The sequence below is a fragment of the Equus przewalskii genome, chromosome 14, assembly GCF_037783145.1.
Source record: "Equus przewalskii isolate Varuska chromosome 14, EquPr2, whole genome shotgun sequence".
Taxonomy (NCBI): Eukaryota; Metazoa; Chordata; class Mammalia; order Perissodactyla; family Equidae; genus Equus; species Equus przewalskii.
In genome coordinates, this window is record NC_091844.1 from 4490434 (window position 1) to 4609693 (window position 119260).

The 119260-nt window shown below is 45.8% G+C and overlaps 2 protein-coding genes and 1 long non-coding RNA gene across 11 annotated transcripts; 1 reads left to right on the forward strand and 2 right to left on the reverse strand.

Annotated features, from left to right (window-relative positions):
• The first annotated feature begins 19695 nt into the window (after window positions 1-19695).
• FHL2 (four and a half LIM domains 2) lies at window positions 19696-88740 on the forward strand. 4 transcript variants are annotated; one of them, XM_070573367.1, is made up of 7 exons: window positions 19916-20279; window positions 40558-40759; window positions 62545-62723; window positions 74325-74499; window positions 80830-80999; window positions 83661-83847; window positions 88117-88740. In XM_070573367.1, the coding sequence occupies exons 3-7, from the start codon at window positions 62568-62570 to the stop codon at window positions 88266-88268; spliced, it is 840 nt and encodes a 279-aa protein (XP_070429468.1). In that variant the 5' UTR covers window positions 19916-20279; window positions 40558-40759; window positions 62545-62567; the 3' UTR covers window positions 88269-88740. The 4 variants fall into 4 exon arrangements, with proteins under 4 accessions (XP_070429466.1, XP_070429468.1, XP_070429467.1 ...); XM_070573365.1 differs by lacking the exon at window positions 40558-40759 and having other exon boundaries at window positions 19696-20279; XM_070573366.1 differs by lacking the exons at window positions 19916-20279; window positions 40558-40759 and adding an exon at window positions 51243-51395.
• Window positions 50516-52209, reverse strand: LOC139075669 (uncharacterized). The gene is made up of 3 exons (XR_011526280.1): window positions 52050-52209; window positions 50775-50965; window positions 50516-50654 (listed from the first exon to the last, which is right to left on the reverse strand). It is a non-coding gene; the product is annotated as an uncharacterized lncRNA (long non-coding RNA).
• On the reverse strand, window positions 88523-110156 carry C14H2orf49 (chromosome 14 C2orf49 homolog). Of its 6 annotated transcripts, none has more exons than XM_070573368.1 (6): window positions 109936-110099; window positions 107609-107775; window positions 104731-104857; window positions 104482-104604; window positions 102771-102845; window positions 88523-89242 (listed from the first exon to the last, which is right to left on the reverse strand). In XM_070573368.1, the coding sequence occupies exons 1-5, from the start codon at window positions 110032-110034 to the stop codon at window positions 102789-102791; spliced, it is 573 nt and encodes a 190-aa protein (XP_070429469.1). In that variant the 5' UTR covers window positions 110035-110099; the 3' UTR covers window positions 88523-89242; window positions 102771-102788. The 6 variants fall into 6 exon arrangements, with proteins under 6 accessions (XP_070429469.1, XP_008506049.2, XP_008506050.2 ...); XM_070573369.1 differs by lacking the exon at window positions 88523-89242 and adding an exon at window positions 95191-95293; XM_008507827.2 differs by having other exon boundaries at window positions 88780-89242; window positions 104482-104857.
• Window positions 110157-119260: the final 9104 nt, after the last annotated feature.

A 119260-nucleotide genomic window follows, 5' to 3' on the forward strand; every position in this document is an offset into this window, starting at 1 on the left:
GCATCAATTTCGGACTTGACACTCTTTGTCCTCCCCTCCATCTGAATGCCAATCTCAAATTTTTATAGCTAATTACTTCATTATGTTAACTAAATTGGTTTTCATGATCTGAATTCATTGCAAAAACTCGTTTGCAATATGCCTGATGCCCTCTGAAAACAGGTTGCTTTACATCCAGCTGGCCTGCGAATGTAACTACCCAGCAGAATCTAAATGATACATGTGTGCTTGCTTGGTGGGGACCATTCCTTGAGACCTTGAGGCAGGCTCAGCTCAACACTGTCTCTGCCTAATAATTTCAAAATCTTGTGAAACATTTTAATATTGCTCGACACCTATGTACCCAAAAATTCAAAATAACTATTTTCATGCATAGATATATAGATCTTTGTCAAAAAATGTCAACCCCTGTGGCTGGCCCCGTGGCCAAGTGGTTAAGTTCACACACTCCGCTTCGGTGGCCCAAAGTTTCACCAGTTTGGATCCTGGGCGCAGACATGGCACCGCTCATCAGGCCATGTTGAGGCAGCGTCCCACATGCCACAACTAGAAGGACCCACAACTAAGAAAATATACAACTATATACTCAGGGGATTTGGGGAGAAAAAGCAGGAAAAAATAAAACAGAAGATTGGCAACAGTTGTTAGCTCAGGGGCCAATCTTTAAAAAAAAAAAAAGTCAACACCTTTTCACCTTTCATGACACTCTGAAGAAGATAAAAAGAATAATTAGGAAAAGGAAGATGTATTATCAAATCCACAGACCTTAAGGAAATCCCTGAAGCATTCCATAAAGTTTCTTGATGTTCCTTTGCTCCCTTAAATATGTGATTTAACTGGAACTTTTCTGTGCATCTGATCTAAGAGGAGGTGGGTGTTACCATGTACTCAAATACCTGACTCTGATGTTTTCCCCTTTTTAAAATCCAGCTGACCGACAGGTTCATTCCTCCACAGCTCATCTCTGAGCAATGACAGGTCCTGAGTTTAGCCCAGCTGGAGGATTCTGAGACTACTCCGGGAATATATTTTCCTGCCAGGATCACTTGGCTGCCAGGTGTGTGGAAAGAGATTCTGGTCAAAATGCTCCCTTTTTACATGTGCCAACAACACACTTGGGAAAGGGTTCACACCGAATTCCTGAGCATCTGTTGGTACTCTGCAAGTGTGTGTGCTTAGACACATACACATGCGCACACAAAGGCATGGGTGCACACATACGGCACATAGAAATTTACTATTCATTTCCACATATTCCTGAACCCAACATGCCTTACACTCTATCCCAAGAAAGAGCCCAAAGCCCACTTTAAAGTGCAGCTTTCAGCACAATTATTCCAATCTTAAGAAAGAGGAGTTTCAGTGTGACCTGGGGCCCAGGACTATCCCAGCTGGCTCTGACTTAGTAACCCCAGAGAGCATTCTTGTTCTCTAATCTCACCTTTATGGTAAAGCCAATAGCTGGATTTCTATCCTCTGAAGTAATTGGCTGAGTCAGAGTGACGTCAGCCTCATGGACAGTGAGCTCTTCCCGTAGACTCTCCCCCCTAAGATACAATGACAAGGACACCCATAAACCAACAGAGGACATTCACACAACACAACAGACGTCTGAGAGACCCACACAGCCATACACCTGAAGGTGGAGGTGCTGGACTCTCTGGAAGGCAGTAGAATGGTAAGGGGATCTCCTCTATTTCCCCCAATGGCAGTGACCTAGGGCACAGGAGCATGCATGGCTCTGAGAGGAGGGGAGAGGGGCAGTCTCCAGTGGAAATGCTTTCCTTCTCTGATTGCCTCCCAGCCCATGGGAAAGCTCCACACCAAGGAGGCTAAGCAGTCAGGGGGGCATAGTCACCAAGGCAAGCAACCCAGGAGGGCAGTCAACAAGGGAAGAGTGGGAGTGCCTCTGAGATTACATGCTCAAAAGAAAGCACCCCTCCCCCAACCTGGCACACCAGTTCAGCTGGTCGGCCAGAGCAAGGGACCCACACCAAAGCACTGGCACATACAGGTGCAAAGCAGTGGAGGCCAGCAGGCAAATGAAGATGGGCTCTGTCAGCATAGCTTCCCAAGGACAGGCACAGCTGCCAGGGATCATGGCGGGCTCAGAATACATAGCTTCTGCCTGCCCCCAATGGCAGCAAGTGGCAACTGTGATGAGATACTAGCACTATACACTGGCAAAGGTCCATCCCATCAAATATTATGAAGAGGTATATTAATACTCCTGACCAGAGGAAAATGACAAGCACCCAGGAATCAATCCTGAAGGCAAAGAAATTTACAATCTAAATGACAGAGATTTCAAAATAGTTATCATAAAACAACTCAATGAGTTATAAGAAAATGCAGAAAAGCAGTTCAATGAAATCGGGAACAAAATTAATGAACAGAGGGAATTCTTCACAAAAGAGATCGAAACAGTAAAGAAAAACCAATCAGAAATGTTGGAGATGAAAAACACAGTGAATGAGATAAAGAAAAGTCCAGAATCCTTAAAAAAAAAAGAGTTGATATTATGAAAGACAAAATTAGGAATTTAGATGACAGAGATATAGAAACGTTTCAGATGGAGGAGGAGAGAGAACTAAGACTAAAAAGAAATGAAGACATTCTTCAAGAAATATGTGACTCAATTAGGAAATGCAACATAAGGATTATAGGTATTCCAGAGGGAGAAGAGATGGAGAAAGGAACAGAGAGCTTGTTCAAAGGAATAATAGCTGAGAACTTCCCAAACCTGAGGAATGAGCTGGAACTACAAGTAAAAGAAGCTAATAGAACTCCTAATTACATCAATGTAAAAAGATTTTCGCCAAGGCATATATGAGTAAAACTGGAGAAGCCAAAGACAAAGAAAAAATATTAAGGGCAGCAAGGCAGAAGGAAATAACCTACAAAGGAACCCCTATCAGGCTTTCAGGGGATTTCTCAGCAGAAACGTACAGGCTAGGAGAGAGTGGAATGATATATTCAAAATACTGAAAGACAAAAACTTTCAGCCACGAATACTCTATCCAAGAAAACTATCTTTCAGATATGATGGAGAAGTAAAACCTTTCCTAGAAAAACAAAAGCTGAGGGAGTTCATTGCCACAAGAACCCCCCTACAAGAAAGGATCAAGAAGGCCCTAATACCCCCCCAAAAAAAAGAGAGAGAGAGAGAGAAAGAGAAAGGGTTTACAAAGCCTTGAGCAAGGAGATAAATAGGCAGACAAAATCAGAAAACTGCAGCTCTATCAGAACAGGTGAGCAAACACTTAATTATAAAATTAAAGATAAAGGAAAGGAAAGCATCAAAAATAACTATAATCACTGCATTTTAACCACAAACTCACAACACAAAACAGAATAAGTTGTGACAAGAATAACTTAGATGGGGAAGAGGAAAGGGATGGAGCCTACTTTGACTAAGGAAATAAGAGGCTGTCAGAAAATGGGCTATCTCATCTACAAGATCTTTTATACAAACCTCATGGTAACCACTAAACGAAAAATCAGAACAGAGACACAAATGATAAATAAAGAGAAAACTGAGAAAACCATCATAGAGAACCATTAAATTGAATTGATAGTTGAAAATACATGGTATAAGAAACAAGAGAAGTACAGAACAACCAGAAAAACAGTGACAAAATGTCAGTATTAAGCCCTCATACATCAATAATCGCTCTAAATGTAAATGGATTGAATTCTCCAATCAAAAGACAGAGAGTGGCTGGGTGGATTAAAAAATAAGACCCAACAATATGCTACCTCTAGGAAACACATCTCAGCTCTAAAGACAAACACAGGTACAGAGTGAAGAGATGGAAGATGATATTCCAAGCTAAGGCAAACAAAAGAAAGCAGGTGTCACCATACTTATCAGACAAGGCAGACTTCAAGATAAAAAAAGGCAATGAGAGACAAAGAGGGGTAGTATATAAGGATAAAAGGGACACTCCATCAGGAGGACATAACACTTACTAATATGTATATGCCTAACACAGCAGCACCAAAGTACATAAAGCAAATATTAACAGACTTAAAAGGAGATATTAACAACAACACAATAGTAGGGGACCTCAACATCCCACTTTCATCAATGGAGGGATCATCCAGACAGAAACTCAAGAAGCAAATTGTGGAATTAAACAAGAAACTAGACCAGATTTACTTAATAGATACATATAGAACACTCCATCCAAAATCAGCAAAATGCATATTCTTCTTAAATGCACATGGAACATTCTCAAAGATAGACCATATGTTGCAAAAAAGGGCAAGCATCAATAAGTTTAAGAAGATTAAAATCATATCGAGCATCTTTTCTAATGTTCATAATGCTATGAACTAGAAATCAACTACAGGAAAAAACAAGGAAAGTGACAAATATGTGGAGACTAAATAACATGCCACTGAACAACCAACAGATCATTGAAGAAATTAAAAGAGAAATTAACAGATATCGGGAGACAAATTACAAAGAAAATACACCATACCAACTCATATGTGATGCAGCAAAAGCAGTCCTAAGAGGAAAATTCATAGCAATACAGGCCCACCTTAACAAACAAGGAAAATCTCAAATAAGCAATCTTAAACTACACCTAATATAACTAGAAAAAAAAGAACAAACAAAGCCTAAAGTCAGCAGGAAGAGGGAAATAATAAAAATTAGAGCAGAAATAAATGAAATAGAAACCAAAAAGATGGTAGAAAGGATCAATGAAACTAAGAGAAACTAAGAGCTTGTTCTTTGAGAACTTAAACTGACAAACCCTTAGCTAGACTTACTAAGAAAAAAAGAGAGAAGTCTCAAACAAATAAAACTAGAAATGAAAGAGGAGAAATTAAAATGGATACCACTGAAATACAAAGGATTATAAGAGAATACTGGAAAAACTATATGCCAACAAATTGGACAATCTATAAGAAAAGAATAAATTCTTAGCCTTATACAACCTCCCAAAACTGAATCAAGAAGAAATAGAGAATCTGAATAGACCGATCACAAGTAAAGAGATTGAAACAGTAATCAAAAACCTTCCAAAAAATAAAAGTCCAGGACCAGATGGCTTCTTGGGAGAATTCTACCAAACGTTCAAAGAAGATTTAATACCTATCCTTCTCAAACTATTTCAAGCAATTGAAGAAGATGGAAAACTTCCTAACTCATTCTATGAGGCCAACATCACTCTGATCCCAAAGCCAGACAAGGACAACACAGAGAAGGAAAATTACAGGCCAATATTGCTGATGAACAAAGACGCAAAAATCCTCAACAAAGTATTGCCAAACCAAATACAGCAATACATTAAAAAGATCATAGACCACAATCAATTTGGATTTATACCAGGGACACAAGGGGGTTCAAAATCCGCAAATCAATCAATGTGATACAGCACATTAACAAAATGAGGAATAAGAATCACATGATCATCTCAATAGATGCAGAGAAAGCATTTGACAAGATCCAACATCCATTTATGATAAAAACTCTCAATAAAATGGGTATAGAAGGAAAATACCTCAACATAATAAAGGCCATATATGACAAACCCACAGCCAACGTCATACTCAACGTTGAAAAACTGAAAGTTATCCCTTTGAGAACAGGAACTAGATAAAGGTGCCCACTCTCACCATTCTTATTCAACATAGTACTGATGGTTTTGGTCAGAACAATTAGGCTAGAAAAAGAAAGAAAAGGTAACCAAATTGGCAAGAAAGAAGTAAAACTCTCACTGTTTGCAGATAACAAGATTTTATATAGAGAAAACCCTAAAGAATCCATCAGAAAACTTAGAAATAAGCAACAACTACAGCAAAGTTGCAGGGTACAAAATCAACTTACAAAAATCAGTTGCATTTCTATACTCCAATAACAAACTTACAGAAAGAGAACTCAAGAATGCAATCCCATTTACAATTGCAACAAAAAGAATAAAATATCTAGGAATAAATTTAACCAAGGAAGTTAAAGACCTATACAATGAAAACTATAAGACATTTCTGAAAGAGATCGATGATGACATAAAGAAATGGAAAGATATTCCATGCACACGGATTGGAAGAATAAACAAAGTTAAAATGTCCGTATTACCTGAAGCAATCTACAGATTCACTGTAATCCAAATCAGAATCCCAATGTTATCCTTCAAGGAAATAGAACAAAGAATCCTAAATTATATTCATTCAAATTCATATTGGGCAACAAAAGACCCCGAATAGCAAAAGCAATCCTGAGGAAAAAGCACAAAACTGGAAGCATCAGAAATCCTGACTTCAAAATATACTGCAAAGTTATAGTAATCAAACACAGCATGGTACTGGTACAAAAACAGACACACAGATCAATGGAAAAGAATTGAAATCCCAGAAATAAAGCCTCACATCTATGGACAGCTAATCTTCAACAAAGGAGCCAAGAACATACAACGGAGAAAGGAAAATCTCTTCAATAAGTTGGGTTGGGAAAACTAGACAGTCACAAGCAAAAGAATAAAAGTGGACCATTATCTTCCACCATGCACAAAAATTAACTCAAAATGGATTGAAGACTTGAAGGTAAGACGTGAAACCATAAAACTCCTAGAAGAAAATATAGGCAGTACGCTCTTTGACGTGGGTGTTAGAAGCATCTTTTCAAATACCATGTCTACCCAGATAAGGGAAACGAAAGAAAAAATAAAGAAATGGGACTTCATCAGACTAAAGAGCTTCTGCAAGTCAAGGAAACCAGGAACAAAATGAAAAGACAACCCACCAACTGGAAGAAAATATTTGCAAATCATATATCCAACGTAGGGTTAATCTCCAAAATATAGAAAGAACTCATACAATTCAACAACACAAAAACAAAACCCAATCAAAACATGGGCAGAAGAGATGAACAGACATTTCTCCAAAGAAGATACACAGATGGCCAACAGACACAGGAAAAGATGTTCAACATCACTAATCATCAGGGAAATGCAAATCAAAACTACAATGAGAATCTTCTTATGCCTGTTAGAATGGCTATAACCACCAAAACAAAATATAACACGTTGGAGAGGTTGTGGAGAAAAGGGAGCCCTCATACACTGCTGGTGGGAATGCAAATGGGTGTGGCTGTTATAGAAAACAGTATGGAGATGTCTCAAAAAATTAAAAATAGAAATGCCATACAATCCAGCTATTCCACTAATGGGTATTTATCCAAAGAACTTGAAATCAATGATCCAAAGAGATTTATGCACCTCTATGTTCATTGCAGCACAATTCACAATAGCCAAGACTCGGAAGCAACCCAAGTGCCCACTGACTGATGAATGGATAAAGAAGATGTGGTATATATACACAATGGAATACTACTCAGCCATAGAAAATGACAAAATCGTCCCATTTGCAACAACATGAATGGACCTTGAGGGTATTATGTTAAGCAAAATAAGCCAGACAGAGAAAGACAATACCGCATGATTTCACTCATATGTGGAAGATAAACAAACACATGGACAAAGAGAACAGATTAGTGGTTACCAGAGGCAAAGGGGACAGGGGGTGGGCATATGGGGTGAAGGGACACAAAGATGGTGACTGACAAATAATAATGTACAACTGAAATTTCACAATGCTATAAACTATTATGACCGCAATAAAATAATTTTTAAAAATACTAAAAAAAAAAGTATACAGAATTCCACAAATATTTTGGGGATGGAAGAAGAAGAAAAAGAAAGTTCTAGCTTAAGTGAAACTGTATTTTAACTATTTATTTTTTATATGTTTTAATTTAAAATAATAAAAATATTAATGTGTAAATTTTAAAAAAGGAAATAAGCAAAACAGAAAACTCTGACATGGAATAATAGAATTAGCAAATTAAGATAGATCTTTTTTAATAGAAATTTCTTTTGTGCAATCCATGATCCCTGAGGTTGTTGGAGATCAGATATGATACATAGTTCTAGGATTATGGATCATGGATTCAATTATCTTTAAAAGAATTGCCTGCCCACTGACTAACTTTTTCTAGTCCCCATCTAATGTCATTCATCTTATAGGTTTTTGAGTGCTGGAACTTAAAGCATGTATGTTGCGTATTTAGATCAGTGACTATAATTAAAGGAAGTGGTTCAACGTCCGGAATTAATGATCCAAGTTGCTGGACCCCATTTCACACACACTCTCTGAAATGGCCCAAATAGTGATTCTACTTGGCTAGATTCTCCATTGAGTGAATTACAAATATAGTTTTCATCTTCCAAATGCAAGACTGATGACAGAAAAATGATGAAAATAAGACAGAAAACATCATCCATACGCAAAACCAAGGCTTACCATCTGGTTGTTAAAATACTGAAATACTTTCTTACCCATTGGTGACAGCAGCTTCACAAGCTGCCCAAATGTCCCGACTGTTGCCTTTATACGCCTAACCCTACCCTCAGACTCTCCTGGACTGCCACAGGATCTAGCCACCTGAGTGCTAACATCTGGCACCTGACACAACAGGCGAGCTCTGGACCTGTTTCTGTTGTGGGTGGGCAACCATTCTAGGAGCGCAAATCTTTTAAACATCATCCTGGCACAAATTACAATGAATCCTTTCTTTAGGAATTCTAGTTGCTACAATTCAAAAAAGACTCAATGGGACAGGAATTAGGCAACTGGAATGTTGCCACATGAAGGCAGAATACAGCAATGGAGAATTTTTTTCAAGAGAGATAAAAGCCTTGGAAAGATAACGGTTGATGACCAACATGTTTCAGGTGAACAAGGACTGAAGCTCAAACCCTGGAAAGCTCTCCCCAGCTAAAGTATGGAATAAGTGAGGTTAGGACAAATGCAAGAAGACACTGCTTTGTACAGCCGGCAAAAAACTTAGGAAAGCAGTGTAATGTCAAAGGATGCTGGAGGCTGAAAATGTGAACAGGTCCAAAATACATATTCAGTTTTTTAAATGTGAGCATTTGGTAGCTTGAATATTGATTATTAGGGGAAAACAGTACTAAGGGAGAGCTCTGCAACATGGCTGTAACTGCTTGAGGCTGACGCCAAGGAGAGTGGCTGGACTCTCCAACTGTTATCTCGGGGCTTCTGCGAAAACAGAATTTTGAACTGGGAATGATGCGTCAGCTCAGACGGCAGATACTTTTGTCACTGTTGTCATTGTCGATACGGTGGCATTCAGAAGAGAATGGGGAAATTCTCTGAGGCAGGATGAACCTGGGAACCTTTCTGTTTTTCACATGGAAGTCCCAGAGGTGTCTAATGGAGCATCCCCTGCCTCCCACCACACTAACCACCCACAGACAGAAGCTGGGGTTTTGGATTGCCGATGGGACGTTCCGCAACAGCACAACAACGTGGGAGAAGGAGTGAGCAGGGAACCCAGGAGGTAGAGGGAGTCCTGGTTCAGTCATTGGATCTCTACGACAATTTACCTTATTTGAAAACAACTTTCCTTTGTTTCTGATTAAAAGTTATACACGTGTATTATAAAAATAGTAGTCCAGAAAAATATAAAGCATGAAATTAAAATTACACAATTTTCCACCGCCCAGAGAAAACCCAGTGGGTCTAATGTTTAGCATCCCACTGAATGTATTTCTGGACAGCTCTCTCCGTAGTGCATATATAAACACACAGCAAATACGCCATTTTACATCAATGGGTCCTGTTTCGCATACTATTTTATAACATGCCTTTTTTACTTAATATATATATTACAGGCATTTTGCTCAGTCAGTCTATATAGCTCTATTTCATCTTCAAGACTGAATTTTGTTCAAGGTGTTATCTTGCTTTGATGGACAGTAATTTATTGGAGTAAAACTCTGTAGACAAGTATTTAGTTTGTTCCCACTTTTTCTACTAGAATTAAATCTATGATGCAAATATTTGCCTCTACACCTCTTAACAATCATCAAACATCTTCTAGAAATGGAATTTCTATATCAATGACATGCTCATTTTAAATTTCAACAAACATTGTTAAACTGCCTTCTGGAAATTTGACCTAATTTATACTCCCACCAACAGTACATGAGAGTTGTCATTTCATCCTGGTGCCATCAACCTTGAGTTATGCCAACTTTTAAACTTTAGCAATCTGATAGAAAAAAACACTATCTTAATTTTGTTTTCATCTGCATTTCTTTTATTACTAGTGAGGTTGGCACATTTTATTAAGGTCGTGATATCTTTTATTGTTGTTGCTTGGTAAATTACCAGCTTTATGTCCTTGACTTACCCTTCTATTAGATTGTTTACCTTACATTAATCTATACAAACTATATTTAGGGATAGCAATACTTTGTCGTATATATTATGAATATGTCCTTCAGTTTGTGTTTGCCTTTTAACCTCTGTATGTGGTATTTTCTGCCATTTACGGTGGCCTGATTCGATGTTTTCCTTTATGGTTTCAATTTTTCATGTCTCCCCTTATCTCAAGATCAGGAAACTAGCCCATTGGATGAGTTTCAACATCTGACAATTAGCTGGACATTCAGCTTCCAAATTCAGGAAGTCTGTGAGTTTCACTTGGTAACTTATCACTCCCTCTCCTCTTTGCCTTCTGAAGCGGCTTCCACTCACACTCCTAAATTCTCTTCATAGTGCTAAGGGGATGGAAATCAGCCCATCGGTCTGCCCCTAGTTACAGCAGCTCTGCATCAGCGCTTGGCCAGCCAGTGCTAGGGCTTGGCTTACCAGTTAGGTGCCAGGAGTGGCTTCGACATGATCACAGAAAATAAACATCAGTTATCACAGCAACAGCTGCTGTGGCTGTGCCTCCAAGCCTTCCTTCTCGCTCGGGTCCACATGTCTTCAATTGTGCACATGTGCTGAGCACAAGCTCACGTTGGTGCCGGCGGTCTGAAAAGCCAGCCCCTCTTGGGACTTTAAAGCTGCTAGTGGTTTTTGTTTGTTTCCTTCTTAACAATTTCGTCTACATGAGGTAAGAGTTTCCAAACTGCACGAGACCCAAACTTTTAATTCTGCTATACAAAGCTCAAGAGCTGCTAAACAGAAAACAAGGCGGTTAAAAGTCAATTAGGGGGCAGAGAAAATCACTGAAGATGGATTTCATAGGAAAATCTCTCAAAACAGCAGAAGCAAAGCTTTTTTTAAGGTAATGAGAAGCCACTGTGAGAAATGAATACTTAGGGTTGTGTGTAACAATATAGCACCTTGCACTTAAGGGGCAATCTGTAAGGATTTGTTCAATGAATAAGTGCATAAGTTAACTTAGCATGAATAAACGAATGAACAAAGCTCTTAAAGTACATTATTGTTTGACAGGGTAAGGCTTAAATTACATACCTGTGAGGGGTCATGATAAAGAAACACAGGGATTCTGCTCTTCACTTTCTTCTTAAGGGAGGATTGTTTTAAACGCCTCTGAGGGCAGTTCTCAGTTGGAGAGGTTGCACATGGAGGCAGACATTCATTAGAAGAACCTTTTTAAAACTAAACATACCCCTGCTTCCTCCAGCTACAGTGGTGTGCATGGTCTCACCTCCCCATTCTTGGGTTCACGTTGAGTTTCTGTCCTCTCCTTTGGGGAAATTGCTACCATTTACAACCCAGAACATCACCATGAGAGCTCATCCTTTGTCCGTTATTCTAATGCCCCCCCCCCCAGGGTTCTGCAGAGACCCACAGAGCTCCCACTAGCCAGACCACCTGTGGCTCCACCCCTTGCCAATATCAACTTTATTTGCTTACTGGTCACCTCACGTGATATAAGAAAGGATGGAGCAAGCGAAAACGCCCGGAGCCTGTGTGCTCAGGCAGTCTCGGGTCCTGAGCACCTGTTTCGTCTCCGGTTCCCATGACTGATAGTGCCAGGAATTAGTTAGATGTTCACGAGTCTACTTTGCCTCAAGAACGTGTGACCCTGGGGCTGTGGCAAGAAGCCTTGAACCTGCTTAGGTGCAACAATCCTGGCCCCTCCCTGCCGGTTCTACCTGAACTAGACCTGTGCAGGCCTAGTTACACCTGCTACTGCCAACCATGCTCTCGGCTCTCCTGCTGACAGACACGAATTCCCCTGAATTCACGGATTTAATACATTTCATGACCACTTACTGAATTTAGTATTCTTTGTCCTCCAATACAATATCTTTTTCTTCCAATTAGTTTACCCATCAAAATGATCAATTAAATGAGTGGCTAGTGTATTTATACTCCAATTTCCATGTCCTCTTTGCTGCTGTCCCTGAGGGTCCAGGCTGTCCTATTTTTGGCTGCCAAAGGACCCTTTTCCCTGATTTGGGATACATTCAGCTCACACCCTCTACGAAGTCCTCGTCACTGACTGAGGCTGAGCAAGGAACTCGCCTTCCCTCCCAAGGCAGCTCTCCTGGTCTTGGAGGGATAGGAGGTCACTTAAACGTGGAAAGACAAATTAGGTCAGAGGATTGGGATACATTTTTAGTTAATTTGTCCAGACATCTGTATATAAAATCTGTGGATCTGTAGAAACAGTTTGAAGGGTCTAAATAGGAAAATAAAATCTGCTTCAGGTAATTTCAGCAGAAGGAAGGTAACACTGAGAACTGGCTACACTGGGGATGGAGGAGATGAGAAGCCGGACTGGGAGGTGAGGAGGAAGCCACAATCAGCTTCAGAGGGAGGTGGGGTTATGGAGCCCAGGAGCTGGGTCACCCTACAGACGCCAGAACCATGGCAAGAGCAGCAACTGCTGCCTGAGACCCTGCCATAGGCAGAGGGAGACACCCGCTTCCCCCTTCCTCCAGCCAGCTTCCGCTCAGAGGCTAAGTGCCTGGAAGCAGCAACCACAGGAGCTGGGAAAGGCTCCCCTAGGGCGACATGGCCCTGTGACGCAGAGCAGAGTGGGCAGGGGAAGCTCTGAGGACCGGATCTGGGGCCAGAAGACCGAGAGCCAGCGTCCCTGCCTTCGCTCTTTTTCATGGACCAACAGAGACAACGTGATGTGGTGAGCTGAGGCTGCCCCAAGAGCTCCGTGAGAGTCGAGTCCATGCTTCTCCCCCGTTCTGTCAGGACCTGGCAAGGAATGGGAGAGCCCTCCACGTCCACTGGATTGAAGAATGATTGTCTCAAGTCCCCACACAGTGTGCTTATTTAGGCACAGGCTTAGAGATGATGTCTCTCATGGCGTATCTTTAAACAAATTCATTTATGCTCCCTAACGGTTGTTGGAGACTTTAAGGAGGAGAAATATTCATGAAGCACACACTCTTCTGACATTTCTCCTAACTGAGCCACAAGGGCTGAACTTTTCTGATTCTTAAATTATGTCTGTGTGTATTTATTCTAAAGGGTATGAGGTGACTTCATGAATAAAGCAAATATTTACCTTGTGTAACCCGAGTGTCCATCGACCAATGAGTGGATAAACAAAATGTGGTATATACTCACAAGCAAACATTACTCAGCCTTAAAAAGGGAGGAAACTCTGACACACGCTACAACATGGAGGAACCTTGAAGACATTACGCTAAGTGAGATAAATCAGTGTGATATTATGACATTTTAATATAATAAGCCAATGTGATATTGTGGTATCATAATATAATAAGCCAGTGTGATATTATGGGGAGCTTTGTCCCCAGCCCCTGGCCAGAGTGCCTAAAACCCTTGTAATTTCCTAACCGATAAGAGCAAAAGGAGCATCTTCTATTACAACATTTAGTTTCTGTCCCCTGCTCCTAATATAGCTGTGGAGTGATAAAGGTGAAAGGAGTGGATTTTGTTATTCATAAAAAGCCCCTTTAAACCATACTTGAGTTCATGTTAACGAGGTAACTTTTGGAAAGCCCCTAAGGATGGGGGAGCTTGTTGCCAGGGGAATAAACTATGAGATTAGATTCAGTCCCACCCCCTAACCTCCAAGGAGGAAAGTGACTTAATCACCAATGGCCAATGATGTAACCAATCATGCCTATGTAATGAAGCCTCCACAAAAACCCAAAAGGACAGGGTTCCTAGAACTTCAGGTTGGTGAGCACGTGGAGGTGCTGGGAGGGTGGCACACCTGGAGAGGGCATGGAAGCTCTGAGCCCTTCCCACATCCCTTGCCCTGTGCATCTCTTCCATCTGGCTGTTCCCGAGTTGTATTCTTTATATTAAACAGGCAACATAAGTAAAGTGTTCCCTTGAGTTCTGTGAGCCGTTCTAGTAAATTATACAACCCTAGGAAGGGGTTGTGGGAACCTCTGATTTGTAGCCTGTTGGCCAGAAGTCAGAAGGGAGGCCCAGACCCACATTTGCCTTCTGAAGTAGGGGCAGCCTTGTGGGACTGAGTCTTTTACCTGTGGGATCTGATTCTGTCTCATGTAGACGGTGTCAGAACTGAATTGAATGGTGGGACAGTCAGTTGATGTCCATAGAGAATTGGAGAATTGGTTGATGAGGGGGGAAAAACCCACGCATTTAGTGTCAGAAGTGAAATGTTGTGGCAGTGTAAAGGAAAAAGGGTTGTGTTCCCTTTAGCCAGTCATAAAAGGACAAATACTGTAGGATGCCACCTATATAAGGTCCCTAGAGGAGTCAGACGCAGAGACAGAAAGCAGAATGGTGGCTACCAGCGGCCGGGTGAGGGGGGAATGGGAGTTACTGTTTAATAGGTGCAGAGGTTCAGTTTGGAAAGACGAAAAGTTCTGGAGACGGATGTGGTGATGGCTGCGCACAGTGTGAACGTATTTAATGCCACAGAACTGTACAGCTAAAATGATAAAATTTATGCTATGTATATTTTACCACAATAAAAAACAGTAAAATTTTAACAATATATTTACCTTGTGGTTTTCCCCCTAAACTTGTATCCGTAAGTCTGGGCATTTAAGACATTTTAAAATGACTCCTGCAAGTGCAATATGAGTCATAAGGGCTGTGACTCATAAAACAAGCTTGCCTCCCAATCAGTTGGATGCCTAGGCCCTCTGAAGAAAGGTGAGGCCACCGTGGCTCTAGGAGGGCAGACCTGCTTAGGTCAGTTTGGGCTGGGAAAGCTGACGGACTCAAGCCGAGGGGAGAAACTGCCATCTCAGGCCATCAGAGCAGAATCAATAAACACTTCAGGCATCTGGGAAAGCAGTGAGGAATGCATCTCATCTGATAATGCAGGAAAGAGAAGATGAATGATTATTTTCCTCTCTTTGAGCTCTTTAGTTTCAACGTGAGAGTGAGCAGAACTGAAGTATAGACTTGCTGAGTGGTGGGAAAGAGAGAACCTGCCTGCCGAAGAGCAAGTTGGCTGAAGGTCCAAGGAGAAAGAACTGTTGTCAGAGCCTGGAGAGAGTCTCCAAATGGAGAGGGGCTGTGCCTTCCCTGGCGGGGACAGCCAACCTGCAGCAGCCCTGCAGGGAGGGTCTGGGCCCCAAGGGACCTCACCTCACTCTCCTCTTCTGAGCTCCTGCTGGGCCTCCCACTGGCTAAACCCAACCCAAAGCCAGAGAGCAAAGGAGCCCTTTGATGCCTGTTCACATCAGCCACCTGGGCGCAGAGCCAGGGGGCAGGGGCGGCTGGCAAACAGAAGATGTTCCTTGAGCCCTTCCGATCCAGGAATCCCAGCATCACCTCTGGGTGGGGGAGGTTAGGTTTTCCAGTGGTCCCGCCACATGGCGATTGTAAATGGCTCTAGAATTATAGTCTTGCTGACCTGCCCACAGCCCATCATATACAGCAACAGACGGGGCACATCTGGGAGTGGCTTCCTGTGCATGCTCAGGGGCTAGAAGGCATTCCGTCCCTCCAAATTCACCCTCCGCTTCTAATTGAGGTTGGATATGTCACTGGTTCTTTCATCCCTTTGACTGAAAATTTTGATCCCTACTGGGGCATGAACAACGTTAGGCAGAGAATCACTGAGCTGTTATCAATGATATGAATTGGTGTGGATGAGGATTGTAGGAGCAGATTCAATAGGCGAGTACGCAGTATCTGGAGTGCAGGGAGCGAAGCCAACCTGTTCGCATACTTTAGTGTGGCACGTTTTGTGTATCTGGGGCATGTGACTTGAGCAGAGTGAGGTGCTGGTTCCAGGGGTCTTAACAGAGGAAAGCTTAGCCCAGCCTCAGACCACAGCAAGTGCTCACATGCTTTCCTTCTGCAGGTGTGACAGCTAACAGGACCCTGAGACTCCCGTCATCACTGAGTTAGCTCTCCAACTCAGTAACTGGGTTCATTTCAACACCCAAACTGGTTCCACATAAGCCAAGTTCAAAAGGAAGAGATGCCTGGATTCTATCAGGCCAACAAAAGGTGATGCTGTTTTTCAGGTTGAAACTTTCCAGAGCTGTTCACAGACGTCTTTACACTATTGGTCATTTATGCAGCCGATTTGCCTGTTTATCGTTCTGGGAAGTGCGGAAGGAATGTTTACACAGAGATTTCAGTGATGGTAAATGGAGTAGTTAGACCACGAAAGGGGTGCATTTGCAAACACGGACATGGCAGCAAATGCTGGGATTGTCCTCCCAGCTTCTGCAGATAGACACTCGGTGGGTGACACAATTCATCAATGACTCCCCCTGTGTGCCCCTGACACACACTGGTTCTGCATGGGAGGCTCTCCAGGACGGAAGGACAGGGCTCCCCTTGGTCCTCTCTCTGCTCGGCCTACAAGAGTTGAGCTGTTGCATACTCTCCCCGCTGAAACTGTTCTCTCCGGGCTTCTGGCCTCAGCACTAAGCGCTTCTCCTCCTGCTCTCTGCTTGTCCTTCCCTGAGCTGGGGTAGAAGAGACTAGGTCCCTCCAGCTGGGGTGGATGCATAAGACCCCTGTGCCTTCCCCCTCAAGGAGGGCTAGGAGGAAAAGGCAGTCCCAGCAGCAATCAGGCTAGATGGGCCTCGCTGGCCCTGGTGACAGATGAGAAGCACACCCTCCCTGCGCCAGGCTCAGCAGCACCAGCCTCAGCGGCAGGGCCCAGGGCAGTGCTCAGGGAGCTGGGGGAGGCAGTCCATCCCACTCACAAAACTCAGCCCTGGCAGGTTCCAGGAGCAGCAGAACCAGGTTCACAGAAAGACTAGGGCTGTCCAACCCAGAGCAAGGAGCAGTGGTGACAGCGATCCCACAGAGTGATGACAGCGGTGGCAGCAGCAGTAATGGCATGCACAGTGACCAGGAGAGAAAGCAGCTCCAGGATCTAGCCACGGCGCTTGACACATGGAGGAAGCTCAATGCATGTTTACTGAATAAAACAGAATGAACGGTACTGATGGATGAACAAGGAGATTTCATGACCCCACAGGCAAAATGCCTGCGAGCACAGGCCTGGGGACCGCGGGGACCGCAGCGCCCTCGCCCAGGCGGTTGGCAGGGACAAATTCCTGGAGCTCATGGGCCATCTGGGTGTCTCAATCCTCTATCCTTATGCCCACCAGTTTCTGGTTCTTAGGGGAGCTCAATACATATTTGCTGAATTGAATCAAATGTTTGTTTCAGACCAATATGTCCTTCAGTTTTGGTCTTCAAGTTTTGGAAAACTGGACCAAGAAATACCCGTCAGCCTTTCCTCTGTGATGTTGTGGAAGAGAAGCAAGGGCCTCACCCACATTCAGTTCTTCTCCCTGGCACAGCCGGGCCTGAGCACAGCCCAGAATCCTGGGCCGCAGCCACCAGAGCAGATGCTGTTCCTTCCCGCATGTGTCTGCTCGGGGGTGAACGTCAGCAGGCGCCGTCTGTCACATCCCACCACCCCAGGGCTGCGCCATGCAGCCCGCCCCTCTGTCAAGGGGAGCAAGTCAGCATGGGGGAAGGGGGACTGTCTCACCGCGACGCCTCCGGAGCTGTTCCTGGAGTTCCAGGAGGAGCCCCGCAGGCTGGTGGGGCCTTACCCCAGCCCTCACCAAGGTCACCCATCATGAAGACACCCCGTTTCCTGGCCTCTGGCCCGGCGCCCTCCACGAGGAGGCTCCCTTCAACCCTTCCCTGTGCTGCTCTCTCCCTTGTGCAGGGGCAGGGCTGACCTGGCTGGAGTCACCCTTTCTCACCGGGACACTGCGGGGCATGTGTCCACCAGTAAACCGGCTGAAGCCTGAGGCGGGTGGTCAGAGCTCACACGGGAGGGCCGGGGCACCATCCTAGGAGGGCCTTGGCACCAGAAGTTCCACAGAGCAGTGCAGAGGGCTGCTCAGCCAAGCCCCCGGGGCTCTGCCCTGGGCTGTGTCTCTTACAGAGCCTCTCCTGTAACAGTAACTCAACACAAAAGCTTTGAAACTACCCCATTCTATGCCTTACACCAGTCCTATTCACAGAGGACACCCCCACTCTTGTTTCTGCACGTGGAAGAGAGGCAATTCGAGGATTTAGGGCCCTTCTGTACCAGCAGCCCCGGGAGCCTGGCATCCTGGGAGGGGTGTCCATCTTCCAATTACATACGTCAGTGAAATGTGCTGTCCATCACACAGTCAGGCTTGGAGGTCATTATTTAAGTCAAGAACAATAAAAATGGAAATCATATTTAGAACATACATCTCCCCTAAATAAGAGGTCTATTAGTGCCTTTGTTATGTCATGGTCTGAGCATAAATGAGGCTGTGTTGGGTCAGATAAAGGTGATCTGGGGGTATGGATATTTTCTATCACCCATATTAGATAAACTGTCTTATTTTCTTCCTCCTTCTCTTCCTCTTAGGTTTTTTTTCTCACTCTCTCTTCTAGACTTAACCTTTGCTGACAGGGGCACCCCGGGTCTCTGCTGGTATTGCTACATTATATTGTTGGTATTGGGTGACAAAAAGCTGCTGACCCCTACATGAGTCTTTCCAAAGACTGGGAAGACCCCAAGGAATTGTGTGATCTTAAAATATATTTGGGTACATTAACACAGAAAAGCAGAACTCTCTCTCCTGATTTTCAGAAACTTAGATTTTAAATGAAATTACTGTTCTTACTACAAAAGTAATACAAGATCATTGTAAACAATTTAGAGATTGCATATAAGCCAAAGAAAACAAAACTAGCCATAATTCCGTCATCCAGCCAGAACCACATTTTCACTTTGGTGCATGTCCTTTCAGAGTATATGTGTGGGGTAACTGCGGGTAGTAACTGATTATATATACTCCATTTCCCCTAGAAGTGACGGGATTTTTTATTACTCATATATCATAAAATTGTTTCTAGGTTATTAAGTTTTCTTCCATGACGTTTCGAAAGGTTGCAGTGTTTCCTTTATGGCCATACTATTCCTCATTCTACCAGGCCCTGCTGTTAGCCATTTAGGCTGTTTCCGACTTTTCCCCTTAGGCTGTTTCCGACTTTTCCCCTCACTAAAGAGCCGCAAGAAATGTTCCCGCAGCTCTCTCTCTGCGCACATCCAGGATGCTGTCCTCAGGATAAATTCCCAGGCTGGGATTGCTGTGGGATGCAGACAGCTGCTCCAAATAGCTGAGCCTGGCGATCGTTCCCCCGCCCTGCCCCCAGCCACAGATGCAATGGCTTTCAGAAATAAGAAAGTGAACAAATAAGAAACTTAAGGGTGAATCAGGAACTGCCACTCCCCCAAATTAGTTTTCTCTCTCCTCTTCCAGCATATGGTGTAAAAAGGCTCTTGTAAGATTTCTCTGTTTTAATTCTATAGAAAAAATAATTTGTGGCTTGAGAAACCCTCATAATCGTGCATGAGCAGGGAGAGTGAGGTAAAGAGGACTTCCTGTGAATTATTCCACTTGTAACTTCCCATACGCCCAGTGTTTATGAAGCTGATCCCTTGGTCTTCCCTAGGATCTTTTTCATCCAAGTAAATGCCCCCGAAGCCAGGGGAGAAGGTCAGCATGCAATTCCCAAGAGGCAGTGCTGAAAATCCATACGATGCCACCAGGCCACACACCGGTGCACGGTGTGGCCTGGGGGAAGTTTCCTCCTGTTCTGTGCCTCAGGGCCAGCCACCTAATCTAGGGGCTCACAGCAGTGGAGCTGCCAGCAGCCTGCCAGAGCTCTGCCGCTTGTCTGACACCGAGAGATCCCTTCCTGGCGCTGTGGCTTCCCCCTTCCTCTGCTCTTGGACGGCTGGAATCTGTGCGAGCCCTGGGATGTCCTTGAGGCGGGCAGGCCAGATGGGGAGCTGGCAGCCCCTTCCCATCTGGGGGCTGAGGCGCCTTTAATTTGGATACCTTAAAAGGCTCGCGGGAGCCAGGGACTGGGTTCTTATCTCCTGTGCTCTGGACGGGCCTTATTTATAGCCCTGCTGGCAAGAGCAGCTCAGCTGGCCGGCAGCTGCACACACGGTTGGTTCGGGGAATCCAGCAAGGCAGCTGTCCTGCGCTGTCGCCGTCCCCTCTGGTCGGGCTGGAGGGCAGAAGACAGGACGGGTAAGGACTACAGTTTCCTCCTCTCTCTTTCCTCTCCCTTGCCATCCTTCCCACCCTGTGCCTGCAAAGCCTTAGAGGCCAGCTGGGGAGGTTCGTGTTCTGTGCAGACAGGGGACCCCAGCCCCGGGAGGGAGCTCTCTGGCACTGTGGACTTGCAGATGCCGAGCAGAGACCCAGGTGGCATTGGCAGCTGGCTCCCCCCAGCAGCAAAGCTCCTGCCCCACAGGCCCTGGGGAAAGAGCGGACCTGTCCTCCCCAAAGCCACAGCAGTGTCCTGCAGGAATGCAAAGACCATGGGAGAACCCTGTCCAGGCTACCCTCTCCCAGTGGGAATCGGGAATTTACACGGACTTTTGAACACTGGAAAGCTCTTTTTGAAAGAGGAAAGAAAAAGAAAAAAATTACGAAATAAACATTGGAATGGGGTAAAACCACAGTACTCTTGAGCTTTTTCTGCCTGACAGGATTTCCGGATGGCCTGGGGTGAAGAGGCAATTACTGATGAGTCTGATTACGCTGGGAAAGTACGCTTATTCAAGATGACCTGTTAGGGCTGATGGTTCGAAAGTACAGAGAGCTATTGTGTGCTTTAAAAAGGAAACATTAATATTTTACTAGATTCTAGAGCAGGATGTATGCAAAATGCACAGTACTGAGTAATGCTCAGGGCAGTCACATCATAATGGTCCTACTGCTAGAGTGACATATACATGATAACAGGTGTCATACAGATGAACATCCTCCAGCCGGACTCCACGCGAGGCACTTTATCAAGTCCAACCCGAAAAGAAAGCAGAAAGTGTCAGACCAATTTTTCTTTTTTAAATAATTCTGAAGTCAAAAGACAGAATGAGCATGTGCGTTAACGGCTGACGTTATTTTATCACGTATTTGCTCTATATAGGTTTGTTGTTGCTTTGTTTGTTTCTTGAGGGATGTTATTTGAATTCTGTTTTATTCGTAGGTCTGTAACAACAAAATGTGCTGTACTAAAGCCGACTACATTTTGAGATCTATCCTATCTTACCAAAGTTTTTGTTTTTAATGGAGTAGCTAACTAATCAACTCAAATGATTACATTTTGGAGGCTTTTTCTAATATTAAGATAATACTTTCATGTACAGCTTCTGTGAAAGTTGCCTATTTTCCCATAAAGCATACGTGCCCTGACTGCCCGCTGCTCACCCCCATCTTGCTGTCTTTCCGCACGTTTTGTGCTTTTGGATTTTATCAGCCTGTCCAGTGCATCCAGAGTCCTCCGTCCATCTCAGCTCCCTGAGTCAGGCCGCACCTCTCTCTGCAGTCCCACAGCCTTAGCACAGGCACCTACATGCTCTCTACTGGTCTCTAAAATATTTCCTATTTAAAAATAGGTGGCCAAGAGACACTGCCTTCAAGTCATCCTCTCCCCTCTGTTAAAAAACAAAACTCAACCGAGTACATTTCAAAGATCTTCTTGGCTTCATTCAAGGATACATGAATCAGGCTGCATCCAATCCAGCAGAGAGAAAGGAGCTCCAGGAGCTCTCCAAAGAGAAAGACTCTTCTAGCAGAAGGAGCAGGAGCAAGGAAGTTATACGAGGGAAAAGCAGACTGGTGATTGCAGGTCACTTTCCTTTAGGGGGCCGCAGGGGTCTGTCATGCAGGCCTGACTGGCACTGCCAGGTGACTCCTGCCTGCTGGGTTCAAGATTCCATTTCTGGGAGAAACAAAATGACAATGAAGTGAAGTCTCAGTTTTGTGATATGGGGCTTACCATAAGTAACTCCATTTGGGGCCTGTTGTCTTGTTCTTAACACCCCCGAAGAAAGAGGCGAAATGATATTTATAAAGCTTATGAATATAATTTTTCCTACTACACAAATATACATTCACCATAGAAAATACAGACCAGCAGAGAGAAGACAGTGGAAAATTATGTGTAGTTTTACTCCTCAAAAATAACCACTGTTAGCATTTTATTGTTTATCTTAATTATTTCTTGATTCTAAGAGGTTCTTGATTGTAAGACCAACCATTAATTTAATACTGGTTTTAAAAGAGGGAAAAAAATTCCCACTACGTTGTACAGACTGATGTATCTTAAGATGAATCCAAAAACAATAAATTATGCGGGGAAATATAAATTATAATTAAGGAAAAAAAATATATATGGTTGGGTTCCTTGGTAGTCTACTTTTTGTCCAACTTGTAGTCAATGTACTTTTACTGAGTATTCAAACTCTCATTCTTTGAAAATTGGTTATCTTTACGTGACATTGTGACTTCTTTTACTTAGAATATTAAAATATTCATAATAGTTGGATAAATGGGAATTAAAAAAGCATAAACTGAGATTTAGATAAGTAATTTTCATCAGAATGTAGCTTGTCTTGAAGGGTGATCTGCTGATTTCTGTACTGCAAATGCTGCCCACTGAAGAGAGGAACGCTGACTCATCCTGTGCCTCTATCTGTACGCCCCCAAAACTTGTCTTACTGATTTTCTTCAGTGTCATTGATTTGTCAGCCTTTCCTCACTTAGTCTCCAATATACCAGAATAACAGGGAAAAGTAGAAAGGAACTCACATAAGTTCTGAGCAATTTGGTATTTAACAGATGTATTTCATAAACGTCATTAATTTTTTAAGTATAAGGTTGTAAAAATAAAATAAATTTTAACTCTGAGGACATTTTTACAACTTGGGGCTTTGAACTTAAAAGATAAATTTTAGATAGACGGCAGAGCAATAAAAATTCATTTTAACAGAAGACTTTTGTTACAGTTAAAAAGTAATACTTGGGGCCAGCCCTGTGGCCCAGTGGTCAAGTTCACGGGCTCTACTTCAGCGGTTGGCATTCTGGGTTCAGAACCCCAGGCAGGACTTACACGGCTCACCAAGCCATGCTGCAGTGCCAACCCACATACAAAATAGAGGAAGATTGACATGGATGTTAGCTCAGGGCAAATCTTCCGCAGCAAAAAAAAAAAACAGAAAAGGAAAAAGTAATACCAAAAAGTGAAATGGAGATAAAACCATACCAAGCCAATGACATAAAATATGCTCCATGTGTTTATTAAGAAGGTGTTTGAGGGAAAAGTGCAGGAGTTTCGTTCTGGTTTTCGCCGCTGGAGACCTGTCTAACCAGCATGAAGGGGGCAGGGGACCGACGACTTTCAGTGAGTTGGAGGCCCAGAGCGCTTTCTTCCCAGCTCACGTCTGAGCTGGTAAGTCGGGACTAATTTCACAATGTCAGTGCGTGGTGCAGCACGACACAAAAGAGAGAAGACGTGACGTTGCTCACTCCCCTTCTCTCAAATTCACACCCTGTGGGAAGATAAACCATTGCACCGCGGCACGCAAGGTTCCAGGATGACTTCTTGTAGGTAGTGACTAAAACGCCGAACAGCACAGCCGCTCAGAAGCTTGCGGCACAGCTGCGGCACAGAACACACACAACGATCACAAGTAAAGCTTGCATAGAGTTGGTAATTTTTAAAAGTCAGAATACAAAGCTTTATTCATAATATATAATCTTAACTGTCATATATATGTATTTTTATATAAATACTGAAAAATATAACAAAATATATAAAATTATTGTTTTTATTATTTCATTATTGAGACTAATCATGAAAGTTTTCTTATTGCAAAATTCCATGCAAATATAAAGCACTCTAATTATCGCTGCCAATTATGAAAACTGTAAATAACCAACCAGAACGGTCAGCCTCTTAAAAATAATAGATAAAATTTATTCAATGAACTAGATCCAGGAACTATGTATTAGCTTATTTAATACTCACAACCACGCCAAAGGTCGGTACTATTATTATGGTTGCTGTTCCTACTTTCAGCTAAGGAGACAGGCTTAGGACAGCGCTCTCCGAGCTAGGGATGCGCTCTGCTGTGGGGACTTGGGCATCGAGCGCGTCAGAGGCCCCGAGGGAGGCTCAGGGCCGTGGCCCGGGGTCTGAAAAGCGCACAGGGATGCACGCGACAGGAAGAGGGGCGACCTGCCTGCAGGAGTGTTACTGGGAACAGGAAGGAAGTACTGGGCGTCAGGTTTACAGAGAAAGCAGCACGGAGCCTGGAGGAAGGAAGGAATTACACAGACGGAGGAGGTTCGGGGCGCAGGCTGTGAGCAACCTGGGGACGGAGACCGCGGGGACGGGCGCGCCGGGTGAAGGGGGGTCCCACCGGGGGACAGTCCGCGGGAGGCGCTGTGCTGGGGAGGCGGCTGCTTTACTTCTCTTTGTTCTTTTTGGGACATTTCTAGAAACCAACATTTTGTAAGAGGAAATGAAGCGGTCACTGGGCTCCCCAAAGGAAAAAGGAAAAAAACCTTCTCTGTCAAGGATCTGAATTGGGACTAATTTGAATTCCAAATTTAAAATGAAATGAAGCGCTGGGTTAGAGACGTCCTGGAGCTGGCATTTGGGAGCTTACCGTGCGCAGGCGCGGTTGTGAATGCTGCACGTGCGTGCAAACACACACGCACAGGCTCGCGTGAGCCGCACAGCGGCCTCCGGGAGAGCGTCTGGTCTCGTCGTCGTGTCTGAGGACGCCGCGGGGTCGGGGCGGGGTCGGGGAGTCCGCGGCTCTGGGGGCGTCCGGGGCTCAGAGCTGGGAGGCGGGAGCGGGGATTTGAACCCAGGCAGCTCAGGGCCCGACCAGAGGCTGTTGGAAAGGTCTCCACTGTGGAGAAAGGACCTCACCTTAAAAATGACCGAGGGCTTCCAACTTATCCTGCACGTTCCGTTTTTTAATTCTCCCTTTATCTCCAGCGCGATCTCGAGAGCAAGGGAAGGGCGTAACGCTTGTACCCCAGACAGCTAATACTGCAGCCGCCTAAAAGATGTTTGCCGAACTAAATTGTTGTGTTTAATTCAGGCGTGAAGAAGTGTTAAGATCCAAAGGAAGGAGCCAGAAGTTGTCCTTGTTGGCTAGTACTTTTCCCCTGTGCAATACTGGCTAGGAAACAGGCTTGACATTCGCTTCCTACCCTTTATACACAGCACAGGAAGTAATTAATGATCATAACAATCTTTTCTTAATGGAAGTTTTATTGGGCGATAAAGACTAATATTTGATGATATGTATCTCTAAGGGGTAAGTGCTCTGCCTTGGAAGTTTTCATTCACCATAGTCAGTGTGTGTGAGGTGTGTGGTGTGTGTGCATGGGTGCTGGGGGAAGGGAAAGATGATGGAGATGCTGAATAAATTCTAAACGCTATAAACTTCCTTTTTCAAAAGCTCTCCAATTTTTTTCAGAATCCCTTAAGTCATTTATTAGGAAACAACATTTTGCTGTCTTTAAATATAGTTTAGTAAACAAAAAAACAGGTAAGAGAGAATAGTCTCCTTATGTCAAAACCCCAACTTTGATTACACTGAATTGCCCACCAAGTGTTATGCCCTTCCAATCCCGAAAGCAGAAGACAGAGGTCACAGGCCTTTCGCATCAGTTAGCTGAGTGAGGAAATGATAGCACGTGTGTGATGTACGGACAGCTAAGAGATTCCGAAAGTGCGACGAGCTCCCTTCGGCGCCTCTCTCTCCGCTGCAAACTGAAAATGCAACAATCCTATGAACAGGTGCAAGTTATTGGCTTCAGATTAACCAGCCTGGGCAGTCATCCAAGAGAGGGAAGAAATATTCACAACAATTCCATGTCTAAAATGCTCTCAGATGGAAAAACTCTGAGGGCAGCAAGGAGGGTGGAGTGAGCATCTTCTAATTAAAGCAGAGTTCTCAACAGGTCAGAAGGTTTGGAAATTCACAGTGGCAAGTCCAACATCATGTAAAGCATGGAATTTGGACGGAGGAACTGATAAGGCCCTCAGCCGCCATGATTAAGCGTGGCGGCAGCCCGTCCTCCAGCCTAGCTGTGGGGTAGCCCTGGCGGGTGCTGGCACCCAGCCGCGAGCTGCCTCTGCTTCTGTAAGCAGCACTTCACCGTTTTCTGGGAAGCAGCAGCAAAGCTCCTGCAGCCTCAGGCAGGAGCAGCTGGGCGGCTCCGAGGCCAGCAGGAGCTCAACTGAACCATGAGCCTTTTTTAAATTTCTCATCTGTCACAGTACAAATGTGCCCTTTACCCCTTTCGCCCTCCCCACCCCCACCCTTCCTCTCCGGTAACCACTAATCTATTTTCTGTGTCTATGTGTTTGTCTGTTGTCGTTGTTTTATCTTCCACATATGAGTGACATCATATGGTATTTGGCTTTCTCTGTGTGACTTATTTTGCTAAAAAAAAAAAATTTATCATATTTGTAACTTAAATTAGACCGTATCTCCCTCCTGCTCAACACTCTCCGATGGCTTCCCAAATCAAAACAAAATCCTCACGCTACATAACCGACAGAGCTCTCCACGGCCCAGGCCCAGCCTCCTCTCCTCCCTTTCTCCCCTTTCATCTAGGGTGCTCCAGTCACACTGCCCTTCCCAACAGTGCTGACCAACTAACCTGCCCCAGGGCTTTTGCACTTGCTGGTGCACAGGTCAGGCTCTCCCCCAAGAAAATCGCACACCTTCCTCCCTCCTTCATTCACACACATCTGAGAGCCACTCCTGAAGACTCCATCTAAAGTGACACTCTCAGCCACTCACTAGCTCCTTGCCCTGGTTTACTTTTCTTCAAAGCACTTGTCATCTCACACATATACACACCCACAAAGTTACATATATGTCAGTGTTTGTCTCTCCTCAGTAACACATAAGCTCCAATTTCAGCAGAGACTGCCTGTTTTATTCACAGAGATATACCCAGTACCTACACAGTGAGGGGTGAAGGTAGGTGCTGAATAAGTATCTGTCAAAGGATGAAGCCTTGAATAATCCATTTTCACACCTTTCCTTTGAATTCATAGAAACCTTTTCACTGTAATAGATCTATCATCACCCGTCACAAAGTATTCTTATTAGAGTCCAAGTCTAATGCTCCCCATCCACGACTCAGACCTCATTTCAAAAACCCCCACAACACTGGCATTTGGTTAAGGGAGAAGGTGGGAGGCGGGGGTCAGGCTGCCTGCGCTTGGGTCCCAAGCTTTGCCACTTACCACGAGGCCAGGCAAGACTCCAGCGTCCCAAACCCTCATCTGTGAAATGAGGATAACAGCAGTAGCCTCCTCGGGCCACCATGAGGACTTGACAAGGCGCTAACCGTAAAGCTCCCGTTCCTCCGGCTCGTACACGTGCCGGAAAGCACACCGTGCACGGCTGTGCTTCACCCGTCTGACTTCACAACCACCACAGGGCGTGGGTGCTGTTCTTATTCCCAATCTGTGGAGGAGGAAACACACCGAAATGCAGAGGAGCGTCTCAGCCAAGAAGATGGAGTTGCTGTAACAACGTACCCTAAATTAGTCTAATTAGTCGTGTGAAAGAACACACAGTTATTCTCGCACAGTTCTGGAGGTCAGAAGTCTGACTCAGGACTCACAGGGCTAAGATCAAGGTGTGGGCAGGGCTGTGATCCTTCTGGAGGGCCTGCGGAGGAATCCGTTCCTTTGCCTTTTCCAGCTCCTGGAGGCCGCCTGCATTCTTTGGTTCATGGCCCCTTCCTCCACCTCCAAGGACAAGGACAGCGATGTGAGTCTTCCAGCCTCTCTCTGACTCTCCCGCCTCCTCTGCCGCCCGTAAGGGCCGTTTGGATTACACTGGGCCCGCCTGGATAGTCCAGAATACTCTCTCCATCTCAACACCCTTAATCGCAGCTGCCGTCCCCTCACAGATTCTGAGATGGGGACGCGAGCAGCGCTGGGAAGCCAGGATTCTGCCCACCCGCTACAGAGAGCAGAACTGGGAGTTGAATCCGCGCCGACGTCTTGACTGCTGGACTCCGGTCGTGCACAGCGAGGCCTGTGGTGTGCAGTAGATCTTTGGGCCTGTGTTGTAATGAAGGAGGATGGAAAGCTTGGATCTCAGATTCAGGTTTTATGTACGACACCAAACAGGACAGTTGGTCCCCTTCGCCTGTCACCTGCAGTATAGGATGCTGAAGAGCCACAGTTAACTCAAGTCATTTTACCTTAACAATGTAATTTTTAAAATAACCAGTCTCACCGCAAACATATTATTGACTTTCAAGAAGCCACAGACATTCGATAAAAGTAGGTCACAAAGTGGAAATGACAGCCCTGCTTGGAGACAGGCCACTGCGCACCGTCCCAGGGGGGACGGTGCCTGGGCAGCCCAGGGCAGAGCCGGAGCAGGACGCCCCACAGCAAGGGAGCAGGCGAGGAGGAGCCCGTTACCCCCCGAGAGAGGCAACACGGGGGACCGGGGACAGGGAGGCGGCCCAGGCCACGACGACAGGGGCTGGGGAATGTCAGCAAGTGGCAGAGCAGTCTGATGCCCCAGGAGCAGCGGGACAGGGAAAGCGAGGCCCCGGGTCAGCCACAGGAGGCGGTCACCCGCAGGCCTCCAGTCGGACTGCTGGCAGAGGATGACTCCATCCCCCGGGGGCTGGGAGGCTGTTCCGAGGCCCAGCAACTGGGGCAGCTCAGGCCGGAGCTCTAACCCACGAGGGAGGCAGGGGCCAGGCAGAGCCTTATGTGGGGACAGAGGAAGCGGCACTGGGGGAGACCAGAAGGTGAGAATGGACTGCAGTTTGGGGACGACAGGGCATCCATGCTCCGCAAGCCCCGCCGCCCAAATCTGTGGCAATTGAACCACGTCCAGACCTCCCTTGAGTAGCACGGGGCTGCCCCTTAATACACAGGTATTCCCCCCAGCCACTTGGGGAAGGCTCAGGAGCCGCCAGGGCAATGGGGGTCTGAAAAGCCTGGGGTCCCCCAGCGGGGCGGGATTGGGGAAAGGCCTCAGCAGGCACCTGTGTGACAGGAGCATGTCATGACTGAGTTTTGGGGGCAGGTCCCCAGTTGCATTATTCTGACCCTTTCCTCAATATGTACATCACAATGTTAGAAATTAGAGGTGAATAAACTCATGGGCTATGTGTGTTTGTGGCAAAGCAATAATAATAATGGAGATTGTGTGCTATGGACCTAATTTCCTCGATTATTCATAGTTAGGGTGACCATAGAGTTTATGGCCCAAACTGGGGCACTTTGCAAGGGAAAGAGAACACTTTTATTAAGTATGCCAGGTCGACAGGTATAAACGGGCAGGTCCTGGGTGCCCCTCCTGGGGGAGGGTCGGGTCTCTGGGCCCCAAGCCTCACTCACAGGAACCAAGGCCCTGGGTAGAGCTGACTGGCTGGAAACATGATGGTTTAGAGGGATCCCTCAACCCCCATAAGCTTCCTGCCCCCTCAGACCTTTTCACTCCTTTCTCAAGGAAGATAAGAAACCTGGAAGTACATTTTCCTATCAGGGCGTCTCGGCAGTGATCCCCACACTGGCCACCGTGTTAACGTCGGATGTGTTTCTTTCACAGAGATTGTCGACATTTGAGAGTTTCGGGCCCCACCTTGTGGCTTGATTTTCCGGTGACATTTTCCTAAATTGGGGTGCTTTTCTTCTCAGTTGTCGCTCCGCAAGTTCCGTAAAGGAACCACAAGTTCACAAGCCATCCTCCCTTGCCTGAGTCTGCCCGAAATGGAAGTTTCTCAAACGAGGGGTCAGCTTCATAATTCTTAGTGAGCCGTCTGAAACATTTAGTGGGTTGAGACCAAAAATTTCTGACAATAAAATGAAATAACCTAGAATAGAGAAAGATAGAATAAAAAGGAATAGAATGCACCTCCCATTCTAAGGGTAAGAGTTATTTCATGACGGTATTTTTCCAGCACTACTCGCGGGCTGTGGGAAGTGACTGTGATGTGACAATGTGCTTCCTCGCCTGGGTTGCTGTCAGAGCTGGAGGCTGCCTGCTGGAAACCATGTTTCCACGGTTCCTTCCTCCTTTCTCCTGAATCCTTCACTCACTTCCTCCTGCGCCCCCCAGACATCCCTCTCTCTCTCTCTCCAGACGGCCTAGTTTGAGCCTTTAGGCTGGAGCCCATGAAATTGTTTCCTGCTTGATCAATTCTCTAACCCTGAGTCTGCATGGAAAAAGCACAAGAACAAAACAAAACAACCAACCAGCCAGAGCTGTTCACCCAAGAGAGAAAGGGTCCCGAGAGCAGAGATCCCTGAGCTTCAAGGCGCCTGGCTGCCTCTGAGCAGCTCCACAGCTCTTCTACAGCACCTGCTGGCCAGCACTGCTGGTGCCGAAGTGTGGAAGCGCCAATTGTCGTAATTCACCTCCCTTCCGTGCCACAAAATAAGTAAAAAGTCTCACAGCCTGAGCGCCTGGCACCTCTGCGCCGGCGCTGGGCCTCCAGCCTCTTCCTGCAATTCGGCAGCAGGGCTGGCAGGCGGTTAACTGGTTGCCTCCACATCAAAGGCTGCCTTTCATGACTGCTGGCTAGGGGGAGTGGGAGGGGGACCCCGTGCAGAGCAGAAGGCAGCGACCCCTGGCAGGATGTCTGGAAGGAGAGATAAAGCAAACTGCAGAGGTATTTTAATAGACATGCTGTTTCCATTCTTCAGCATGTGTTTTTCATTCTGGTTTTGGTTACTTTTGACTTGAGTTATGGAGCTCTGTCTCTTGGTTAAGGTAACTTAGATGGGATTGCTTCTACACATCAAAAATGAGTACTGACTTTTTTGGGTGGGGCTGGGAATGATGGTAAGTGGCCAAGACACAAAGCACGTTGCCTTTCAGAAGGCTGGAAACTCTTCTCTTCCCTCTTCCTCGTGGGAGCAGAGAACCCATATTTCCAAGAGCTGAGAGCACTTTGACAAACGCAGATGGTAAAACATTACGTCCCCTGTAAAAAGCCAACCCGATGGTGGAACGGTGGGGCCAGTATACGGCCAAAGAGGAAGCAGACGCCTTTTAAGCAAAGGGGCAGGACAGCAAGATGAACAGTCTTCCTGCTACAGAAATGTGGGAGATTCCTCTGAGGTCTCAAGCAAGTACTTGCTCTCTCTCTACCTCAACCTCTTCTCCAAAATGCACATAGTGACATTTGTAAAGAGCTATAGTCAGAGTTTCTGAAACATGGTTTTGAGATCCTCAAGTGGCTTCTGAATAACTGAAAGCTGTACTACAATTTCCAGTCACTCAAAAAGCTGCCCCTTGCCTTTGCCTGAGCCATCTGGCGCTGTTGGCCTTTCCCAGCGCCTGGGTACCATGATCCCTCGATGCTACGGTAAAGACAGAAGCATCCTCACTCTGGGGCAGAGATCAGGAAGAGGAAGGAAAGGGAGGCCCAGGGACCTGGTGCTTGACACCACCGCCTGCGCCTGGCCCAGTGCAAACACCCTCAACTTTCATCAGCCTTTGAACAGACTCTGCCGGTTTCCCAAGTCTCCAAGCTTCAGGAAAAGGCAAGAAGCAGGAGAGAAAATCAGGGCTCTGACTTTGCTGTCTGAAGCCTCTACTCTGGTTTCCTCATTTTCTGAGGGACACAGTGTCTGTTGAACGAAAAATGTCAGAACGAAAAATAGTCATTCTGCAAGGATTTTGGTATCTTGGCCATTGCAACCCATGGTGTAACTTATCCAGACCATTGTTTTCTCAATCAAATCAAGAGGACATACAAATCAACCTAAAGACATCATTGAGTGGCAGTATTAAACTGCAGACAGTATTTCATTTCATGGAGATTTTCATCTGGAGCATTTTGTTATCAAAGAGAAGTCACATCTGTTAGGACAAAAAAAAAAAAAAAAGGCAGAAAATGTGTTTTAATAGTCCTGATGTTTTTAAGTGGCATGTGGTTCAGTTTGTAGGTTCGTGTCTAACCTAGAGCTATAATCCTGTAATGAAAAAGTAAATCAAACCACGAAGAAACTATAAATCAAAAATGTTGATCCTTGTATGTGAGCCATTGTTCCCATCACAATTTTGCTTCCTCAGTGGCTTTATCCTATCTAACACCAAGTTTCTTTCTACACTGGGCCCCAGCAATCCCCATGCCCGTGTCCATACATGACATTCATCTCCACACCTGTCTTGCCACCAACTTGGGAAAGCCAAGAGTTAGTTGTACTTCACAGGAATCCTTGCTATTCTCACCAATGACAACAGCATCTTAAAACCCCAAAAAGCAAACAAGTTACAAACACGAGCAAACCAACATGATTTTAAGCCAGAACAGCCAGTTCTTACCATTCCTTCTCCTGTCTGATGGCCTAGACCGCTGCTGGGCAAGTGTCGTTTTGGAGGACCTGCAACGTGAGCTGGGGGGAGCAGCCCCCCCACTGTCTTCCATTACTGGGGCAAGTGCTCTGGGCTGACCCTGCACTCAACTACGGGACCCCAAAGAGGCGAAAAGCTGATGGGAACAAAAGGGCTTAATACTGAACTCTGGGCTAAACATAAAAACAGCGTGGTGAGCAAATAGAGATGTCTTTTCTGTTAAATCAAAGAAACAAATCTGGAAAACTAGATCTTGGAAATTGAGTCCCTGATGGAAGGGACTTGATTTATGAGGCCAGCACAGCACCGTGCCTGCCACTCAGTAGGTGTGCCTTGATTTAACAGGACAATTGCAATGCAGTGAGGAGGGGATACATTTGTCATGCTGCTCAGAAGAACGAGATTATTTTCCTTACCTCAGGCATTGGGCTTTCGGTAGCATAATTGTGAACCTAACACAACATCCAATGTCCAGTGACCATTCGGATCCCCGGCCTCCTCCTCTTAAACCCTGGCCTGTGACCTTAAAGAGAGCAGAGCTCTGCCACAATGCCCCAGATCACTAGCACCAAATCAAATTTACAAGGACTCTGTCCCGGGCACTCCACGTGGAGCTGGCCACCCTTCCAGGTTGGTGATAAGCTGGTAACTCTGGGACAGGCACCACATTCACTTTATTCTCACTTCAGAGACTTGTTTATCAAGGGGAGCCCGGACCACATGGAGTCCGACCAGAATCTACATCCCTCCCTTGAGTCCAATCTACGCATCCCACAAGGCCGCCAGCCACAGGGCCACCAGGCACCGGACCGCCGCTGGCTGCAGAGCTCCAGGGGCCCCATTCTCGGGTGTGGATGGAGCCCTTGCAGCTGGGGGGCTCGGCAGCTCTCGGGGAGACACACCATCTCTTCTCCCGGCCCCCAGCCTTCCAGTTCCTCCTCAGCCATCCTTCTCTCTGCCCACATGCATCAGATTCTTCCTCGTGTCACTGTTAACTATGAGTACTTTGCTCCTATTATCAGTAGAGGTGTTATGGGTTGAATTGTGAACCCCAGAATTCATACGTTGAAGTCCTAATCCCTGTACTTCAGAATGTGACCTGATTTGGAAATAGGTTGGCTGCAGATATAATTAGTTAAGTTAGGCGTGGGCTCTAGTCCAGTGTGACTGGTGTCCTTATAGAAAAGGGAATATCTGGACAGACACACACACACGGGGAGAACGCCATGTGAGCATGAAGACAGAGGTCAAGGGGACACTTCTACAAGCCGAGGAACGCCAAGGACTGCCAGCAGACCACCAGAAGCTAGAGGACAGGCCTGGGCCAGACTGTCCCTCAGAACCAACCCTGCCGACGCCTTGCTCTCGGACTGCCAGCCTCTAGAACTTCGAGGCAAGGGTTTCTGTTGTTTAAGCTGCCCAGTCTTTGTGGTCCTCTGTTACAGCAGTCCTAGCTGACTAGTGCAAGGGGCATCCAGTGGCATCTCTCTCAGAAGATGAGGAATTGTCTTCTTGAAACCTTGGCCAGGGCACCCCTACCCCTCTCCACTGGACCCTCTCCCCTGGTCACTGTGATTGTCCAGTGAGGCTGAACTATGCGGCTTTCTACAGATCCACGTCTCAGCCTTTCTGAAGTATGAGTACAGGAAAACCTACCTTATACACAACGAATATTAAACGAACGAATAAAATGCCCATATACATCTCTACCAAGGAACCATATGTATAAATATACTTCATAGAGAGATAAGTCTTAAAGAGGAAAGAGAACACTGTACCTCTGCAAAAAACTTATCCACAGTTGTCTCCACAGAAAGAGAAAGTGAAGAACCGAGGCTGCTCCCTGGATCATCTTCAATAAGTGGAGATGGTACCTGGGTTTGTGGACCCACTTCTCTGAAGACCTGCAGCTCTGAGCTACCCGCTCATGACATCAAACTGTTCTTTTGGTTCTTGTTGGCGTTGTTAAGCCCATGGGTCTCTACGGCTTGTGTTCAGTAAGAAGAACATAAGCGGTTTCTGCTGGGAGGAGCGTGTCCCAGCGGGCCAGGCTATTTGCTCAGGTGTTCCCCTATCTGCCTACTACATCTTTCAAACCGGAAGGCCAAGCATTCAGGAAGGTCAGCTCGATCAGCCCAGCGGCGACTCCGTGATGAGCTTTGAGTGGCCTTCCATGGCCCTTTGCAGAGTCAAAAATGAGAACAGATATGAGACACCAGCTCTCTGTACTGCATATAAATCTCCACCATTGACTCACATGTTTGAAATCATTCCACCCCACCTCCATTACAAAACAGAATGACTTTCCAACATATGTGGTTTAATTCAGTGGTTCTCAATGTGTGGTCCCTGCACCCCTGAGTCCCTTTCAAAGGGTTTGTGAGGCCAAAACTATTTTCTTCGTAATAGTAAGGTGTAATTTGCCTTTTTCACTGTGTTGACATTTATATTGGGCACAAAAGCAGTGGTGGGAAAACTCCTGTGCCTTAGTGGGAATCAAGCTGGTGACTCCTGTAAGGGAGGCAAAACTTTACCTCTACCCTCTTAGAGTCTCCAGCTGGGCCTAAGAATTAAATTGACATAAGACAGATTAATAGGAGAAAAGCATACAGATTTTTGCACGTACATTGGAGCCTCCATAGGACAATGAAGACCAAAGGTGTGGCTGGCCCTAATCGTTCATATACTAGGTTGAACAAAGAGAGGCAATTGTGGAAAAGTAACTAAAATATATGAGGAGGCTTAAGGAAGATAAGAGGTATTTTAATAAGGTTTGTTTTTACATAATTCTCCCAGTCTTTAAGACCCTCTCTGATGAAGAGAATGTGTCTTTCCTCCCAGCACAGGCAGGACATCTTTCTTTCTTTCTTTTTTTTTAATCCTTCAGTGCAACCCAAATTGACTTGGGCAGGCTTGAAAGTGGCATAATGCTTTATTTTGAAGATTTGCCCTGAGCTAACATCCGTTCCCAATCTTCCTCTTTTTTTTTCTCCCCAAAGCCCCAGAACATAGTTGTGTATCCTAACTGCAAGGCCTTCTAGTTCTTCTGTGTGAGACCCTGCCACAGCATGACCTGATGAGCTGTGTGTAGGTCTGCACCCAGGATCTGAACTGGTGAACTCCAGGCTCCTGAAGCAGAGTGTGCGAACTTAACCACTCAGCTACAGGGCCGGCCCCAGGAGGGAACCTCTCATATGAGATTTTCATCTCCCGCTTTCAGGAAAAAAAGCAGAGGTCAGAGGGCTCTTCTTGTATCTGCTATTTTTCAAGTGTCTTTAGCTCAAAATAATCCTTTTGCCAAAGTGACGTATTTTGGGTGGCCCATTCTGCCACCCTTGACTCCAAAGGATATGGGTAGTTCTTGTACCCTTCACCACCGAGCACTAGCAGGAAGAGGAAAAGTCCAGTCTCGCTTCTGAATGACCTTGATGAAACAGTAAAAATTACTAATTTCATTAAATGTAGACGCTTGAACACACATCTTTTTAATATTCTGAGTGACCAAAGGGAATGCATAAAACACATCTGTTCATGTCCAAGAACTATGGTTGTCTTGAGGAAAAGCAGCTGTGTAATTGCGCAACTTATGAGATGAACTAGACGCTTCTTCCATTTTTACTTGAAAGAATGGTTGACAGACAAACTATAGGTATTCAGAGTTTGGTAGCAGACATTTTTCTCAAAACTGAACAGAATGAGCCTCTCGTTTCAAGGAAAGCAACTGACAGTATTTGTTTTTAAAGATAAAATTTGAACTTTCAGGTAAAAATTAGCATTTTGGAAAATTCAGATCTGTCACTATGAGCTTGACAGCTTCCCAATGCAAAAAGGCTTTTCTGAAAAGACGCATGGTGGTATCAATGAAGGTGGTTTAGGGGGCCGGCCCTAATCCAGCATAGTGGTGCAGTGGATAAAGTCCACGTGGTTTGCTTTGGCGTCCTGGGGTTCACAGGTTTGGATCCTGGGTGTGGGCCTAGCACCACTCGTCAAGCCATCCCACATAAAATAGAGAAAGATTGCAGATGTTGGCTCAGCAACAATCTTCCTCAAGCAAAAAGAGCCAGATTGGCAACAGATGTAAACTCAGTGCCAATCTTCCCCCAAAAAATTAAAAATAAAAGGTGGTTTGCTGACAGTGGATAATGAAATGTGTCAACATTTGGAGGATCAATATAACCAATATTTTCTTTTCTTTCTTTTTTTTTTTAAAGATTTTATTTTTCCATTTTCTCCCCAAAGCCCCCTGGCACATAGCTGTGTATTTTTAGTTGTGGGTCCTTCTGGTTGTGGTGTGTGGGACACCGCCTCAGCGTGGCCTGATGAGCGGTGCCATGTCTGCACCCAGGAGCTGAACCCGCAAAACCCTGGGCCACTGACGTGGAGCACACGAACTTAACCACTCGGCCATGGAGCCGGCCCCAATAACTAGTATTTTCTAAATATTGCAAAATAACACGTAGGTAAAAGATCTATTTAAAGTTCAAGATAGACCAAATGGGTTTTAATGGAACCGAATATGAAAAGTTTCTTGATGCTGCTTCAGATTCCACATTGAAACTAATCTTTAAGAAACTACCTCCTGTCAAGTTTTAGCGTGGTATCAAAAATACGTATATTGAGAATTACCTGAAATGTCTATCAAAATACTCCTCTCTTTTCCAACTACATAATCTGTGTAGGCTGCACTTCCTTCATATATTTCAACCAAACTATATATCTCAACAGATGGAACGTAGAAGCAGTTACTAGAATCCAACTGTCCAGCTGTCTTCTAAGTCAGAAATTAGAAAGATTTTCAAAAATGTGAAACAATGCCACTCTTCTCACTATTTTGTTTTTGAAAATATAGTCATTTTCCAAGGAAAAATTTTATGTTAACGTGTAATGGGTTTATTACTGTTATTTTTAAATGAAAAATTTTTGGTTTGTCAGTTTTAATTTCTAATATAGTAAAAATCAGTAGCTCTAACTGACATAATATGAAAAGCTCTTTGGAATCCTGAATAATATTAAAGTGAGTTTAGAGGTTCTGAGAACAAAAAGGTTGAGAAGAGCTGGTTTAACTCAACTTGAAATTGATTGAGTATGGTTCCTCACACACTTTTGGTTCCCCTTAATACTCCTCACCTACCCCCACTGCATAAAGTCCTGAGTCACAGATGCATCTTTTGGCTTAAATAACCTAGATGAATGTACTGTGTGTGCTGTGCTTCCTCCACGGAATATCATTCAATTCGAATGACCCCTGCCGCTTAACTTGTGGGTAAGGCAACAGAGAAATCCTTCAGGAGCCGGCCCCATAACCGAGTGGTTAAGTTCACGCACTCTGCTTCTGTGGCTCAGGGTTTCACTTGTTTGGATCCTGGGCACGGACATGGCACCGCTCAGCAGGCCACAATGAGGCAGCGTCCCACATGCCACAACTAGAAGGACCCACAACTAAAAATACACAACTATGTACCGGGGGACTTTGGGGAGAAAAAGGAAAAATAAAATCTTCAAAAAAAGAAAGAAAAAAGAAATCCTTCAGAGGTGCATGGATCTCTTGTGCTTTTAAGAAATTTGCTTTGGTTAATTTTTTTCTTTTTTGGTTCTATTTTATTTTTTTTTGTAAAGATTTTTTATTTTTTTTCCTTTTTCTCCCCAAAGCCCCCTAGTACATAGTTGTATATTCTTCGTTGTGGGTCCTTCTAGTTGTGGCATGTGGGATGCTGCCTCAGCGTGGTTTGATGAGCAGTGTCATGTCCGCGCCCAGGATTCGAACCAATGAAACAGTGGGCCGCCTGCAGCGGAACGTGTGAACTTAACCACTTGGCCGCGGGGTGGGCCAGCCCCTTGGTTCTATTTTAGAAACAATTTTTCACTGGACTCATTTTCCCAACGCGTGCTAATGTGGTTTTCATAGACACAGTTTTGTTCTTGCAAACTGTGTCACGAATCATTCCACTGCCTATTGTGAAGTCTCTTTCCATCTCTGTTTAAAAACATTACCGAAATATATTATTTAAAGGCATTATTTAACTATCTTTGCTGTGAGAAGGGATGCCAAATTTTTATTTATTATTTTATTTTATTTACTAGATAATCAATGCGGATGGTAGAAAATTCAAAAGGGACAAAGGCAGAAATAATGAAGAGCAGTTCTTTCCCCAACCTCCATTTTCCAGCCTCCGAGCTCTCCTCCCCAGAGCCGCCTATGATGGCCAACTCCTGCGCCTTTTCCCAGAGATATTCTAGACAGATTTAACGGATGTGGAGCCTTTTCTTACACACAAATGGCAGCATAGTCCACACAATGACTTGCACCTTACTCTTTTCACTTAACGCTCTGTCTTGGAAATTGTTCCATACACCTTTGTTCCATATATAGGGATTCTGCCTCATTAGTTACAGCCGTGTAGTATTGCAATGTAAAGATGAATGGTTTATTTGACTGTCTCCTACCTAGCAACACTTAGATGCTTTCCCATCTGTTGCTACCGTATACAATGCTTTAATATCTGTGTACGTTTGTGTTTGTGTACAACAAATACATACAAGTATAACCTTCTGGGTCACAGCGTCTGTGATATGACATCCCTTAAACTACACTGTGTCACAGAAAATTATGTCATAGGCTACTGGGCGATTGTTAAGAAGCTACGTAGTGAGCAGCACTTAGCTTAGACGCTCACTGCTAGCATAGCTGCAGGAAGAGGCAGTGTTCTTCTTTCCTTTCAAAAGAGAGCGGAAAGGACAAATAAAAGAGAGTGGAAAGTTTCCTTCTGACTAGAAAAAAAGAAATCCGATTTTATGCTTCTTGATCTTGGAAAATCTCCGCGAGGTTTTGTCGGGAGGGTGGAGGGAGAGAGACAGCTGGGAGAGAAAGGGACGTGGAGAGGCTCCACCTTTTTCTGAGAGTTTGTTTCTTGTGCTGGTGGAGAAGGAGAAACTACCAGGAGAGGCAGTGAGTGTTCGGAAACTGGTGACGGTCCAATTACTCGCTCTGGAGGCAGTGTGGATGGGAAAGCAGCAGGCTTTGGAGGCAAACGCTCGCCTGATCTGAATCTTGTTTACACCATTATCTCTGACTTTGGGCACACCATTTAACTTCGGGGACTCAGTTTCCCCATCTGTGAAGCCTACCTATGTTGCTTCTTTTTATCCCCATCAGACTTCTTATACTACCGTCTCCACATCCTCAGTTGCCACTGCCTTCAACCTACTGAAATTTGGCGTCTCTCCCTATTCTCCACTGAAACGTATTTCAGAAGTCCTCCCAACCTCCACATTGCCACATCCAGCGGACTCCTAGCAGCCCCCAGCCCATTCAACACTATTGGCCACTGTGCCTAGAAATCTTCTACTTATTGACGCTCTCTCAATGTTCCCCCATGCCTCCTTGAGGGTCCCTTCTCAGTGGTCTTTGTAAACACCACCTCCTCTGCCTGCCCCTTAAAGCTCAGAACTCCTGGAACTTGACCTTCGACCCACTCCTCACAATCCACATGCTCTCTTGGGTGACTTAGTGACTCTATTGAGTTGGTTTTTTAAACTACCATTTGGCTAATGACCCTTACATCCATATCACCAGCTCTAACCTTATCCCTGAATTTCATGTCCCTGCAAGTTTGGAAAAATTGTTTATTTGGATGGTTGTCCCAAAAGTGCTTCAGTTTCAATATGTCAAAACGGAATTCATCCTCCACCAGAAACTTGCTCTTTCTATTTTCTTGATGATGGTATCTTCTGGTTATCCAAGCCAAAGAAACGATCTTAGACGCGTCCTCAGTATCCAGTCACCTATGATAATTTCTGCTGACATTACGTCTTTAAGATTCGTGAGTGACACCCTCTCCTGACTCCCACTACTCCCGCCCTGTTCACAGCGCGCCTCTTCTAACAGGACCAGGGCAGCAGCCTCCGTCCTAGGCTGGGTTTCCCAGGAGAGTCTGGGCTTTATGGAGGACGGGCCCCGGCAGGAAGTGGGGAAACAGGGCAGGGAAGAGGAGGAAGCCAAGCAAGGATGCAGGGTGAGGTCAAGCCCCAGCCTCAGCCTGATCCCCCAGAGGTCCTCTTGAGTGTAGATTGTGCCTTAAATTTGACCCGACTTGAGGAGGCAGCAGAGCGTTCGAGCTTTCGTTCTTTCGTTCTCACGCCAGTCAGTCATTGCTGAGGACACCTCAGGAGAAGGCAAGAAGCAGCTCCGGAGGGCAGGCCACACAGAAACAGCAGAAGGGACCCAAACGGCCGCACGGGATCTGGGCAGAGTGTCAACAGCACCTCCTGTACCTCCTAAAGGAGCCCCTGGTAGATTCCTGTACTTGAGCCAAAGTCATCTATCAAAATGAGAGAACCGGCCAGGTCAGTCTCTCACTTAAGCGGTTTCAATGACTTCCAATCTCCTCGCAGCACTCTCTGGAAACTGGCTTCCTTACCATCTTAAGAGGTTTCAGAATTAGACAAGGGGAGGGAGTCTGTGTGAAAATACATCCTCTCCTGAAGATTCATGCTGTATGCTGGTTCATTAAAGGCTCTGAAAAGTTCTGCAGTAAAGAAATCTGTTAACTTGTATAACCCGGGCATTACCAGCCCTGTCTGACCTTCACCTTTGTGCTTGCTTGTGTGAGCCTTGTATGAAGCACCACCCAGACACTGCTGTCCGCAGACCTGAGTGGGAGATGTTGGCCTGTAGGATAAAGCTCCTTAGCACGGAAGATAACGTTATGTCCTGGCCCCATCTGCTCTCAGCCTCGTCCCCGGCAAGAGTAAGGCTGAACTGTGGGCCAAGCCCTGCCCCAGGCCTTGATGGTCAGAAGGGCCTCTTCCCATGCATGCTGTCCAACTGGTCACCTCTTGTCTGTCTGTCAAGGCTCAGGTCAGATGCCATCCCTTCCAGGAAGGCTTCCCAGGACCCTAGATCAGTCAGGGTTCTCCAGAGAAACAGCACCAAAAGAACCTAGAAGGAGAGAGACAGACAGAGAAAAACGCAGAGACAGGGAGAGAAATTTATTGTAAGGCACTGGCTCATGCGATTGTGGAGACTGAGAAGGCCCAAGATCTGTAGGGTGAGTCAGCCAGCTAGACACCCAGAGAACAGAGGTGTCAGTTGGAATTCCATAGCAGGGAACAAACCTGCGTCCCAGCTTGAAAGTATTAAGGCAGAAAGAACTCTCTCTTCTCAGGGGAGAGTCAGGCTTTTGTTCAATTCAGGCTGTCCAATGACTGGGTGCAATCTACTGCCGTCAGGGAAAGGAATCTGCTTGACTCAGGCTACCAGTTCACGTGCTAATCTCATCCCAAAACACCTTCACAAAAATACCCAGAATAATGTTTGACCAAATATCTGAGCACCCCATGGCCTGCTCAACTTGACATATAAAGTTAACCATGGCAGACCCTAATGTTGGGCTAAGCGCTTTTCTTATGCTCTCATCACTTCTACACACACACTCTCTCTCTCTCTTTTTTTTTTTTTACCATCCTAACTATTTTTAAGTGTGCAGTTCAGTAGTGTTCAGTATATACACACAGTTGTGCAACGGATCTCCAGAACATTTTCATCTTGCAAAACTAAAACTCTACACCCAGTGAACACTAACTCCCCATTCCTGCCCCACCCACCCTCCGTCCCACCCGCCCCTGGCCACCACCAGTCTACTTTTGGTCTCTGAATTTGTTTAGGGACCGCACACAAGTGGAATCATTCAGTATTTGTCTTTTGTGACTGGCTTATCTCACTTAGCATCATGTCCTCAAGGTCCATCCATGCTGTAGCACGTGGCAGGTTTCCTTCCTTTTTAAGGCTGAATAATATTCCACCGTTTGTACGTACCACGTTTTGTTTATCCACTCATTCATCAGTGGACACTCGGGTTGCTTCCTCCTTTCGGCTATTGTGAATAATGCTGCCGTGAATATGTAAGTGCAAATGTTTCTTCAAGACTTTGATTTCAGTCTTTTTGGATATATACCCAGAAATGGGATACACTTTCCATATGGTAACCCTGACCAGACCTTATTGGGACTTCCTCCTTACTAAGCAGGCTCCCTCCCTTCCGGCTACACTGGACCTTAAGCTCTGGAAGGGATGGGCTGAGCTTCACCCCTCTTGGTGGCATTGTGAGGATGAATCACTGAGCAAACAGCAAGTGCCTGCCCAGTCGTTCCCTCCGGCCCACCCGCCTCATCTAATTGTGTGAGAAGGACATCACAGGAGCTTTGAATGTCAAAACAGTCCTAAGTTCCAAGATGGTTCACACATTCTTCATTTCAAACATAAGGATTCTGGGTGAGTAGGAAAAAAGGATTCCAGCTGAAACCAGGAACAGGAGACAAGGGCTATTAAGTTGTGCTTGAAAATAATTAACGAGAAAGAAATGTTTACATGATACTTTGTTTTCTTTAAAAGTTTGCTCTAAATGTGAGAGCATCGATCTTTGATAATATTCTTTCTAAAGTTATAATACATCTTTTATTTTCAGAAGTTACGTTTTAAAACTTTAACTCAAACAGCATTAGGAAATTATGCTAATGTCCTTTGTCTACAGTTTAGGATATGATGGATGTCAGTCTGCCTTAATTTGGGGATCAGTTTTATTGACAGAAATGAGAATAAATGAGCCTAATTATCTGAAGTGATGACGGTGATGTGCGTACACATGCCCACATCGGCCCTTTTCTACGTCTTTTACCTTGCTTCATGGTACTGCTTCTCCCTTTAAATTTCATGAGGATTTAATAAACAAGCCATATGTTCAGGACCAAAATGGTGGACGTTTTGTATATAATGAAACAGAACTTGGAAACCTTAAAATAAAAACCCATGTCACTTTCCCATACAAAAAAATGCCACCATATCAGTAGTCAAAGGACTATGTGCTGGTCCCGTGACATCTTACCTGAGGTTGGTTTAATAAGCAGCAGGTCACTTGCTAAAATAACTAAGCGTATTTCTATCGCGAACCTTTTCTAAACGCTCCCAGCCATCAGTGCTGACTCCTGGACTGGGCTTTGTGGCACTGCTCACCTCTGTCCGACAGCAGCCCTCATTTTGCTGCTCCTCACTTCAGGCTCTCAGCATTCCTTTCCACCTATGTGGACCCCCTCTGGTTGCCAGCACAATAGAAATGCAAGCTGACACAAGAAGACGTGCATACCACACACCTCCCTCTGGGTGCCTGTGCCAAGAATCCTTCTGGTCTGAGCAAGACAATTCAAAATGTTGGTTTTGGACACCACCATCAACTAGCAGTGAAATATATGATAGTTTCCCAGAGATCAGCAGTCAGAATAGATTTCGAAAGGCATTGCCCAAATAAATCTGCTGGCAGGTGGCTCACGGACATTCAGAGCAACATCTACTGAAGGACTGGCACCACCAGAGACACTCAGTTTAAGTGGTGGCCCCTGCCCTGGACCAACGTGCAGTTTAAGCCTTCTGTCTGCATCTGCCAGAAGACCAGCCTTGGACCCTCCAGACAGAGAGAAGAGAAAATAATTCATTTGGCAGCTATTTGGGGTTCTCTCATCGAGTTGTATGTCTGGTTATTGTCAGGACTGTGAAAGGAGGCAGACAGGCCAGGCTTCTAGAAGGTGAAAGAGTTGCCAGAAAAGCTAACTTGGGTTTAAGACTTCTCAGGTCTTCTTCCAGCTAGCAAAGCTGCCTCCGTTTGGGAAACAAAACTCTCCTGCTGCCCTCCCGCACCCCGACCTTAGGGCAAGCACTCGACTCTGGGTCCCACCTCCCAAATCACAGGCACTGCTTCCAGCTCTGCTGGCGTGCAGAGGGTAACCCCAGGGTCCCACTTCGGTCTGGGAACAGGGCTGCAGCCCCTAGTGTTCCTTACCCTCTAGAATGCGCCTGCATTCTGGTTAACTTGGCCTCAGGCCCTTGTGGTAGGAACCAGGCAGGAGTTGGCTTGTTCTCCTGGCAGGGACACTGCGGAAGGCTCTCGCCAGCTGTAGCCTTGTTACCTGCTCCCCTGGAGAAGTGCAGCCACGTGCTTTTCCAACCGACTCACAGAGGGGCCTCCAGGGGAGTAGAGAATGGACCGGGGTGAATTTATGTCACTTCTCTGCCTCCTCTCTGGGATGGAGAGCCTTGATCGGCATTTAAACAATGAGATCACATTATTTACTACACATCATAAACAGGACTCTCTGCAACAGTAGACCGAATGGTAACTTTTGTTAGTGCTAAGCACAGTTACGTTAACAACTCTAAAGAACAAAAATGTAAAATTTACCCTTAACTTGGGGCTGACCTAAGAAGCTGGTGAATGGCCCTACCCGTCCCTGGTTTGTGTCTTGCCAGGCCTGTAACGTCACAGCCTCACTAGGAACGGCTGAAGCCAAGTGTGGAGCTAAGCCGTGGAGACAGTTTGGGTATCTTCAGCTCCCTCCTCTGCAACCATCCCGACTGCCAGGAATCGACGGGAAGAGTACCCTGAGCCTTATTTGCCCACATCACTTAACTAGCTAAGGGCAGACTCCTCGCATATCTCCCCAATGGAACTTTCTCTTAACTTGCCCTCACCATGTGTGCCTGCTTCTATCCCTCACTTTTCCGTTTTTCCTGCAGTCTCGTTTTGTTCTCAGGGGATCAGTTTTTCCCAACCTGCCTCTGGGGCTCCTTCTCTCTGTCCCAAAACAACCCCCTCCTTTGGGCCACAGCCCACCTCAGGCCCTCCTGCCACCACCTCCGGCTGTTTCTGGGACCCACAGGGAGGTGTTCCACTCTCTGTGGCTGCTGCAGGCTATGGGAGCTCCCCTCCTCCACTGCCCTGCTCTCCGGGCACCACATCGGATGCAGAGCCCTCCAAAATCCCTCTCTTCCAGGAATGTCAGGCAGAAAAGGGGAGAAATGAACCTTCCAAGACTCTAAGTCTAAATCCACACCCATCTCACTTTCCCATACAAAAAAATGCCACCATATCAGTAGTCAAAGGAGAAAAAGAAAACACTTGTTGTAATAGTGATGATGAATGATTGTTCCTCTAAACTCTGCATTCCACAGTCGGGGATGGTTCACATTCATGGATTCTCAGCCCGATTAATTGTGCTCGAACAAGGAGATGCTGTCCTCTCTCTGTTTGTGTGTGTCCTTTGCAAATGAGCAAGAGAAGCCTGGCCCAAATCAACGAATTCTCAACACAAACCCACCTGCTCTGCGAAGGTGCCCTTGTCGTAAGCGGATGCTGTAATTCTGCAAGTGCAGGGGCACTGGCTCTGGTCTTGGTTGGGAAGGGTTCGAAGAGTGCCTGCTGATGTTTAAGTCAAAATTAGGATCACCTGACTTGGAAAGCCCCATAGGCGTCTCTGTGCGTGTGGATGGAAACAGCCAAGAAAAGTACGAGCTTATTAATCTGGCCTACCTTTGGGAGTGTTTATGCATCAACAGTATGAGTACTTGGAGGAAGTATACCAGTTTTTCTTTCTGAATGATTCCTCCTTAAACAGACACGGTTGGAGGGAGAGGAGCTGTGTGCTCCTGTCTGGGCCCATCTATGTGGCCTGCCTATCAAAAGCACTCTTCAGGGCTGGGAGGCCCCCTTCAAAGCTACAGCAGAGTACTTATCTCTAAACAGGCAACTGCAAGTAGACAGACCTGCCTCCACAAATGGCCCACAACACATGCTCACGCAGTCGTGAAGGAGAGAGCCGTTACAATTTTTGTTTTGTATGTTCCCATTTGTATAGATGGAGTTTTTAAAGGCATTTGGTAGAAAATCAAACATTTACCAAGCGTAATTTAAAGACACAAATTCGGTGCATTCAGTTGCTAAGAATGAAGACGACATGGACTTCAAGGCAGTCCCTCGGTGAGCAACACTGTTAGTGGTTGAAAAGGCCCAGGCAGCGGGGCCAGGGGCAGGCCAGGTGAAGCAGCCCCTTCCTAATGAAGAGCTGGACTCTTGGGGCAGAAGCACCAGCCCAAGAACTCTCACATGTTACCGGCTGCAGCCTTCTTTTCAGCTTCTGACAGTACCCCCGGATGCTATCCCCTGAGGGGCTACTCCAGTTAATGGAAGAAGAGCGATGCGAGTCCACATCCTCGGGAAGACAGGCCTCCCGCTTTGCCTTAATTCAAGTCATTTGCAAGGTAAATCTCAGTGCAAAGCCCAGATAATTGAACTGCCCAAATGGGCAATGAGACTGGTTTGTCTGGTTCAAGTGAGCCCATATGAGCCCTCGTATGGCAGCCCTATATTGGTTTAGGCATTTCCAGGAAACCTGAATTGAATTCAGCAAATATTAGGCAAGTTGCAAATTGCAGAGAATACAGAAATGAATGTGTCAATCCTTGTGCATAAGGGGCTCACACTCTTTCCTCTGTTGTTATAAACAAGGGACAGATGAGGAAGCATGGAATGATCAAAAGTGAGGCTATTGATGGGTGCCCCACACAGCTGGCTTAGGGCAGACACTTTATCTGGGTTTTAAAGGAGAAACAAGAGTTTTCCAGGCAGAACAGAGGAGGAAAGTAGTTCCAGGAGTTCCATGATGAAAGGCTTCTTCCCTCATTGCCTGGGGATGAAACATGTGGGAGTGAAGAGAATGATCTGGAAGGGGTCTCAAAGACCTCCTAGTCTAGGATCGCAGTCCCTGCTCTCCTGACCTGGGAACGTTACAAACATGTTCTTAGAAAAAGAAAACCTCTCAAGGGTTTCCTTCAACTGCTTTTAGCATGACCTGGAAAGTCAAGGGACCTACAGCGACGAAGGGAAATAGACCCTCCACACATACAGGGTGGGAGAGAGAACCGAGTCCACAGAATGTGAACAAGCTTGGGGAGCTAGGTTACGGCAAGGCCATCTGCAAGATGAAAATATAATTTCAAATTGTTGAAATGAAGGCAAAAAAAAAGGAAGAAAGAAAAAGGCATCTCAAATTTAAGGACAGCTAGATGAACGTCTTGGCTATCTGACAGGAATTTGCCACTGAACCCCCTCCGTCGCCGCGGGGAAACGCACGCCTAATCTGGTACTGTCACGGAGTAATTGCTCAGCATCTCTAACTGTGCAGAAGTTCCCAGAAATATTTGCGCAGTTAGGATGGCCCAGAATTATAAAAGATTTTCTAGGGGGCAAATAGCATGGCCAGGATACGCTGAAGGTCAGACATTTTAGAAAATCTTGCCCGGCATTTCAACAGTCAACTACCACTGCAATAATGTAGAGAGAGGCGTGGCTGTTCCACAAGGCACTGTCATGACCCTCAGGTCAAATGTTAAAGCACTTTTCTGAACAGGTGGAGGATATTCCTTAACTCGTTTTTAGAAGAACGTAAAGCAACATAAAATATAGCTTTTTATCACACGCAGATCCACACCATGGTGAAGAATCTTCTACAGGAGACACTCTAGAAAATTTTCAACTACTAATTAGCTATAAAAATGACTTGAAGAAGAACTAGATAATTTGAAACAGCCCCTTAAGGTAAGAAGAGGGGCCGTCCATCCTTTGTTCCACAGGTGAGGTAGAGGGGACACACAAAGGTCAAGGTGTTGGTCACCTGTGGCTCACACGCTGCTCCCCAGGAGTTCCTGGACTGGGAGCACAGCCCCTCCCTCCGAGGGCCTGGCCAGTCCTGGCTCTTCCTAGCTAGATCATGGGATTTCTGTTAATGACCCTGATCAGAGAGGAAATAGAACAGAAGGACGCCGGGGGAGGGGAGAGAGAGCCCGGGAGTTTAAAGTTGCATGTTGACTCATAAAGTTAATTCAAAAAGAATAACTGCGATTTCAAGTGTGGTTTAAAATCAGCATTCTGAGAGACACGGGAGGCAGGAGAAACCCCGTGTCAGGGACGCCAGGAAGAATCGGTGGAGGCCAGAGGTCAAGTGCTACAGGTATTTTAGGAAAGCAAACACGGTTCATGCAGAATCGGATTTGGCCGGGTTTGCACAGACCTTGGATATCCACACTTCTTTTAAATGGATTTGGGAATAGCTGACAGAGGAAAAAAACTAAAACTGCTGGCAAGCAGAGAAGGGAATGGATCTCTGCTGGAAAGGACTGGAAGCACAGACGAAAAGATCTCAAGTCAGAAGCAAGAGGCAGACTTTTTCTGGGTCCACGATAGAAATCGTTTTCATCTGCAGCAGCCCAGCAACATTTCCCGCTCCACGACGGACTGAAATGAACTGCAGCGTTAACGGTGTCATTTTATTAGTTATTAAGCTGCCAAACCAACCTTTCTTAATGAGTTATCAAAGCCACCATGGAAACTTGTGTCCAGTGCTCCAAATGAGCTTTAACCAATGATGACAAACTCAGAATCATAGAGTTGTTTGTGGATTTGGCTGAAAATCAGTCATGTTTTGAGGTTTTAAACACTGACTATTTGCATCCATTAAATCAGTTCGTGAGAGAGAGCGAAAGAGAAACGGGATACGGAAACTTTGCATCTTAAGAAAGAGCCAAGCATTTCCTCTCCTAACCAGAGCATGGCCAAGGGGGGAGGGGAAGGAAAAGTTTGCCTTTTTGTGGAGGGCTGAGCTTTCCCTGGAAGTCCAGCAGTCAAAGGAACAATGTTCAGGTTCTACAAGAACATAGCTGTACCAGACCAAGTTCCTTCTGTTTGCTGGAGGGGACATTTGCACCAAGCTCAGGGGCACAGGCAGGTGAGCACCTGCCTGCAGGGTCATTCTGCATAGAGGTTTTCCTGCTTGATCCAGGCAAATCGTGCTTTTGCTTTTAGAAAAGGTGAGCCCAGGTGCATCCGCCACTACCCTGGGGTCTGGTGCTGTGTCACAGGGAAGCGCGCAGAGACCTGCCTCCTGACCCTGCACCGCTCAGGGGAGTCTGGCGAGAACTCACCCTCTTTCCGCCAGCTTTTATGATCTTAGACTCTTACTCACCCTCCAACCATCCGAGGCAATTAAGAGTGATTACCTCTGAATCAAGGGCAAATCATCCACCGGTTTCCTGCCCAGGGCTTGAGGAGGTGAAACTGCCTGTGACACATCCTATTTCATAAATGGGATAAAAGTGCTCTAACAATCTTCATTGAAATGGTCAGTTAGGTGCTGATGTTGGACCCCTTGGCTCCTGTTTTATGGGTTCCCATTCTTCCCGGGGACGATGAGATCTCAGGTGCCTGTGGGACGGCCACCATCAGGAGGAGGCCCTGGCCTGCCAGCCTCCTACACCCGCCCGACTCCCCCCAGCTGGGTTCTGCAGTCAGGCCCACACTCCCAGAAGCTCTGCCTTCCTCTCAAAATTAAAAAGAAACAAAAGAGTACACAGCAAAAATTAATCTCCCTTCCACTCCTGACCCCCAGGCACCCAGACCACCCCGAGGCACCACCAATATATGCATCTATTGTCTTTGCCCCTTCCTCCCTTTCTTTACTAACGCAAATGCTTGGTTACTATCTAGAGAGTTCTCTACTTTTCTTTTCGTGGATATATCTTGGAGATCATGCCAAATCAATAAATACAGCCACCTCCTTCTTTTTAACAGCTGCATATAGAAATAATTCTCAAATGGACCATACGGTACTTAACTGGGCCCTGTTGAACGTGTAACTTGGTCCAATATTTTCCTCTTACAAACAATTCTACAAGGACTCCTTTTGTATGCGTATCAATTTACCCACAAGCAAGTCTATTTGTGAGATAATTTCCTGTAAGGGGAAATGCTGGGTTAATTTACATTTGTAATTTAAAACATTTTTCATTATGGAATTTTTCAAGCATTACAAAAGGAGAAAGACTCGTATAAGGAACCCCACATACTTGTCACCCAGCTGCAGAGGTTACCTTTAATCCCTGGCTGATACCATTTCATATATATGTTGGCCCCATCCATTCCCCCCAATGCAAATTATTTTGAAACAACTCCAGACATAATTGGTAAATATTTTGGTACTACTTCTGAAAAGTAAGGGCTTTAAAAAGAGGTGTGTGTGTGTGTGTGTGTGTGTGTGTCATTTCATTATCACACCTAAAATAAATTAATAATTTATTAATGTCATCAAATATCTTGTTAGCGTCACATTTTCCCAGATTGTCTCTTGAAAATTTATTTTTTTAAATAGCTTGTTCTTTGATTTAGAATCTCAGTTCGGCCCATCCATTCACTGCAGTTGGTTAACTCTTTTTTTAATCTATTTGTTTCTTCCTCCTCTCTTTCCTTCTTGTTTCTTTTGTTTTGTTTTTGCGAAATTATTATAGAAACTGGGTAAATTTGCTTCCAGATTCTGGATTTTGCTGATTACATCCCCATAGGGCCATTTAATATGTTGCTCTGTCCTTTAGGTCAAAGGGGAAATACAAAATTAATTGTAGAATTTCTTTAGACAACACAACACATCAAAATCCGCACACAGAGCTAAGGCAGTTAGAAGACAATTCGCAGAACTGAATAACCACCTCCAGTCTGCTGTGGAGCCGGCAGACACAGGTTAGGAGCAAACCCCTGTTCCGGATGCCCCCTTTCCCAGGCATGAGACAGCCTGTGCCCTTCCTCTGGCATCTGTCCCCATCCAGGGGGGTCTTCGGGCACACGTCCTGGGCTTTGAGTGTGGGCGGCAGTTTCTCCACCTCACTTTTGTTTTCCCGCCCTGGAGGGGACAACGGAAGGTCTCAACAGCCCTCTCCCCTCGGAGCGGTGGCGACCGGACCCTCCCCTGTCCCCTCTCTAGCGGAACAAAGCGCCCGCAGTATCCGTCTGCTGGGCTCACCGCGTGACAGACAGGGCTCTGCGGGAGAAGCCCACGTGCAAACGCGTGGCCGGCGCAGCCCCCTCCGAGGCCAGCCCCCGCTCCAGACTCCCGGCCTGCGAGCCGCCGGGCGCCAGGGCCCCGGGGGACGAAGGGAGAGCCCCAGCGAGGCGAGGGCGCGGCCGGGCTGGGGGACCAGGGGCGCGCGCCCCGGCGCCCGGGAGGCGGGAGGCTCCTTATATGGTCAGGCGGCGGGGCGGGCTCGCGGCGCTCCCTCGGCCGGTCGCGGAGCCGCAGTGCAGCCGCCGCCGGACGCCACCCGGCCGCCGCGGTGAGTGCCCGCCGGCCAGGACCGCCGAGGGGACGGGCCGTGGGGACACCCGGGGAGAGGGGGGCCGAGCAATCTGGGGGACCCGGAAGGGGGGCTGAGCAATGGGGGCGACCCAGGAGGGAGGGAGCCGAGCAATGGGGGGGACCCGGGAGTGGGGGCCGAGCAATGGGGGGGACCCTTGAGAGGGGAGCCAGCCAGGCCATGGGGACACCCGGGGGGAGGGGAGCCGAGCACTCGTGGAGGGGGGGGACCCGGAAGGGGGGCCGAGCAATGGAGGGGACCCAGGAGAGGAGAGCCGGGCCATGGGGACACCTGGGGAGAGGGGAGCGGAGGAATGAGGGGGACCCGGGAGTGAGGGAGCCGAGCAATGAAGGGGACACGGGGAGAGGGGAGCCGGGCCATGGGGACACCCCGGGAGAGGGGAGCGGAGGAATGAAGGCGACCCGGGAGAGGGGGCCGAGCAATGGGGGGACCCGAGAGAGGGGAACCGGGCCATGGGGACACTGGGGAGAGGGGAAACGAGCAACGACGGGGACCCGGGAGTGGGGAGTCGAGCAATGAGGGGGACATGGGAGTAGGGGAGCCCAGCAATGAGGGGGACACGGGGAGAGGGCAGCCAAGCCGTGGGGGGACCCGAGGAGGAGGAAGCTGAACCTTGGTGGGAAGGCCTGGGGGTCCTGGAGGCCAGAGGGACCCCCGCCCCAGCCCGGAGGGAGGAGCGCGGTCCGCGTCCTGGCGAGCTGGGTTACCGCCGGTGTGGAGGAGAGATTGTGCCTTCCACGGGCGAACCCCGGGCCAGGGCTGGCCGCAGTTCGGGGCGCAGGTAGGTGACCGCCCCCGTTCCCCGGGACCTGGACCCCAGAGCAAACTGTCTTGGCGCGCGGGCGGGCCGCCTCCGGTCTGGCCGGGCGTCAGAGGCATCTCCTTTCAGCAGAAAGGGGAGCTTGCGGAGTGGTCTCACGCATTGCCTCCTGCGGAAATTAAAAAACTGAACCACTAGGTTAAAAATAATGAGCTTATTTTAAAAGGAAAACATTCTAATTTTAACTTGGCCTCGTGTGATATCTTAGCATACCTGAAACTGCGGGAAGAGAGTGTTAAATGTTGTTTCCAATTTTAAGTGAAGAATCAATTACATTTACTTTCAAATTCCCGTTTGGGTTTTCATTCCAACCAGTCCAACCCAGGTTAAATGAAATGGATACAGCTGCCGTCCGTGACCTGCCCTTATTTTGGGAGGTAATAAGTCACACTTCGGGCTTAGAATCAGAATTTATGTTCAAAACTCGAGGCTCAGTACTTCTGCCGCCTTGGGTGCTAGCCCTGCCTGTGTGCGCCTTGTGATGATGTGTTAGAGGGAGTGCCTCTGGTATCCTGAAGGTGGCTTAGACCAGAAAACATTTGAGGCCAGTCTTAGAAGTGTGGGAATTCCCAGTCTGACAATTTAACTTCCATAAAACCAAACTCAATGAAGGGCATTTTATTGTGCATTCATGTAAGATTATTTCATGGTGATGTTCAGATTTAGCTCACCCTGAATTTTTAAGAGTTATCCATGAATATATAGAATTGGGTTTCCACAGTGTTTATTATCCTGTCATGCTTCAAAATGCCTTTTCACAGCAGCGTATTAATAAGGACTTAATTGGCATGCTACCCACCAGGCACTATTCGGGGCACGTGTGCTCAAGGTCTCGTTTACAAATATGCCCACAGGCTGGTGTGAGAGGCCAGCGGGTGTGCACAGACGGGAGCTAGGCTGCTGGAGTTCACGCCCCTGTCCTTCAACCGTGAGCTGTGCAACCCTGGCCAAGTCACCTAATCTCTTGGTGCCTCAGTTTCCACAACTGGAAAACAAGGATATCGTGGTGGCTTGCTTACAGGGTTGTTATGAAGCCTGCACACCATCAGCAGTGTATACATATTTGATGCCATCTTCACTTTTACAGATAAACTGAGGCACAGAGAGATCAAAGTAACCTTTGCTTAAGGTTCCCAGGCTATAAATGCTGGTCCTGGTATCTGACCCCAGGCAGCTTGAGAGCCCGAGTTCTAACTGCTAAACTACGGGGCGCAGCTGAATACTTCAATGAGGATTTGTGCTGCATATTTTGACCCAAAATGTTTGTTAAACCACTTCCAGTAGGAAAGAAATCAAAACTGCAGACAAAAATGCCTCAGTAGGATATTGAAGAAAAGTGGACGGGGCTGCAGGAGGCCTGGGTTCTGGTCCTGCCCTGCACTGAGGGTCAGTTCCCCAGCCTCTGCAGCGTGGGCTGCTCGTTTGTCAGCGAGGGGGCTGGGGTAGGTAGTTCAGCTTATCTCTGACTCCAATGCCATGAGGCAAAGTTCCTTGAGCTTGGGTGAACAAAAGTGTTGGATATTGGGTGCTTCCTGTGTAGTTTATTATGAGAGTTTTATCAAAGCCACATTATCACGTGGCATTATGCTGAGAGGCCACTTCCTCAAGATGGCTATCTTGAACAAAATGCATGGGCCTTCTCTAGTGTCTGAGACCCCGGTCTTCCAGGAGGCCAAGCTGGCATTGTGACTTTGGGGTGAGTTAAGTGAATTGCCGCTGTCATCCAGAATCGTGGATTTCCACTTTAGCTGCTGTGATGGTTAATTTTATGTCAGCTGTACTGGGCCACGGGGTGCCCAGACATTTGGACATTTATTTCTGGGTGTGTCTGTGAAGGTATTTCTGGAGGAGGTTAACATTTGAATCAGTAGACTGAGCAGGGCAGATTGCTTTTCCCAATGTGGGTGGGCCTTGTCCAATCAGTTGGAGACCTGAATAGAACAAAAAGGCTGAGCAAATGGGAATTCCTCTTGCCTGATTTGGATTCAAACCAAAAAACAGACTAAGAGAGAATTCCGTTTGCCTGATTGCTGAGCTAGGATGTTGGTTCTTTCCAGCCTTCAGACTCAGACCAAAACATCAGGTCTTCCTGGGTTTAGAGCCTGCCGGCTTTTGAACTGGAACTTAAACCAATGGCTCTCCGAATTCTCAGGCCTTCAGACTCAGGCTGGAACCACACAGTGCTCTCTTGGGTCTCCACCTTGCCAGTTGCAGATCTTGGGCCTTCTCAGCCTCCATAATATTGTGAACCAGTTACTTATAATAAATTTCTTTATATACACACGCACACATACACAGTCATGCACTGCACAGCAATGTTTTGGTCAACAACGGACCACATATACGATGGTGGTCCCTTATGGTTAGTACCACACAACCTAGGTGTGTAGTAGGCTATACTATCTAGGTTTGTGTAAGTATACTCTGATGTTCGCACAATGACGAAATAGCCTACCGACACATTTCTCAGAACGTATCCCCCTCATTAGGTGACGAATAACTGTGTTTATGTATTTATATATATATATATAAATCACCTGTTGGTTCTGCTTCTCTGTAGAACCCTGACCAATACAGCTCCCCAGTAACTTTGCTTAAAAAGTCCCCCCACCAGCTCCCAGTCTCGCTTTTTCACGATTTCATCACTACTTTGCTGCTGGTGATCTGGACTTTCCTTTGCTGTAAAATATGGCTGCCTGCTTGGAGATCGGCTGAGACGTCAGGGGCAGCGTCTGGTCTCTCCGTCATTAGTCCAGTTCTCAGGGGTGATTCTCACGCCTAGTCTGCACTTGGACGTCACATGTCATCATACTCGTCCTTCGCCTGCGTGATCCATTCCTTTGCTGCCCCGGTTGACTAATGATCTCCTTTAGGTAGATGGTGCTAAGTGAGGCAAGTGATGTCTGTACCAGTAAGAGAAGCGGCTCCCCTGTGTTTATGGGTAATAAAATTAATGCCAGGGGCATCCTCGAAGTCTGTAAATATTTAGGTTTTCAGTCAAAAAGAAAATAGATTTGTCTTTTTCTGATGATACAACTTTTGGAACAAGTAAGAGTTAGGCAGTCAGTGAACGAAGTTGCAGGAGATGTGCAAGCCTGTCACAACAGGATGCTGACGTGCGTGCTAAAGAAACAGCCTGAAGGAGCAGGACAAGGGGGAGGACGAAGAGGCCAGTCTTTCATCGGAGTTGGGGTCACCAAAGGAGAAGGCCGGTCAGGGGTCACAGCAGATGGAAGGCCAAGCAGACAGAGAGTAAACAACCAGCCGCCTTTTGGAGATTGGAGGAAACGGATGAAAGAGAGTGAGCATTTTTCTTTTTGTTCGTGTGGAAACAAAGTATAAATAACTTGCTCACACGTTCCCAGGAAGGCCACCGTAGAGCTTTAGGGTGGGGTCTCCGTGATCCCCCCAACACTGGGATGATTTATGAAGCTGAGGCAGCCCACCATTCTAGCCTGCATAGTCATGCTTGTCTTGAGTCATCTGAACTGATGTGTTCTGAGATTAAATTACAAGATAGTATCTTAAGGGTGATTTAAATTCTTTGGGGCTGGAACTAGACTGGAACCCTTTCAGAGACTGTATGTCTTATCTCGGTCCCCAGGGACTAGGACAGCACGTGGAAAACAGTGGTTCCTCAATACACCCTATGGACTGGACTTAAAGTCCACGGAATGTCGACCAGCTGTCACTATTGGACTTAGGGACTTAAGGTCGGAAATTTGACTTTATTATTTTCCCGTTTCTTTTCTTTATTCAATATCCAGAAGATAATTTGGAAGACAGCAGTTTACCTTATTCAAGCATTGTCTCTCACACAGAACATTTCTTAAAACTATCAGAGACAAATCAAAATGTATTAAAGATACTGATTTACATACCAAATTATAACACATCCCAGCCCCTGCCCCTGTGCTTAGTAAAGGCTCATTAGAGTAATCCAGACAGCAGCAGGCTTAGTCAATCTTTCACCTCACCAACAACCGAAAAATCAGTTTCAAGTGGATTCTAAATACATTATTATATTTTTAAAAATAACAACAGGGGCCGGTCCCATGGCCCAGTGGTTAAGTTCCCGCGCTCCTCTGCAGCGGCCCAGGGTTTCGCTGGTTTGGATCCTGGGCGCAGACATGGCGCTGCTCATCAGGCCACGTTGAGGCGGCGTCCCATATGCCACAACTAGAAGGACCTGCAACTAAGATATACAACTATGTACCTGGGGGGATTTGGGGAGATAAAGCAGGGAAAAAAAAAAACATTGGCCACAGTTGTTAGCTCAGATGCCAATCTTTGAAAAAAAGAAAAAAGAACAACATCCCTTGAACTGACGCCCTCTCCCTTTCACCAGCATTTCTATTTAAAAGAAGCAGTTCAGCCAGACTAATGGAAAGAAGGTTGGGTGAGCCGAGTCTGTGCGGTGCCTCCACGCGTAGAGAACACCTGGTGCAGGGTAGTCTCTAGCTCGTTTCCGGGGGGAGAGCCCCATGCCTTTGGACGCGGAGCTTTGATTTATAGGCACGCTGTGTCTCTGTAGAACATCCTCTTGCTGATATCTGGAGCCTGTGCGGGGGGAGCTAGCACATTCTTCACGGAGACGCGTGGAAGTGTCTCCTGGCTGGCTTTTGCTTCTCGACCCGACCGGGCCTCATCCAGGACTATGCGGCTGTGTGTTCACATGGGTTTAGAATCCAAACACAGTCAGGAAAATTCTACCCACTCTGGAAGCAGCAGTTTATCTCGAAGAGGGAAAGAGGCCAGAGACGGGGGAAAAAGAGTGAAGCTCAGGATCGTTATATTAGAAATTATAATGGCATCAGACACCAAACCACATGACATTTCGGGTTTCCTATGCAACGTGGATTGTTCACCTAAAACAGTCTTCGTCTTCATTCTTTTTGCTGAGGAAGACTGGCCCTGAGCTAACATCCGTGCCCATCTCCCTCCACTTTATATGTGGGACGCCTGCCACAGCGTGGCTTACCAAGTGGGGCCATGTCCACACCCGGGATCCGAACCGGTGAACCCCGGGCCGCTGAAGCGGAACGTGCGAACTTAACTGCGGCGCCACTGGCCGGCCTCCCTTGCCTTCATTCTTGATTTTTGCCTTCATGTGTGTACTCTGGGATGTTTGTATTCCTCCATCTGTCCATCCATTTGTTTGTTCATTCTGCAAGTATTTATGAAGTACTTGACCCTGTATTTGTCACGTGCTGGCGAGGCCACAGCAAGACCTAGTGCCCCTTTTCGCAGCGCCTGTGGCTTATAGAGGGGTGCAGGGGTCACGGTGTTGTGTGGTGCCATCGAAGCATTGCATTTTTAAATGCATTCTTAAAAAGAGCCCACATGCTACAGACCAATTTTCTTAATTCCCTCTCGAAAGCTCCTGTTGATTGTGGCTAAGCAATGGAATCTCCCACCTGGGTCCCTGGTGGCATGTAAAGATGGACATGGCCTTGTTAGGGACTGGCTTACTAAAGCTGCTTCTCATGTTGTGGGAAGGGTGTGGGAACATTGGCAGATTTCTCTACAGGAATTGACTCTGTTGGAGAAGTCTCTTAAAGCAGGGTTGATAGAGAGAAACTCTTGGGTTTCCAGGGGAATGAGGAAAGTGGCCCGTTTGGGGTCGCATCAGGGAGGTAGTTGACTAGAGGGAGCATTGACAGTGATGCCACAGAGACTGCTGCTGCACCTCTGGCCTTGTTGGGCAGGGCGGGCAGGGCCCAGCCATCCTCGTTAGGGAAGGATGGCCACGGTCCTGAAAGTCAGGCCTGGGCCAGCACGCCCAGCAGAGGCTGTCCACCACGCCCGCCTCCACCCTGGATTCTCGAGAATCCTTCTGGGAAAAGAAAATGACGAGCTTCCTGGCTCCGAGTCCTCGCCTCTCTCCCACCTCTCTCCCTCTTCCTTTCTCCATTATTCCTCCTCTCCCTACTTCCTTTACTCTCTTTTCATTTTCCTCCTCTTTTTTTTTTTCACGTTTCTCTTCTCTTTTCCTAGCTCTGGCACTTCCCCCTCTCAAACTTTGTTGTGCAGTTCTTAAACCTGAGAAGATTAAAATAACCCACATTTGCAGCCTGTGGACTTTGAGACCACCATTATGTTTCAGTAGGAGTGCCCTGTGCATCATTGCCCCATTGCTCTCTGAACCTTCGTTCTTAATTCTGACTAAAGGCTGGGCTGACGACAGCCTCGGAGATCAAAGCGCTCCCGGCCGTCTGGACCTGTGAGCCACACCTGGGACTCGCCTCACCCCGTGTACTCAGCGTGGCCTGGGGCCCCGCCTGCACCCTGAGATCCAGCTTTTTCAAACCCCTGGCTGTTCTGAGCCCAAGGGTGAATGACGTCAGGGAATGATTTCACCCTGGAAAGGGAGAGGCACTCCAGGACACTATAATTTGCAGTTGATTCACGGAAATCACAAGTCAGCAGCGCACCTTGTCTTCAGGTGTCTCGTTGCTTCATCCTTTCAGCATTTCTGTGCACCAGGGGATGGACAGGAATGACACATAACCGGCCGGGAGGGATCCGAGGTTCAGAGAGGGTAAGTGATTGGACGCAATTAGGTAAAGTCCTTACAGGACCAAGATGTCCTATTTTTACTTAAAGGGACCATTCAGAAGTGGACTCTGACACCCTGAGAACATTTGTAGTGTCACTGCCCTCAGTTGTGTCTCCATCGATACCACGTGGCCAAGTCGGGCTTACAGGCAGTAACGCTCAGCAGGCCTCCCTGCCCCACTCCGCACTGTGGCTGCGAGGGGGCAGGCGGAAGCCGCTGCCTCCAGGGCAAAGCCAAGCTCCTGATCAAGCTGCAGGCCCGCCTTTGGCCTTTGGCCATGTTTTCAGCTCCTTGCTCCTGGTGGACTGATCCTAGTCACTCTCGCCTTCCTGGGCGTCTGCTCCCTCAACCCTGTTCTTATCCCCCTACCTCTGCGCTCCGCCTGTGGTCTGCAGTGTCACCTGGCTCAGCACTCCCAACACAGGTAACGTCTCCTCCCAGAAGCCCGCCCCGCCCTCCCAGGAGGGGTGGCCCAGGGACTCCTCTTGGTTCCCACAGTCCCCTGTGCATCTCTCCATCATGGCCCCGAGCACAGAGCTTTATAATCTGTTTGATCTGGGTCTGCTTTCCTCACTGGACCACAAGTGCCTCCAGGGAGGGCCTGTATCTTACTCATCTTTGTATCCAGAACTCTGCATAACATCTGACACACAGTTCCAACTCCACAGATGCTTCTTGAATGAATGAGTAATCAGGTATTTTTATAGGATTAAAAAATGCCAAGTTATAGGGGGCTTCTAATGTAAGACTGTAGATACATTTTTTTTTTCCGTTAAAAAGAAACTTTGGGGGCCGGCCTGGTGGCACAGCAGTTAAGTTTGCACATTCGGCTTCGGTGACCCGAGGTTCACGGTTCGGATCCCAGGTGCGGACATGGCACTGCTTATCAAGCCATGCTGTGGTAGGTGTCCCACATAGAGAGTACAGGAAGATGGGCATGGATGTTAGCTCAGGGCGAGTCTTCCTCAGCGAAAAGAGGAGGATTGGCAGCAGATGTTAGCTTAGGGCTAATCTTCCTCAAAACAAAACAAAACAGAAGAAGCTTAAGATTGATAGTGTAACTTTACACAAACTTTTTACAAGAATATTCTATTTGGTAGCATTTAATTAAGGGAGAATTGGTATTAAACACTTTGTGACAGAAGGGAAGCTTTTGGTTTTCTCATTAGCTTATGAGCTAGTTACTTTGATCTTGGGGCTTGTGCTTCATATAATTCTGGAAATACATAAGAGGACCTTCCCAGACAAAGTGTATCCTGTTCTATTCCTAATTAGTGATGGGTGCTAATTTTACACTCTAATCTGTTGGTTTAAGCAGGAGAGCTCGCCTGATCATTAAAATTGTGGTGACTTCTTAGAGAAGATAAGGAGCAAGGTGGGAGAGAGATCCATCACTGTCAGAAACAATTCTATAGAAATTCGAGCCCGCCGCTGGGCCAAGTGCCTCATCTGGTTCAGACCCTCTCAGCTGGTCGCCCCATGCTGTTGCTGCTGGGAGTGCATATCACTGGCGAGGACCTTTGTGTCTGGAGAGCCCCAGCCACACTCGGAGCAGACGTGGGGCCCTGCTTGATCTCAGGGTTTACTGCCTTAGGTGATTTCTGTCCTGCTTTGGGGAATTGGAGGAAGTAGAAGACACATACGCCAGGTACATGAGCATGACGATCATTGCTTGGGGAGAAAAGCGTCCGCCCATTCTGCTGGCTGGAGAACATTGTTGGTGCAGTCTGTAGTCTGTTTCCTTTCCCCAGCCGGTCTGTGCTGCTCCCGACCTGCCTGGAACCACCTTTAGATTTAGGTCGGGAGTTTGTTTTTTCTCACTTAGGTGGCTATGTGGGAAAGCTCATGTAAATCCTCTCTTTACATTAATATTCCTGGGCTCCAGTTTTTCTCCATAAAATGAGACAGTTGTCGTAGATAATCTTGGGAGTTGTTTCCAGCTTTTAAAATTTTACGATTTAGAGTTCTGTCTCCTTTCGTTGTTCTTGTTTCAGATTCTCAAATCGTTATTCTTATATTTGTGTGAATAGAATAGGCAATAGCATCTGGTTCCACAAGTAAATGGCAGCCTTTATTGGAAAAATATACGTGTTGGAAGGACAGCTCTCAATTGTGATGAAGTAAATGATAGCCACTTTCAAGGCCAATGACTAAGGAATTACAGGAAAGCGTTGACCCTTCTGTCAACATAGCTCTGCAACCTGAGATGGCCTTAGTACAAAGGATATTTATACATTGGGTTTCAGAGTAATAATTCAAATGCACAAGAGCCTCATCTTGCGATGTTATCACAGGAATGTCCAGACAGTGTTTTCTTTACCTCCAGGAAGAGCTGTTTAGAAGGATGGATGTGTCCAGCTGCATGTTTAATACTCTTGGGAAAAAATTGTTCTATAAACACAGCAATAACCAAGTATGGATGCTTCAAAGATGTTTGTTTCTTTGCTTACAATTGTCAGGACCATGAATACAACAAGAGTACAAAATTAATAAACACTATCACATTTGCTGTTATTGTAAACCAGGCAGCACTATTTTATTTGCATCATAGGGTATTATTCTGGAATTTCACTCTTAAATGGTTTGAAATGACTGAAAATTGAACCAGGTTTAATCAGAGTTGGTGAAGCATTGCTCAGAGTTACGCAGTCAGCCAGTCTACGTATTTAACAACTTGGAAAACTTTTTACTTTTAGCAAATTAAATATTGCCACTTGAGAAAATATTCCTGAAGAAGGTCGGCTCTGTTTTTAACGCCCAGGAGGTGTTTCTCCATACCCAGTACTCTCGTGGTAGCCTGGTTCTTTCGAGGTAGTTCTGTCAGGTTTGTGGGGGAAGGCAGAAGAGGACAAGGAGAGGGGAAGACGCGTTTGCCTCCCCCCGTCCCGTCCCTTTCCGCTCTCCCTGGAAAAGCGCAGCGTGCCGGTGTGGAGATGCCTTCTCCTTCCTCTTTGAGAGGCGCGAGGCGGTGCTGGTGAGGCCGTTGCCTGCGGCCCCTGCATTCCCCGTGTGCGATAACCCCTGCTCTTGGAAGCCAGCCCTTCCCTTTGTCCCGCTCTCTGGAGACCTGTGCAGCGGAAGAAGGAAGGATAATCTCTTCATCTGGAGAAATGACTTGCCCCAAGGGGCATATGGCAATTTTTCCTGTGCAAGGAAGGGCAGGTGCGCTTCCCAATGCCATGCCAAGGTCAAAGGCTAACGTTCTCTTGACATCTAATCTCAGATGTGCCAACTCCGATACCCCTCCCTTAGCCGCTGTGGTTTCTTACTATTCAAATTTATGAATCATAGAGGGGAGCTCATGGAAAATCTTTTTATAGAAATGAACATATTGTTTCTATCCCTGCCTTTCTATTTTGGGGGCAGGGAGAAAGGGAAGATGTGAGGCCCTGTCACGCACTGAAGCAGGCCCAAGGCCCATGGCTTGAAGGCTCTGATGTGAACGTTGTATCCAACCCGAGACAGCTTGTTCTGACACTACAGTCAGCTGTGATCGGGATGTTTAAACAAGTGGAATGCATTCAAACAAAACACTGTCCCCAACTGATCTTTTAAAAGTATCATTGAAAATTAGGACTGTTTAAAGGGTGAGTTTCACTTATCGGCCCAGAGAAGATCCCCACCCCTTGACCACAAACGACACCAAGAGGCAGCACGGCTCCTGCCTGGGTTTGCAGGCTGTCCAGCGTGTGCTCACCGCAACCTGTGTTTTCTCTTCCTCTTGATAGGTTGTTGAAAAGCCGGTGTCAAAATGACCGAGCGCTTTGATTGCCACCATTGCGAAGGCTCTCTCTTTGGCAAGAAGTACATCCTGAGGGAGGAGAGCCCCTACTGCGTGGCGTGCTTCGAGGCCCTCTACGCCAGCACCTGCGAGGAGTGCGGGAAACCCATCGGCTGCGACTGCAAGGTACCCCTGGGCCGGCAGCACCCGGAGTCCTAGTCCTTGTCACCTACTGAATTCCGCCTCTGAAGGGGCTTGGCCCCTTCAGAGGCCTTTCTGAGCCCTTGGTTGCTGCTTTTCCAGGACATTCGTGCAGAGTGTCCTAAGTCCACTTCTCACCTTCTAGTGACCGGTGTCCTGGTCTGACCACCCCACACCTCCTGGACTGGCACTTTCTCGGGGGCGATTCCCTCTTTCTTCTGTTTGCCTCCTGCTGACTCACGAGTCGTGGGTGCCGCTCAGTAAATATTTGATGAGTGAATGTGCACATGAGTGAACCGGAGCTGGTTCCCAGATCAGGGGGCACAGAAAAGCACCGCATTCATTGGAATATTAGGGGCTCTTTTCTTTTTAGTGGGAGAAGACCAGAAATTGTGTTGTTTCTTTTTCAAAGGGGAAAGGCTCGTGCAGAGGAATTACCAGCTTCTCTGCTGTGGGTGGGCAGCAGGTTCTACAGAGGCCGCCGGTGATTGGCGCTGACGGCCGGGGCTGAGTGTTGGGAACCCTGCTCTGTACTCTCAGCGTGTCCCTAGTCTAAGCCAGGCCCTGAAGGGTGGCCCTGGGGTGCCTCCTTGTCTCTGAGGTCTTCGGCTGCAAACCTGCTGCTTAAACACACGTGACCAACACTGGAAGTGACTGTCGTCCTGAGAGCCACAGCACTGGGACAACATGGGTCACTTTGAAATCTCTAAAGGCATGCCAGCTTAGTGGACCCCAAGGCACCTCGTGGCACGTCACGCCTCTTCTCTACTCTCGTTCCTTTGTACTCCGTAGGGGTTCTTGCCACACTCCTCTGTGATTTCAGTATCAGTGCGTAACGTAACTGCTGGCTGCTTGAAACAATTCCAACACATCTTGGGCAGGTTTCTTAACGCTTCTTTCCTTTGTCACGTCACTCCTAGGAAAGGCAGTGAGCAGCAGGCCGCACCATCAGTCTCTGTTGCTAGGTATTTAGTGACACTTGAAGAGTGATTTCCATCCTGTGCAGAAGGAAGCCTTTGCGCAGATCAGAGATGAAGGATGCGCAGCACGGGCCACTTGAAGCCAAGCTGCAGCCTGTGTCGTTTGGCTTCAGAACAGGAGTGGCATGCCAGGCGTGGAAGAAACAGAACTAGCAGTGGTCCTGTGTCAACTTTAAAATGTTCAGAGGCTTGGCTACTGTGAGCAAAAAGTAGCTGATCTTGCGAGTCTAGGAGTCGAATAGCTCCCTGTCTCCAGCTTAGTCTGACGCGTGGTCGCTGTGCCTGATGGGCGTGCTTAGACCCTCTCCATTTACTTACTAGGCTGAGCATAAGAGCTCAGACACCAAACCGCCCAGTTCCGGTCCTGGCTCTGTGTCTCACTAGCTGTGCGAACTTGGGCCGATTACTTGACCCCTCTGGGCCCGTCTTTCTGTTTATAAAGTGGAGCTAAAATGAGGGTGCCTACTTCCTAGGGTTATTCTGGTGGTGGATACAAAGCCCCCAGCACGCTCAATAGCAGCTGATGGTGTTATAAACTCCAGGCTTCCACTTTTCCTCTGACTACTTCCCTATTCTTTCTGTAACATGTTTCCCCCCCAACCTTTGGAAGCTTTGCCCCCTTTCTTTATCAGTTTTCATTATAGAAACGTCCATAAAAATGTCCGGTTTGAGGAAGAACTAATAGGCAGAGAAAAAAATTATTACTTTATAAAAGCTTTACCTGGAAAAGATGTAAGTAGCTGGGGGGTTCCGATATTATTCTGACCAAGGAAACCGTAATTTACAGGAAACTCTTTGGATATTTGGGGCTAGTCATCCTTCACTGTCGCTAAAGTGAAAACCACAGAACAAAAAGCACTTATCATTTCTCTGACGTGATTTAGTGGAAAGACCCTTAAAACTAATTATCCTTCCGCACATACTTTATGAGCAAATAAACAAGAATCCCCCGAGTGGGGCCAAAATCAACAAGGCTGCTGCAAAGTCAGGAGTTAATCATGCTGAACTTCTCAACCCAGACCCGCGGCTCCCTCTGTGTGGAGTCACGCCATGTGATTTTCCACATTTTGGAAGAAGAAAGATGTGGCCTGGAAGTTAGACCTTGCCGTTTGGAGCCTTTGAATATTTGGAACGGTTTTCTTGACTTTCAGAAGTAATTATGTAGTTGACTTTGTGGAGGAAGCCGTGGTAGAAAAATGTTCGTGTTATTTCAAGAAGGAAAGCCTGAAGTCCTGGCAGGCGGGTGCTTGATCGAGCAACTGAGCGGGCAGCTCGGGTGGCCATTCTCTTTCCTTAAAATAGTGTGGGCACCATAAGCCCCACTTCACTCTCCCTCTGAAGGACGTGTGTGTGTAATTTTAATGGGCAAGCCTGTGGGAATTAGGCTAGTTTTGTGGGTATCGACTGACTTTTAAATGAGATTGACAGGACCTCGGGACCTGTTTCCTTAGTTAGCTTACATAAGGTTGAATATCCTTTCTCTTCAGTCACTCAATTATATCCTTTATTTCTATTTAGTTACTCTCAGGAAATGCCGTGATCTCAAAGGGTAAAAATCATTCACTTTTATGGCCAGTGGAAAAGTTGAAAACAGGGAATACAAATAAAATTTCATGATCTTCTGACATTATGCTCTTCCTGAAATTTTTCTTGGACACTTGTGTATACTAGCAAAATATTTTTTTAGCCTGATTACAGATGTTTTTTTGGATGGATCTACCTAATTCCTGGGCTTCAAAAATTCAAGAAACTAAAGAAAAGATAGGCTGGACCAATAATTCCAGGCATGGCTGCTAGTACCGTTCATTTAACAAAGCTGTGACTTTAACAAACTCTGGACCATATGGCTCTCTCAGAGTGAATTTTCCCTGTCTCTGCAAGCAGTGCCATGAAGTCAGAGAGGCTCCCAGACCCACCCATGTGCCCCAGAGGCTGCTGTGAAGACGACGAGAGAGTGATCTGCAGACCTAAAGCTAGCACCCAGGGTAGCTACCGCGCACTGAGCCATAACTTTGTTCCAGGCGCCTTGAAAACGCCTTCATTGCATGGTCTAAATTCTTCCAAACACCCTACAGAGAAGAACTTTGCTCATTCCATTTTATGGAGCAGCCACTGAGGATTAGAGAGGTGGGCATCTTGCCCAGGGTTACGTGATTAGGAGGCAGTCGAGGTAGAATTGGAACCCGGATGCGGTGGCTCCTATCCTACGTGTGATGCTCTCTGCCCCGGGCAGCCTCGGGTGGGACGCTGTCTCTGACTCTCCGGTCAGATGTGGCTTTGTCTAGTGGGCAGTCCTGTGCGTAAAAGGCATCTGCCTGGCTGCTATCACGTGACCCCAACCAAAGTCTCCTGCCTTTCTCCCGAGCCCTGTCAGATGGCAATGTCTGCGCCGCAGAAGTGACGCTCCATTTGCTTCTGTGACACTCTCTCCAGCTTCCTGGTTAATTAAATGGGAAACATCAAATTGATGATCAATTTGACACAAGTCCACCCATCAGACCATGAAAGTTTCTCAGCTAACATTTGGCAAGTTCTTAAAGGACAGAAAGCATCTGAGGTCTTTTGGCAGAAAGCAGTCAGGGGACTCTGAAATAGACTAAGGTTTTTACACATCCAGGTTAAATCAGACGTCCATGTTACACTTCCAGAAGGTTCCTGACCAAGGCTGGTTTAGGGGCCCTAAGGTCAAGTGGAAAAACCCGTCCTTCCTGCCCTGGAGCAGGACTCGGGCCTCTCCTGCTGCTTTTTCTGGGCCGTTCTTCTGGGGAGAGCTACCGTTTCAGATACGTGCTCACAATCCAGCTTGCCAACTGGCGCTTTTTTATTTGTTGAGGTGATTTTTAAGTGCCTAATGAGTGAATCACCTTTTTAGAGTTTCCGTGTAATTTGTCCAGAAAGTTTGTAACGAGCACTGAAAATCCATATATTTATCTAGACATCCTCCTATAAAAGAAAGATCTGTTTCTGAAGGGAGTTGAGTAAAGCAGGACCCTCGGAGCTGGGGACACAGCTGACCAGATGAGTGATGTAAGAAGACCCTCACCGCCTGTGGAGCAGAGGGTCATCGGCAGTCGCCAGCAAAGGCACGTGGCATTCAGCAGTGACGCCGTGCCCACCCAGGCGGGACTCTAGCCAGACTTGCCTGGGTTCCCCTGCAACAAGCTGTGTGACAAGGACAAGTCATGCCACCTACGAGCCTTGGCTTCCTCATCTGGAGTTGGAGTTGCCTGTCTCGCAGGCCTGGGGCTGGGGGAGTAAACTAGCTAATGTGGACAGAGCACCTGGAACAGGGCGGCACAGAGTAAGCGCTGTCATTCCTCCCGTTGTCCCTTCTTCGGGACCTTTGTTTTTAAAGATTTGAAAGGATACACAGTTGGAAACGTGAAAACCTGAGAATCTCAAGGCACAGAACATCTTTTCAAAGTGCTGAGTGTGAATGATGCTGAGACCCCATTATAAAGTGCCAGCTTGTGGATTTGAGGAGTGGTTGTTGGGGAGCCTCTCCCAGCCCAGGAGGAACCACGTGTGAGGAACTGAGGGTGGCTGCCGTGTGGAGGGCCCCCCGCCAGAGCCGCCTCCAGTGAACCAAGGCAGGGGCTGTCCCCTCAGGTCACTCACCGCACCCCAGGGCTTAGGGGAAGTCTCACGTTCAGAGCCAAGCCAAAGTACCCCCGTATTAGGAATGTTTCTGAAATGGAAAAATAGAAAATCGGAAAGGAAGTGTTTGGGCCTAATCTTACATTGTTTATCAACATTTTACTGCAATTTATGACATTTCTGTGAGCACAAGATTAGCCTTGGATTTTTTTCTGGGATGTATAAAAGATTTTTTCTTTCTCCTTTTTTTTTTTTTTTTTTTTTTTAGTCGCGCTCTCTCCAGAGGACTTGAAAACCAGGATATTTCTAGGACATTTGAAAGTTCTTGAGAGTCTGTCAGCGAATCTATACTTCCTCACTTCTTCTCTCCAGCTTCCGTCTGGTACCTCTGCCACACTCACTTTTGGGGCCCGCGTGGCGTGCTCAGGACTAGACGAGACTAGCTGGGTGCAGAGAACCAAAACTAAGCATCTGTTTGCAGCCGTGAACACTAGGGATGAAAAGGCCGCTGGGCACCAAGTCCTGACAGGTAAACACCCAGAGCACGATGTCAAGCTGCGGGCCAGGCACACGGGTCTGGTCGATTATAATACGGCTTCTTGGCCTTCCCGCGGCGTTTTCCAGTGTCCCTCCCAGCCCTGGGGAATCATGTTTCTAAAATCCTGCCTCAGGGTCAGGAGGACTCAGGACTCACAGGAAAATGTCGTCTTGGCCAAAAGCCTCAGTGTGCCCTAAAAAAGCGAAGCTGCCAGTATTCTGTTACCTTCCTCTTGCCATAAAGTCTTTTCTCGTTTCCTCCTTGTTGTGGGCTTTCTTAAGAAGTGAGTCCAGGAGGAAGCTGTGACATGAATTTGTTAACTTAATCAGACTTCTAAGGAGACCACAAACTGAGAGCCCGAGAAAGAGAATGACAGGGAAACCCAATAGCATGATCGGTTAGATAAGCGTTCCCATATATGATTTTGAAAGAGATGTGTGACACAGGCTCCTTACAGTGCTGAGGGGTTGGGGTGGCGCACGACTTCCGTCAGCCAGCATCGCTTAGGGCCGGGAAGCCCCACAGGGCAGGTGATATTTGAGCCGTGCCAACAGCTGAGGGGGGTTTTGCCTGTTGGAGAGGAGGGGGATGGGCCGTCCAAGGCAAGCGACAGCACGGACAAGGGCATGGAGGTGTGAAAGGGGGCACTGGAGCCGATGATGAGGCTGGGCCAGCACGTTGGGACCAGCTTGTAAAGATGCTGCCGGGCCAGGGAAGGGATACGAGCCAAATGTGCATCTGAATTCTGTCGCATCACTGAAGGCAGAAAGACAATGGGAATGTTGCAGAAAACGTTGTTCACAGCTTTTTAGCATCGTTATGTTAATTTTACTCACCTATAAAATAAGAATAAAACCTTATGTCATAGGGTTATTGTATGGCTCAAAATTGGTAAGGGGGGGGCTTAAGAAAAAGAACTTTAGATTTAAAAGGGCTGAGGAACTCTAAAGCATTCCCCGAAAGTAGAGTGGTAGAGTGATTAGCATGTGAGCCGTGAGGTGAGGGAAAGTCGGATCCATGTTAGTCTTCGTGAGGAGGTGCAATTCAGCAAGTCACGCTTCAGGCGGCTGCTTTCCTCCTTGGCTGTGATCTGAGTGGAAGCTCACACTCAGTCGCTGAGCAACTGCCATAGACCAGTTCTGTGTGCTTTCACATAGACCTCTTACACGTGGCAATGCTTTGTATGCAGCAACTCCTTAATTCACACGGCGCTCGCAGCCAGCGGTAGGCGCTATTATTCTTATTCTGCAGGTGAGAGATCGGAGGCTGAGAGGTTGTGACTTGTCCACAGTCACGTGGCCGCCATATGGCAGAAAACAGACTTGAATGGAGAACCCTTGAGTTTACCCACTAGGATGAACACGTCAGGTGTTTAGACAGGTGTCCGTGATCCCCGGGGGGCCCCGTGGTGCAGCACATGTGCAGCAAGTGACCAGGCCTTCCGCCCTGCCTGCAGCAGCCACTCAGATGTCGTCAGCCCGGGCAGGTCACTGCTGTCTGCGGCAAGAACGGCTCTGGGCCAATTATAGTCCCACTGAGGACCCACCCCCACGGTGACGCTAGCTTGTTTGAAGACTATTTTTATTTATTGCACACCATGAAATTTAAGAGCGTGATGATAGGCTGATATTTATCTTTAGGGACAATATTTTGTCAGAAGGTTTGAGAATTATCAAACATTGTTGAATAAACAATTCAGGAACTGTTGCATGTTCATGCTGAAATATGTGTGTGTGCATGCACATGCAAGAGAGAGGTAGACTGAGCGAGGGGAATTGTGCAGGTGAGTGACGACGGCCCAGGGAGGGAATGCCGAGATGACTCAATCCTGGGTGTCACGTGGAAGGGACCTCAAGCCAGCTCTCCTGGCTGGAGGTGGGATGAGCAGCATGTGCAGCCATCTGCTCCACCCCAGCCTGAGGGGGCGGGCGGCTTTTCGGGTCGAAGCCCCGGTGAAACGGCTGCACCCGCTCCGTGTGGTGCCGTAGCTCAGGTCACTCCGAGGAAGGCAGCAGCTTCCTGGGAGACAGGATAGCGGGGGACCGGGAGTGACCGCAGGAGGGCAGCGTGGCAAGGGTGGGCGTGAGGAGCTGGCCTTTGGGAGGTCTAGATGTCTTGCTTTGGTGCTTGGGTCTCGTAAGGACATGTCGATAGCACCCAGATTTAAAGGGGCACTCTGTAGTGTCAAATGTCTGTCAACAAATCAGCCTTAAACTGTAGCCATTGTTTTCCTGTCAAAAACGTTAACTGTAGGAAAAGTGGATTTCTGTGGTGCTTTTGATCCACGTGAACATTTTATTTTTATTTATTTTTTTTCCAAAGATTTTTATTTTTTCCTTTTTCTCCCCAAAGCCCCCCGGTACATACTTGTATATTCTTCGTTGTGGGTCCTTCTAGTTGTGGCATGTGGGACGCTGCCTCAGCGTGGTTTGATGAGCAGTGCCATGTCCACGCCCAGGATTCGAACCAACGAAACACTGGGCCGCCTGCAGCGGAGCGCGCGAACTCAACCGCTCGGCCATGGGGCCAGCCCACGTGAACATTTTAAAATGAGCTTCTGCATGGCTGTCCGGTCACAGTAACCGCTCTGCTGTCCTGTCTTCGTGCTGGGACTCACCCAGGGGTGGAGGCCGAGGCGCCGCCCAGAGGTTTCCCTCTCACGATGTCCTCCATGGGGGTCTCCCGCAGGTTTTTGCAGGTCACCCTCAAAGGCAAAAGACCTTGAACTTGTACTTCCCGTCCTGCTCTTTTCACTGACAGCCTGTAGCCCCTGTCTGTGGGATGCTGACTCTGGGCAGCGTGGCCAGCGGGCACCTGGCCCGTCTCCTCGAGGCAGGTCGGCATCTCTCCCTCTCCCCTGGGCCCTGCCCCTTGGGCGGGGACCCCGTCTCAGCCCGGCGCTGACTCAGACCGCCCAGGACACTTCGTGGCTCTCCCACAGCAGCAGTCCACGATGACGTGACTGGTCAGTACAGAGGGAACCCAGCCGCCTTCTGGGCAGGTGTTTTCATCTTTTACGTAGTCATCAAGACTTGCTTTCTAAATTTTTAAATTGGAGTTAAATACACATAACATAAAACGTACTGTCTTAACCATAGTGCTAAGGACGTTTGCATTGTTGTGCAACCAATCTCCAGAACTCTTTCATCTTCCCAAACTAAAATTCTGTACCCCTTAAAATAAGCCCCCCCTCGTCCCCCAGCCCCTGGCACCCATCATTCTACCTTCTGTCTCTGGATTCCATTACTCTAGGGCCTCATGTAAGTGGAATCATACACTATTTGTCTTTTTGTGACTGACTTATTTCACTTAGAGTAATGTCCTTAAGCTTCTTCCATGTTGTAGCCTTTGTCAGAATTTCCTTCCTTTTTTGAGGCTGAATAATATTCCATTATATGGATAGACCACATTTTTTTCTTTTTTGAGGAAGATTAGCCCTGAGCTAACACCTGCTGCCAATCCTCCTCTTTTTGCTGAGGAAGACTGGCCCTGAGCTAACATTGGTGCCCATCTTTCTCCACTTTATATGTGGGACGCCTGCCATACACAGCTTGCCAAGTGATACCGTGTCTGCACCCGGAATCCAAACCAGCGAACCCCAGGCTGCCAAAGCAGAACGTGCACACTTAACCGCTGTGCTGCCAGGCTGGCCCCAATAGACCACATTTTGATTGTCCATTAATCTGTTGAAGGGCACTTGGTTTGCTTCCACCTCTTGGCTACTGTGAATAGTGCTGCTGTGAACATGGATGTGCAAATATCTGTTTGAGTTCCTGCTTTCAAATCTTTTTGGCATATACCCAAAAGTGGAATTTCTGCATCATATGGTAATCCTATTTTTAATTTTTTGAGGACTGCCATATTTTTTTCCATACAAAATTTTTTAAAATGCATTTATTCCCCAATAGGTGTTAAAACAGTGATAGCATGATCAAAAACTCCACCTCTTCTTAAATGAGGCTAATTACTGTTCTTATTGGGCAGGGCTTTAAATGGTCTGTTTGACTGTATTCAATCTAGACAAAGGCAGTGCTGAATTGCATTTATTTGAGTACAAAATATGGTATCGTTTCTGAATGTTTTTCAGTGGATGTACACAGATCTCATCAAGGGTATGGTTTTTGAAAGCCAAGAGTAACACAGACTCTAACAGGATTTTACCTGGTGTGGTTCAGTGGAAGCAGACTTAGAAGGACATGAGCTTGAACCCTGACTCAGCTACGTGCCAGCTTGCCTGTGTGACCGTGGGCAAGTTACTGAACTTCTCTGAGCTTCGGTAATAATATTTACCTTGCAGGGCTGCGCAATGCCTTGAACTCATAACATGTTAATATTTATCATCACTAGTATCCCAGAAGGAGAAAAATAATGACTTCTTTTTTGAAGAAGGGATATCTGGAGAATACGGGCTTGGCAGTCTATAATGAGTTTGCATATGAGGATGGTCATTAACACAAATTAGAGCAGTTTGTACTTCTAGAGCATTTGTCAAAATAACCAGTAAAGCACAGATGATTTTTTCCCTAAAATTTCTGAAAATACTTGAGGCTAAAAATGCAAGAGACAGGATAGTCCTCTGCCCCCAGTGCAGGCTCCTCAGTTTGGCGTCACGGAGGAAGGAGGGGACGGTGTGTCAGTGAGCTGCCGCTCTGGCCTCGGGGAGGCCATGCCCGGCTGGGGCTCGGGGAGGAGTCAGCCATACAGAAATGAGCTGCGTCAGTCCTGCATGGAGGAAATCCTACCCTCCCCTCACCGCCATTCCTGATTCTCTTGCATTGGCCATAATTCTCCTCCCAGATGTCCTAAAAAGCAAGCTTCCAACAGGAACAGCGTGAGATGGAGCAGCACGAGGCACATGCCTTCACAGATGCCCAACTGTCTTCAAAGTAATTCAACATTGATATTTTTTAAAATTCCCTGAACTAAATGTGCAAAGAGACCATCAAATCCAATAACTTCAGCTTGGTTCAAGGTTCTGGGAAGACACACACACACACACATGCATACACACACGGTATGTCAGCGAAGGAGGACCATTTGTTCCAGTGTGGGTGCTGTGTTCAGTTGGTGTTTGGGACTTTCTGATCAAGTCCAAGATGCACATGGTACGCTGGGCGTGGCTCCAGCTTCGACCTCGGCGTCGGTAACAGGGATGTCCTGGGAAGGATGGTGCTGACAGCCGTCCGAGTGAGCAGCCGGGTGTTCAGACCTAAGACCTGGAAGATCTGGAAGGCTCCCAGGAAACCGCGTGGTGGCCTAAAATTCTGTTTCTGCCTCACTGATAAATGGATGATGGTTTCAGGTGAGAGCTGGGAATGCAAAGAGCAATAGTAAAATAATCCCATCTAAGATAAAGCTGGATATAAAGAGTTATTTTGGTTTTGTATCAGCACTTTCAAAGTGCCGTACGCCATTTAGAAAAGACAAGTAGAAGAAGCTTTCTTGTTATTCCTCAGCAAGATCAAGGGTGGCACCGAGGCGACACAGTTTTCTCTGTGGGTTCGTTTCTCTTTCTCACTCTTTGCCAGCAAGCGTGGGTTCTGCCTTCTCACTGCCTCGCCCATCTGCTGCCTCTCGGCGGCGGTGGCCTCAGCCGCCCCTCGCTCTGCAGGCCATCTGCGCATCTTCCACCCCCCCCCTCCTCCCCCGCCCCCATTTCCTCGCCCTGTCCTGATGCGCAGTCTGAGCATGTCAGTCTCTCCTGTTTAAATAGTTCAGCTGCTCCCGACTGCCTTCCGGATAAACTTAAACTCCATGCAGACCTAAAAGGGCCCTCCTGTCCAGCCTGGGCGTGGCCTGTCCCACCTCGTGCCCTGCCTGTCGCTCGAACCCCACACACAGCTCCACCAAGCACCCCTCTCGCCGTCGTCCGTGCTCATGCTCTCTCTGCCTGGTATTCCCTCTGACCTTCACTGCCATCCACTTTGACACTTGGCTGGTGGCACCTGCACGAGAAGTCCCTGCTGCCCTGTTTTCCGCCAGGTTATACCAGGGCTCTGTCCTTGGGTGCCTTCTGAGAACTTCCCTACACCCAGCTTCTCTCCCTCCAGTGATCTCCGCCATCCCTCTGTCATGGATGGCTTTGCCAAGCTTCCTCATGGCCAAGGGACTCCGGCCGTCTGCTTCTCTGTCAGTGGTTGACAAGTGAGAAGCATTGATGAGTCTCCTGTTGTCTGTTTCTCTTTCTTGCAGGCAATATCTAAGGGGAATCCATTTGTTTTTCAAAGCACCTCTTTCTCTCGCACACACCCACCTGTCTAAATCATTGTTCCAGAAGGCAGCAGGAGGAGAAGAGCCTAATCTTCCTCCTCTCAGCGCTAGGTGACCGGGGTGCGGGCAGGCCCACAGGCCTGGCCCCTTCACTCCCTGATGGCGCCGCGCTTTGCAGCATGCCCCCTCCCTCCACTGTGGGGCAGAGCGCCTCCCGCCCCTCCTGCCCTCTCTGACTGTCTCGTGTGGTCTGGTCTGCAGGACTTGTCCTACAAGGACCGACACTGGCACGAGGCCTGTTTCCACTGCTCGCGGTGCAAGAGCTCACTGGTGGACAAGCCCTTTGCTGCCAAGGAGGACCAGCTGCTCTGCACGGACTGCTACTCCCACGAGTACTCGTCCAAGTGCCAGGAATGCGGGAAGACCATCATGCCAGGTGAGGAGCGCTCCCTTCTCCCTCGGGATCCTGCGAAGCGGCTGCTCTTCTCTTCCCTCCTACTTGCTGAGGTTGTGCACCTTTGGGCATTTTAGTGAATGTGCGTTGTGCCCTCCCGTGCGCCAGGCGCTGGGCGAGGAGGTGGGTGCTCACAGAGGAGCGAGCCGAGGGGCGTACATGCTCCTCTGCCCTCGAGGACTTCACACTGTAGACAGACGCAGACTTGACCACAGCCGGGTCGGATGCCAAGGAGGGTGGTAGGTGACTTATCTGTGGACGGGGGATGATGGAACCGTGTCCCTTGTTTTTCGGGCGAGGTTAGTTTGCTTCTTTTGTTTGTGGGACAAAGAAATCTTTTATTTTATAAACCAGAGTGAACAAAAATATATAGAATTTTAAAATACAGAATTAGAAAAATAAAATAAACCATGTGAAACACATGCAGAAATGAGGACAGGGACAGTAACCACCCTGAGAAGAGCCTAAGATTTGGACCCTAGATGACTAGGAGAAAGGTGAAGAGATCAGCTGTGGCTGGCTCATTCGTCATACACCGTCAGTGACGTGCTCTGCACGACCAGTGAAGAGCGACCGGAAGGAGCCTTGCGAGATTTAGTGAATAAAAATGTCAGACTCTGGGGCCGGCCCCGTGGCCGAGAGGTTAAGTTTGCACTCGGCTGCCGCAGCCCAGGGTTTCACTGGTTCGGATCCTGGGCACGGACATGGCACCACTCGTCAGGCCATGCTGAGGCGGTGTCCCACATGCCACAACTAGAAGGACCCACAACTGAAATGTACAACTATGTACTGGGGGAACTTGGGGAGAAAAAGCAGGAAAAAAAAAGAGAAGATTGGCAACAGTTGTTAGCTCAGGTGCCAATTAAAAAAAAAAGTCAGACTCACAGCTAAATCTGAGTTTCAGGTCATTTTTTAGTATCTGTCCCATTGGAGACTTTTAATCTGGCATCTTGACCAGTGAGTGACATAAAACCAGGAGAGAATTCTGCCCGCTGAGTGTCTGTGGGAATGTGGCGCTCACAGACTAGGACAGAGCAGTAACCAGACCATGGAATCCAGTCAGGTGGAACAGCAAACTGGTTGGGGACCCCTGACTGCCATGAGCAAACAAGGACTTGGGGGACCGTGTCTGGACACGAGGGTGTGCGGGCTCTGAGGCTCCCTCAGGAGGGTGCTGATGGGGTGACTGTCACATCAGGGTCAGGTCGGTGGGAGGGGCAGTGGCCAGGCCTGGCCTTCTAGCTACGAACAGCTCGAGACAGCTGGGCGGGCACCGCAGACTGCTGGGGAGGTGGCTTCCTTACTCGGGAAGCACCTTGAACCCTGGGAAGGCTTCGGGTTACGGCAGATGTGTTAAGAGGAGCTCACCCATAGTAGTACTGTTGTGTGAAATCACCGGATAAAGTTTGTGTGAAGTTTAAAAAAAATTGGGTCTAAAAGGTAAATTAATCTTGTGATTCTGACTGAAAGCGTGCTGTTGAATAAGTGATTTAGGCTTCTGATTTTAAATTGAAATTTTCTTGATTTAGAAACTGTTTTGACATTTAAGATATCTTATGATTCGACGTATTTATAAGTTTAATTCATTTCAACGACAATTCCTAAGAACTTGAGGTCTGGCTAGTTAGTCGAGGAACTTAAAAGGAGTATCAAATCTATTACGGTTTTCAGGGCGTTTGGTTCACTACATTCATAAACAGAGCCAAACGCAAAGGCCCCTTGAAAGTGGTTTTTAAAATTCCTGTACTCATGAATGCAGCAATAAGACGTGTAAGAGGAACTTAGGCTGAGAGTTTTGAGTTTATGTCAATAGATCGAATGTTAATTTATGAAAACCAGGGGTGGCTGCTGCGTGGCCGTCTTTCACCCAGTGGCCGGATTCCCACGGATGTGTGGACAGGATCAAGGCTACAGAGAGGACCGAGAGTCAGACTCTTGACTCTGGTGGAAGACGGATTGCCAAGCTCCAGAGTTGTGTTTTATTTTTGGTTTGCTTTGGTTTTGACCATGAAGAGATAGGGAAGAGTTTTGAGCGAGAGACTGATGTGCGGGAGGTGTTACTTTAGGAAGATATACCGGATAAGAAATAACCATTTTTACAAAGGCAAGGGGATAATTAGGCTTCAGTAAGATGGTCTCTTATTGCTACCACATTTCTCCGGTTAGTACATCTTAAAAATAACTGCGACACCCTATTACAAGGATGTCACCGGGACGTCACCCGGCGCTGCTGGGATTGTGTGAGCGAGGACAGAGCTGGAGGCACTGTGGCAGCTTCAGATGGGGCACTGAGGGCAGGGAGGCCTCTGACCAGATTCTGTTAGCGCTGCAGGTGCTGGAACTGAGGGCCACACGCGCCACGGTGGGGATCGAAGGCTACAACCCACAGAAGCCGGGCCAACCTGGGTCCTGTCCCACAGGGAGTCACATGTAGAGACACAGCTGTCCCGGAACAGTAAGAACCACAAAATTAATTGAAAGACAAATGAAATCTTTACTAGGTTTTCATGACGAGCCCAAGGAAGCTTCCACTCGTGACTCATAGCAGACTTCTTCAAATCCTCTTTCCCATCTGCATTTCGCTGCTCCCAGGGCTGCGGCTGCCCCGAGGACGCTCCGTCCCCTCCACGCCCTCCCCAGAGTTCTCCTGCGGCCCGGGTCTCCCTGGCCCTGCTGTCTGCATCCTCCGGGGGTCACCTCCTGTTCTGTTCGTTTGCTCTTCCTCAGCAGTGCTCTGCCCTTTTGCAAGAGCAGGTCTTCCTCAACTTCTGATGGCATTACATCCTGATAAACCCATTATATGTTAAAAATATCACAAGTCGAAAATGCATTGAATGCACCTCACCTACTGAACATCACAGCTCAGCCTGGCCTACCTTAAACGTGCTCAGAACACTCACAAAGCTTATACTGTGGCAAAATCATCTAACACCAAGCCTATTTTATACTAAAGTGTCGAGTATCTCATGTAGTTTATTGAATACTATACTGAAAGTGAAAGACAGAAAGGTCACATGGGTACACAATGGTTGTAAGTGTATCGGTTGTTGACCCTCGGGATCCGGTGGTGACTGGGAGCTGTGGGGGCTGTACCGGCCCAGCATCACAAGAGAGCATCAACTGCATACCGCTCGCCTGGGAAAAGAGCAAAATTCAAAACTCAAAGTATGGTTTCTATTGAATGTCTGTCACTTTCTCATCATTGTAAGTCGAACCATCATGAGCCAGGACCGTCTGTTAATTCTGCTGGCCTTGGCTTCTCCACTTCTCCCTCCCCTTGATTACCCTACCTGGAGGACCAGGTCACGATAGGATTCCTCCTGGGGCGTGGAGGCGGGGACCCAAAGGAGGAGGCCCCGGGCGAGGCGGGTCATGACTGGAGCTCTGGGAAGTGGTGGAAGGTGCACACGTGGGCTTCGCATCTGCTGGGTGGCTGTGGAACCCGTGGGATCCGCTGAGGTCTTTAAGAAGGGAGCTTATTGTTCATTTTGTGCTGGTGCAGCGTGCAGGTGTGAGAGGAGAATGCCCAGCTCAGGCACTGGTAACGAGAACGCAGCTCAGCCCCACGGCAGGAAAGTGTAAGAGCGTCAGCACTCCCGCCTCCACATCGCAGGGCTGTGCTTCTCACTGACGTCAGGGATCTTTAGATAGAGACGCCGGAGAAGACTGGCTGGTGCCTGCCAGGGTGGAGGCACGTGCCAGGAAAGCGAGCCTCAGGGATGTCATGTTTGAACAGTCTTGAAGGATGAGGAGCTGGAGTTCAATGGATGGAGATGTCGAAAAGGTCACTTCCGGTTGAGGAAATGGACTGGGCACCAGAGGCAAGGTGTCTGGAAAAAGGCTGCTGTGTGCAAAAACCAGAAGCAAAAAAGAAGCACTAGATGGTCGCACTTGCTTCTCTGCTTTGGTTTGATTTTTAAAAGTGCTAGACCCAAATCAAGATGACCAGCAGTACAGAGCATCAGCGTAGCTTTGGCTGTGAACTTAGATACATAGGACAAGAGGCATGTGCTCAAGAAAAGCTCACCCACTGGGCCCACACCCCACAAAAGTCCATTTCTTGACGTGGTCGGGAAACTAGGCTTCCGTCGGCACAAACCACAGTGCTAGGGTCCACCGGTTCGCATCCACCCAGTGCTGAGCCCCTGTTTGCAGAGGTTTCTGCAGCTGCACTACAGCCTCTGAGCAGGCTCACGTCATCGCTAACCAGTCACCAAGTTTCTGGTTCCTCGCTTGCTTATTTGAATCAGAAAAAGACACCTTCCTCCGCTGGACTTATCTGCTGGAGAATTGCTCTCATCTGCAGATTGTTAGAAGAAGGAATGCTGCTGCCACCTGCTGGCCACATTTTGCACAGGTCTGTGTCTGTGGCCTCCCGGATGTGTGCCTCCACCTGCCTTGGGCTGGAAGTGTCCAGTGGATTCCCTCCTAGGGGCAGGCGTTGCCTGAGCCCTGGTGTTGGTGTAAGACTGTTCCAGAGCATGCCAAGAATGCACTCATGGTCTTGCTTGCGGTCCTTAGCGAGAATCTTAATTGCCCTATTTTCATTGACAAAATCCTTGGGTTTAGGGGGCTACTTGATCAGAGGAAAGGGCAGAGATTAAAGGAGCAAGTGACGAAGGTATTCATGGGGGAAAAACTCTGCAGACCAAAGAAACTCATTCTAGGATTGACATCAAAATCCTTCCATCATTTTGACCTGAAATTCAACTGCTGAATATAATTTTCCTTATTTCAGGGTTCATCAACCCATGATTGAATTCCACAGCTTTTAAGATCACTGTGTGCCGCACACCTTTACCCCATGAATTCCTTGAGTATTTTATATGCTTTATGGGAGGGAGTACTCAAATGTCTGGTCTTGCAAGTACAGGAAGCTGAGAAAGTGACCCCAAATGACATGTAATAAAATAACCACATAATGATTTTCAGCGAATATCCTAACTACTTGAGACAAGGCCATCTCACCAACCTCATAACCAGCTAAAATACAACCATTAGCCTTGTTGTTTCAACCCTATTATTTTTGGACTTAGAGCTAAAGACTAGTTTACAGACACCTGCATTGTGCTGCCCCCTGGTTCCAAAGCCGGCCGGCCTGCTTTCGGCCGAGTGCCCCCTCGTTTCCTGACCCCGGGTTGAAATCTCACTTACGTGCCCATCATTCTACAGTCCGCATCCTTTCAGTGAGACCAGGGGCTCGCAAAATTTTTCCATATAGAACCAAATCAATGCTTTGGGCCACGCAGGCCATCCAGTCTCTGTCGCAACTGCTCAACTCTGCCCTTGTAGCATGAAAGCAGTGTGGACAACAGAAGGGAGTGAATGGGCTGGCAGGGTTTCAATGACACTGCTGTTGTAAACAGGCTGCAGTCCCGATGTGCCCGTGGGCCGTGTCTAGTGTGCTGGCGCCTGAGCTAGCCCGCGTATTTGGAACACTTTGCAATTTCTTCATCCATTATGCTCCTTTCCCCCAAATCCTTCGCTTCTGCTTCATACAAAGGGTGCTCGCATACATATCTGTCTGGAAGCATCTATTTCTATAAACACACACACCTTTTTTGTGCGTATAAAGTATGAGAAAGACATTAATCAACAAACCCCGAGCATTCCCTGTGAGTCAGGCTGGGCGGGGTTGGGGTGGGCGTGAACCAGAAAGCGTTCACTCCTCCGGGACTTCACCTACTGGAGGAAATAATGTAGCCATATCCAATGATAATAGTTGTTCAGAAGAAAATGGGCTGTTACAGGACCGAAAGTTACTAAGTGGGTTGTACAGGTAATACGCGTGGATTTAATGATAGCGTATGCCACGGCTTGGTGACACAGCACTTGAATGAAGTGAGTGATGTGGAGGCTCCTCCCAGAATCAGGCTCGAGACTCTAGGTTCGTCTACACCCAACCATCCCCTCCTCTTGAGAAGCAGAGGGCTATTTGTTAACAGGCCCCTCTGCTCCAGAGTCCACACTCGCTAAGGACTAGTCTGAGCTCCGCCACACTTCTCTTTATATTTTGCAGTGCTGAGAGAGACAAATACTTGTTTTCATTTAATGTTCATAACCACTCTGTTCAACAAATAAATCCTGAGTATGTACAGATATTGTTCCAAGAGTTGGGTGTCTAGCAATGAACCAAAAGACAAAGTCCTGGCCGTCCAACAGAAGTGATTCCCATTTAGAGGTGAGCCTTCCAGAGCTAAAGGACTTGCCACCGTCATAAAACCAGACGGTGGCAGGTTCTCAGCGCAGACTGCTCAGCCTCCAAGCCAGTCCTTTTGATGACTCTGCTTTCCTTCTTGACTCCCGTGGCAGGCACCCGCAAGATGGAGTACAAGGGCAGCAGCTGGCATGAGACCTGCTTCATCTGCCATCGCTGCCAACAGCCCATCGGAACCAAGAGCTTCATCCCGAAGGATGGCCAGAATTTCTGTGTGCCCTGCTACGAGAAACAGTATGCCTTGCAGTGTGTTCAGTGCAAAAAGGTACCTCTCCCTCTCCCTGGACCTTGCGCATTCCGGTCAGTTTGCCTCCACGCCGCTGTTGGTCAGCTCCCCCTTTCCGAAAGCGAGGGCACCTTCATGCTTGCATGGCAGGAGCCTTAGGGCTGTCTTGCCTCACATGCCGTGGTTCTGATGTACTTGTGTGCATTTTATCCATTGGACCTGTGTTCCAGTCCTTCTTTCAAAGATGAGAGCTTGTTGTGACCTGAGATAAAAATCCTTTCTCTCTTCCGTCTTCTAGAACATTTCCAAATCTTTGCTCCTGTTTATGACTTGATGCTAAAGGGAAGGAGAACTGTCCCCAAGCTGTCTTTGTTACACTGTTCTCCTTGAATAAACAAGAAACCAACTGCTCAACTTAGTGAGAGGGAGGGAGGATGTGAGAAGAAAAGGAAAGGAAAAAAGGTCAGCCGTCAGCCAGGGATAGGGGACAGCCCAGGAACCACACTGCCCCAATCGCCAATGTGCTGTCCTGTCGTGGCTCTGTTGGGTTAGCGGACAAAGGGAAGCCGCATCTGCAGGAAGCCCTGTCTCCCGCCGACCCTGTCCACCCCCGTCCGTGCCCTTGAGAGTGCAGCTTCGTCTGCTGCAGTGTGACCTCTCTCGCACGGTCTCGGCAATGTTGGGACCTGAGCCAGCCTCCTGAGGTGCTCCCTTCCACCGGGGACTTTGCCCTGGGCAGGCCTGGTGAGAACTTGGTGAGATTGCCTGGCTCCTGCCCATTGCTGACCCCACTCTGTCGCTGGGGGGCCCTGCCGAGCTGCTCCCTGCAGCTGCCCAGCCTCGGCTGGAAGGCCCACCTCGCAGGCACCTTTTCAAAGGGCAGCGTGTTGCTGACTTTCCTTCAGCCTTTCCCTTGTTTCCTTCCGTCTCGTTTCCGTTTTTCTTTACGTTCACTCTTAAATTCCATTTCTCCATATTTCCCCTATTTATCTACTGTGGATCCCTTCTTCCTTGGATGGCACTCTCATTCCTGTGTTTACCTCAGGAACCCTCTTCTCTGCTCACTTCCCTTTGTTTTGTTTTGCTTTTCTCATCAAGATCGAAAGGAAGTTCATTTTAGTTACTCTTTCTTCCTCTGTTTTCTGCCCCACCTCATTGTCCTTTTCAGTTGCAGAAATAAAGGTGACACATCCTCCTGGGACACATACCTTTGTGTGTGTTCATTAGTGCACAAGAAAGCACTCATGCCAGAAATTTCCATTCCTCCCAGCGGGGAGTGGGCACTCCTGGGTGCTGGGTGGAAATGCACTCCCATGTCAGACACACAAGTCCTCATCGACAGGCGTGCCTTGGAGAACAGAGTCTTAACAGAGTGTATACTGGAGGAAGGCCCTGCACTCGTCTGAGGAGCCGGGGCCAGGCTGATGTTAGGGAAGGGTTCTCTGAGAAAGGGACAGCCGTGCCGAGGCACGTCTGAGTTAGCTGGGTGATGTGGGGTGGGGCTGGGGGACACGGAATCCAGAGGGAGGAGACGCGGGGGTGTATTCCAGGCAGAGGAAACGTCTCACACATACGCGCCTTCTATAGCCACAGAGATAACTTAACCCAAGATATTTTGCATAAATTCTGTTCCTAGGGGGAAAATTTATAGGAAGATTATTAATGGTTTAGAGTTTAATGAAAAGAATACAGGATCGAAGGAAGTTCTGAACTCTAGTGCCTGCTTTGTCATTAACTAGCTATGATTCCAGCTAATTCTCAGACAAGTCACTTGATTTCTCTGGGTCTCAGTTTACTCATCTGTAAAATGGAAATAACATCTGTCTTTATGTGAGGACTTTTATACTTTATGTAAAGACTAAAGGATGAATAGCAGTGTTAAAAAAAATAAAATGCGTCAAAGTGCTAACATGAGGTGTTTCTGCTCCATCTTGCATTGCCATCTTTCGGTCAAGCTGAGACCCACCTGAACTCCTCTGATATCCTACTCAGTTCTGTCCTTCATCCGTTTTTTCAATGAATATGAAAGCGACAAAGGGAAAAGAGGACAACTACTAGATAAAGCGAGTGTGCTGACAATCTGTTGCATCTCTGCTCCCGAGCGCTCCACCTCAGACGGGGAGAGGGAGGCTTTGGGCCTGTTTCTCCGGGCCTTCCAGGACGCCCGTTCCCTCACGACAGTGTCAGCAGGCACCAACCCCACGCTGTCTTTTAAGCCTGTTCCTTCTTCCACCACAAGTGCTGGAGAGACAGAGTTGCAAATGGTGTTTGAGAGGATCCCCCCAGGACACAGAGATCTTAACAGGTGACTCGGGCACAGGGCTGGTCAGGATAGGTTAGGATTCAACCCGAGTCTCCTTGATGCCGTGTCCGATCCTTACCCTCCGTGCGCGGTGAGGAAGCAGCGCTGCCCCACAACACCCACGCCTCAGCTTCCCCAGCATCCCTCCGAGGGGCTGGGAGCAGACTTCCTAGTAGCCGGGTGACAACGGGAGGGCCAGGGATAGAAAGCATGTGGAAGCGGTGATGAAGGGGTGCCTGCGGTCTGTAAGGCAGTTCCTCCGTGACTTTTAAAACCGGACGTTTTCTGGATGAGGATCTGGCGTCATGCAGTGGTGATGGCTGGGGCTGAGGAAGTGTGCTGAGAACAGAGACCACCCCGCCTGGGGAAACTGACCCTCTCGCTCTCGCCTCCTGCAGCCCATCACCACCGGGGGCGTCACGTACCGGGAGCAGCCGTGGCACAGGGAGTGCTTCGTGTGCACCGCCTGCAAGAAGCCGCTGTCCGGGCAGCGCTTCACGTCCCGAGACGAGTTTGCCTACTGCCTGAACTGCTTCTGTGACTTGTATGCCAAGAAGTGCGCTGGGTGCACCAACCCCATCAGCGGTGAGTGTCCCGTGGGATTCCCACTCAGCCTGCACGGCCACCTGCTCTTCTTGGTGTAGCCGTTTGAAGGTTGAACAGGTGTAAGATTTCAGCATGTGAATTTGATTACACACCTAGACCCTCTAGGCCTCGTAAGGTCCCGAGCAGAGCCGACTCCTGCTTACCTGCATTCCTCTCCTTGGGACAGTGGGCACACTCGGCAGGTAAGGACTTCCCCTCGAGCTCCCCTGATCACTGAGAACCCTAGGCCCTGTTCTCAGGAGGTTTATCGCTTCTGCTTTTGGTAGGATTATCTCTAAAACTGCAGCCTGTGAGTATATGGCAACCACATCAGCACGATGAAGCTGGCGTGTCCAAGCTTAGCAGCTGTACCGTGTTCTTAAAGGTGCTCCATAGCATCTTAGAAAGTTCTTTCGACCACAAAGCCATATCTCTATGAGGGCGGAGGGCAACGTTCTACGTGGTTCTTTCATATCCCCCACAGGGTTGGGCAAAGTGAGAGCCCCAAATCTGGCTGGCTGGCAGACCAGGCATTGGACTGAACTAGTAAACATGCCAGAAGTTCAGTGTGGAGAGCAGCTGGCTGGTCAGACTGAAGTCCTGTAAATGTTCCCCACGTGTTGCACAGAAATCAGTGGCTGGGCTGGGAGGGAGAGTGTGAGGGTTCTGTAACGACACAGGAGCAATTCCATGATGTGGATTCCGGCTCTGTGCATTCATTGATCGGCTGACCCCTGTCAACGGCAGACAGCAGACACATGGTGTAAACACAGCGGCCAGGCCAGACGGTGCTCCTGTGCAGCTTCACACGTAACTGTAACCATACAGACACACTTATACACCCTCTGCGCTCGTCCCTGACTGTTTCCCTCGGGTCTAGAACCCAGCTCACCTAACTCAGCCAACTCACCTGATGTAGAAAGGCCCAGCCTCTCGTGTGGAAGCCAGAAATCATGTTTCCAAATGAAATTAAAACACAAAGAAAAGAAGTATAGCGTGTAAGTTTTTCTATGTTAACACATCCAATCCTAGCTGTTTGTACACCAGATTTCTCTTAGAATCATTTAGAGGGAAAAATGCAGTCTTTCGCCCTAACATATTAATCTTTAATGCTATTTTCAAAGTTAACTTTTGTGGAAGTAAATGTCTATAAAATTAAGCTTTATATAGCAATATAACCTACATAAAGCACTTTTAAATATAAAGTATTAGATATGTGTGTTGATAGTAGTTATTATCATTGTAGCACTGAGAAAAAAAAACAACACTAGAAAAACAGAATGATACTTTCCTCCAAAAAAGGAGAGTCAATTCTCTGAAATGCAGAGACTATGCTTGGGAATTTTGAAATTGCAGCTAAAATGTGCTTTTTGCCAGATTCCTAATCAATTATGCCAGAGTGTGAGTTTAGATTAAATTTCTAATAGTTCCTTACTTAGTTCTTTTTCTCTTTGACAAAATTTAAATGATTTTATTAATAAATCTGAAGTTGGTATTTTCCAACTTTTTATGTGCAGAGATGCTTAATTCACACATAAATACAGTTGATCCTCATCATTCAGAGTCCATATTTGCAAATGTGCCTGCTCACTCACATTTGTAACTCCAAAGTCAGCACTCGTGGGGTGTTCACGGTCACTCACAGACATGCACAGAGTGGGGAATGCGTGCATGCCCAGTTGAGGTGGAACCAGGTGACACTCCGCCTTCCCGTTCAACTCTTGTATTATAAACAAAGGTCCTTTTCACAGTCTGTTTAGTGCCATGCTTTTTGCATTTTTTTGCTTTTTGTTGGCAATATCAGTGTTTAAAATGGCCCCCACGGGGACCAGCTCGACGGTGGAGCGGTTAAGTTTGCACTCCACTTCGCTGGCCCAGGGTTCACGGGTTTGGATCCCAGGTGTGGACCTACACATCACTTGTCAATCCACACTGTGGTGGCACCCCACATACACAATAGAGGAAGATTGGCACAGATATTAGCTCAGGGACAATCTTCCTCACCAAAAAAAAAATTAAAAAAGGCCCCCAAGCACAGTGCTAAAGAGCTATGCTCCTAAGCACAGGAGGGCTGTGATGTGCCTCATGGAGAAAATACTTGTTAGATGAGCTTCATTCAGGCTTCAGTTATGGTGCTGTTGGTCATCAGGTTGAATATTAATGAGTCAGCATACATATGAAATAAGGTGTCTTTAAACAGAAAGAGACGTAAAGCAAGGTTATGTGTTGATTGGGTGATGAACATGTTGTGCCCAGAGGCTCACAGGAACCTGATGCTGTCTTTCTCTTAGGAACAGTGGCTCAGGATTTGGTAATTCAATTCAGTGACTTTACAGAAAATAACTACCTCAAATAATGAGAAGTGACTGCATGCACATCCTGCCTTTAGGAGGATTTGTCCCCCTGGGGCTGTCTTTGGCTCCCATTTCTACCACTTGCCCCATTGCTGGCATTTCTAGGAAACAGTGGAGCTTCTGAAAGGAGGCCTCCCCCGGGACAGCTGCCCAGCGTAGCTCCTGTCACTGACACCCTCCCTCATCCTCTCGCTGCCATGCTCCTCCTTGCCCCAGATCTGCGGTGGCGCAGGACTCAGCAGAGGAGAGAATAAGGAGAACCACGGAATGCTGGAAACGCTGGGGCATCCTAGCAGCTTCTTGGCTTTTCATTTAACTCAGAGTGCTAAGAAGAAAAGCAACTATCTTCCAACCGCTCTGCAGCCCCTGCCCTGAAATCAAGTTAAAGTGTTGCCCAAACTACTGGCTTTCAAACTTGGCTGCACATTCGAAACACCTGGGGAACCTTAAAAATTACTACTGCCTGGGTCACGGTTTAACTGGTGTGAGCTATGACCTGGGTGTTAGAATTTTTAAAAGCTTCCCACGTGATTCAAATATGCAGACAGTCTTGAGACCCACTGACCTAAACCATCGGTTTGGTTCTGCCTCAGGGCCAGGCCCTGGGCTCCCAGATCCGCAGGTCTCTCACTGCCCTCTAAGTCTAGGATTAGGAAAGGCAATCGATATTCCGGTAACGCTGGTTCTGCACTGTGACTCTTTTAAAGCTCTCAGCTGTGTAGGAAGAGAGAGTTGAAAAGCTTTGCTAGCGCATCCTCCATCAGCAGCAGAGGTAGTGTGGCCTTAGAAAGAGCTGGAACTTATGTTTGCAAGACCTGGTTCAAGTCCCAGGCTGGTCACTAACTAGCCGACGGGGTCTAGCTCTACGGTCTCCCCTACGTGAAGGGATTTAACACCAATGTCAGCCTAGCCAATTAAGTTAAAGACCTAGCTGTTGGTGCATTACAGACTTCTCACGCTGGCTGCGACCTCAAACTATTATAAATGGAGCAGTCAGTGTGGCTGCTTTGTTTTTAACATGGTAGACTGAACCATTGTTTTGGAAAGAACTCTTTGTAATTGGAATTCATGATCCTAACTTGACCAAAATCGATTACAACTCTAAGATGACCCCATTTATTTGATTCCATTTTATTTCAGGGGGCTCAGTGGCAGTACCAACCAATTATACTGTGCTAGGCGGCCAGTGTACCTTAAAGATTTGATTAGACTTAGTCATCAAACAAGAGTCAAGACCCGAATTGAAATGAGTTCCTACTTTTCTTGCTTAAAATATAAGATGGCTTTCTCTAGTGCCCTCCTGTCTTCACCACCTGCCCCCTCCTGTCTCAGCAGCCCCCTCCTCCAGCAGTCTCATTATACCGCCCACTCTTACCGCGGCAGTTCCTGCTTCTGTAGCGTGTCTCATGATAGTCCCTCTGTAAGAAGGTCCATCGCCTCCTCCCCCACCCAGGTATCATTTCTTTGTGGGGCCTTTCCTGGCCATTCCAGAGAAAATTAACATTTTCCTCTTCTACCTTCCCTTTAGCACTTCATTCATTAAATCATGAAATTACTGAGGACCAGACATGAGGCACCTAGTGAAGGAATAAGGGAAATCAGCTCCCTGACTCAAGGAGTTTCATTCTGGTGGGAAAACAAATACCCACAACAGTCTCTTTAAAATTGTAGCATTTCCATACCGTTCTGAAGCCAATTTATGTATCTGTTCTTCTGATGATTATGACTTCCTCAAGGCTGTGCATGACACCTGATTTATACCTGGATGCCCCACTAGAAACGCATACTCCCCATATCACAGAATCAAAGGGAAGATGGAGCAAACCAGCATTCCTCTTCCAGTCCCGGTCGCCTGGTGCTAACTAGCAGTATTCCCTGTCTCTCCTCATCCGGTGGTGTTTTCCTCTGTTAACAGGACTCGGCGGCACCAAGTACATCTCCTTTGAGGAGCGGCAGTGGCACAATGACTGCTTCAACTGCAAGAAGTGCTCCCTGTCCCTGGTGGGCCGAGGCTTCCTCACAGAGAGGGACGACATCCTGTGCCCCGACTGCGGGAAAGACATCTGAGTCAGCACACACGCGCTTGCCACACACACAGGTTTAGAGATTTTCTTTCTCGACCCGGCAGTAGTGTGCTCTGGTTTCCAGCAGCCGTGGCGAGACTTTGCTCTTGCGCTCCTCAGTGCTCCTCACGTTTGTCGAGGCCCTTTAATCCTCTGTGTTAGTTCATTCCCAGGGAGGGAGAAAGCCCTGCGTAAACCTTAGGTGGGAAGATGGTTTTGAATTTTCGTAATCAAGCAAGGCAAATCCAAGTGTAAAAATCCTTTTGAATATCTTTATAAACGTATCTTTCTTTCACCATGTATTTAATTTTTAAGTGCAATTAACATGTCACGAACTTGAAAGTTTTCCAAACTACATAAGATAGTGAAGAGTTGATATTTACAACTGTGTAACTTCCTGTCACGTAAGGCCTCAAGCAAAATTATATGGCTTTATAACAATAAAGTTTATAACAATAAAGTTATCCAGAACAAAATCTTTTGCCAGGCACAGTGTGTGAAATAATGATTACACATTAAGGTTCTAAGTATAAACAACACTTTACTGCGTGTTTGCTGATCACTGGGTGAAGTGCAAGTTCTGATGGGCTGCGTCAGTGTCACTGAAATTGCATCGCACCTTTTATTTAAAAGAAAGCCTTCATTCAGCACCCCAACCTCTTCCTTGCTACATTCTCTTTGTTCCCCTCTCCCAAACTCTGTTTCTCTTGGAATTTAATGCTCTGCCTTTGATGCAGTAACATAAGCTCCAGAATAGGAGCTAATGACAGTGAAGGCAGTGTTGGGGTCACTTTTCTTGACAGAGCTGTTTTCCCATTGTCATGGATCCATATCTTCCACTGACCTGCCTTCTCTTCCATAAAGTGAAGGATTACAAAAGGACACTAGCACCTCGAGGCCAGAGATGACATCTTGTTCATCTGTATATTCTTAACACCGAGCAATTTAGGGCATACTGGAAGCCTTCAGTAAGTGTTTCTGAAAAGATAAGAAAGACAGTAAAAGACAGACAGACAGACGGAATCACTGCTATACAGATAGCACCCTGAGCCCCTCGTGTAGCAGTAGCCTGTAAAATCATCTTTGAAAGCACAGTATATAGTCGGAAAGCACTGAGCCAATTTATGAGACAGGGCATTGCGTATTTCTCTTTTTAGAATGGTAACAAGTGACTTTTTGTCCTTAGTTTTCTAAGACAATGCAATGTGATAAAATGATATGCCGTGCAACAGAAAAATCTGGTGGAAATCAAGTCCCATCTATGCTGAGCAGAGTGAAGTCAGTTTCTTAATCTGAGTGCTGGTCACTGTGAGAAGTGTTTGATAATGTCTGAGACAGGCCTTCTGGGTTTGTCGTTAGCTTGAGGCTTTGCTTAAAAGAGTAACTAACTCCACCTTGTTAGTTGTTCTGCCATCTTCCACTTCATATGTAACATAAAAGTAAAAGCATTCTTGCAAATATGCTTTTTTTTAAAATGGCAAAATTCCTCCTCCCCCCCAAAAAAGTAAAAGCTTTCTAAATTTCATTATGGAACATCCTGCCTGTTCCTCGCTAAAATCACAGACACACGAGTCATATCCAACCTTCAACTAATGGTAAGGGGGAGTGCCACTTCCAGTACGTAGCTCCTATTGGACTAATCTTCCCTCAAATAACAACCATTCTGCACAAAATATTTTTTAAAAGTTTTCGAAACACTGGAGCATGACCCAAAGCTGGAAGACTTTGGAGGGGAGTGGATGCTTGAAGAGAACAGCAATGAGTAGGTTTCTCATTTTTTATGGCTTTTGTCCCAGGGCAGCCCCAACAGGGTAGCTAAAACCCTATTAGAAAACCTGCAGTCTTACTGGCTTGAAGAACCAGAGGCCAGAGTTTGGGATAAACAGCCTCTGGAAAGTAAGAGGGAAAACTCTAGAAAAGAGGGCCCCAAGTTCTTGGTATGAAAGCTCTGCAAATCCCTGGCTGACAACTGAACCACGCATGTGTAGACCAGACTCCAAGCAGGCCAGCCAAGGCTCCAAGAACTGACTAGGTGGGACTTTGGAATGGTGGTGTACAGAGCTCAGCTGACCCTCTTCCCAGTGAAACAACCATTTAAATGGGAAAACTATATATATAAACCGAATAACAAAGTCTCTGAAAATTTCCCTAAAAGCATACAGCAAATAGAGAACCATTTGTTCAGGAAAATCTACATATTAATAAGCAAACTGAGAGCCTGCGGCATTTGAGCCACAGCCCTATCCCAGCCCACTCCCACACCTCAGCTTCACGTGACAGCAGCTCTGCTCCAGGCTATCTGCTCTGGGTGAGTGCAGTCAGGAAGGGACGGGCTCCTACTGTATGTAGGGCCCTGCCCCAGATAGGACAGGCTGAGCATCCCGGGGTTCCAATGGCCCCTGTTCCGGCCTGCTCATAAGGGTAGAGGTTCCAATGGGAGGGGCAACCTGAGAAGATCAGGGGCTACCATCCTCCCCTCCCAGCACCTACTCTTAAGAAGGCGTGCTACTCTAGGGGAAGCAGGACACTTCCAGCTCCCAGGGGAGAGGCACGCTCTGTGCACTGGTAGCTCAGCAGCTCTGCCTGAGGGGACTGACTTTGGTACCAAGAATGGAGAAATCTGTGTCTAAAGGGATTGTCAAAAACAATAGAGATCTTGGTGGCAAGCAAGTAAGAGGGGACTGGTAGCTCCATGATACTAGCAACAAAAAGCAAAATGGCACATCAGCCAGAAGTTTAATAGAGAGACCCAGGGAAAGAGACAGCTAAGAGGAGCACTCCTGGGGTCCCACTTACCCCTGGGGGTCCATAAGACTGGGCATGGAATGGGTTGCACCGACTCAGGAGCAATCAGAGTGGGATGTGGGGAAGACTTGAAATCATTCTTCAAGCCATACACAGATCATCAGCAAAGAGCAGAAGTCTTATTAGCTGAAAGGGCTCAAGCAGAACCTCTGACCAAACACTGGCTGAACATACAGTATAACCACGTTCAAAGAACTAAAGAAAACCATGTTTAAAGAATTAAAGGAACATGTGTGATAAAAATTACTCATCACGTAGAGAATACCGCTAAAGACATGAACATTATAAAAAAGAATCAAGAGGAAGATGGGCACGGATGTTAGCTCAGGGCCAGTCTTCCTCAGCAAAAAGGATTGGCAGCAGATGTTAGCTCAGGGCTAATCTTCCTCAAAAAAAAAAAAAGGAAGAATCAAATGGAAATTCTGGAGTCAAAAAGTATTAATAACCAAAATGAACAATTCACTCGAGGGGCTCAACAGTAGAGCTGAGTTGGGAGAAAAAAAAAATAAGTGAACTTGAAGATAGATCAATGGAGATTATGAAATTTGAAAAACAGAGAAAAAAAGAATGAGGAAAAATGAACAGAGCCTCAGAGAAATGTAAGACACCATTAAGTGCACAAACGTATGCGTGATGGGAGTGCCAGGAGAGGAGAGAGAAAAGGAACAGAAGAAGTATTTGAAGAATTAATGGGCTGAAAACTTCCCCAAATTTGATGAAAGACATTAATCTAAAAACACACATCCAATAAAGTCAACAAACTCAAAGTAGGAAAAATGCAAAGAGATCCATACCCAAACACATCACAGTCAAGTGCTGAAAGCCAAGGAAAGGGAGGAGTCTTGAAAGCAGTGCACTGCGATGTGAGGGGCGCACTCGCCTCAGGAGAGTCTGTCGTTTGAGGCCAACCACACACAAAACTCTACCCCGGCTCTACCCATCTGCTCGGTCAGCTGGGAATCACTCTATTGAACGATATTTCTGAGTGGCTTCAAAATAATACAGTTCTATGATAATCCTTTTTATTAAGCAAGTCTTGTTATTAAATTGTGAAAAAAACAAATAAAAGTGTATAAAATGAATGTTAGCATGTAAAACTAAACTGTGGAGGTGGAAGTCGGGATAGTGAATACCTCTCTGCCTGGGAAGGGACATGAGGAAACCTCCTGGGATGCTGGAAATGTTGTATATTATGGTCGGCAAACTATGGCCCATGGGCTAAATCCTGCCCACTGCCTGTTTTCTTTAAAAAGTTTTATTGGAACACAGCCACACCCTTTCATTTACACACTGTATGGCACACAGGCCTAAGATTCTTACTATCTGGCTCTTTATAGACAGTTTGCCAACTCGTGATCTATATTTTGATCTGGGTAGGGGTTACATATTTAAATATATATAAATTCACTGAGCTGTATAAGATTTTTTAAACTTCACAGTATTTTATGATACCTCAATAAAAATAAATTAAAAATACATGTTATACTTTTTACAGTTTCCTGTACTGGACAGTTATTTTAAAGCTTGTCTTTTTCTTTAAACACAGCAAGCAAACTTGCTTGATCTTTACCTGATTTTTCTAACACGCGAACACTTTGGGCATCAGTCTCCACCGCCTGCTTTCCTGCTGCATCTCATGCTTGGTACTCATGCTTCGCATGCTTCCTTGCAGGCTTGGGTAATTTTGACTTGTGCTAGTCGCTGCCTTTAAAACATGATCAGTGGGTGTTTCCTGAGGCTTAGAATGAGCGCATCTTCCTGCAAGGTGAGTCCCGTTGTCTGTGGCGCGCTGGGAGTACCACCAGACTGGAACTACCTCCCAGTCACTGCCTGCGTTTCTCTCACCATCCCGGCGAAGTAAATTTTGACCACAAATCTGCACGAGGGCCTGCTTGCTTGCTTCCTGCCTCCACCGCCCTTGTCTCTTCTTCCTTTCCCTTTCCTGTTCTTCCTTCCTATCTTCCTTTTCTTTCTTCTCTTCCCTCCTTCCCTCAGCAGGGCAGGTTTACTTCTAACTCACCTTTACCCTGTGGGCCTCTCTTTGGGCTCGCAGCTGTTAGGGCTCCTATCTTGGGGGCTCTGGGCTTTGACTTCTCTCTCCTTTACATCAGTCACATGAACCACAGCTCAGTTTCCATTCCATTTAGCATCAAACTAAATGGTCTACTTCTCCAAGATCTTGTGTTTTCTTAGATTTTTGCCTGTCAGCTCTCCAATGCTTTTAAGGATGTTTTTCTTAAACGTTTTTTTCCAGCAGAATTGTTCCTTACATTTAAGAAGTCAGAGTGAACTTTTTTCTCTAATTTTGAGCGTAAGCAAACCTAACTATAAACATTGCATTAGTTAATTCCTCTTTGTGACATTCTACAATGTTGAGACTTACAGTGATTTTGTCTTCAGATGTTCCTTGACTTACGATGGGGTTATGTCCTGATAAACCCATCATAAGTTGAAAATATCATAAATCAAAAATGCATTTAATACACCTAACCTACTGAACATTGTAGCTTAGCCCAGCCTACCTTAAATGTGCTCAGAGCACTTACATTAGCCTAGAGTTGGGCAAAATCACCTACACAAAGCCTATTTTATAATACACTGTTGCGTATCTCATGTAATTTATTGAATACTGGACTGAAAGTGACAAACAGAATGATTCTCTGGGTACAGAATGGTTGGAAGTGTATTGGTTGCTCATCCTCGTGATTGTGTGACTGACTGGGAGCTGTGGCTTGCTGCTGCTGCCCAGCATCATGAGAGAGGATCGCACCACACATTGCTAGCCTGGGAAAAGATCAAAATTCCAAATTCAAAGTACAGTTTCTACTGAATGCAGATTGCGTTCACACCATCATAAAGTCGGGAAATCATAAGTTGAACCGTTGTGAGTCAGGGACCATCTGTATTTCAGTTTCTTAAGCTTTGATTTAAATGCATAACTATTTTGTAGAATAAATTATCTATTTAGGGGCTAGCCTGATGGCATAATAGTTAAGTTCACGCACTCTGCTTCAGCGGCCCAGGCTTTGCAGGTTTGGATCCTAGGTATGGACCTAGCACCACTTGTCAAGCTGCGCTGCAGTGGCACCCTACATAAAATAGAGCAAGATGGGCACAGATGTTAGCTCAGCTACAATCTTCCTCAAGCAAAAAGAGGAAGACTGGCAACAGATGTTAACTCAGGGCCAATCTTCCTCACTAAAAAAAAATACACATATATATTTAAACTTTGCAGTAATATTTAATACTGAGGACATTGTAAAATTCTTAATAAACTAGTGTACCTTCAACCAAAACCATGAGAATCCAGTCACTGAAGTAACCGGAAGCAGTTTCCCTTAAGAGGCAGTCACCTTGCATAGCCCTTGAACACAGCAAGCAGCTCAGTAAATGTACCTGCTGGGATGCGATGACCCCTGAACTAGCTGACTACTACTGTCTCAATATTTTTCTTAGTGACAGCTTAATCTCTGGAAAAACTTTAAGGGAATGTCTGCAAAAGACCTCAGTGCTGTTGGTGGAGCAGACCTTAGACACTAGCAGAGAAATCCTTGTCATCGACATAGGAGAAGCCAGGGTATATTTAGAACACATCACTGACTTTCTACAAATGGACACAATCCAATCTGTAGGCAGAGGGCTGCCCTCAAGTCATAAATCAGCCTAATAAACCCTAATTCCCTTTGAAAAAAAAATTTAAAACATTAGCTATAGTAAAGCAGAATAAATGCAGTATTAATTTGGGTATCAATTAATCGTATTACTTTAGAAACTTAAAATACATAAAGTATAAAATCAATTCTCAGTCATCTTTAGTGATGCTCCCTCAGACTTCAGGGCACCTCTCATTTTCTGCCTGGCTATTAAATGACAGACTAAGGGGTCTCAGGGATAAGTATAAGGTAGAAATACAGAGAAATAAGATCTAGAAGAAACTTAAGATCAGTGTGGAATCCACCTGCTTGACAGAGGAGGAAACAGAAGCCCAGAAAGAATAAAGCTCACTTTATTAGAGGCCAACACACTAGAAGCGAGGTCTCCTGAGTCCTAGCCCGTTGTCCTTCCTGAGGGAGATCTGACAGCAGTGCAAAACCAAGTGCTACAAAGTTTTATAGTACTTACATCTCTTCTCTCCATGAGCCAAGTTGACAGTCCTTATGAATAGCTGCTATTCTAAAAGTTGGCACCCTCACACACTATTCCCAGGGTGGAGGGGTTCCATCTCTGGGTTAATAGAGAAGAACAAGAGATCTAGGTTTTAGTCACTCTTCTGCCACCAAATCACTGCATGCCTTTAGAGAAGTCACGTTCTCTCTGGGCATCAGTTTCCTCTTCTGTAAAATCAGAGTGCTGGATTAGAGTGTGCTTACAGTCTGAATAACCTCTACTGGGAAAGAATGAGAAAAATCCATCATTTGACTGCTTGATAAGGTTAAGGGAGAACATTAAATCTAAAATAAAACAAACATTATTTTCTTATAGGTAGAGATGATTATGGAGGAAACACCACTTCTGAATACATGAGTTTTTCTGAAACACTGAAAAGGAAAGGTCTGGGCGATGCACAGGCCAATGTGTCCATGAACTAGTAAACTGACCTTTCTAAGGGTGCCAGAAGGAATATAGAGAGATTAACAAATAAGTCTCCATTACAAAAATAAGAGCAGGGTAATGTCATCCCCAGACACCTATTAGCAGTTAAATAATTAGAAGCATATGAATTTAAAAATCTCCCAGGTTCTGAGGGGATCTTCTAAAAGAAAAACCCATTCTCTGTTTTTGGTTGGTTTCCTCAGGCATCAAGGAATTAAAAACATAACTAGTAAACTATGTAGTGCACAGGATACTGTGACTTTAATTATTAAAAGTTCTTCAGATTCTGGGGCTGGCCCCGTGGCCGAGTGGTTGGGTTCGTGCGCTCCGCTGCAGGCGGCCCAGTGTTTCGTTGGTTCGAATCCTGGGCGCGGACATGACACTGCTCATCAGGCCACGCTGAGGCAGCGTCCCACATGCCACAACTAGAAGGACCCACAACAAAGAATATACAACTATGCACCGGGGGGCTTTGGGGAGAAAAAGGAAAAAATAAAATCTTTAAAAAAAAAAAGTTCTTCAGATTCCTTCTCAAATGATTTGAATGTTTAGACTTAATCGATTGGGATTGATAAAAGGATACAGCCCCTTGAGGGCAGGGACCGTGTCTTATTCTTCCAACTCCTTATTTAAGATGTGAAAGACAGTAAACACCTGTTGAATGAATGTTTGTCCAGGGAATTTGTTTGGTTTACTTGATTAAGAAAATAGAGAAAAACAGGGGCTGGCCCCATGGCCAAGTGGTTAAGTTCACACACTCCGCTGCAGGCGGCCCAGTGTTTTGTTGGTCCGAATCCTGGGTGCGGACATGGCACTGCTCATCAAACCACGCTGAGGCAGCATCCCACATACCACAACTAGAAGGACCCACAACGAAGACTATACAACTATGTACCAGGGGGCTTTGGGGAGAAAAAGGAAAAAATAAAATCTTTAAAAAGAAAAAAAAGAAAATAGAGAAAAACAGACATTCTCTTTTTCATTAAAATGATAAAACTCCACATTTTTTAAGTGATATGACTTAAGTAAAACTGGAAATGAGTGGAGTCCATAAGAATAAAAGCATAAGGAACTGTACATAATCACTGTGCTCTGATAAAGTTGTTTCCCACATCAGTACAGGTAACAATTCTGCCACTGCTACACCTGTATACTGAAACTGAACAATTGAGTAAATGGATGGTGGATGGTGGGAGACAGGTGTCTCACTATTGGGGTGGGAAGTACAGACAAGCAAGCAAGGGAAGTCTAGAATGATCCATATGGTAATGGATTAGAATTGGAAACATCAGTATGAACTCATGTTTAGCTTCCTAAAGATAGTTACATACAGAAATATTTATGTGTAAATACAGTGGTTAGTATAGAACATACATTATCTCCGTGCTCTGTCAGTTGCGAAGGCCTAAAAGCAATGACACCCCAGTAGCAATGAGCACATCTAGTGCCTAGATCTTGCTTTCTAACACCATTCTTCAATAAAAGGAACCAGGGCTCCTTGGAGAAATGGCTGAGTCGAGGACTGGGGCAGGAAATCCACAAGATGAACCTGGACCATCTTGTAGTGCCAGAAAGTAAGGAAGTGCTCAAAAGAAACCACAATGATGAGGTAAATCAAAGGGACACAGGAGCCCACTCAAAGAGTTTTCAATGGCCAAAGTTAGAACAATTGAGCAAAAAAAGCATTCGATTATAACTCAAAGTTTGAGAGTCCACACTGACACAAATTATTAAATAAATAAAATGGGGGAGAACAGACAAATCTACTGCACAGAATTCTAAATAATTTATGTAGCTACTTGGCCCGCAAGGTGCAGCGTAACTCCCTACTCCTTAAGTGACTTCTTTCCAAAGAGTACAGTATGAAGAGGAAGAATAATTAACTGTATGTTAACCTGACAAACAGTACCCCAGGTAACCAACATTCACCTCAAAAGTGTTGTCATGGTGATTGCACCCTTAATTTGTGAGGAAAGTGGCACTTTACCTGTGTGATCTTCCCCCCAAAACCCATGACCCCAGTCTACTCATGAGAAAAACATGGTGGACAATTCAAATTTGCGGACATTCTACCTAATACCTAACCACTATTCCTCAAAAATGTCAAGGTCATGAAAAGCTTAAGGCAAGTCTGCAAAACTGTCACAGCCAATTTGAGTCGAAGGAGGTAGGATAACTAAATGTAAGGTGGTATCCTGAATGGGATCCTGGGACAAAGGACATTAGGTAAAAACTAAGGAAATCTGAATAAAGTTATGGACTTTAGCTAACAATGTACCACTACTGATTTATTTCAATAAATGTCCCATACTAATGTATACTACTGATAGGCCAAACTGGATGTGTGGTATATGGAAATTCTACTACCTTGGCATTTTTCTATCAATCTAAAACTTCCCTAAAAGGTTTATTTTTTAAAATTTTAAAAGACTACACAGCAGGGCAGAATAGACATAACAGAAGGCTTGTTTTTATATTTATAAAAAATATCTCTCACTGGTATTTTATAATCCCCTAAGGTTTAATTATCAGTCAAAGAAATATAAATATTTTAGTTCAAATAGGCTAAAAGTACCAAAAAACTTGGATAATTTTACTAGAGAAAAAAATGTTTAGGGCTGTTATATATTTGTTCAGTCAGTCTATTTTCTGTCTTTTTGACTAAACTGAATGCTTTGTTCAGTCTGAACACAGCTAACAAACAGCTTCCAATTGCTCTTAGAATCAAACCCAAAGTCTACCAGGATCTACACAAGATCCTACACCCTCTGCTCCTGCCTACCTTCTCTGCTGTTTTCGTTGATCTGAGCCACATGAGTCTTTCTGTTCTAAACGCCTCATGGCTTTCGCTTTGCCCTTCTCTGGTATCTCAGTCTCCTAGTGTTGGATAGCAAACATCCCCAACACTAAGTGGCTTAACACAAGCCTCATTCTATTCACTCAGGATTCTGAGTCAGCTATTTGGGCTGGTGTCACCTGGGACACTCGGGCAGCTAGTCACCTGGTAGCTAGAGTGTGGATGGGTGACTAACAGTCACATGTCTGGCGGTTGGTGCTAGCTATTGGCTGGGACATGTTTTTCTAGCCGGCTGTTTCACATGGCTGCAACATGGGTCCAGGAGTGGGAGTAGAAGCTTTCATTTGAAACAAAGCAAATTACAAGACCAGTCCATATTTGAGCTGTGGGAAACAGACTCCACCTTGGATGGGAGGAGTAACAAAGAATATGTAGCCATTTAAAATCTACCACAAGCAGGATGCTTTTCCTGAAAACTTTCCATAACTATCTCCCCCATAATACAACCTCCTCAAAGAGGCCTTTCCCAACCACTATATTTGAAGTAGCGTCTCACCCTACCTACCCCATCCCTCATTACTTCATGACTCAGTTTGCTTTTCTTTCTGTCTTTACGATTATCCATTATTGCACTGAGCAGGAAATTAATTCACATCTTTATTTTTTCTGCCACAATAGGGAAGACAACCAAGTTTAATAATAACTGACAGAGTAGAGCACTTCAGTTAGTAAAAAGCACTTTAGCAAAAACAATCTAAACGGAAGTAAGATTTTTTTTTTCTGTCTCTTCTGTCTAGACAAAAAGTGAAGGATCTACTTTTTAAGTTCAAGGTAGAAAGTTACCCCAGGCTTTTCCAAGTTTAGTCATTTAGAGCTTCATTCAGTCTCCAACATTAAGATACCAGCTTAGAAATTAACTTTTGTAAAATCACCCCAAACACAAATAATCCCTCAACTGAATCTCTCGTTTGTCCCAGGTTGTTAAGAAAGCTTACAGGGCCTAAGGTTTGGAGGACTTCTGTTTCCCTCCCTCAAAGCATACTGGCAACCAATATGTCAGTCTCTATAGCGGCAGGATATCCCAAACCCCAGGCCACTTTAGCACCCACCACTAAACAGCAGGGGCCCCAAGATGTGGCTGGACTACTGGGAGCACACCTGATCCCAATCAACCCAAGTGCAGAAGGCTGTACTAGAAAGAATAACACTTTTAGATAGCGTTTGCTCAAATAAAAAGAAATCAAGTCATTACAGAGTATTTTTCCATTTTATTTTTTTATGAATGACAGACCTACTCAATAATTTTATTCAGTTTATTTAAATAAGGATAAGGCTACTTAAAAGACTTTTTACATAGAAAAATGTACATTACAAGGTTAAACTTTCTGTACTGAATTACAAAACCTGCACAAGCATTTAATAAAAGAGCACACTTAAAAACATTTTGACCATTTTGTAGCCTCTAAAAATTACTGAAGTTCCACAGTAGTAAATAGAGGAAGCTCTTACACACATATGATTTAATCTACTGGCAGTTTTACTTAATGTAAGTTTTAAAAAGGTCATTGCTATTGAATGAGTCTCTAGATCAGTTTTAGAATCATCAAAACTTAAGTCAACCAAAATATTATTTCAAATAATAATTAAAATTCTGGAGAATTTTAATACTAGCAAAAATATTATGGCCTCCAAGTAATAGTTGAACCAGCTTTCCAAAGTGCCTCGTAGCTGTCTGGCTAATAAAGCTATTTTGGTAAACTGTGCTGCCTCTACCGCCAGTGGGAAGCAAGGGAGTGCCCTGGTGCTGCAGGGTCTTGAGACTTCCCAGAATACATGCAGCAGCCTACGATCCCTCAAATGGAAGAGGATTAGGGTCAGCCTCTTCATCCCTCAGGGCCAAGCAGTTAGGACTTGCAAACCTAAGCCTGAAGCTTAGGATCTACAGAAAGGAGGAAGAAGAGTGGAAGCAAAGAAAGTAAAAATATGGCAAAGGAAGATAAGAAAAAGGAAAACAGGGAAACAAAGAGAGAGAGAGAAAAGAAGAAGTCCACCTGCCAATGGCAGAAAGTGGTAAAGTGCCTGTAACTACACCTCAGAAGCCACTCACTGACTCTAATGTCAATCATCTGCCTACCCCAATAATAAGAAAAGCTAGGCTTATCGGAATATAGAATCAAGAGCAACAATATTAACCCAGGTTAGTGAGTAAAGAGTATTCCAAAGTCGTTCGCCATTCAAATCCTGTCATTCTAACCTTTAAAGCACACCAAAACAACACTTCTGCTTCAGAGTTCAATCATTCAGCAGGCTTCATCATGTGAGGAAAGACATATCAGGACAAACTGTATGTATACACCTTGCGAAGGCACAGCACTCTAAGATGTTGCTATTATGTAATACACAGTACATGGTTTAGTGCTTCTCCACATTTCAAACTCAAAATAGCTCAATAATATGCTGCTATATGAGCACTGATTTTGAATGTTCATAATATAAACTTCAATTTGAAGCAACAATGTTACACAGTTCAGCTGTTATTACCAACCTACTCTGTAAGTTAAATATACAAATTAAAAATTAATTTTATTGAGTAACTAAAAATAAGTTTCCACTGACTTAAAACTGTCAAATGGCTAACTCTCTCTTAACTAAGAGAGAAATGCAGATAGAAGCAGAGGGGACAACTGAATATAAAATATAATTTGTCATTCTACCCTAAAAGCTGCACTTTTAAAATCTCCTTAATACACAATTATGTATAGGATCACAGTTGTCCTTCAACAGAAATATTACATATATCAGCCCTGCAGATAACTATATATTTAAAATCTACCATAACACTAACAATTTAGCAACACTTAGTGTGTATCAATTGTGTCTTATGAGTACAGATTTACAGTCTGGATAAAGGCAGAATGGCTAAAAACTAGAGTTAAAATTTTAGTACAGTACTTACCTGCAAGGCTGAATTAATTTTTTGTAAGGCTATTCAATAGCTGAACTAAAATGCTTATTCAAACAAATCAAAAGAAGAATGAGACTCCTCTAAAAGTAGTGAAAAAGCAAACCCCAATTTGAAGATCAATCATACAAGGGAAAAAGTATAAACTATCCTTTGCACTTGGTTAGAAATATATAGCAGAAAAGTGGACACTAGAACTAGAATATAAGGTGTACCCTATTTTCCCACTGACTTCCACTATACAAGTGGAATGAGAACACCACTTGAAGACAAACACAAACCCTTACTAAACACTTCTGTGTGCGTGTGACAGCTCTGTGGGAAGCTGTCCATACTGCACCAGCAGGTAGCCCCGTCCAGCTGGTACACCTCTCCTGTGCTGTCACTCTGTGCTGACTTCTCACTTCAGCATCTCCTCTCTGCCCACTCGAGGTCACACTGAGTTTTCCCCCGTCACTGCCATACTTCCTGGACTCTCTTAAGTTCTAGAATTCTATTCCACTCTTCCTAGTCTCTAAACTTCCTGCCATGAGGTACCACTTCTAACATGATTACTTCACCAGAAGATTTTACAGTTAGCTTCATTTTGAAAAGAGTAAGCTCCTAGGAGGGTGTGATACCTGAGCTCAGAGGGAGATCACAGACTGCTCATGAAAAGGGTAGGAGGGCTGCAGCAGGACAAGAACGTTCTCACGGGTGGACCAGGGGCGAGACTGGCCAGTCAACTCAGAATAAATTAATTCTGTCAGGACTTCAAGGAAAGGAGCAACAGCAAGCACTGATTTCCCTTTTGATTTATGGGAAGAAGCAATGCAAGCACTTAAAAAACAGCAATTTTATCCACATATTCTAATAGTTTATTGGCAGCACTACAAATATGCTTTTCTTGGTGAACCTGGAGGATGAGTTTGGCAGTTTTTATTAAAATATTTTGAGGAACTGTTATCTTTTGCTTGGGAAAAGAAATAAAAATTGGGAACTACTAAAGTATTTGAGTTTTAAAAAAATCTCAAATTCCCCCAAAGACTGAAATAGACTAATGAGGATAATTCCTAAAATTCATCAGATGCTTTGGACCAGACTTGCAGCTAATGATTTGACTAGAGTCAAGATAAATGACTTATACTAAGCCATTCGTTTAAAACAAATCCTTTCCTAATCAGAGCATGAAAGGCAAGAATTTTTTTAAAAAAGGAAGAGAGGAAAGGAGGAAAGGAAAGGAAAGACGAGACTATTTTTCTGAACCTAATTTTAAACCTCTTAAGAAAATTCTATAACAATCAGATCTCTGTAAATACTGTCAGTATATGTGAAAGTGTTTGAAAAACTACAGTTACAATTATATTTACATTTTTGGAAACTTTCCTTCACGGCCATGTAACATGTTGTATCTTCCTCTTCGCTTCTGGGGGCTTCAGGTTATTCTGAAAGACATGAAGACAAATCAGTTTATACTTGCAGAAATATCAGAGAATAACTGAAATGGACATTTTAAACCACCGAGGTGTACTACTAATATATGAATGGTAGATCATTGCTGCCATCTGGTGGGAAAAGATTTTAGGAGATGAGGGGAAAAAGCCAGCCTCCACTTCTAGCTGTGGTTCTCAAAGGTTTGCATATCAGAATCACTCAGGGCACTAACAAGCATGCCAAGCCTGGGCCTGATCCCAGAACCAATTAAACCAGAATCCAAGGAGGTGGTGGGGATGAGCCTCTGACTCTTGTTTGGGTTTTTTGGAAGTTCCTCCAGGTGATCCTAAGGCACACTTGATACCAAACCTCTTAATCTCAAATTCGTGTGCCCAATGCACAGCAAGCCAAACACTGAGACATGGGTGCTTGGAGACGGAGAAAGGCCCCATTCGAGTTTGCCAAGACAAGAAGCTGGAAGCATGGGTTCCCTCAAATCCACCTTAACAAGAACAAAAAGCAGGAGGAGTTTATAAAGCTAAGGGGCTTGGCAGGAGGAGCTTCAGAGAAACAAGGGGTCACTCCGATAAGCCCCTGGGCAATCTGCAATGGCTGCTGGGGGCCAGCCATCTGGTGATCACAATCTCCCCAAACGCATTCTTTCTTCTGCAAAAAAAACTCAAATATCCTCGAGACCTGAATCACCCCTCAAGTTAAACAAGAAAACAGCAAATTGACAAGATTCATCTGTGTCTGTGTCGGGAACAAGGGCAAAAGGCGATCATGTTCTTACTATCTCCAGTAACCCTCAGGAACGTGGCTCCACAGAGTTAAGAACCACCGACTGCTCCAGATCTGCTTCCTCCTTGCCTAGCCCATCTCCTCCCTCAACCTCACAATCTAAGATCTTAAAGCAAGAAAAGATTAAACAAACAAACAAACAAATCACACCTCACTGAAAGAGTAAAATTCCCTTGGGGAGAAAAATGCTTTTGAAGAAACTGACAAAAAAATCCTTGAGGCTCACTTCTTAGTGCAATATTTGAGGCCTGGATTATCCTTCCCACTCTTAGCTGACACGCTCCTCTTCCCCGCAAAGAAACTGTAATTGTACACTAGAACACAATACGGCAGGTTCCCCCAAGCTTCCTCTACCTGTCCAAAGACAAGAATATCCGAGGGGTACAGGAGGCAAGTGGTAAATCCTAAGATTCTCGTGTGGTTTTAAGGTAAGTGCAAAACAGACAGACATAAGGTCAAGTTCTAAAAGGCTACTTAATAAATGTGTGACCCTGGACAAATTACTTAACATTCTGAGCCTCACTAACAAAGGAATATTCCTTTTAGTTCTAATATAGTTAAAGGATCTAAATGAGAAAAATCTAGGAAAAGTGCCTAAGAGAGTCTCTCTTTTCACACATTTTAAGCAGAAATAAATTGAGTACATTTTAAAAAGCATGAGCTTATCATCATGGATTTTAAAATTCCAGGGTTCAAACACATGAGAAATGAGATGCAAAATTAAGACAGATCATTTAGGGGTTTAAGAGCAGCTTGGAGCACAGCCGACCCACCTCAGCTATGAGGCCAACTGCTCAGAAATTTCATTCACGTCTTTTATTAGCATGGAAACCACCCATTACTCACCACGGCCTCGGCTTCTTCCTTAGGAGCAGCTCGCTTTAATTTTACTGGAGTAGTTCCAACAGGGGACAAAGGTGGCGACTTCACAAGGCCTGAAGAACTTTTCCTATGCGTTAAGTCATGGTTCTGTTTAGTGTCATTATTATTGTGTTCCATTTTATTGTTCATAGGCAAATTGGAAGACAAAATTAGGGGTGAAACACTTGAAGAGGAATTTGATAATTTTCGAAAGGCATTACTGGTAAAGCTTGCCTGAGGGGGAGGCTTGAGTCGCTCATTATCTCCATTCTCTGTCTTTTTCACTTTTATGCTTGTACTTGTTGAACTTCCATCAAATACAATGAGGGGTCTTTTCCTTAACCCGTCTACAGTGCTACTCCTGAAATCAATGAGATGAATTCATGAAAAAGACCATCTGGAATGGCAAACCAGTTCACTGAAACTCAAAATTAAAATAAAAGTGACCAAAACCGGTTTACTGATAAGACTAATCTACTGTAGATAGGACTACTGGAAATGAAATTTTCTGTTCACCCTCAGTGAAATGATAATTTTCTAGTGCTTTAAAGTTAAAAATATTTATTGACAAGAAATGTAAAGTTACTTTTAATGTATACACAAGATATAGTTACTTTTTAAACATCAATCAACCAACCAAACTTAGAACTTAAAACAGGACTATCCAATAACTAAAAATTTTTTTTAATTTTTAAAAATTACCATCTTTTTGATAGGGTTATCTTTGACCGTGTACCAATTATCATTTAGAAAGGATGATAAACTATAAAACTATACTAAGACTACCATAATGGCAGTCTGCAAACAATGAGGCAGAACATTCTATTTCCATTCATTAAAGGTCTCTAAAGTCAAGGCATTTGCTAAACTAACTGTAGCTGTAACATTTGTATAATTTTAATTTTAAAATTTGGCAAGTCTTTCTATTTAGCTTCTGAGGACCTAATTTCCACTCATCATTGTAAAGATACACAAGAAAAGCATTCATTTATTCATTCTACCTCAAGTGAAACAACAGATTAGTTCACGAAAAAAACCCTTCTAATTAGGCGTGTCAAAAGAACTTGAGCAGCCAGTTATTAGGAAGAACACTTTTCAGCCTTGCTACCCAAAGTGTGGTCCAGGGACCAGCAGCATCAGTATCACCTTGGAAGCTTGTAGTACATGCAGAATCTGGGGCTTCAACCTGTACTGATTCACAACCTGCATTTTAACCGATTCTAGGTGACTGGCCAAATTCACCAATTCTTGGGTCACTTTGAACACCATTTGGTAGAAAATGAAAAATAAGCTCACTGTACACCCACTAGCACTGCACAAGGGCAAGAGAGGGACTGAGAGCAGGGCTCATCAGCTTATGGGCGTTCAACCTAAGGTTCAAGAGGCACGCTGAAATTTGAGAAGCACTGCACGTCACAACACTGCTCTGGAGCTCAGTTCCTCTACAGACAAAATAATAAGCGATGCAACAATTCCAGATGATCTCTTACATCCTTCCAGCTTTAATGCTCTAATTCAAGAGTCAAATTGTGATCTTTTAAAACACATCCAAAGACCCTTTCCAAAATGATATTGAGGGACTAGGAGGGACTGTCATAGGAAGTATAACAGTACTGAAAGGACAATGTGCTGGAACGTGCAGATCAAGCAGAAAACACTGCCTTCCTAAGAGTCAAGAAAAGCAAACTAAGATATGTACAGCATAGGTTTATGAAAGTTACCACTAATACACAGCCTGCACCAATATGTAACTGTGAAGCTAAAATGACACTCAACCTGAACTGAATGTGTTCCTGATCAAAGGTGAGACGGTACATGTATTTATTTTCCAAAAGACTATGAATATACATGTTGTATTCTTCAACTACTCTCATACTTGGGGAATAATCTCCCTATTAATCATGAGTTTTTCTTCATAACTAGAGACAAAACCAGTAATCAACTCAGAGCTAGTGTTCTCCTTTCACTCCATCTTCTCCCACTCTCTCTAGTACACTGCCTCCAACAGCAACTTAGAAACAGAAGGCTCTAAAAAGAAACTCAGTAATTAATCAATAGCATCCATTTCTGATAAAACAAGACACAGGAAAAGAAATAACTGGCTCACTTAGGGACCTTAGGACACTCTGCTCTCATTAACTTACCAACTACACTGATAAATCAAACGTAACTTTCTTTAAAAAGGAAATTCATTTGCTTGTGGTTTTATGAAAAATTTTCTGAAATTTAAAAATTTTTAATACTGTACCTGAAGCTACATGACAATCTCTTCATTTCTATATTATTCAAAGACCTTAGAGTCTTACTTGACTCCACTTTTTTCTCACAATTCAGCAAATCTTGTTGGCTTACCTCCAAAATACATCCAGAAGCCAACCACCTCTTCCCAAGTCCTCTACCTCAGTCACCACCATCTACTGCCTAGATTACAGCACACCCCCAACTGGTTTCCCTGTTCCCCTCCCCACACCTTAAGTCACTGCTCAGTACGGCAGCCACAGTGAGCCTGTTAAAATGCACATCACATGGTGTCATCGCTCTGCTCAAAATCCTCAATGGGTTCCCACCTCAGAGGAAAGCCAAAATCCTTACAATGACTTAACACAGCTGTATATGATCTGGTAAACAATCTCCCCACTCACCTCCAATAAACCTCTCTCCTCTACTCTCCACTCCAAGCCTCAAGGGCCTCTTTGCTATTCTTGGTATATCATGGGCACACTCCTGACCCAGGCTCTGGTATTCTGCCTAGAACGCTAACCTGCTCTCTACCTTCCACAGGTCTCTACCCAAATGTCATTTCTCAGTGAGGCTCTTCCTGGCCAGTTTACCTAAAATTGTAATCCTTCTCCCTGTTTTACTTTTCTCCTTAGCATTTATCACTGTGTGACATACCGTGTATTTCACTTAACTTATTATGTTTCTTCCAATTAAAATTTGAGCAGGGGATTTTGTCAGTCTTATTCACTGCTATAAGCTCAGGGCCTGTTGCTCAATAGTTATTGAGTAAATGTATTTCTTTTTTTTACTTAAGTTTACCTGGAGAAAAAAAGAAAAGCACAAGTGTTTAGTCACATGAGGTAAGATGAAAACCAGAACCACTGAAAAGTACCTTTTAGTCTCATTTTTTATCTCATGTTGTTCTCTTTTCTTTTCCATCATTTTCCCCCATCTATTCTTTGGCAAATCTCTCTGAGGCAATGGTATTGCATGCTGGACATAAAGATCAGTAAGATTGTCTTTGTTTATTCTCACGTCATTTTCAACAGGTATGTTCTTCTGTGGAAAAGGAAACAAAAATAATTTCAAAACAACATCCTTCATTTTAATAACTGACCACATACCTACCTAACAAGGGAAAATACTATTGCTTAAATAACAAATTACAAAACCGTTTATGCAATTATATACACGCTTAACAGTCCTAAACGGTACTGCAGGAAACAGTACCATAGATAGGTTAAGCGCTGCAAAAGTTAGGTTCAGCCTCATCTTAAAGACAATGGTCGAGGGGCTGGCCACGGAGGGGCCGAGTGGTTAAGTTGAGCGCGGCAGCCCAGGGTTTCTCGGGTTGGGATCCTGGGTGCGGACACAGCACTGCTCATCAAGCCATGCTGAGGCGGCATCCCACATGCCACAACTAGAAGGACCCACAACTAAAAACATAAACTATGTACCGGGGGGCTTTGGGAAGAAAAAGGAAAAAAAGAAAAACAAAACCTTTTTTTAAAAAAAAAGACAATGGTCGTTATGTCCTCAGTGTAACAAGCAATGTTGCCTGCAACTGCTCAGACAATGTACCAGACATGAAGACCATTTCTAGTAGCATCATCTTAATCTATGAAGCAAACTGAAAATGGGGTACTGCCTGGGAAACCAGACAAAAGAAAGCTAACAATGAGAACAATCAGTACATTCTGTCAAAAAGTTATCTAAAGAGTTACTATCAGGATCAGATTAATGGGCTGGAGATCTCACCCTGTATATTGTTTCCCGCGTTTCTCTACTGTGCTTCTTAAATTGAAGTTAACTACCAAGATTTCAAAAGGCCCTACAGATGGAGACTGCAGTCCCCTTACTGATAATAGTAGAAACAACCTGCCCTTCATGTTTTTACCAGTCCTTTCAAGTAGCTTCCGGTCACCGTCTAATCATCTCTATCTAAAAATCGCCTCATTCTCCCTCATTTTCCAATTTGTTCTCAACGTCATGGACAACATACAGCATAAGGCACGGGAGTCATTACGGATACAGTTTGGATTTAGGAAGGAAAATGAGAATGGAAATGAGATCAGGGCTCTTCAACTGCAATTCAGAAAGGCTTGGAAACATTTGGGTTTAGTAGAACTGACAGGACAAATTCAATTTCTGTCCTCTGATAAACTTATCCCAACTACTTTTTTCCTTCAAAATTTGAAAGCACAAATTTTACTTATTTTCTCTCTCACACTGGACCATCCTTTATTATCAATTTTCACCCTGTACTTACTCAGAGGTATGGAGAAACCCTGGGGATTCTCTTGGACAACACTCCCAGAGAATTCACAGGCATGTTAGAGAAAACACAGCTTCAAGGCAGTGGTTCTCAAAACGTGCTTCCTGGACAAGCAGCAAGAACTCGTGAAACACGCAGATTTTCAGGCCACATCCCAGACCTACTGAATCAGAAACTCGGGAGGGTCCCCAGCAGTGTTTTAACAAGCCCCGGGATGACTCTGATTTACCTGAAAAGTCTGAGAACCACCAAGTAAAAATCACTAAAATAAGCTACTTAGCAGGGGGGCTTGAGGAAATTAGAGAAAGGCACAGTACTGAGGTGAAAACAACAAAATATGCTACATAAAAGCCCAAGGAAACTTTCAGTAATTCTCTTTAAACGAAACACTTTTTTCGCCTACTGAGGCCACATCAGCTGAAAAAGAGGAAGCGCTACACGGAGAGCCAGGAGCCCTGAATTCTCTCCTGGCTGCACCATTTACCAACGGCGTGACCTTAAACAAGTCACTTCACCCCTCTGAGACTCAGTTTCCCCATCTGTAAACGAGGGGAGAGTGTGGAAAATGGGCCATTTCTCCGATGCGTCCTGGGCGTGCCAGGCCCTGCCGACTACCCCTCAGTCTGTTCTTCTACGAGTCCCTCGCTTCCGCCGGCCCCTCCTTACACACAGGCCGCGGGGGTCGCCCAGGACTCCTCTTTCCGAGCCAACAGAGACCCCAAAAGATGACTCCTACTCCCCAGGAATTCCTGATATTCCGAGGGCGTCTCTTTTCCGGACAGGGGCGTGGGGAGACCTGGTGGGCCTGTGTGGGCTCGAAGGGGCACAATCCGGGCGGGAGGAGCGACGGCGGCGGGTGTGTCCACCGCCACCGAGGATTACTTGGGACGCGCTTAGGTCCGGGCCCCTTTCCCGGCAGGCCCACCCGCCCCGGCGCGCCCGACCTGCTCCAGGGTGAGGAGAAGGAACTCTTGGGACAGCAGCTCCGGGTGCAGCAGCAGCTCCGAATCCGTACAGCTGCGACCGCCCACATCCCCCGCCATCGTCGTCGCCAGGAGACCCCTGGCCGGCTACCCACAAGCCTCCGCGGAGGAAGCGTCCCGGAAGTGACGTACAGGGCGGGGACTCAAGCGTGTCGTCATACTGGGTGCGCCGCGCGTCCAGCTCCGCCTTTCGCGGCGGTTAGGGTGCTGGGCTGGCTGTCGCTGGGGGTTGCCCCCTCCACCCCCCACCGCGAAAGAAAGGAAGGAGGCGTCTCCCGGAGAAACCATTGGCGTTCCAAGTCTCGCAGGCAGAAAGGAAAAGGCGAAGGTCGCGGAGCCGGCCACGATTGGTCGCGCTCCAGTGACATCCAGTGGCGGAGGCCAAAGGGAGCCCAGGGGCAGCCTCGCGGGCAAGAGGCGGGGAAGGCTAGACATTACCCTACGTATGGCCCTTGTCATATCTCAAATTATCTTGGTTTTCTAAATGTAAGCTGTGTATTGTTTGTTTCCTAATTCTCCTTCAATATGATGTAAGGCCAGGGACTTTATTCCCTGTGACCCCAGCGCCTCGCACGTAGTAGGCACTCAAGTGTATGTTCCCTGAAATAATACTCAGAATTAACTGCTCACATATGAAAATAATAACAGAAAAAAATAATAATAGGCAGAAACGCTGGTGACAACAGCCAGGTGTTTGCTAGACACTTGTTGTGTGCCAGGTACTGCGTTTTATATGGATTATCTCATTCCTCAGAACAGCCCTATGAGGTATGTATTAATTACTAGGACGCTTATTTTTCAGGTGAGGAAACTGAGGCAGAGAGAGGGTGATTTACTCAAGATCGGAGAATGAGGAAGTAGTGATACTGACATTCAAGTACTTTTTCTCTGCACTGACAAATAAAAATGGCAAGTAATAGGATATATTGGAGTATATGAGGAAGCCATTTTGTGTAAACCTAATTAGGCCTGACCTTGTCTTTCCAAAAGGGCCTGACCGAGTTGAGCACGCATTGTATATCTGCTTTAGAGATTCCCTATGGCAAGAGCAAAGGTCCTTGAGATAAAGGTGCAACTCCCCTCCCCCTCCCAACATTGGTGTTTCTTTAAGGATTAAGCATCTTTCCTTAGGCTAGGAACTGATTGCTGCGCTCACCTGTGACCACCCAGCTCGAGACAATAGACTTGCCTCCTGCTACGCCCTCTGAGAGAGCAAACTCACTACCTGATGTGTCCATCAAGGGCTGTGCTGACAGGGCAATCTCGTGACTATTGTGGGAGGGACACTTCAATCATATGTGAAACGTCCTGTATGGGGGTATATAACCACTCTGTATACCTCACTTCTTTGGTGCCCTCTCTTTCTTCGGAAAGAAAGGCCCCGGGCCATGGTCCTCAGATTTCAGCTCAGAATAAACTCACCCAAATTTTCATTTATAGATTGGTTATGGGTTATTTTCATTGACAGCACTTATGACTACAGTGAAGTAACAATTTTAGTTTAAACAAATTGTTGTAGGTGTCAATTATGATCTAATCCCTGGTAATTTAGTAAGAAATCTTTTCTACTTCTCTTTCATCTTTTGTGAAAGAGATATACAACCCAAAATATTTTGCACACTTAAAACTTAGACTGGCAGACGTGTTCTAAATGCTCATTATTTGCATCCTCTATGGTGTGTCATTTTATTGGAAATTATTGCAGTGTCTACAAAAATATGATCAATTCTGAGGATGCCAAAACGTCACCAAGACTAATTGCCCCGAGGAACTCAAGGGTGGGTTCAGAAGCATTTAACTGTTTAAGAGATGCGATCACCAACCACCCTGAACCAGACCAAGCCTCGCCACAAGAGTGAGGCCTATGACCTTCACCTTATTTTTACAGCTAAGATCTCTCCAGGAGGAGCTTAGGCCTTATTGCTGTAACCTGTAATGTATGTGAAAGCATGTTTTCCAACTGAGCCTGCCAAACAGAATGTCCACTTCTCCCTTTTGCATATTCATTCCCCACCTGAAATAAAAGGGGCATGCTTCCCTTTGTTTGGAACGCCATGACTTTGGAAATGATTCTGTGTGGCCTCCTATTTGCTGCAAACACACCCTACTTTGTCTGACAGCTACTTCTGATGGAGAGTCTGATTTAACTTGCCAGGAGGTGAACCCACTTTGGTTTCAGTAACAAAAAGATAAACCTTGAAAGAGTATTGGAAAATAAGTGAGATGCTAAATCAAAAAGACAGGATAAAGCTGAGAGGTTGTTTGGAATTTTTCTTAATCATTTATGTATATGATACTTTATCTAGAAATGGAATGCAGAGCTGGGCAGAAACTTAAAAGTTTTTCAGTCTGGGGGCCAGCCCGGTGGTGCAGCGGTTAAGTTCGCACGTTCCGCTTCTCGGCGGCCCAGGGTTCACTGGTTCGGATCCCGGGTGCGGACATGGCACTGCTTGGCAGCCATGCTGTGGTAGGTGTCCCACGTATAAACTAGAGGAAGATGGGCACGGACGTTACCTCAGAGCCAGGCTTCCTCAGCAAAAAGAGGAGGACTGGCAGTAGTTAGCTGAGGGCTAATCTTCCTCCAAAAAAACAAAACAAGCAAAAACCAAAAAAAAAAAAAGTTTTTCAGTCTGGTTCTTTCATTTTAGTGCTAAGGAAGCTGATCTGAAAGAGAGTAAATGACTTGCCCAAAATGGAATAGAGCTTTAGAACTGCACTGAGGCCGGTATTTGGATGTCCTAATTTGAAGTTGTGTATTAACTTGACAGTTTTAACATCATGGTATTCAATATCCAAATCTGATTTGATTTTCATAAAGATAATGAAATCAGTGTGACTGGTATTATTATCCCCATTTGCTTCACCAGAAGGCACATGGTTTTAGTGGCAAAAGCAGCTCCCTTAGAAGGACCCTGGACTGGAAACAGACGTCAGTTGAAATTTTGTTCTGCTGCACTGAGACCTTGGGGAAGTTACTCAAGTCTCTCAGCTTCAGTCTTCTCATAAGAAAAATGCTGTGCTACTCCCCTCCGTGAAGATTGTCCAAGCAGTAGAGATTACAGAAGACATTGAGCACAGAGTAGGTACTTAATGACTGGTAGCTGGTGCTTAGAAAGTTTTCGGTCATAGGGGGCAGTCTAGAGAGGTAGAGAAAGGGCAGGCTTTGGAGTGGCCCAGACTTGGATTCTAACCCTGGCTCCAGCACTCACTTAGGCCAAATACTTCATGTCTCCTCACTTTAGCTTCCACACCTGTGAAGTGGAAATTATAACGTCACTTCATGATGTTATGAGCTTGGAGCTCTAGTATGTAAGGTGCCTCCTCTGTTGCATCTGCCTGGAGATTTGTTGTAGCCTATTGACTGTCATCAAAGGAGAGAAGTGGCAGAATGATGGTGCAGGTGGGCAAAGAATAGAGTTTAAGAGTCTGAAAATACGGTTACAGGTCCTTGCTGTGCTCTCGTTCCCTGTGGTTTTTCAGGCCTGTCACCTAACCTGAAGCTTCATTAGCAAAAATGCTTTGCGTCAGGTAGGATCTGTGCTTTTTTTCTCCTGTTACTTCTCACTTTAAAACTAAAAGTACTGCCCTGCTTAAAGCTAAATCTATTAACATAATTCTAGGTGACCTTGAAGCAAAAATCATGATAAAAGGAGTGTCCCCTGAGGCAGAAAAACAATCAAGATTCAGAGAGGAGGAAGTAGAATGAGATTCTAACACCCCTCCCCTCTCCAAGGGAAAGACAGACTATTTGGTCATTTGGCCCGCGCCATCCTGGGCAGAGCCTCGGAGAGAGGAACCTCAGAGAATTTGCCCTCTGCTGACTGTGTTTTAATCAGAGTTTCTGATGAAGGAAGGGGGAGAAATTGCATTTCTAATAAGTTTTGAGATGACGTTTCAGATATGTCTAGGCAGAAGGGCAGCCTCACAGAGACTTCTGCCACATCACAGGGCGAGGAAGCCACAGACATCCCGACCCTCAATCCAGGCAGTTGCCATGATTGGAGGGGACAGGCCTGTCAGCGTCGAAACCAAAAGATTGAAAACCTGACACCTGAATGGAGGACAAAAAACATCTTGGAATCCTTGTGGGGACCAGTGACTCAAGGACCTGATTTTTCCAGCTTCTCCTGTATCTTCGCACTTCAGAAATTCCCTACCCAAGACACAGCCCCGAGGAAGGGGGAGGGCCTCCGCTGATAAGATTATTGTCACTGCAGCTGAGTGGGGGCTTACACAGAAATAAATCTCAGTTACAGAAAAAAAATTCCATTTGTTACACATTTGAGTATAAACTCAAATAGACTGAAGTTTATTCCTGCTACTTTATTATCTGTATTATATAGTAACCATACATTTTTAAGTTCAGTATTATGAGAATTTTCCCTTCACTCAAAGATCATGAGGTTTTATTCACATTTTTGTTTGGGGCCTATAATTTACAAGAACAAACCTGAGGGAAACCAACAAACACTGCCTTCTCTGACATCATCACTTCACCGGGTTATGAGTTCCTCTGGGACAGGGTCTGTACATTTCCTTTGAATCTCCTACCTGGTCACTAGCAGGCACAGTGCTTCCACTCGGTAGGTACTCAATAAATGTTTATGGGACAAATGAATCGTCAAATATATACTGAGAACTTTGGATGTTGATTCCTTTGTTGGTAGTGTAATATTTAAGATATTTATGTTACTGGTACTGGCACAAAAACAGATACAGATCAATGGAACATAATCGAGAACCCAGAAATAAACCCACATCTCTGGACAGCTAATTTTTGACAAGGTAGCCAAGAACATACAATGGAGAAAGCAAAGTCTCTTCAACAAATGGTGTTGGGAAAACTGGACAGCCACATGCAAAAGAATGAAATTAGACCATTATCTTACACCATACACAAAAATTAAGTCAAAATGGGTCAAAGACTTGAATGTAAGACCTGGAACCATTAAACTTCTAGAAGAAAACATAGGCAGTATGCTCTTCAACCTCAGTCTTAGCATATTTCCAAGTACCATGTCCGACTGGGCATAGGAAACAATAGAAAAAATAAACAAATGGGACTACATCAGACTTAAAAGCTTCTGCACAGCAAAGGAAACCATCAACAAAACAAAAAGACAACCTCACAATTGGGAGAAGATTATTTGCAAACCATATATGCGATAAGGGGTTAATATCCAAAATATATAAAGAACTCATATCTCATCAACAAAAAAGCTAACAACCCAATTAAAAAATAGGCAAAAGATCTGAATAGACATTTCTCCAAAGAAGATATCCAGGTGGCCAACAGGCACATGAAAGGATGTTCAACATCCTTAACTATCAGGGAAATGCAATCAAACTACAGCCAGATGCCACCTCACATCCCTCAGAATAGCTATAATCAACAAGACAGGAAACAATAAGTGTTGGCGAGGATGTGGAGAGAAGTGAACCCTCGTACACTGCTGGTGGGAGTGCAAACTGGTGCTGCCACTATGGAGAGTAGTATGGAGTATCCTCAGAAAATTAAGAATAGATCTACCATACGATCCAGCTATCCCACTGCCAGGTATTTATCCAAAGAACATGAAAACACAAATGCGTAAAGATACATGCACCCCTATGTTCATTGCAGCATTATACACAATAGCAAAGACTTAGAAGCAACCTAGGTGCCCATCAAGGGACGAATGGATAAAGAAGATGTGGTATATATACACAATGGAATACTGCTCAGCCATAAGAAATGATGACATCTGGCCATTTGTGAAAACATGGATGGACCTCGAGTGTATTAGGCTAAGTGAAAAAAGTCACAGGGAGAAAGTCAAATACCGTATGATCTCACTCATAACTAGAAGTTAAAAACAAACAAACAAAAAACACATAGCAATGGAGACTGGATTGGTGGTTACCATAGGGGAAGGGGGAAGGGGGGAGGGTGAAAGAGGTGATTAGGCACATGTGTGTGGTGATGGATGGTAATTAGTCTCTGGGTGGTGAACATGATGCAATCTGCACAGGAATGGAAATATAATGATGTACACCTGAAATTTATATGTTATAAACCAATAATTACCACAATAAAACAAAATAAGTAAAAAAAAGATATCTATGTTACAAATATTTTATCATTAGTTGTCAAAAATATATCTGAGCATAGGTAAAATTAAGGCGCTTCAAAGTGAATGTAACAATTTAAAAAACATTTCACATTTTGGACCCATGTTAGCTATTTAGAACCACAGTTCTGCTTTGAATTTCAAATAACTACCTTCAGCACCATAATGATAATTAATGATTGTACTTTTTATTATTGTCATTTTTCATTCCTTTTACAATCAGATCATAAGAAAGATACATTTTCATACATAAACTAGTGGCTTTCTTGTAAAACCTATGTCATAGGTCACCCCTTTCGTGAGCAACTTGAAACAGTGTCTCTTTCATCTTGGGGTTCTCAGCACCTAGCCCGGTGTCTGGTACACAGTATAAGAACAGTAAGTGTGTGCTGAGTGAATCTGAAGAATCCTTTCCTGATCCTCAGGCACTGCCTAACTGAGCTCTACTGTCACCAAACCTCTAGAGCACATTATTTTCCTTAGCATCTGGTTAGGTGGGTATTTCTTCCACATGTCCCACTAAATCAGTGAACATTAGAGTCACCTGGAGAGCTTGTAAAAAAAAGTGTGCTGGGCCCCACCCCAAAGGTCTGGTGTGGGGGCATGGGAATTTGCATTTCTAACGAGTTCTGAGGTGATGCTGACACTGCTGATTATCAATCATTCTTCATAAACCACTGCACTGAATTTAGTTGCTTGACGTCAGGGGCTGTGTCTTCCTCATTCCACTATCTTCAGCAGTCTCTGCCATAGTACTTGGCACATAGGAGCTGTTTGAGAAATAATTGATTTGCATAACAGTTCAAAAAGCTTACTGAATATAGACTACGAGTATGTGAATATATGTGTATAAATCATTAAATGAGCTAATACATGTAAAAGCTCTGAAAACATGGCATGTAGTAAGCTATGTTTGCTTAAAAACATCGAAAATGTACCCTTTCTTTGCTTAACCTCATCTAAAATGATACGTAAAAATGCTAGATGTGTACTTTAAAAAAGAGAGCTTAATAAATTAGAGTAATAGAGTCTTAGCATTAAAAGATAACCTAGTTCTCTTTATCTTTAAAAGATAACCTCTTTAAAGCTAGTTTATTGGTATTGAGCATCAGGAATTTCAAAAATTGGTTGAGTGCTTCCTACACGCAGATAGACACACTTGCCCCCAGGAGCTTACAGCCAGTGAGGATGTGAGGAACCCAGGGTTAAGTGTGAGTGTGTGTAAGTGTGAGGGTGTTAAGTTTTGGGAGTAGACAGCAACGATTAAAGCATTCAGTCATATCCATTCAACTCTTAATCTTCCTCCTATTAGAACACATCTTTTTCACATCCTATAAAATACTCAGCATGTTTAATTTGGGTCCAAGGGATACTTAATAAATAAGTGAAGTTAATTAATTCCTTTGAAAAACATACGACTATTTTTTCTTAAATGCAATCAATTGGAACAACATGAGGAATTTAAAATTAGCTTGATGCAAATATTTGCACATTTATGGAATAATTATTTCTATACAAGTACGTGTCATATATAAAATAGACTTCTCAGAAAGTTGGGGGAAGAACAAATGTTTCTAGATGGAATAATGTGCACATGTGGAGCTTGCCATTTTTAAGAATCCTATGGTAAATCCTTTCATAAAGGAAGTAACTATTTCTGAATTATCTCTTTTTCGTTAACGCACATTTTCACTCCTAGATTGTCTAAAGCACAACACAAATGTTGTTCCATATACTATTCAATCAATAGAACTTAATTTTATAGATAAAAAAATTCACTGTGTTGTTGAATTCTGGGTTCTTATCCTTGTCTGTTCTTACTACCATGGAATTTGGGACGAGTAATTCATTTCTCTTTGCCTTAGTCAACTCATCTGTAAAATGGAGAAATTAATAGTGCCTACTTCCTAAGGATATGGCTAGGCTTAAATGAGATCATGGCTGTAGGGCCCTCAGCCCAGCGTCTGACAGTCAGCAGATGTTACTCTGCAACTTGTCTTGGGCGGTTCTCTGCCGGTTGGGATGATGGAGCAATAAAATGGAAAAGGGTGAATGTGGATTCTAGGTCCAGCTGGGCCAGTGATTCGCTGCTGACCAGCACACGCTCTTCATGGGCCTGGGCTGGATTTGCTGTGGTGCCTTCCAGCTCCCTGGCTCCATTGGCTGTCGGCCCCTTGAGACCTAAGAGTCCATTCATTACCACTTGCCCTTGAAGCACAATTTCTGTACATTGCTCATAGCTCTACACGGCTGGGAAACTGGTCCCTTACCTGGAGGCTGAGCAGGTGACACTAGTTCCACTGGGTCAGACCTGAAGTACTGTCTGGGGATGGGGCATATGAGTGACTATGAAGTCACACGAAGGAAAGGGGGTAGAGGACAGGCCACAGAAGACTGATTCTTGATGGTTCTTTATTTCCTTCACTTAGTATTTTTTGGGGGTTGCTTTTCTGCCTTTGAAACAGAAGACCACAGAGTAGAATCTAGTAAACTCCTGGCCCCGGAAAACATCTTTGTTTTGCAATCTACAGGGTCTGGAAGAAAGCTGAGGCCACAGGTTACTGGTGGGTTGTAAAGTCCCGGGATATTACTGAGAAAACTTGACTTTTTATATGCTAATAATTGAGCTTTGACAACTCTGGAGGGAGCTTTCTAACTCTTTCATCATAAATTGGATTTTGACTATATACCGAAGACAGGTTCATGGATTCAAGGTAACCTAGGATTCTTCATCGTGGCTTGACCCAAAGGAACAACTATAGACTGACTTTCCTAAAAGGAATGTGTAAAAGAGTCCCAGGACCCCCCTCTTAAATAAGTATATCATGCAAATATACTGCTCCCCGGGAATCCCTTTCAGGCCCCGGGGCCCTGGACTAGCTCTGGGCCTTGGGGCGGGCAGCTCATGCCCAGCAATACATTTCATTTCCACGGGGACCACCACCAGCAAATCAGCTCCTCAAGCCCCACTGGGTCAGGTGGCAGCGTGGTCAAGCTGTTCCCAGGCTGGCTGGCTGGCTTCATTCATTCAGCAGGTATTTCCCGAGCGCCTGCACTCTGCCCGGCCTGTTCTGGCGTTAGAAATAGAGCGGCGGGCGATCGGGCCCGGCCCGGGTGTTCACGAAGCCCTGCCAGCGGGCGCGAGAGGAGGAAACAGTAAGGACAGCAGTCGTCAC

Coding starts and splice junctions, on each gene's coding strand:
- FHL2 (XM_070573365.1), top strand. CDS start 62,568: ATGACCGAGCGCTTTGATTGCCACCATTGCGAAGGCTCTCTCTTTGGC. Junction 62,724..74,324: donor CCATCGGCTGCGACTGCAAG/GTACCCCTGGGC, acceptor TCTGGTCTGCAG/GACTTGTCCTACAAGGACCG. Junction 74,500..80,829: donor CGGGAAGACCATCATGCCAG/GTGAGGAGCGCT, acceptor CTCCCGTGGCAG/GCACCCGCAAGATGGAGTAC.
- C14H2orf49 (XM_008507827.2), bottom strand. CDS start 110,034: ATGGCGGGGGATGTGGGCGGTCGCAGCTGTACGGATTCGGAGCTGCTG. Junction 107,776..109,935: donor TTCTCCTCACCCTGGAGCAG/GTCGGGCGCGCC, acceptor CCTTTTCCACAG/AAGAACATACCTGTTGAAAA. Junction 102,846..104,481: donor AGGAAGAAGCCGAGGCCGTG/GTGAGTAATGGG, acceptor CATGTCTTTCAG/AATAACCTGAAGCCCCCAGA.